The sequence below is a fragment of the Salvelinus fontinalis genome, chromosome 16, assembly GCF_029448725.1.
Source record: "Salvelinus fontinalis isolate EN_2023a chromosome 16, ASM2944872v1, whole genome shotgun sequence".
NCBI classification, from domain to species: Eukaryota; Metazoa; Chordata; class Actinopteri; order Salmoniformes; family Salmonidae; genus Salvelinus; species Salvelinus fontinalis.
This window is the reverse complement of record NC_074680.1, coordinates 27,255,015-27,399,193: the sequence shown is the minus strand read 5'-3', so window position 1 is coordinate 27,399,193 and position 144,179 is coordinate 27,255,015. Positions and strand designations below refer to the sequence as shown.

Genomic DNA, 144,179 nt, shown 5'->3' with positions numbered 1-144,179 from the left:
GAATCAGACACAGGAGAGAGGGTGAATCAGTCACAGGAGAGAGGGTGAATCAGTCACAGGAGAGAGGGTGAATCAGACACAGGAGAGAGGGTGAATCAGACACAGGAGAGAGGGTGAATCAGACACAGGAGAGAGGGTGAATCAGTCACAGGAGAGAGGGTGAATCAGATACAGGAGAGAGGGTGAATCAGTCACAGGAGAGAGGGTGAATCAGACACAGGAGAGAGGGTGAATCAGACACAGGAGAGAGGGTGAATCAGACACAGGAGAGAGGGTGAATCAGTCACAGGAGAGAGGGTGAATCAGACACAGGAGAGAGGGTGAATCAGACACAGGAGAGAGGGTGAATCAGACACAGGAGAGAGGGTGTATCAGTCACAGGAGAGAGGGTGAATCAGACACAGGAGAGAGGGTGAATCAGACACAGGAGAGAGGGTGAATCAGATACAGGAGAGAGGGTGAATCAGATACAGGAGAGAGGGTTAATCAGACACAGGAGAGAGGGTGAATCAGACACAGGAGAGAGGGTGAATCAGACACAGGAGACAGGGTGAATCAGATACAGGAGAGAGGGTGAATCAGATACAGGAGAGAGGGTGAATCAGACACAGGAGAGAGGGTGAATCAGACACAGGAGAAAGAGTGAATCAGACACAGGAGAGAGGGTGAATCAGTCACAGGAGAGAGGGTGAATCAGTCACAGGAGAGAGGGTGAATCAGACACAGGAGAGAGGGTGAATCAGACACAGGAGAGAGGGTGAATCAGACACAGGAGAGAGGGTGAATCAGTCACAGGAGAGAGGGTGAATCAGACACAGGAGAGAGGGTGAATCAGTCACAGGAGAGAGGGTGAATCAGACACAGGAGAGAGGGTGAATCAGATACAGGAGAGAGGGTTAATCAGACACATGAGATAGGGTGAATCAGACACAGGAGAGAGGGTGAATCAGATACAGGAGAGAGGGTGAATCAGACACAGGAGAGGGTGAATCAGACACAGGAGAAAGAGTGAATCAGATACAGGAGAGAGGGTGAATCAGATACAGTAGAGAGGGTGAATCAGACACAGGAGAGAGGGTGAATCAGACACAGGAGAGAGGGTGAATCAGACACAGGAGAGAGGGTGAATCAGATACAGGAGAGAGGGTTAATCAGACACAGGAGAGAGGGTGAATCAGATACAGGAGAGAGGGTGAATCAGACACAGGAGAGGGTGAATCAGACACAGGAGAAAGAGTGAATCAGATACAGGAGAGAGGGTGAATCAGATACAGTAGAGAGGGTGAATCAGACACAGGAGAGAGGGTGAATCAGACACAGGAGAGAGGGTGAATCAGACACAGGAGAGAGGGTGAATCAGACACGGGAGAGGGTGAATCAGACACAGGAGAGAGAGTGGATCAGATACAGGAGAGACGGTGAATCAGACACAGGAGAGAGGGTGAATCAGACACAGGAGAGAGGGTGAATCAGACACAGGAGAGAGGGTGAATCAGACACAGGAGACAGGGTGAATCAGATACAGGAGAGAGGGTGAATCAGATACAGGAGAGAGGGTGAATCAGACACAGGAGAGAGGGTGAATCAGACACAGGAGAAAGAGTGAATCAGACACAGGAGAGAGGGTGAATCAGTCACAGGAGAGAGGGTGAATCAGATACAGGAGAGAGGGTGAATCAGTCACAGGAGAGAGGGTGAATCAGACACAGGAGAGAGGGTGAATCAGACACAGGAGAGAGGGTGAATCAGACACAGGAGAGAGGGTGAATCAGTCACAGGAGAGAGGGTGAATCAGACACAGGAGAGAGGGTGAATCAGACACAGGAGAGAGGGTGAATCAGACACAGGAGAGAGGGTGTATCAGACACAGGAGAGAGGGTGAATCAGACACAGGAGAGAGGGTGAATCAGACACAGGAGAGAGGGTGAATCAGACACAGGAGACAGGGTGAATCAGATACAGGAGAGAGGGTGAATCAGATACAGGAGAGAGGGTGAATCAGACACAGGAGAGAGGGTGAATCAGACACAGGAGAAAGAGTGAATCAGACACAGGAGAGAGGGTGAATCAGTCACAGGAGAGAGGGTGAATCAGACACAGGAGAGAGGGTGAATCAGTCACAGGAGAGAGGGTGAATCAGACACAGGAGAGAGGGTGAATCAGTCACAGGAGAGAGGGTGAATCAGACACAGGAGAGAGGGTGAATCAGTCACAGGAGAGAGGGTGAATCAGACACAGGAGAGAGGGTGAATCAGATACAGGAGAGAGGGTTAATCAGACACATGAGATAGGGTGAATCAGACACAGGAGAGAGGGTGAATCAGATACAGGAGAGAGGGTGAATCAGACACAGGAGAGGGTGAATCAGACACAGGAGAAAGAGTGAATCAGATACAGGAGAGAGGGTGAATCAGATACAGGAGAGAGGGTGAATCAGACACAGGAGAGAGGGTGAATCAGACACAGGAGAGAGGGTGAATCAGATACAGGAGAGAGGGTTAATCAGACACAGGAGAGAGGGTGAATCAGATACAGGAGAGAGGGTGAATCAGACACAGGAGAGGGTGAATCAGACACAGGAGAAAGAGTGAATCAGATACAGGAGAGAGGGTGAATCAGATACAGTAGAGAGGGTGAATCAGACACAGGAGAGAGGGTGAATCAGACACAGGAGAGAGGGTGAATCAGACACAGGAGAGAGGGTGAATCAGACACGGGAGAGGGTGAATCAGACACAGGAGAGAGAGTGGATCAGATACAGGAGAGACGGTGAATCAGACACAGGAGAGAGGGTGAATCAGACACAGGAGAGAGGGTGAATCAGATACAGGAGAGAGGGTGAATCAGACACAGGAGAGAGGGTGAATCAGACACAGGAGAGAGGGTGAATCAGACACAGGAGAGGGTGAATCAGACACAGGAGAGAGGGTGAATCAGACACAGGAGAGAGGGTGAATGAGACACAGGAGAGAGGGTGAATCAGACACAGAAGAGGGTGAATCAGTCACAGGAGACAGGGTGAATCAGATACAGGAGAGAGGGTGAATCAGACACAGGAGAGAGGGTGAATCAGACACAGGAGACAGGGTGAATCAGATACAGGAGAGAAGGTGAATGAGATACAGGAGAGAGGGTGAACCAGACACAGGAGAGAGGGTGAATCAGACACAGGAGAGAGGGTGAATCAGACACAGGAGAGAGGGTGAATCAGACACAGGAGAGAGGGTGAATCAGACACAGGAGAGAGGGTGAATCAGACACAGGAGAGAGGGTGAATCAGACACAGGAGAGAGGGTGAATCAGACACAGGAGAGAGGGTGAATCAGACACAGGAGAGAGGGTGAATCAGACACAGGAGAGAGGGTGAATCAGACACAGGAGAGAGGGTGAATCAGTCACAGGAGAGAGGGTGAATCAGTCACAGGAGAGAGGGTGAATCAGACACAGGAGAGAGGGTGAATCAGTCACAGGAGAGAGGGTGAATCAGACACAGGAGAGAGGGTGAATCAGACACAGGAGAGAGGGTGAATCAGACACAGGAGAGAGGGTGAATCAGACACAGGAGAGAGGGTGAATCAGACACAGGAGAGAGGGTGAATCAGTCACAGGAGAGAGGGTGAATCAGTCACAGGAGAGAGGGTGAATCAGACACAGGAGAGAGGGTGAATCAGTCACAGGAGAGAGGGTGAATCAGATACAGGAGAGAGGGTGAATCAGTCACAGGAGAGAGGGTGAATCAGACACAGGAGAGAGGGTGAATCAGACACAGGAGAGAGGGTGAATCAGTCACAGGAGAGAGAGTGAATCAGACACAGGAGAGAGGGTGAATCAGACACAGGAGAGAGGGTGAATCAGATACAGTAGAGAGGGTGAATCAGACACAGGAGAGAGGGTGAATCAGACACAGGAGAGGGTGAATCAGACACAGGAGAGAGAGTGGATCAGACACAGGAGAGAGGGTGAATCAGACACAGGAGAGAGGGTGAATCAGACACAGGAGAGAGGGTGAATCAGACACAGGAGAAAGAGTGAATCAGATACAGGAGAGAGGGTGAATCAGATACAGTAGAGAGGGTGAATCAGACACAGGAGAGAGGGTGAATCAGACACAGGAGAGAGGGTGAATCAGACACAGGAGAGGGTGAATCAGACACAGGAGAGAGGGTGAATCAGACACGGGAGAGGGTGAATCAGACACAGGAGAGAGAGTGGATCAGATACAGGAGAGAGGGTGAATCAGACACAGGAGAGAGGGTGAATCAGATACAGGAGAGAGGGTGAATCAGACACAGGAGAGAGGGTGAATCAGACACAGGAGAGAGGGTGAATCAGACACAGGAGAGGGTGAATCAGACACAGGAGAGAGGGTGAATCAGACACAGGAGAGAGGGTGAATGAGACACAGGAGAGAGGGTGAATAAGACACAGAAGAGGGTGAATCAGTCACAGGAGACAGGGTGAATCAGATACAGGAGAGAGGGTGAATCAGTCACAGGAGAGAGGGTGAATCAGTCACAGGAGAGAGGGTGAATCAGACACAGGAGAGAGGGTGAATCAGTCACAGGAGAGAGGGTGAATCAGACACAGGAGAGAGGGTGAATCAGTCACAGGAGAGAGGGTGAATCAGACACAGGAGAGAGGGTGAATCAGACACAGGAGATAGGGTGAATCAGATACAGTAGAGAGGGTGAATCAGACACAGGAGAGAGGGTGAATCAGACACAGGAGAGAGGGTGAATCAGACACAGGAGAGGGTGAATCAGACACAGGAGAGAGGGTGAATCAGACACGGGAGAGGGTGAATCAGACACGGGAGAGGGTGAATCAGACACAGGAGAAAGAGTGGATCAGATACAGGAGAGAGGGTGAATCAGACACAGGAGAGAGGGTGAATCAGATACAGGAGAGAGGGTGAATCAGACACAGGAGAGAGGGTGAATCAGACACAGGAGAGAGGGTGAATCAGACACAGGAGAGGGTGAATCAGACACAGGAGAGAGGGTGAATCAGACACAGGAGAGAGGGTGAATGAGACACAGGAGAGAGGGTGAATCAGACACAGAAGAGGGTGAATCAGTCACAGGAGACAGGGTGAATCAGATACAGGACAGAGGGTGAATCAGACACAGGAGAGAGGGTGAATCAGACACAGGAGACAGGGTGAATCAGATACAGGAGAGAAGGTGAACGAGATACAGGAGAGAGGGTGAACCAGACACAGGAGAGAGGGTGAATCAGACACAGGAGAGAGGGTGAATCAGACACAGGAGAGAGGGTGAATCAGACACAGGAGAGAGGGTGAATCAGACACAGGAGAGAGGGTGAATCAGACACAGGAGAGAGGGTGAATCAGACACAGGAGAGAGGGTGAATCAGACACAGGAGAGAGGGTGAATCAGACACAGGAGAGAGGGTGAATCAGACACAGGAGAGAGGGTGAATCAGACACATGAGAGGGTGAATCAGACACAGGAGAGAGGGTGAATCAGACACAGGAGAGAGGGTTAATCAGACACAGGAGAGAGGGTGAATCAGACACAGGAGAGAGGGTGAATCAGTCACAGGAGAGAGGGTGAATCAGACACAGGAGAGAGGGTGAATCAGACACAGGAGAGAGGGTGAATCAGTCACAGGAGAGAGGGTGAATCAGATACAGGAGAGAGGGTGAATCAGTCACAGGAGAGAGGGTGAATCAGACACAGGAGAGAGGGTGAATCAGACACAGGAGAGAGGGTGAATCAGTCACAGGATAGAGGGTGAATCAGACACGGGAGAGGGTGAATCAGACACAGGAGAGAGAGTGGATCAGATACAGGAGAGAGGGTGAATCAGACACAGGAGAGAGGGTGAATCAGATACAGGAGAGAGGGTGAATCAGACACAGGAGAGAGGGTGAATCAGACACAGGAGAGAGGGTGAATCAGACACAGGAGAGGGTGAATCAGACACAGGAGAGGGTGAATCAGACACAGGAGAGAGGGTGAATCAGACACAGGAGAGAGGGTGAATGAGACACAGGAGAGAGGGTGAATCAGACACAGAAGAGGGTGAATCAGTCACAGGAGAGTGGGTGAATCAGATACAGGAGAGTGGGTGAATCAGACACAGGAGAGAGGGTGAATCAGACACAGGAGACAGGGTGAATCAGATACAGGAGAGAAGGTGAATGAGATACAGGAGAGAGGGTGAACCAGACACAGGAGAGAGGGTGAATAAGACACAGGAGAGAGGGTGAATCAGACACAGGAGAGAGGGTGAATCAGACACAGGAGAGAGGGTGAATCAGACACAGGAGAGAGGGTGAATCAGACACAGGAGAGAGGGTGAATCAGACACAGGAGAGAGGGTGAATCAGACACAGGAGAGAGGGTGAATCAGACACAGGAGAGAGGGTGAATCAGACACAGGAGAGAGGGTGAATCAGACACATGAGAGGGTGAATCAGACACAGGAGAGAGGGTGAATCAGACACAGGAGAGAGGGTGAATCAGACACAGGAGAGAGGGTGAATCAGACACAGGAGAGAGGGTGAATCAGTCACAGGAGAGAGGGTGAATCAGTCACAGGAGAGAGGGTGAATCAGACACAGGAGAGAGGGTGAATCAGTCACAGGAGAGAGGGTGAATCAGATACAGGAGAGAGGGTGAATCAGTCACAGGAGAGAGGGTGAATCAGACACAGGAGAGAGGGTGAATCAGACACAGGAGAGAGGGTGAATCAGTCACAGGAGAGAGGGTGAATCAGACACAGGAGAGAGGGTGAATCAGACACAGGAGAGAGGGTGAATCAGATACAGTAGAGAGGGTGAATCAGACACAGGAGAGAGGGTGAATCAGACACAGGAGAGGGTGAATCAGACACAGGAGAGAGAGTGGATCAGACACAGGAGAGAGGGTGAATCAGACACAGGAGAGAGGGTGAATCAGACACAGGAGAGAGAGTGAATCAGATACAGGAGAGAGGGTGAATCAGATACAGTAGAGAGGGTGAATCAGACACAGGAGAGAGGGTGAATCAGACACAGGAGAGAGGGTGAATCAGACACAGGAGAGAGGGTGAATCAGACACAGGAGAGAGGGTGAATCAGACACAGGAGAGAGGGTGAATCAGACACATGAGAGGGTGAATCAGACACAGGAGAGAGGGTGAATCAGACACAGGAGAGAGGGTGAATCAGACACAGGAGAGAGGGTGAATCAGACACAGGAGAGAGGGTGAATCAGTCACAGGAGAGAGGGTGAATCAGTCACAGGAGAGAGGGTGAATCAGACACAGGAGAGAGGGTGAATCAGTCACAGGAGAGAGGGTGAATCAGACACAGGAGAGAGGGTGAATCAGACACAGGAGAGAGGGTGAATCAGACACATGAGAGGGTGAATCAGACACAGGAGAGAGGGTGAATCAGACACAGGAGAGAGGGTGAATCAGACACAGGAGAGAGGGTGAATCAGACACAGGAGAGAGGGTGAATCAGTCACAGGAGAGAGGGTGAATCAGTCACAGCAGAGAGGGTGAATCAGACACAGGAGAGAGGGTGAATCAGTCACAGGAGAGAGGGTGAATCAGATACAGGAGAGAGGGTGAATCAGTCACAGGAGAGAGGGTGAATCAGACACAGGAGAGAGGGTGAATCAGACACAGGAGAGAGGGTGAATCAGTCACAGGAGAGAGGGTGAATCAGACACAGGAGAGAGGGTGAATCAGACACAGGAGAGAGGGTGAATCAGATACAGTAGAGAGGGTGAATCAGACACAGGAGAGAGGGTGAATCAGACACAGGAGAGGGTGAATCAGACACAGGAGAGAGGGTGAATCAGACACAGGAGAGAGGGTGAATCAGACACAGGAGAGAGGGTGAATCAGACACAGGAGAGAGGGTGAATCAGACACATGAGAGGGTGAATCAGACACAGGAGAGAGGGTGAATCAGACACAGGAGAGAGGGTGAATCAGACACAGGAGAGAGGGTGAATCAGACACAGGAGAGAGGGTGAATCAGTCACAGGAGAGAGGGTGAATCAGTCACAGGAGAGAGGGTGAATCAGTCACAGGAGAGAGGGTGAATCAGACACAGGAGAGAGGGTGAATCAGTCACAGGAGAGAGGGTGAATCAGATACAGGAGAGAGGGTGAATCAGTCACAGGAGAGAGGGTGAATCAGACACAGGAGAGAGGGTGAATCAGACACAGGAGAGAGGGTGAATCAGACACAGGAGAGGGTGAATCAGACAGAGGAGAGAGAGTGGATCAGACACAGGAGAGAGGGTGAATCAGACACAGGAGAGAGGGTGAATCAGACACAGGAGAGAGGGTGAATCAGACACAGGAGAGGGTGAATCAGACACAGGAGAGAGAGTGGATCAGACACAGGAGAGAGGGTGAATCAGACACAGGAGAGAGGGTGAATCAGATACAGGAGAGAGGGTGAATCAGATACAGGAGAGAGGGTGAATCAGATACAGGAGAGAGGGTGAATCAGATACAGTAGAGAGGGTGAATCAGACACAGGAGAGAGGGTGAATCAGACACAGGAGAGAGGGTGAATCAGACACAGAAGAGGGTGAATCAGACACAGGAGAGAGGGTGAATCAGACACGGGAGAGGGTGAATCAGACACAGGAGAGAGAGTGGATCAGATACAGGAGAGAGGGTGAATCAGACACAGGAGAGAGGGTGAATCAGATACAGGAGAGAGGGTGAATCAGACACAGGAGAGAGGGTGAATCAGACACAGGAGAGAGGGTGAATCAGACACAGGAGAGGGTGAATCAGACACAGGAGAGGGTGAATCAGACACAGGAGAGAGGGTGAATCAGACACAGGAGAGAGGGTGAATCAGACACAGGAGAGAGGGTGAATGAGACACAGGAGAGAGGGTGAATCAGACACAGAAGAGGGTGAATCAGTCACAGGAGAGTGGGTGAATCAGATACAGGAGAGTGGGTGAATCAGACACAGGAGAGAGGGTGAATCAGACACAGGAGACAGGGTGAATCAGATACAGGAGAGAAGGTGAATGAGATACAGGAGAGAGGGTGAACCAGACACAGGAGAGAGGGTGAATAAGACACAGGAGAGAGGGTGAATCAGACACAGGAGAGAGGGTGAATCAGACACAGGAGAGAGGGTGAATCAGACACAGGAGAGAGGGTGAATCAGACACAGGAGAGAGGGTGAATCAGACACAGGAGAGAGGGTGAATCAGACACAGGAGAGAGGGTGAATCAGACACAGGAGAGAGGGTGAATCAGACACAGGAGAGAGGGTGAATCAGACACATGAGAGGGTGAATCAGACACAGGAGAGAGGGTGAATCAGACACAGGAGAGAGGGTGAATCAGACACAGGAGAGAGGGTGAATCAGACACAGGAGAGAGGGTGAATCAGTCACAGGAGAGAGGGTGAATCAGTCACAGGAGAGAGGGTGAATCAGACACAGGAGAGAGGGTGAATCAGTCACAGGAGAGAGGGTGAATCAGATACAGGAGAGAGGGTGAATCAGTCACAGGAGAGAGGGTGAATCAGACACAGGAGAGAGGGTGAATCAGACACAGGAGAGAGGGTGAATCAGTCACAGGAGAGAGGGTGAATCAGACACAGGAGAGAGGGTGAATCAGACACAGGAGAGAGGGTGAATCAGATACAGTAGAGAGGGTGAATCAGACACAGGAGAGAGGGTGAATCAGACACAGGAGAGGGTGAATCAGACACAGGAGAGAGAGTGGATCAGACACAGGAGAGAGGGTGAATCAGACACAGGAGAGAGGGTGAATCAGACACAGGAGAGAGAGTGAATCAGATACAGGAGAGAGGGTGAATCAGATACAGTAGAGAGGGTGAATCAGACACAGGAGAGAGGGTGAATCAGACACAGGAGAGAGGGTGAATCAGACACAGGAGAGAGGGTGAATCAGACACAGGAGAGAGGGTGAATCAGACACAGGAGAGAGGGTGAATCAGACACATGAGAGGGTGAATCAGACACAGGAGAGAGGGTGAATCAGACACAGGAGAGAGGGTGAATCAGACACAGGAGAGAGGGTGAATCAGACACAGGAGAGAGGGTGAATCAGTCACAGGAGAGAGGGTGAATCAGTCACAGGAGAGAGGGTGAATCAGACACAGGAGAGAGGGTGAATCAGTCACAGGAGAGAGGGTGAATCAGACACAGGAGAGAGGGTGAATCAGACACAGGAGAGAGGGTGAATCAGACACAGGAGAGAGGGTGAATCAGACACAGGAGAGAGGGTGAATCAGTCACAGGAGAGAGGGTGAATCAGTCACAGGAGAGAGGGTGAATCAGTCACAGGAGAGAGGGTGAATCAGACACAGGAGAGAGGGTGAATCAGTCACAGGAGAGAGGGTGAATCAGATACAGGAGAGAGGGTGAATCAGTCACAGGAGAGAGGGTGAATCAGACACAGGAGAGAGGGTGAATCAGACACAGGAGAGAGGGTGAATCAGACACAGGAGAGGGTGAATCAGACAGAGGAGAGAGAGTGGATCAGACACAGGAGAGAGGGTGAATCAGACACAGGAGAGAGGGTGAATCAGACACAGGAGAGAGGGTGAATCAGACACAGGAGAGGGTGAATCAGACACAGGAGAGAGAGTGGATCAGACACAGGAGAGAGGGTGAATCAGACACAGGAGAGAGGGTGAATCAGATACAGGAGAGAGGGTGAATCAGATACAGGAGAGAGGGTGAATCAGACACAGGAGAGAGGGTGAATCAGACACAGAAGAGAGGGTGAATCAGACACAGGAGAGAGGGTGAATCAGACACAGGAGAGGGTGAATCAGTCACAGGAGACAGGGTGAATCAGACACAGGAGAGAGGGTGAATCAGACACAGGAGAGAGGGTGAATCAGACACAGGAGAGGGTGAATCAGACACAGGAGAGAGAGTGGATCAGACACAGGAGAGAGGGTGAATCAGACACAGGAGAGAGGGTGAATCAGACACAGGAGAGAGGGTGAATCAGACACAGGAGAAAGAGTGAATCAGATACAGGAGAGAGGGTGAATCAGATACAGTAGAGAGGGTGAATCAGACACAGGAGAGAGGGTGAATCAGACACAGGAGAGAGGGTGAATCAGACACAGGAGAGGGTGAATCAGACACAGGAGAGAGAGTGGATCAGACACAGGAGAGAGAGTGGATCAGACACAGGAGAGAGGGTGAATCAGACACAGGAGAGAGGGTGAATCAAATACAGGAGAGAGGGTGAATCAGACACAGGAGAGAGGGTGAATCAGACACAGGAGAGAGGGTGAATCAGACACAGGAGAGAGGGTGAATCAGACACAGGAGAGAGGGTGAATCAGTCACAGGAGAGAGGGTGAATCAGACACAGGAGAAAGAGTGAATCAGATACAGGAGAGAGGGTGAATCAGACACAGGAGAGAGGGTGAATCAGACACAGGAGAGAGGGTGAATCAGTCACAGGAGAGAGGTCGAATCAGACACAGGAGAGAGGGTGAATCAGTCACAGGAGAGAGGGTGAATCAGTCACAGGAGAGAGGGTGAATCAGTCACAGGAGAGAGAGTGAATCAGATACAGGAGAGAGAGTGAATCAGATACAGGAGGGAGAGTGAATCAGACACAGGAGATTTGTTGGGTAAGATTTTCTGATCAAATTTTTTTTATACAAAATATTCACGTACAAACGGCAACATACAGATGCACACAAACATCCGCAACATCACCCATGTCCAGACCCACCTGCTCACACCCCCATCTCTAGAGCCTGTATTACTCTCCGCGCCGCATGGCCTCAAACAGCATAATTTTGTTTCTCTCCTTCGCCCACATACTTTCAACATTTAGATAATAAAGCATTTGACCTTTCCATTGTGTTAACGATGGAGAACTGGTTGATTTCCAGTTTTTAAGTATACATTTTCTCAAGATGATTGACGAGAACAGTATCATCCAGCCCATCGGTTAGCTCATTGCACCCTCATATGCCATGTCTTGACATATGCAGACAGACAGATTAAAAGTACATTTACATTGTAATACATTGTAATACTTCTGACATTCCCAGAATGCATGGATTACTGAGTCATTGTTAGTGTTACACTTAAGACATGACTCTACTGTTGGGGTGTGGAATTTGTGAATTTTGTCTCGTGTAATGCATTCTATACATAAGCAAAAATAATATAAGCAACATTTTCAGTTTCGTTAGTTATGTTCCAACATTCCCTCCATCTTGTGCCAATGTCAATTATTTTTAAGTCTTGGTTCCAGTAGTTTAAATGTTTTTTCCCCAAGAGATTGTGAGTCATTTAAAAGTATCTGTATTTACAATAAAGTTGTATACGAGCCTGTTCTTTAATGGGTGACAATATCTGAGTGAGTTTTCAGACAAAGGAAATTAGCAGATGTAATGTGTGAAGAGCACTAGTGTGTCACGCCCTGACCATAGTTTGCTTTGTATGTTTTTTGTTTTGGTTGGTCAGGGTGTGATCTGTGTGGGCATTCTATGTTGTATGTCTGGTTTGTCTATTTCTGTGTTTGGCCTGATATGGTTCTCAATCAGAGGCAGGTGTTTTGCGTTGTCTCTGATTGGGAACCATATTTAGGTAGTCTGTTTTGTATTGTGGGTTGTGGGTTATTGTCTATGTCTATATGTAAGTTGCCTGTGTCTGCACTTGTCATTTATAGCTTCACGTTCGTCGTTTATTGTTTTGTATAGTTTGTAAAGTGTTCTTCATTTTCGTGATAATAAATAGAGAAGAATGCATTCACTTCACGCTGCGCCTTGGTCCTCCTCTCTTCCACCATACGACGATCGTGACAGAATAACCCACCAACCAAGGACCAAGCAGCGTGGTAACGGGCAGGAGCAGGAGAGACAGCGAGGTCAGGATTTCTGGACATGGGAGGAAATACTGGAGGGAAAGGGACCATGGAAACAGGCTGGTGAGTATCGTCGCCCCAAAGCTGAGCTGGAGGCAGCGAAAGCGGAGAGGCGGTGGTATGAGGAGTCTGCACGTAAGCGCGGCTGGAAGCCAGAGAGGCAGCCCCAAAAATGTATTGGGGGGGTGGAACACGGGGAGTGGTGTTAAGCCAGGTAGAAGACCTGAGCCAACTCCCCGTGCTTACCGTGGAGAGAGAGCGACCGGGCAGGCACGTGTTATGCAGAGATGCGCACGGTGTCCCCGGTGCGTGTGCATAGCCCGGTGCTGTACATTCCAGCTCCTCGTATCGGCCGGGCAAGGGTGGGCATCGAGCCAGGTGCCATGAAACCGGCTCTACGCATCTGGTCAGCAGTGCGTCTCCTTGGGCCGGGGTACATGGCACCAGCCCTACGTATGGTGTCTCCCAAACGTGTACATAGCCCAGTGCGGCTTATTACACCTCGCTGTACTGGCATGGCCACGGGGAGTATTCAGCCAGGTAGGGTTGGGCAGGCTCGGTGCTCGGTGCTCGAGACCTGTAGTACGCCTCCATGGTCCGGTCTATCCGGTGCCTTCTCCACGCACCAGTCCGCCTGTGGCAGCCCCTCGCACCAGCCCAGTACCACCAGTGCCAACACCACGCACCAGGCTTCCTGTACGTCTCCAGAGTCCAGTACTCCCTGTTCCTCCTCCCCACACTCGCCCAGTGGTGCGTGTCCCCAGTCCGGTACCACCAGTTCCGGCACCACGCACCAGGCCTACAGTGCGCCTCGGCAAGCCTGAGCTGCCCTTCTGCCCAGCGCCGTCTGAGCTGCCCGTCTGCCCAGCGACGTCTGAGCTGCCCGTCTACCCAGCGCCGCCTGAGCTGCCCGTCTGCCCAGCGCCGCCTGAGCTGCCCGTCTGCCCAGCGCCGCCTGAGCTGCCCGTCTGTCCAGCGACGCCTGAGCTGCCCGTCTGTCCAGCGACGTCAAAGCCGCCCGTCTGTCCTGAGCCGTCAAAGCTGCCCGTCTGTCCTGAGCCGCTAGAGCCGCCTGTCTGTCAGGAGCCGCCAGAGCCGTCTGTCAGTCAGGAGTTGCCAGAGCCGTCCGCCAATCAGGAGCTGCCAGAGCCGCCCACCAGTCAAGAGCTGCCAGAGACGCCCACCAGTCAGGAGCTGCCAGAGCCGCCCGCCAGTCAGGAGCTGCCAGAGCCGCCCACCAGTCAGGAGCTGCCAGAGCCGCCCGCCAGTCAGGAGCTGCCAGAGCCACCCATCAGTCATGAGCTGCTCTTCAGTCATGAGCTACCTCTCAGTCATGAGCTGCCCTTCAGTCATGAGCTGCCCTTCAGTCATGAGCTGCCCTTCAGTCATGAGCTGCCCCTCAGTCATGAGCTACCCCTCAGTCATGAGCTGCCCCTCAGTCATGAGCTGCCCCTCAGTCCGGAGCTGCCCCTCAGTCCAGAGGCGCCCCTCAGTCCAGTGGGGTCATTTAGGAAGGTCACCGTTCCTAGGAGGCCACGGAAGCGGGGATTGACTATGGTGGAGTGGGGGCCACGTCCAGCGCCAGAGCTGCCCAGCGCCGTCAAAGCTGCCCGTCTGTCCTGAGCCGCTAGAGCCGCCTGTCTGTCAGGAGCCGCCAGAGCCGTCTGTCAGTCAGGAGCTGCCAGAGCCGTCCGCCAGTCAGGAGCTGCCAGAGCCGCCCGCCAGTCAGGAGCTGCCAGAGCCGCCCGCCAGTCAGGAGCTGCCAGAGCCGCCCGCCAGTCAGGAGCTGCCAGAGCCGCCCGCCAGTCAGAAGCTGGCAGAGCCGCCCGCCAGTCAGAAGCTGGCAGAGCCGCCCGCCAGTCAGGAGCTGCCAGAGCCGCCCATCAGTCATGAGCTGCTCTTCAGTCATGAGCTACCTCTCAGTCATGAGCTGCCCTTCAGTCATGAGCTGCCCTTCAGTCATGAGCTGCCCTTCAGTCATGAGCTGCCCCTCAGTCATGAGCTACCCCTCAGTCATGAGCTGCCCCTCAGTCATGAGCTGCCCCTCAGTCCGGAGCTGCCCCTCAGTCCAGAGGCGCCCCTCAGTCCAGTGGGGTCATTTAGGAAGGTCACCGTTCCTAGGAGGCCACGGAAGCGGGGATTGACTATGGTGGAGTGGGGGCCACGTCCAGCGCCAGAGCTGCCCAGCGCCGTCAAAGCTGCCCGTCTGTCCTGAGCCGCTAGAGCCGCCTGTCTGTCAGGAGCCGCCAGAGCCGTCTGTCAGTCAGGAGCTGCCAGAGCCGTCCGCCAGTCAGGAGCTGCCAGAGCCGCCCGCCAGTCAGGAGCTGCCAGAGCCGCCCGCCAGTCAGGAGCTGCCAGAGCCGCCCGCCAGTCAGGAGCTGCCAGAGCCGCCCGCCAGTCAGAAGCTGGCAGAGCCGCCCGCCAGTCAGAAGCTGGCAGAGCCGCCCGCCAGTCAGGAGCTGCCAGAGCCGCCCATCAGTCATGAGCTGCTCTTCAGTCATGAGCTACCTCTCAGTCATGAGCTGCCCTTCAGTCATGAGCTGCCCTTCAGTCATGAGCTGCCCTTCAGTCATGAGCTGCCCCTCAGTCATGAGCTACCCCTCAGTCATGAGCTGCCCCTCAGTCATGAGCTGCCCCTCAGTCCGGAGCTGCCCCTCAGTCCAGAGGCGCCCCTCAGTCCAGTGGGGTCATTTAGGAAGGTCACCGTTCCTAGGAGGCCACGGAAGCGGGGATTGACTATGGTGGAGTGGGGGCCACGTCCAGCGCCAGAGCCGCCACCGCGGACAGATGCCCACCCAGACCCTCCCCTATAGGTTCAGGTTTTGCGGCCGGAGTCCGCACCTTGGGGGGAGGGTACTGTCACGCCCTGACCATAGTTTACTTTGTATGTTTTATGTTTTGGTTGGTCAGGGTGTGATCTGTGTGGGCATTCTATGTTGTATGCCTGGTTTGTCTATTTCTGTGTTTGGCCTGATATGGTTCTCAATCAGAGGCAGGTGTTTTGTGTTGTCTCTGATTGGGAACCATATTTAGGTAGCCTGTTTTGTATTGTGGGTTGTGGATTATTGTCTATGTCTATATGTAAGTTGCCTGTGTCTGCACTTGTCATTTATAGCTTCACGTTCGTCGTTTATTGTTTTGTATAGTTTGTAAAGTGTTCTTCGTTTTCGTGATAATAAATAGAGAAGAATGCATTCACTTCACGCTGTGCCTTGGTCCTCCTCTCTTCCACCATAGGACGGTCGTGACATAGTGTCCTGTCTTAGGGAGCAGTTTTGTATTGAGTACAGTACCACTCAGCACAGTGGCCTTGAGAAATGGATGTGAAGAGATTACCATACAAACCTTTCCAATGAATACAGGGAAAGGCATGGAGGAGCTTGAACCCTGCTTCTCCTCCAGCATGCTAACCAGACAGTGAGAATTGCCTCTCTCTGGGAGCCCTCTGGCCCAACACCAGCCTACTGACCGGCATACAGACCTGCTCCCTCATCCAGCCAATTGACCGACTCCCTTAGTGCTGTATTAGGCCTACTGCTTCTGAAATCCCCAAGGAATTGATATTGCATTCTCGTCTGATACCCGCATAGGACACAGGTTAGCTGTTCAAGAACTATTAATACAGCACATAAAAATGTGGGCTAGTGTCTTATTCTACGCCAGCGGGGTCTGTATATGTGTCTCAGACAAGCTGAAGGAATGAGACAAACTGGGATGAGGCTAGAGTGGGACAAAACTAAGAACAGTTTCCCAGTTTATACTGAGTCATTTTGGAATTTTTCCTCAGACCTGAATTATCTCCCAAACCTCGCTCTTTCTCACATACTCACACACCCAAAGAGTAAGGAGTTGCTACGTGAGGATCTTCATGCAGCCTTGCTAATCTGCCAAACCTCGCTCCCCTGCTCATGGCCACAGACGGTGCCCAGCGGCTGCCTTGTCGTGTCTAGACGCCAGACTTACGCCAGGCTCGGAAAATCCACACCAAATCCTCCCCGCCCCATCACACACCCAAAGGCATGTCAGACCTTGGCCAAAAAGCCCTTGTGATATGGTGGAGTGAAGATCCTCCCAAACCGCATGAAAAGAAGAGGCCCGAATCATATGCCAATTAACACTTGGAAAGGATTTATGTTTGTACCTCCGCATATGAAGACGTTAATCAATACCCCGCTGAGTGGGAAATTATTTGAACAATAACGCTGGTGAACTCTGCCTTCACCATGCTGTGCATGAAGAGGGATGTGTTATTGGTGACCACTGTAGTTAACTGATGTTAAATTTATCCCTTCATAGAGGAGAATTGCGTAGCAGTTTCAGAGTTAGCACACAACAGCCACACACAGGCCTACACACAGGCCCACAGGGGGACTACCCACAGGCCTACACACAGGCCTACACACAGGGGGACTACCCACAGGCCTACACACAGGCCCACAAGGGGACTACCCACAGGCCTACACATAGGCCTACAGGGGGACTACCCACAGGCCTACACACAGGCCCACAGGGGGACTACCCACAGGCCTACACACAGGCCTACACACAGGGGGACTACCCACAGGCCTACACACAGGCCCACAAGGGGACTACCCACAGGCCTACACATAGGCCTACAGGGGGACTACCCACAGGCCTACACACAGGCCCACAGGGGGACTACCCACAGGCCTACACACAGGCCCACAGGGGGACTACCCACAGGCCTACACACAGGCCCACAGAGGGACTACCCACAGGCCTACACACAGGCCCGCAGGGGGACTACCCACAGGCCTATGATGGCGTAGGTGGAGACCCCAAGGACCAGTGACAGCCAGGTTATCCTGGTGCTTGTGTGCAGAATGTCGGGAGATATTGGGAGGACTTGCATGTTTGGTGGTTTCTGTGCTCCCTGCTTATGACTTTGTAATATCTCTTGAATCTCTGTAATGTCTCCTGATGTTGAACAGAGAGATTCTGAACCATCTTCAGCCAAGGCCTGACGGCCACAGGAAAATGAAAGGCACTTAAGAGGAAGTGTGTGTGTCAGGCGTCTGCTGTCACGATAACAGATGGATCATAGTTATGAAAGCTGGACATTCCTCTTCATTCACATTGTTTGGACATATTTAGCTGACCGCAGCGAACCACTGACAGCTATTATCCTCCCTATCTGATTTATTCTGGTCCACAACAGGAAGGAAGCCATTTCTGTGATGATCAGTTAGTGGGGGGGGGGGGGGAATAGGCTACGGATATTTATAATATATACAGTGCCTTCAGAAAGTACTCATAACCCTTCAATTATTCCTAATTTTGTTGTGTTGAAGCCTGAATTCAAAATTTATGAAAAAATGAATAATTCACACCCATCTACACACAATACCCCTTAATGACAAAGTTTTTTTAGAAATGTTTCCAAATGTATTGAAAATAAAATACAGGAACAACTTATTTACATACAGTAGCAGTCAAAAGTTTGGACACGCCTACTCATTCAAGGGTTTTTCTTTATTTGTACTACTTTCTATATTGTAGAACAATAGTGAAAACATCAAAACTATGAAATAACACATATGGAATCATGTAGTAATCAAAACAGTGTTAAACATATTTGAGATTCTTCAAATAGCCACCCTTTCCCTTGATGGCAGCTTTGTACAATCTTGGAATTCTCTCAACCAGCTTCATGAGGAATGCTTTTCTAACATTCTTGAAGGAGTTCCCACATATGCTGAGCACTTGTTGGGTGCTTTTCCTTCATTCTGCGGTCCAACTCATCCCAAACCATCTCAATTGGATTGAGGTCGGGTGATTGTGGAGGCCAGGTCATCTGATGCAGCACTCCTTCACTCTCCTTCTTGTTCAAATAGCCCTTACACAGGCTGGAGGTGTGTTTTGGGTCACTGTCCTGTTGAAAAACAAATGAGAGTTCCACTAAGTGCAAACCAAATGGAATGGCGTATCGCTGCAGAATGCTGTGGTAGCCATGCTGGTTAAGTGTGCCTTGAATTCTAAATAAATCACAAACAGTGTCACCAGCAAAGCATCCCCACACCATCACACCTCCTCCTCCATGCTACTACTCCGCGTCTCACAGAGACAAAGCGGTTGGAACAAAAAATCTCAAATTTGGACTCATCAGACCAAAGGACACATTTCCACCGGTCTAATCTCCATTGCTCGTTTTTCTTGGCCCAAGCAAGTCTCTTCTTCTTATTGGTGTCATTTAGTAGTGGTTTCTTGCAGCAATTTGACCATAAAGGCCTGATTCACCCAGTCTCCACTGAACAGTTGATGTTGAGATGTGTCTGTTACTTGAACTCTGAAGCATTTATTTGGGCTGCAATTTGAGGCTGGTAAGTCTGATGAACGTATTCTCTGCAGCAGAGGTAACTCTGGGTCTTCCTTTCCTGTGGCGGTCATCATGTGAGACAGTTTTTTTTGACTGCACTTGAAGAAACTTTGAAATATTTCGCATTGATTGACCTTCATGTCTTAAAGTAATGATGGACTGTCGTTTCTCTTTGCTTATTTGAGCTGTTCTTGCTTTAACCTGTCTAGGATCAGCGTGGCGCTCGCGGCACACCCCCCCCCCCCCCCCCCCCCCACTGAAAAACCAGTGCCGCGAAATTCAAAAAAAAAAATTTTTTTTAATATTTAACTTTCACACATTAAAGTCCAATACAGCTAATGAAAGACACAGATCTTGTGAATCCAGTCAACATGTCCGATTTTTAAAATGTTTTACAGGGAAGACACAATATGTAAAGATGTACATCTATTACCTAAAAACACATTAGCATAATCCACCATCTTTTATTTGTCCACCAACACCAGTAGCCATCACCAATTCGGCTAAACTAAGATATTTATAGCCCCTAACCAACAAAAAAACTCATTAGATGACAGTCTGATAACATATTTATGGTATGGGATAGGTTTTGTTAGAAAAAAGTGCATATTTCAGGTAGATGGCATAGGTTACAATTGCACCCACCGTCACAAATGGAATAGAAAAACTACTTAGAGCAACGTGTTTACCTACTTACTAATCATCAAACATTTCGTAAAAATACACAGCATACACGAATCGAAAGACACAGATCCTGTGAATACAGACAATATTTCAGATTTTCTAAGTGTCTTACAGCGAAAACACAATAAATCGTTATATTAGCATAGCACATAGCACATAGCAGCCCAGCATTGATTCTAGCCAAAGTGAGCGATAAAAGTCAACATCGCCAAAAGATATTAATTTTTTCACTAACCTTCTCAGAATTCTTCCGATGACACTCCTGTAACATCATATTACACAATCCATATAGAGTTTGATCGCAAATGTTTATATTTAGCCACCAAAATCATGGTTAGACAATGTGAAATGTAGACAAGCTGGTCAGAAAATGTCCTTGCGCCACTTAGACAGTGATCTACTCTTATACATAAATACTCATAAACGTGACTAAAAAATATAGGGTGGACAGGGATTGATAGACAATTTAATTCTTAATACAATTGCGGAATTACATTTTTTTATTTATCCTTACTTTTCAATACAGTTTGCGCCAAGCGAAGCTACGTCAAAAAACATGGCGTCCTAAGCCACTAAAATGTTTCGACAGAAACACGATTTATCATAATAAAAATGTCCTACCTTGAGCTGTTCTTCCATCAGTATCTTGGGCAAAGGATCCTTTCTTGGGAGTAATCGTCTTTTGGTGGAAAGCTGTCCTCTTGCCATGTGGAAATGCCAACTGCGTTCGGGATGAACTGAAAAGCGTGCCCAGCTATTCACATCGTTTCAAAAATAAATGTCCCAAAATCGCACTAAACGGATATAAATTGCTATAAAACGCTTTAAATTAACTACCTTATGATGTTTTTAACTCCTATAACGAGTGAAAATATGACCGGAGAAATATAACAGGCTAAACTAATGCTTGGAACAGGAGCGGGTCGGTGTCCAGCACGCGCGTTACGCAGCAAGGAAAGACTTGCTAGCTACAGGGTTTTTTAATTTATAGGGCCTGTGAACGCGCAATCGACCCCATTGGAATCGTCATCACGTAAAGGCATCCAGGGGAAGACGTAAGAAGTGTCCGTATAGTCATAGCAATAACAGTGCCCTTTTAACTGACTTCAGAACAGTGGCCAACATTTCTCAAATCTGACTCCATGTCAGGGAAATTGCTGTAGAATGGGCTCTGTTCCACTTAGAGACAAAATTTCAACTCCTATAGAAACTATAGACTGTTTTCTATCCAATAATAATAATAATATGCATATTGTACGATCAAGGATTTTGTGGGAAGCCGTTTCAAAAATTACCCAATTAGCATAAATAGTCTAAACAGCGCCCCCATCCCCAACAGGTTTTAATATGGACTTTTACCAAATAGGACTATCTTCTGTATACCACCCCTACCTTGTCATAGCACAACTGATTGGCTCAAACGCATTAAGAAGGAATGAAATTCTAGGTGACCACCTCATGAAGCTGGTTGAGAGAATACCAAGAGTGTGCAAAGCTGTCATCAAGGCAAAGGATGGCGACTTTAAAGAATCTCAAATATATTTGGATTTGTTTAACACTTTTTGGGATACTACAGTACATGATTCCAAAATGTGTTATTTCATAGCTTTGATGTCTTCACTATTATTCTACAATGTAGAAAATAGTAAAAATAAAGAAACTCTGGAATGAGTATGTGTTTCCAAACTTTTTAATTGTACTGTGAGTATTCACACCCCTGAGTCAATACATGGTAGAATCACCTTTGTCAGCGATTACAGCTGGGAGTCTTTCTGGGTAAGTCTCTAAGAGCTTTTCACACCTGGATTGTACAATATTTGCACATTATTCTCTTAATATTCCTGTCAAGCTATGTCAAGCTCTGTCAAGTTGGTTGTTGATCATTGCTAGACAGCCATTTAAGTCTTGCCATAGATTTTCAAGCCGATTTAAGTAAAAACTGTAACCAGGCCACTCAGGAACATTCAATGTTGTCTTGATATATTTGGCCTTGTGTTTTAGGTTATTATCCTGCTGAAAGGTGAATTTGTCTCCCAGTGTCTGTTGGAAAGCAGACTCAACCAGGTTTTCCTCTAGGACTTTGCCTGTGCTTAGCTCTATTCCTTTTCTTTTTATCCCAAATAATCTCCCTAGTCTTTGCCAATGACAAACATACCGAGTCAATGTGTGGGGGTACAGGTTAGTGGAGGTAATTGAGGTAATTAGTACATGTACTTACAGTAGGGATAAAGTGACTATGCATAGATAATAAACAGCGAGTAGCAGCAGTGTAAAAAAAGGAGGGGGGGGGGGGGGGGGGGCAATGCAAATAGTCCGGGTAGCCATTAGCTGTTCAGCAGTCTTATGGCTTGTGGGTAGAAGCTGTTAAGAAGCCTTTTGGACCTAGACTTGGCACTCCGGTACCATTTGCCGTGTGGTAGTAGAGAGAACAGTCTATGACTAGGGTGGCTGGAGTCTTTGACAATTTTTAGGGCCTTCCTTTCACAACGCCTGTTATAGAGGTCCTGGTTGACTGGAAGTTTGGCCCCAGTGATGTACTGGGCCATACGCACTACCCTCTGTAGCGCCTTGCGGTCGGAAGGCCGAGTAGTTGCCATACCAGGCGGTGATGCAACCAATCAGGATGCTCTCGATGGTGAAGCTGTAGAACTTTTTGAGGATCTGAAGACCCATGCCAAATCTTTTTAGTCTCCTGAGCAGGAATAGGTTTTGTCGTGCCCTCTTCACAACTGTCTTGGTGTGTTTGCATCATGTTAGTTTGTTGGTGATTTGGACACCAAGGAACTTGAAGCTCTCAACCTGTTCCACTACAGCCCCGTTGATGAGAATGGGGGCGTGCTCGGTGGTGATAATTGCGTTGTTTGCTCTATAACCTGTTAGTTAATTTGCCTTGCGACCATGATATATCGGCATAAGGCTGAGGCAATAAGAAGACAGTGGCAGAATAAATTCAACCACACTTTTGTTTCATCACAAAACCGGAGAGCAACCTCGGTCTGGTGAATTCCACAAAGCATATTGCATGTAACAAACAGTTACATGACCTAGGCTACAGCATGGTCAAGCAAGTTCATGTTTCCAACATTTTTGGACTACTAAACAACTATTGATATAGAACCACAGAGTTCCCACATGTCACAAAGACAACAGGAGCTGCTTCCACTTTTCCAGAACCATTTCAACTTCATCAAATCACCTATGTTTAGTCTAATACAGTGACAACTAAAAGATACCATGTATGAATTTATGGTTGGATCAGAATCGCTGTTATAATAATTGGCCTATACAGAGAATTAAGTAAAATCACAAGTCCAAATACCTATCTCCAACCATGGCTAATTTAGGAAAGGGACAATTTTAGCTAGCTAGCTAGTCATCGGAGGACAACACAATGACCTATTTCTCTTGATGTGATGTGATTTGGAGTGAAGCCAAATCCAACTGGCTTCACTCCAAACTGGCTTTACTGGCTTTTTTTTGGTGCGCCAGGACCATTCAGAGTTGAACTCACTCAGTTTAGCTCAACGCTGATTGATTATTATTTTATAAAAAATTGTATCAAGGGAGGCCAAATGCTCGCTGGCTTCCCTTGCATTCAATGTTACAGGCTACAAAAATGACCAGACAGTATCAGATAGATGGTCCGTGTGCTCCCTCTCCGGCCTCTAGGTCACCAGGCTGCTCGTTCTGGCGCACACCTGTCACCATCGTTACGCGCACCTGCACGTTTTCAGACTCACCTGGACTCCAGCACCTCCCTGATTACCTACCCTATATATGTCACTCCCGTTGGTTCCTTCCCCAGGCGTTATTGTTTGTGTTCCTGTATCAGTTCTGTGCGTTGTTTGTGTTTCTTATTTTTGTATTATGTTGTGCTTATTTATTAAAACACTCACTCCCTGAACTTGCTTCCCGACTCTCAGCGCACATCGTTACCGATGGCTTACACATACAGCGACAGAGAGGCGCTGTTTCGCTTGCTCGGATGCAAGATACAGTACATTCAGCTTTTTGCGAATTTAAGGAAAATTATGAAAACACAGAGAGACAAAAGATGAATTATTTTGTTTTTTTATTTTACATTTTTTGGGGAAGCCTGGCTTCCCTTGGCATCCATGAATACACACCACTGCTGGGTGTTTTGATATACCATCCAAAGTGTAATTAATAACTTCCCCATGCTCAAAGGGATATTCAATGTCTGCTTTTTTTTACCCATCTACCAATAGGTGCCCTTCTTAGCGAGGCATTGGAAAACCTTCCTGGTCTTTGTGGTTGAATCTGTGTTTGAAATTCACTGCTCGACTGAGGGACCTTATAGATAATTGTATGTGTGGGGTACTGAGATTAGGTAGTCATTCAAAAATCATGTTAAACACTATTATTGCACACAAAGTGAGTCCGTGCAACTTATAATGTGACTTGTTACTCCTGCACTTATTTAGGCTTGCCATACCAAAGGGGTTGAATACTTACTGACTCAATACATTTTTTATTAATTTGTAAAAATGTCAAAAACATAATTACACTTTGACATTATTGTGTGTAGACCAGTGCCCCAAAAATCTCTATGTAATCTATTTTAAATTCAGGCTGTAACACAAAAAAAATTGGAAAAAGTAAAGGGGTGTGAATACTTTCTGAATGCACTTTATATAAAGACTTTGACAACTTTTTCTCAGAATGTTCTCCCATGAAATCAGAATGAACCAATATAAATACAACAACACACGGAATGCAATTTGACTTTAATGTATTAGCTAGTTAATAAAAATAATCAGTCACAGTCATTTGATCATAATGTAGGCCGACCATAAAACATTTGTTACCCCAATTGGTAGTTACAGTCTAGTCCCATCGTTGCAACTCTCCTACGGACTTGGGAGAGGCAAAGGTCAAGAGCCAGGCGTCCTCCGAAACTGCCAAGCCGCACTGCTTACTTAACCCGGAAGCCATCCGCACCAATGTGTCAGAGGAAACACTGTCCAGCTGGCCACCTCATGCAGGCACCCGGCCCTCCACAAGGAGTCACATGAGCGCGATGGGACAAGGAAATCCCAGCCAGCCAAACCCTGTGTCAAGATGACACTGTGTTGATTGTGCACTGCCTCATGGTTGGCTGTGACACAGCCTGGGATTGAACCCAGGTCTGGATTGAACCCAGCGATTGAACCTAGCGGCCTTAGACCGCTGCGCCACTCGGGAGGCCTAATATTTTAACATGAAAATAGCTGTTTTATCATTCAGCCTACAGTAGCCAATGTGTGGTGTTCAATGTAGGCCTACAGTCCATGAGACTTCAGAAAAAAACATGCAGGACTTGACATTAACCTGTTTATCCACTTGTCCTTTAGACAAGGAGGTGACTGAAAATGTTGTTGTGTTGTTTGATGCAAGAAACCACTTTACAAAATAAATTATTACAAAGAATCAGACAGATTATGCTACCCTCTGCCTATTGGTTACTTAGCTTATTCAAGCCTGTCTCAAAATACAACACTGCCCGTTTAAAACAACAACAACAAACAATTATAGTGTTAACTAAAGGGGGAAACTAAAGGTGAAAACTCTAGAAAGTTGAGTGAAGTTCAATCTTGTGCTTCTCTGCGAGCTCTGATATTTCTTCTGCGGTGGCAGTCCCAGGGGAACTGTGTCCACACATCACACACAGCTTAGAGGGGAACAGTGGTCATAATATAGAAATAAAAATAGAAACCCCCGGGTGCAGAATGCATTATTAAAACTTAGTCACTGAACCTGTTCGACCTAGCAAGCTTGCAAGCTAACGTCGGCATGTGTTTGAGCTCAATGGAGGCACGAGGAATTATTCAGCAAATGAATGGGAAAACCCACTGTTACTCGAGGTACCATAGCAAGCTCCCAGATACAATAATTCCAAGACCGATGCCTGTCTTTGTAGCCTTTGATCACATGGAACTACATTGACAATTTTTAATTGGCTGATCCTCAAACGAATGTTTGCAAGTATGGTCGAGGTGTTTCTAATATGTTTTCTTTTGTATATACCGTATATATATATATATTTTTTAATTGCGATTTTGTCTCATCGCTGCAACTTCCCAACAGGCTCGGGAGAGGCAAAGGTTGAGTCATGTGTCCTCTGAAACATGACCTGCCTAACCGCGCTTCTTAACACCGTCCCACTTAACCCGGAAGCCAGCCGCACCAATGTGTAAGAGGAAACACCTTTTACCTGATGACTAAAGTCAGCTTGCAGGCCCGCCACAAGGAGTCACTAGACCACAATGAGCCAAGTAAAGCCACCCCTCCCCCCCAGCCAAACCCTTCCCTAACCTGGATGACGCTGGGCCAATTGTGTACCGCCCAATGGGACTCCCGGTCATAGCTGGTTGTGACACAGCCTGGGATCGAACCCGGGTCTGTAGTGACACCTCAAGAACCTCAGGAGGCCTCTAATAGATGGTTTTAACAGGGTTTTAAACAGACCTCAGAGTTACTCCATCTGACTGTCCTTTGTCTCTTTGCGCGTGTGCTGTTATTTTCCATTATAGGCAATGGTAACTGTTGGACCAGCATTGTTACACACACACAGTAGTTGGATGGATAACCAGACAGTGTATCAAAATACTTGTCATCAGGTACTCATCACAGACAATCAGCCTGTGAAACGCAACACTGTTGTAGATGACAGAATGAGGAAGCAAGTTGTTCGTCGCCTGTCTGTCCAATGGTCCTGCTGGAGGATATTTGAACAAATAGAGGTTTCTCTTCCTGAGCTCATGCGATGGAGTCACCCAGAGGTTTTGTGTTATTCCAGCCCAATGAGAAACGCATACTGTTTATCATTGGACGATGGGAAAAATCAAGACGGGGGGAAGCCGCCAACGGGAAAATAAATAGAGAGCTGAATCTTACACCACAGGAAACAGGTTTTGAACCTAAACAGTTGGGCACCGAGAGGAATGTGGTATATAAGAGACTCTGGATCTGGTGTTTGTCAAATAGAGTTTTCCATTGAAAGAATCACAAAAAAACTGCTCTTTCTGCAAGATGTCTCCGTCTCCTTGCAATTCCAACCTTAACCACCAGAGGACATAGCTGTACTGGCGTAAAGTCAGGCCAATACCTTTGGCGTGTTACTGTATGACACTCTCTTTTCCAAGAACTATAACTGTCCAAGACAAGCATATAATATGTGTAGCTTCTGGCAGCGCAGTAGATCTTCCAAGTCCATATATACTGTCTGAGATGTCTGGAAAGCATTTTATTTGTCTGAAATAAATGATCCTGTCCAGGTGCTTTTTTTAAACGTTAAGTTCTTGTCTGTTTTATTTTGCAGAGTACTCCCTCACCCAGCACAAACAGCACAACTGGAGGTAAGAATCTTTTCTGCATTTTTACAGCACAAATGAGATAATGTTGATCATATATATTTCAAAGCAACATACTTTTCCTGATGTATGTGTGAGTGTTCTGTAGACAAGAGTAGCTAGCCTACAGGTGATGCTGAATATCCATTTTTGTTTCACAGAAATTGTTTTTCTGGGATACTAATACCACTGATGTCCCGTTCACTGTCGTACTGTATGGCAAAAGAGAGCTTTTTTTTCATGAGCATGGCCTTATTTCTATTACAGCATATTGGATGACTGTCATTCACATTCCATTCACCCAGTGTAATGTAACAGCAATAGGGTTAAGCTACAACATGATACTCAAATTTTCCCTATACCCATCATGAAGTTTCTACAACCCAGCCTATGAATGAAAGTTTACAATGTAGGTGCACACAGGTTGAGAGAAAATTGAGGTGACAGACAGTGACACATGGACAGACAGTGACACATTCAATACAGTAATGCATCTAGCTGATCTAGGTTGTAATCATTAGTCCAACAGTTGTAAACAAGAGTTTCTATTGGACAAATTCAGGTATGTTTATCCCTGTTTTGTTCCGTTTGCTTCCGTTTAAGAAACCTTTTTCAACAGAATCGGCGGAATGAATACACCCCTGATCACGCGTAAACACAGTTCACTTTCATAGCAACCACGTTTGATTCCTTCTCACATATATGTACTCTCCTCCTCTCACCTTTTCCCTTCGCTTATGGACTTCAATGCACAACACATCAGCTGTATGTGACCAGGTGAAAAAAAACTTTCCAAACTATATCATAACCACTACACACAGCCTACATCGTTGTCACGATATTAGCTAAAGTAACATCATAGTCAGCATAGCTAATAGAACTAATGTGTTAGTAAACCCGCCACAATCATACCGTAACGTTACAGTGTACAGTCAGTAAGCGGTTTTACACAAACACCGGCGGGCCCCGGGGGCAATAAATTAGTAAAACCAAAAGCTTACCTTGACTTGGAAGAGTTCCAGTGTTGTGTTGGATAGCCAGCTAGCTAACATAGCATCCCTTTGTTTGAGCAGAGTGTTTGATAAACTAGCTAAGAAAGTGAAACTGAAAGTGAAAAAAAGGATGAAATCGCTCTCCCTCTCTCTCTCTGTCTTGCTTCTCCTTAATTTTGGAAGAAATGAATTTGTTCAAAACTGTTCAACTATTGTCTTTCTCTCTCTTTGAATCAACTTCTCACCACATTTTATGCACTGCAGTGCTAGCTAGCTGTAGCTTAAGCTTTCAGTACTAGATTCATTCTCTGATCCTTTTGATTGGGTGGACAACATGTCAGTTCATGCTGTAAGAGCTCTGATAGGTTGGAGGACATCCTCCGGAAGTTGTCATAATTACTGTTTAAGTCTATGGAAGGGGGTGAGAACCATGAGCCTCCTAGGTTTTGTATTGAAGTCAATGTACCCAGAGGAGGAGGGAAGCTAGCTGTCCATCTATGCAGCTTGTGTTGCTGACAGACAGACAGATTGGTGAAAGAGAGGCTGACTCTCACTGTTTTTACAGTCTACATCCTCCTGCCGTAAACCATGGGGTGCTTTCCCTCCTCTTCCTCACATGCTGCATAGCCATTTAGTACAGTGAGATATTTCCATGTTGAAATACACAAAGTACTACAACACTCTCTGTGGCTTGTTTTCTCTGAACACTCGGAATCAGAATTGATTCATCTATTAGCAGCTTAATTATAGATATGGTTGAAAGGCATTAATGAATGATCCTTGATTGCGGTGGAGGATGTCAGGTCCGTTAATAAGCTCTGAGGGTTGAGGTTTCAGGGTTGAAGGGGCAAGTGAGGACAAGCAGCTAGGGACTACAGGGGCTGCTGAATGAGGTACTGGGGACACCCTTAAACCCCTTTGACACACTTCCTCTCACATCCTCTCTCCCCACTATATTGTTGTCACGATCGTGTGGGAGTGAGACGGACCAAAACGCAGCATGTGGAAAATAAGCCATCTTCTTTTATTATTGAAGAAGGCAAAACGAAACAAAACACTTACAAACTAACAAAACAACAAACGACCGTGAAGCTACAAAACGAAAGTGCACACACAAGCTACTAACGTTTAGACATAGACAATTCCCCACAAACAGCTAAAGCCTATGGTTACCTTAAATATGGCTCCCAATCAGAGACAACAATATCCAGCTGTCTCTAATTGAGACCCAATTCAGGCAACCATAGACTTTCCTAAACACCTACACTCAACCATAGACACACCTAGACAACTACACTAAACATAACCCCCTAAATAAACCCCCTAAACCTACAACCACCCTAGACACTACAAAACCCACATAAATTACCCATGTCACACCCTGACCTAACTAAAATAATTAAGAAAACAAAGAATACTAAGGCCAGGGCGTGACATAACCCCCCCCTTAAGGTGCGAACTCCGGGCGCACCAGCACAAAGTCTAGGGGAGGGTCAGGGTGGGCATCTGACCACGGTGGTGGCTCAGGCTCTGGGCGAGGTCCCCACCCCACCATAGTCAATCCCAGTTTACGTCTCTCCCTCAGAATGACCACCCTCATTATACACCCACTTAGGTTAAGGGGCAACACCAAGATAAAGGACAGCTCCGGGACGAGGTAGCTCAGGACAGAGAGGTAGCTCAGGACAGAGGGATAGCTCAGGACAGAGGGATAGCTCAGGACAGAGAGGTAGGTCAGGATAGAGAGATAGCTCAGGATAGAGGGGCAACTCCGGACTGAAGAGCAGCTCCGGACAGAGAGACAGCTCTGGACTGAGGGGCAGTTCAGGATTAATGGCAGCTCTGGGCTGAGGGGTAGCTCATGGCTGGCTGACGGCTCTGGCATATCCTGTCTGGTTGGCGGCTCTGGCAGATCCTGTCTGGTTGGCGGCTCTGGCAGATCCTGACTGACGAATGGCTCTAGCGGCTCCTGACTGACTAACGGCTCTAGCGGCTCCTGACTGACTAACGGCTCTGACGGCTCTGGACAGATGGGCGGCTCTACTGGCTCGGGACAGACGGATGGCTCAGACGGCGCTGGGGAGACGGATGGCTCAGACGGCGCTGGGGAGACGGATGGCTCAGACGGCGCTGGGGAGACGGATGGCTCAGACGGCGCTGGGGAGACGGATGGCTCAGATGGCGCTGAGGAGACGGAGTGCTCAGACTGATCCTGTCTGGCGGAAGGCTTTAGCGGCTCCTGTCTGGCGGAAGGCTCTAGCGGCTCCTGTCTGGCGGAAGGCTCTGTAGGCTCATGGCAGACGGGCGGCTTTGCAGGCTCATGGCAGACGGGCGGCTTTGAAGGCTCAATACAGACGGGCAGTTCAGGCACCGTTGGGCAGACGGCAGACTCTGGCCGGCTGAGACGCACTGTAGGCCTGGTGCGTGGTGCCGGAACTGGAGGTACCGGGCTAAGGACACGCACCTTCAGGCTAGTGCGGGGAACAACAACAGGGCACACTGAGTTCTCAAGGCGCACTATAGGACTGGTGCATGGTACCAGAACTGGTGGTACCGGGCTGAGGGCACGCACCTCAAGACGAGTGCGGGGAGAAATAACAGTGTGTACAGGACTCAGGAGACGCACAGGTGGCTTAGTGCGTGGTGCCGGAACTGGAGGCACTGGGCTGGAGACACGCACCATAGGAAGAGTGCGTGGAGGAGGAACAGGGCTCTGAAAACGCACTGGAAACCTGGTGCGTGGTGTAGGCACTGTTGGTACTAGGCTGGGGCGGGGAGGTGGCGCCGGAAATACCGGACCTTGCAGGCGTACTGGCTCCCTTGAGCACCGAGCCTGCCCAACCTTACCTGGTTGAATGCTCCCCGTTGCCCGACCAGTGCGGGGAGGTGGAATAACCCGCACCGGGCTATGTAGGCGAACCGGGGACACCATGCGTAAGGCTGGTGCCATGTAAGCCGGCCCAAGGAGACGTACTAGTGGCCAGATATGTAGGGCCGGCTTCATGACATTTGGCTCAATGCCCAATCTAGCCCTACCAGTGCGGGGAGGTGGAATAACCCGCACTGGGCTATGCACCCGTACAGGAGACACCGTGCGCTCTACTGCGTAACACGGGGTCTGCCCGTACTCCCGCTCTCCACGGTTAGCCTGGGAAGTGGGCGCAGGTCTCCTACCTGCCCTTGGCCCACTACCTCTTACCCCCCCCCCCCCAAGAATTTTTGGGGTAGTACTCACGGGCTTTTCAGGCTTCCAGCCACGTCTCCTTGCTGCCTCCTCATATCTCCGCCTCTCTGCTTTCGCTGCCTCCAGCTCAGCTTTGGGGCGGTTATATTCTCCTGGTACTTCACGGTCCAGAATTTCCTCCCAATTCCAATAGTCCTGTGTAGGTGGGTCCTGTTGTTGTTGCACATGCTGCTTGATCCAATGTTGGTGGGGAATTCTGTCACGATTGTGTGGGAGTGAGACGGACCAAAACGCAGCATGTGGAAAATAAGCCATCTTCTTTTTATTTTGAAGAAGGCAAAACGAAACAAAACACTTACAAACTAACAAAACAACAAACGACCGTGAAGCTACAAAACGAAAGTGCACACACAAGCTACTAACGTTTAGACATAGACAATTCCCCACAAACAGTTAAAGCCTATGGTTACCTTAAATATGGCTCCCAATCAGAGACAACAATATCCAGCTGTCTCTAATTGAGACCCAATTCAGGCAACCATAGACTTTCCTAAACACCTACACTCAACCATAGACACACCTAGACAACTACACTAAACATAAACCCAACTACTCTAAATAAACCCCCTAAACCTACAACCACCCTAGACACTACAAAACCCACATAAATTACCCATGTCACACCCTGACCTAACTAAAATAATTAAGAAAACAAAGAATACTAAGGCCAGGGCGTGACAATTGTAAATCACTGCAACAACAGTGAAAAAGAAAAGGAATGTGTGACTTAATGTAATGAGCACCTATAACCTGTTGGGAGGATTGAGACAACATCTCCTTCACCCCTCCCTGGCCTGGCCTGGCCTGGCTCCCCCTGACCTGTCTGCTTTTATAAACAGCTGTTCTGGTGCCGGGCTCCATGCGGTGACCCCAGGGTCAGCCAGATCCCAGAGGTGCCTGGGGGGGCAGCTCAGCTCAGCTCTGCTCCGGGCAGGTTCTGTTCATGGAAAACAATTTCCACTGTTTGTTTTCTCTTTCCTCTCTGTTTGTTCGGGCAGAGTTGGTCCTTGTTTTTCTTTACTGACGATGTTATGGGTACACTTTCACACATATGCTCCCACAGGAAAGCTCGTATTACACAACATTTTTTCTTAAAAATTAAAACCAGGATAGACACCAAGCATATCAGTGTTTCTTTTTATGTTTCAGCATCTACACTTGATGAGTGTCCTAAATCTTTTTGAAACGATCTGCAGATGGCTCTGTTTTTTGCCCTAGTGGTTGTGATAATATAGACAGTGAGTACAGTACATTATGGAGAAAAAACAGTAAGGCAGACTGGGAAATATTAAGAAAGGATGTTGTGCCATCTCAGAATTAAGCTGACAGACACACACACGCACAAACCTCAGCAGGTTGGTGTAAAACTCTGCTCATTGAATTGCACAGTGTGACAGATGATATGAGACTAGGCTAATGAGGCACACTGTAATTGTGCAAGTGTGCGTCTCTATCGGCTGAAGTGTTGAAACAGGTAATCCCCTCTACGTGCAGGTTCAGCACCAGCCATCACACTAGCCATCTCTCCTCCAGTCCAGATCCATCAGGCTGGGGAGCTGCCAGGAGGCATGGATGGATGTGATTGGGGCATCCAGGGAACTGTACAATGGCTTTATGAGGCTATATGTCCTGTGATGGACAGCTGTCTCACTTCCTCTCCTCTCCTCTCTCCTCTTCCCCAGTATTAATGTTTCAGGATGTGTGGGGCCGTAGTTTCTGCCGGACCATAGAGAAGCTGGTGGAGGTGGTCCAAGAGTACCCTGGGGAGGTGGAGCACATCTACAGCCCCTCCTGTGTGCCCCTGGTGCGCTGCGCTGGTTGCTGTGGCGATGAGAACCTGGAGTGTCATCCTACTCGGACCTCTAATGTCACCATGCAGGTAATAGGACACATCCCTTCTGAGGATGGCTGCCATGTTGTGAGGTCGTCAGTGTATTTGATATTTGTATGCCAAGACAAGGAAAAGGGCTTTTTTCTACTTTGTCCCCTGCAACTTGTTCAACAACCTGTTCATTCTCAGCTGTTGAAAATCAAGCCAGCGGAGCAGGGTCAAGAATACGTTGAGATGACTTTTGTGGAGCACCAGACATGTGAATGTAGGTAAGAGAAAAAAAGACTTTCTGCTTTAGTAGTATGTGTTTGGTCACTGTAAACCAGCTGCATTGTAATATGATATTATGTAAAATGATATGACTGATTTTTATATAATTAATTAGTGGTGTTCATATTTAATTCCTAGAATCAGGAAGGCTGTGGTGAAAAGTGAAAGGTGAGCATATCAATTGCCATAATGTCCATTGTAAAGTTAGAGAGTGGGACAGAAATGTTGCTGTCTTTATAATACTTGATAGTTGAGCTCATATCGCTGATAATTTCTGCAGAAGGAGACAGAGAGGGAGAGGAAAGAAAAGAAAGGAGAGACAGAGAGCGAAAGCTTGTGACAGGTGAGTAATGACGTCTGGAAAATGTAGCAAAATATTTGTCCATCGACCATACATTACATCTTTCTATGTGAAGTAAAAATGCCCCACATGTTAATGTATCATCTATCTCGTTTGTGTCCAAGGTGTCAGCCCCCTCGCAGGTAACTGCAGGAGCAGCCCTACACCTGTTGCCACCGGCATCTCTATTTATTCCCTGCCCAGCGCTAACAGTATCAAGAGTCTTCAAAACAAACACATCAATACTGTGTGTCTCCATGCACCTAGAGACTCAAGCAGCTGGGTTGTTATGGTGACAGGCCCTCTTGCTGTAGGGGAGTGTTTCTAACTTAGGTTCCACAGGAAGCACATGTTGCTTGGTGAAAAAAAATACCTTGGTGACAACTGACCTGACAGACATTTCTGTGAAGCAGTGCAATTGAAGACCAAACATTTAAAGGTTTTACATTTAAAATCATGATGGATATATTTTGCATAATTACATGATTATTATTGTTTAGTGTTGTTTATTTTATTGCTGTGGTTATTTTAGCTGCTTATCCCATTTAACATGAATAGGCCTATTTATGAATACATGTTCCATTCATGAAATTGCAATGTTGTTTCATTAAATCTTTAGGACTAACCGACTAACCAAATACTTGGGGTCCTCTCATGGCAAGTCGGTTCATTAGTAGACTAGCAACTCCTTTCCCAAACTGAATGAGTTATATTTTACTTTTTGTGTTGTGGTATAAAACATTGTACTGTCATACATGGTCTATGGACTAGTACAGTCAATGAGTACTCAGCCTTATGTGGAGGAGACTTGGACGTACTAAGTGCTCAGGAGCCCCTGCAGCAGCAACAGGGCTATACTAGTAGAATATCACCCTCCAGTGGTTACAAATGGCATTTTCAGAGTAATTATTTTAAAATAAGTTTGTTTAGGATGAAGTATAGAATTATATTATTGATATAATAGGTACAGTTATGTCCATCATAATTTTTTTCATAGGACAAGGTGTTGGTGTACTTTTATGGAATTAAATAGAAATATCATAAAATACCACAAAATCAACTTACATGTAGGCTATGCAATATACTGTAACATACACATTGTATTTTTCATCTTAGTGTTAAAAAAATCTGACAACAAGTCACTGGCCATGTAACATAATAATCAATAACTCCAAAGCAAGTTGACCTACAAGTAGACCTACACTGCAAGTAGACCTACACTACAAGTAGACCTACACTACAATTAGACCTACACCCCAGTATCAATTTAAGGAGCTGCGTTAGAAAGAGCTGAGTTAAACCAACTTAAGCTATGAACAATCATGGAACTTGAACTGACTGGTTGCTGTGAAAATGGCTAATTGGACCATATAAACTCTGTTAACATTTGAACTTGGTGATCAGGACACTCAGACTAGGTGTGTTCCTTGTTTCTCTATTTCATTTATAGGCCTATAACTTCTGCTGTCATTTCTGTTTCATGACTTACGGCGTTATTGTTTTTTTCATACTACTTTGTGTTTCTGATTCTTTCACAGCTGAACCAAATATTAAAATGAGTTGCTGCTCTTAGAGTTTCAATGTTTTCTATTCCCATCTGTCATCCACTCACCTCAAGTCATTTTACAATCTACACACTAATCGAGTACACTATCACATTGCCCGCCACCTGTGGTGGGTCTGTTTTCAACATGACTTTCATATTGGCCTTTTTGTGTATTATCTGTTGAATAAAGCAGTGGGTTGATGTACAGAACTATGAATGACATTTTACACTTAAGAGTAGACAATTGTTTTATCGTTTGTGCTTGTTGTGTATTTATTAGACAGCTTGAAGACTAAGATCTTCAGTGTCCTTGAATATGACTAAGAACAAATTTGTTCGGGAGAAGTGTATGCCTATTTTATCTCAAAAATAAAATACAATCTGTGATGTTGTAATCAAATATGATAAAGGATATGCCCAAACATCCGAGTGAGTATTATATATTGTAAATAGATATAGATATATTATATCTGTGAAGAGTGTGCAACATTTAATAAAGAAATATATAATTGTCTTATGTGGCTCAAATATCATAATTTTTGTGAGAAACCATTTGTTGGGAGGGTGGTGTGTGTACGTGCGTGTGAGTGAGAAAGAGAGATGTTGATCACAGCTCAATCTGTTTTGGATTATACCTACCGGTATACAGGACAATAATGGCACAGACAGTTCCATATTATATTACACATCGCATTTATGTTAATTTTGGTTCTGATCAAGCCATATCGTTTGCAAAATACATCGCTCTGGTCGCAATGCCAATGTTGTACACCAATAGGAACGCTTGAAAAAATAGAGGGAGTGCCGTATACACAGTTTCCTTAGCAACGCCTGCTGCACAGTTATACGGCAAAGACTATAGAGTGTTGAATCCGTTTTAAATTGAAAAGTTTTGGTCTTTCATCGAAGCGAAAGCAACGCGAACTCTTTTAGTTTAATAGTTGCGAATGTGAACACGTCTACGTTGTCGAATTTTCAAGAGGACAACACTTAAAGTAGGTACAAAACGATATATTTGATTTTGTGATCTCGTGATTGCATTGTTGGCAGTGCTCCGCCACTTTCAAAGTCCGATGTAGCCTACCGTGTTTTGACTGAGCAGAGCCGGACAACAGCAATCTCGGTTCAACCAGTCCAGACATGGCGGGCGAAGGGGCGCAGCGTAAACGACAAGCTAGCAAACACAGCTGGCTAATGCAGTTAGCTATGTAGCTAACTTTAGAGCGTAATATCCACCTAATTTTCGAACGCTTTTAAAAAAACGGAAGCCAAACGGGGAAACTATGGATACAACTTCCCCCTGCGCTCGCGCTCTTCATGTGCGTGCCACTCGAAATCCATGAATTAGCTTGTTTCTGTTAGCCGTACAGAGGAAGCAGAGGGACAAACTATTTTATATAAGGTATAATAGTAGCTTTGACATTGGTTTTTAACATGAGAGAAGAGAGCGGGATAAGTGTGTTTGTGTAAGCGAGCATGTAATTGAGTAGTATGTGTTCATATCCAAGTCAGTGTTCAGATATTTTTACAGTTCCCATACTTTTTTTTTCGTAACCTGAAGTCCCTTTAGAATTTAGTACAGACATGGCGTTATGGAGCTGTCTCGGAATAGCTGTCCATTAATAAAAGTAGGTACATGACATAACGCCACGTAGAGTGTTGCACTACACATGCAACACAGCATTCCTAACCTAGCCCACACAATGTCTGCTGTGTGGATCGAGCAGGCGAGGAGTCATTTGAAAGAGTAAGATCCATTAAAGCCAAGATAATGGATTTCATTGCCCTCGACAATCAACCGTGCTCTTTCGTGGGGGATGTTGGCTTTCGCCGATTGGTCGAGCACCGGTACACAAGACATAACTACTATGGAACGCCGTTTGGGACTTTGTGTGTCAAAAAAGATAGTGTCACTGTTAAAGCTATACAAAAAAACAAACACTGGCCACGAACGATGTGTTTACAATACTGTGTTCATAATAAAGCATCATTTGTTCAATCGCAACTACTGGGGTAGCTAGCTTTAGCTTGATAGCTAGCTAGCACCAATACAACCAGCCTGAAAACAATTACCAGTAGAAACTGCAGTCATTCTCATTATTCTTAGCAATGATTAGAAATCCTTGTAAGTATTAGCTAGGTTGCCACTTGTTGTTCGCCTATTGAAATTGAACTTCAGTTCATGAAAGTAAATAGCTAGCCAGGACGACACCTACGATATAGCTACTGAAACAGATTATGTCGTGTTATTTGACACGTGAAATAGTGTTATTTGACATGTCAAATGTCTTTTTTGACACGCAAAGACCCATAGAAATCCTGGTTGAGAATGAAACGACTGAACAAATGAACAACGAAAAAGCACAGCAGGTAAATGAAAGAAATAGGTTTTGATTATGTTTTCTGGTAATGGGGACATACGTAAATGCCAACAAAATAACTTTTTGGTGTGTGTGTCCTTTATTTAACTAGGCAAGTCAGTTAAGAACAAAGTTTTATTTACAATGCTGGGCCAATTGTGTACCGCCCTATGGGACTCACAATCACGGCCGGATGTGATACAGCCAGGATTCGAACCAGGGACATTAGTGACGCAACTTGCACTGAGATACAGTGCCTTAGACCACTGCGTCCTTGTGTGTTTGTGTGTGTGTGTGTTAACTATTTAACTACTAGAATGCTTAAAAGGCCGCTAAATTTTTAAATATCGGTGTCAAGGAAAATATTGGATATCGGTATCGGCCAAAAATGTCATATCGGTGCATCACTAATTTGTACTATAGTAATGCAAGGTCTCTTTCTCGATCATGTGAAAAGTCAATTGCTATGGAAATGCTGGGATCTGTTTTTCAATGATGTTAAAGGTAATTATGATGCAACTGATGGTGATACGATATGGATTACAATTATCATCCTGAATATTTAGGTTGTACGCACTACATTTTACACACATAGACACTCAACCATGCAAATTGGCAGGGTTATTAATTATTTGGACATCACACATTATAGTTTTACTCTTATACAGACATACTACACACATAATATCTTGTCTCAATTTTCTAACATCTGTGGCATTGGCTCACAGGAAAACAGGCAAGGGAATAAAAACAAATATCGCTAGAACCTATTTCTTGAATTCTAAATATCAGACATTTGAAAGCTCTAATTTTGACCGTCATAATACCTCTTATGACAGTAAATTTACAAGCACTAATTATGGTCAATTTAGACTGAGAAAAGTATCTAGTTATGATAAGGGGTGAAATAAGTATAGCTAGTTATAATTGTAACGGTTTAGCAGATAATAAAAAAAAATCAGTCTTTACGTGGCTAAAAGAAAAGGAATATAACATACACTGTTTATAGGACACTCACGCTACATCCTTAGATGAAGTTGTGTGGAAAAGGGAATAGGGCGGTCAAATAATTGTCTGTCATGGACAAAGGAACTCGAAAGGTGTGATTTGATATTAATTAACAAACATTTTGATCTGAATGTGCAATTTAGAGTTCGACCAATTATGATTTTTCAACACCGCTATCGATTTTATTGTAGGACCAAGAAAAAGCCGATACCGATTAATCAGATGATTTAGTTTGTTATTATATATATATTTGTAATAATGACAATTACAACATTATTCAATGAACACTTTTATTTTAACTTAATATAATACATAAATAAAATCTACTTTGTCTCAAATAAATAATGAAACATGTTCAATTTGGTTTAAATAATGCAAAAACAGTGTTGGAGAAGAAACTAAAAGTGCAATATGTGCCGTGTAAAAAATCTAACGTTTAAGTTCCTTGCTCAGAACATGAGAGCATATGAAAGCTGGTGGTTCCTTTTTAACATGAGTCTTCAATATTCCCAAGAAGTTAAGTTAAGAAGTTTTAGGTTGTAGTTATAGGAATTATGATGCGTTGACTATTTTGCTCTATACCATTTTTATGTATTTCATATACACTTTGACTATTTGATGTTCTTATAGGCACCTTAGTATTGCCAGCCTAATCTCGGGAGTTAATACACTTGAAGTCATAAACAGCGCTGTGCCTCAAGCATTGCTAAGAGCTGCTGGCAAACGGCGTAAAGTGCTGGTTGAATAAAATGCTTACGAGCCTGCTGCTGCCTACCACTGCTCAGTCAGACGGCTCTTATCAAATATCAAATCATATACTTAAATATAATATAAACACACAGAAATACGAGCCTTTGGTCATTAATATGGTCAAATACGGAAACTGTCATTTAGAAAACAAAACATTTTATTCTTTCAGTGAAATACGTAACCGTTCTGTATTTTATCGAACGGGTGGCAACCCTAAGTCTAAGTATTGCTGTTACATTGCACAACCTTCAATGTTATGACATAATTATGTAAAAGTCTGGCAAATTAATTACGGTCTTTGTTAGGAAGAAATGGTGTTCACACAGCTTGCAACGAGCCAGGCGGCCCAAACTCCTGCATATACCCTGACTCTGCTTGCACTGGATGCAAGAGAGGTGACACAATTTCCCGAGTTAATATTGCCTGCTAACATTAATTTATTTTAACTAAATATGCAGGTTTAAAAAAATATCCTTCTGTGTATTGATTTCAAGAAAGGCATAGATATATATATATATACACTGCTCAAAAAAATAAAGGGAACACTTAAATAACACAATGTAACTCCAAGTCAATCACACTTCTGTGAAATCAAACTGTCCACTTAGGAAGCAACACTGATTGACAATACATTTCACATGCTGTTGTGCAAATGGAATAGACAAAAGGTGTAAATTATAGGCAATTAGCAAGACACCCCCCAAAACAGGAGTGATTCTGCAGGTGGTGACCACAGACCACTTCTCAGTTCCTATGCTTCCTGGCTGATGTTTTGGTCACTTTTGAATGCTGGCGGTGCTCTCACTCTAGTGGTAGCATGAGACGGAGTCTACAACCCACACAAGTGGCTCAGGTAGTGCAGTTCATCCAGGAAGGCACATCAATGCGAACTGTGGCAAAAAGGTTTGCTGTGTCTGTCAGCGTAGTGTCCAGAGCATGCAGGCGCTACCAGGAGACAGGCCAGTACATCAGGAGACGTGGAGGAGGCCGTAGGAGGGCAACAACCCAGCAGCAGGACCGCTACCTCCGCCTTTGTGCAAGGAGGTGCACTGCCAGCGCCCTGCAAAATGACCTCCAGCAGGCCACAAATGTGCATGTGTCTGCTCAAACGGTCAGAAACAGACTCCATGAGGGTGGTATGAGGGCCCGACGTCCACAGTTGGGGGTTGTGCTTACAGCCCAACACCGTGCAGGACGTTTGGCATTTGCCAGAGAACACCAAGATTGGCAAATTCGCCACTGGCGCCCTGTGCTCTTCACAGATGAAAGCAGGTTCACACTGAGCACATGTGAGAGACGTGACAGAGTCTGGAGACACCGTGGAGAACGTTCTGCTGCCTGCAACATCCTCCAGCATGACCGGTTTGGCGATGGGTCAGTCATGGTGTGGGGTGGCATTTCTTTGTGGGGCCGCACAGCCCTCCATGTGCTCGCCAGAGGTAGCCTGACTGACATTAGGTACCGAGATGAGATCCTCAGAGCCCTTGTGAGACCATATGCTGACACATGCACATTTGTGGCCTGCTGGAGGTCATTTTGCAGGGCTCTGGCAGTGCACCTCCTTGCACAAAGGCGGAGATAGCGGTCCTGCTGCTGGGTTGTTGCCCTCCTACGGCCTCCTCCACGTCTCCTGATGTACTGGCCTGTCTCCTGGTAGCGCCTGCATGCTCTGGACACTACGCTGACAGACACAGCAAACCTTTTTGCCACAGTTCGCATTGATGTGCCTTCCTGGATGAACTGCACTACCTGAGCCACTTGTGTGGGTTGTAGACTCCGTCTCATGCTACCACTAGGGTGAGAGCACCGCCAGCATGCAAAAGTGACCAAAACATCAGCCAGGAAGCATAGGAACTGAGAAGTGGTCTGTGGTCACCACCTGCAGAATCACTCCTGTTTTGGGGGGTGTCTTGCTAATTAACTATAATTTCCACCTTTTGTCTATTCCATTTGCACAACAGCATGTGAAATTTATTGTCAATCAGTGTTGCTTCCTAAGTGGACAGTTTGATTTCACAGAAGTGTGATTGACTTGGCGTTACATTGTGTTGTTTAAGTGTTCCCTTTATTTTTTTGAGCAGTGTATTTTTTTTAAATAAATGTTATCCCCTTTTCTCCCCAATTTTCGTGGTATCCAATCGCTAGTAATTACTATTGTGTCTCATCCCTACAACTCCCGTACAGGCTCGGGAGAGACGAAGGTCGAAAGCCACACGTCCTCCGAAGCACAACCCAACCAAGCCGCACTGCTTCTTAACACAGCGTGCCTCCAACCCGGAAGCCAGCCGCACCAATGTGTCGGAGGAAACACCGTGCACTGGCCCCCTTGGTTAGCGCGCACTGCGCCCGGCCCGCCACAGGAGTCGCTGGAGCGCGATGAGACAAGGATATCCCTACCGGCCAAACCCTCCCTAACCCGGACGACGCTAGCCCAATTGTGCGTCGCCCCACGGACCTCCCGGTTGCAGCCGGCTGCGACAGAGCCTGGGCGCGAACCCAGAGACTCTGGTGGCGCAGCTAGCACTGCGATGCAGTGCCCTAGACCACTGCGCCACCCGGGAGGCCCCAAGGCATTGATTTTTATGGTTATGTAATTTTGTTAAGAAAATCACAAATATTATTGACACATTAGAAATTGGAGACTTAAAAAACCCAGACCTAGTGAGATATACAGTACATGGAGGAGAGTTAAATCAAGCTAGTCGTCTTGACTACTTTCTTGTCTCTTTATCTCTTGCATCAAAGGTTAAAAAAGTTTTAATAGGAGACAGAATGTGATCGGATCATCATCTAATTGGCCTTCACATAACTCTAATAGATTTTCCACGTGGATGGGGATATTGGAAATGTAATCAAAGTTTACTGGAAGACAACTTATTTTGTCTTCCAAGTTTGGACACACCTACTCATTCAAGGGTTTTTCTTTATTTTTATTATTTTCTACATCATAGAATATTAGTGAAGACATCAAAACTATGAAATAACAGATATGGAATCATGTAGTAACCAAAAAAGTGTATATATTTCAGATTCTTCAAAGTAGCCACCCTTTGCCTTGATGACAGCTTTGCACACTCTTGGCATTCTCTCAACCAGCTTCATGAGGAATGCTTTTCCAACAGTCTTTAAGGAGTTACCACAATTTCTGAGCACTTGTTGGCTGCTTTTCCTTCACTCTGCGGTCCAACTCATCCCAAACCATCTCAATTGGGTTGAGGTCGGGTGATTGTGGAGGCCAGCACTCCATCACTTTCCTTTTTAGTCAAATAGCCCTTACACAGCCTGGAGGTGTGTTTTGGGTCATTGTCCTGTTGAAAAACAAATGACAGTCCCACTAAGTGCAAACCAAATGGAATGGCGTATCGCTGCAGAATGCTGTGGTAGCCATGCTGGTTGTGTGCCTTGAAGTCTAAATAAACCAGCAAAGCACTCCCACACCATTACACCTCCTCCATGCTTTAAGGTGGGAACCACACATGCGAAGATCATCCATTCACCTACTCTGCGTCTCACAAAGACACGGCGGTTGGAACCAAAAATCGCAAATTTGGACTCCTCAGATCAAAGAACAGATTTCCACCGGTCTAATGTCCATTGCTCATGTTTCTTGGCCTATGCAAGTCTCTTATTCTTATTGATATCCTTTAGTAGTGATTTCTTTGCAACAATTCAACCATGAAGGCCTGATTCACACAGTCTCCTCTGAACAGTTGATGTTGAGATGTGTCTATTACTTGAACTCTGTGAAGCATTTATTTTGGCTGCAATCTGAGGCTGGTAATTCTAACTAACTTATCCTCTGCAGCAGAGGTAACTCTGGGTCTTCCTTTCCTGTGGCGGTCCTCATGAGAGCAAGTTTCATCATAGCGCTTGATGGTTTTTGCGACTGCGCTTGAAGAAACTTTCAAAGTTCTTAATTTTCCGCACTGACTGACCTTCATGTCTTAAAGTAATGATGGACTGTCATGAAACATTGATGAACATTTGAACATCTTGGCCATGTTCTGTTATAATCTCCACCCTGCACAGCCAGAAGAGGACTGGCCACCCCTCATAACCTGATTCCTCTCTAGGTTTCTTCCTGGGTTTTGGCCTTTCTAGGGAGTTTTTCCTAGCCACCGTGCTTCTACACCTGCATTGCTTGCTGTTTGGGGTTTTAGGCTGGGTTTCTGTACAGCACTATCAGCTGATGTAAGTAGGGCTATATAAATACATTTGATTTGATTTTTCTTTGCTTATTTGATCTGTTCTTGCCATAATATGGACTTGGTCTTTTACCAAATAGAGCTATATTCTGTATACCACTCCTACCATGTCACAACACAACTGATTGGCATGCACATTAAGAAGGAAAAAAATTCCACAAATTAACTTTTAACAAATGAAGCTGGTTGAGAGAATACCTGAGAGTGTGCAAAGCTGTCATCGAGGCAAAGGGTGGCTACTTTGAAGAATCTCAAATATATACAATATATTTTGATTTGATTAACACTTTTTGGTTACTACATGATTCCATGTGTTTATTTCATAGTTTAGATGTCTTCACTATTATTTTACAATGTAGAAAATTGTAAAAATAAAGAAACCCTGGAATGAGTTGGTGTGTGGTACTTATATATTAATGTGTATGTGTGTATATATATCTGTTTAGCAATATAAATATATATTGCTAACCAGATATATATATTATATCACTATCTGTTTAGCAATATGTATATATTTATATTGCTAAACAGGTGGGGCTCAAAACAGGTGTGGCTCTGCCGGGTTGACACTGCTAATAATGTGCCTGGACCTTGTCGGCTAATTTGCTGAGAAAAACCCCATACCTGACCCAAATGGTTGCCCAATCAGGCAGGCTTGATGCAGTTCTTTCGAGGTGAATATGCATTCAAAAGGCAGGCTTTTGAGTGGTTATACAAATGACAGGCTATTCACTGCAGTTTACAGCCTAAACTAGAGTTGTGTACTAACTTAATGAAGTTCTTCATTACTTTGTGTTGTTGTAGCCTAGGTACGATACATGTCTTGTCCCTAGAACAATAGGTTATCTTTTCTAGCTAGGTGTGCACCGGGGTACTGGGAGGGAGCGCACCCAGCCCAACCTCGGCAGCTAGAGGCAACCTATGATTTCGGTATCTGATTTAACTTTTTTCATTTTGCTGTGTAAATGGACTGGATATATTCACTCTGGTATTAAGCCTAATGTTGAACTATGAATTATGGGCAAATATGCATTCGCATCTTAGGCTATAGGCTACATCTCGAGCCTGTCTGTCGTCATTCTTCTGTTGCGCAATTACGCACCTGGCCTCTCCGCTGCCATGGCTATTCCTCTTAAATCTTGTGGCTTCTCACGAAAATACAGTCTAGAATAACATGTTGGACACTTATTTCGACTGATTTTCTTTAGCCTACTAAGAGCCTATTGGAGGAGAGATGCACGCTTGCTCTTGTTGCTGAATGTAAAATAGGCTACAGCATTAAGAATGTGCGGAGAGTTGGATAAGTCCATATTTTCTTATAGTATCAGGCCTATCTTCACCGGGCTACATCCTGACAAAATACACAATATGAGTAGCCTGCTAATGTACCTTTCTGGACCTTCTAAACTGTTGAGAATAGACCCAAACTGATCCAAATTGTTGCATAACAAAGGCCTAGGCTGTAGGACTATGCAATTATTTAGGCATGAAATAAAATAGGACATTTGAGCGGTTATTTAAATTTGTCTAAATCGCTGCAGTTTATAGCCTTTAGACAATCATTTTGTACTCACTTGATAACAATACATTCCTCATTGCATTGGGTTTTTGTAGCCCAGGTATAATACTTTTCTTGTCTAAAAATGTAGGCCTAATCAATAGTGAAGCTTTGCATTCACAGGGAACATTTTTTTTTAATGCTAGGCCTAATAGCCTATTCAGGGAAAGAAGCAGGCTTGCTCTTGCTAATTGCTGTATGTAAAACAAGCCTACAGCGTAGAAAATGCATGTCGGGGTTAAGTTTTAGGAGAGAAAGTGCATTGGTGTGATCACTTTTAGCCTGTTATGATAACATTGTTGTACTGATGCGTTGCAAATAGTTGCACAGGACATACAGAGAGATGAGCTCAGTGAAAAAGAAGACCAAAAGGAATTGACAACCATTAGAAACATGGAAATCAGACCTCCCGAGTGGCGCAGCGGTCTAAGGCATTGCATCGCGGTGCTAGAGGGTGTCACTACAGATCCAGGTTTGATCCCGGGCTGTGTCGCAACCCGCCGCGACCGGGAGACCCATGAGACGGAGCACAATTTGCCCAGCGTCGTCCGGGTTAGGGGAGGGTTTGGTTGGCTGGGATGTCCTTGTCCCATCGCGCTCTAGCAACTCCTTGTGACGGCTGAGCGCATGCACGCTGACTTCAGGTCACCAGCTGTACTGTGTTTCCTCCGACACATTGGTGCGACTGGCTTCCGGGTTAAGTGAGCAGTGTGTCAAGAAGCAATGCGGCTTGGTGGGTCGTGTTTCAGGAGACGGATGGCTCTCGACCTTTGCCTCTCCCCAGTCCGTACAAAATTGGGGAGAAAAAAGGGATAATAACTACAAAATAAGAATAATGGAAACTTTGAAATCACTTAAAAACCACTTGAGCAATGAGATAATGACATGTTGTATAAGACGTGCAGGCTAAACTGCATTTGTTGTTGAATTGATAAATTTAAATACAAGTTAGGCCTACATGTACATTGAAGTATTGCTTGCAGTTGTCACTATGACAATGATCACACCCTGAAAGCACTGAATGGTCTGAACCAGTATATGCGTTAGAGACCTCATGAATGGTCTGTGTTGCCACTTTATTAATAGGCAGTATGCAGTAGCATGCCTTGATCAGTTGATTGACAGGTGTAGGACTGTAAAACAAACTTTCCTCTGGTGTGGATGCCCACCTTTGTTTTTATAGTTAATAGCCTATAGTTTATCATTATAGTTAGTGAATTTGAATGAAATGAATATCAAATTACACTTGTTTACTTGACTTTTATACTCTATAAATATACTCTTTTAAATCATTTACTTTGGCAAGTTTGCCACCGGTGTGCTGCAGTAGAGTGGAAGTCGAATGAATCACTTACGTTGTTTGGCTTTGCCCATAGCAACGTTTGAAAATTAGGTGGATCGCTAGTAAGCTCATGGTAAAGCTGTTATTGGCTTGCTCTCTCGACAGTACGCAAGCGTGATTATTGTGGCTAACTGTTTTGTTGTTTGTTACTGTCTGCTAACGTTAGCTTGATAGCTTGCCTAGTGAATTTTACTCCATATGCGGCTATCTAGCTAGGTTGAAACTGTGATTAAATGTTTCATGTGATGTGTAGCCTTACTACACTGTGATTATCAGCTCTAACTATAACTTTTTTTTTTCTATGATTAGGACGATTCAACCCCATTGTAGATGGTTTGGTTTGAGAGGTCCCACGTACCCTACACCTGTCAAGGAAGAGCAAAGATGAGCGAGCCACAGGAGGTCCTCATCCACTATGATGTACCACCTGAGAGCATCTAAGCCAGAGTCTGAGAGGGACTCTGGTTTCTCAGGTGTTACAAACACACAAATGTACACCCTGCCTCTCTATCAACTCTAATCCACAAATCTAGGCCACCACCATTTCCTCACCACTTCCTCACCAGGAGTGGTGACCTATTTTCTTTGCTATGGGTTCACTCAGCTATGACTAGGTCAGTGCATGATTCCCATGTAATCTTTACTGTGGCTGTGGTGTTATTACCTCAAGCTGTTATCTCTCTGTTACCCTTGCAAATATTTCCAAAATTGCTCTTCGAGATCTTAGCACAAAAAAAAAAAAAAAAGCTATTGGTGGTGTTTCTATTAACTTTATGTTGGGCGTTGGTCTGCTGCTCCCTCTAGGGGCCATGGTGACAATCTGTTTTTTTCTCCTTTCAAGATGCCAGCTCTGGGTACCTGAGTGCGATGGACCAAACTGACTCTGAGGACATGGTGAGGGCCCCAGGTCCCCAGGTGGCTGTAGCCGGAGGATCCTACCCTGGCCTCTCCCCCATGATCATCATGAACAACATAGTCCTGAATCTGGTACTGTACACTACACTGTGCCTTGTTTGTGACCTATGTGCTGTTATTCTCTGCTCGGCTTGTAGTTCAGTTGTACTGTGGTTGGGTTTATGAGCTTCAATATTCCAGGGCTCTACAGTGACTTTTTTTTACAAGGAGCACATGTCCTAAGTGGAAAAAAATGTAGCACAATGAAAAATATTTGAGTTACTAAAGCGTCAATCCGCATTTGAAACAATAACAAAGCATTTTCCCCACCAGTGTTTTGGTAAAAGGTTGAGGGACGAGGCTGGAGAAATGTAACCACCCTCAAAATCATAGAAAGCTATGGATGCAAGGACTGACCATACATGATATCAAAATTATAGTTTTAACCATTTAACCACACCAGATACTTTTACTTTGTTTACAAACATTGGAAAACACGTTTATATTTTGGCTTCTAAGACGGTTGAACTTAGCTAATGGGGCATTAATAAGTTTTGCTTTTCAAGAATCAATGGGTTTATATCATTAATATATGTCCAAAAATGAATGTAATAAGTGCAGATTGGTGCTTTAATTATAAGACTTGCCAGCAATTACAACATAGTGTTAGGAGCACCAGAAAATGTGCTTTTTAAGATTGAGATAATATCCTACATTTGGCCTATATCTCCTGAAGAAGCTCTCCCTTGTCCTTTCTGTCTGTGCCATGACATGTTTGCATACTACTGAGGCTGAGGGACAGCGAAGAAATCATTACATTGATTATTTTTTTTATCTAGGGGCACTGGTGCTCCCAGATAAAACATTCCAGCACAGCAAAATATTTAGGAGCAAATGCCCTTAAATGGTATCACTGTAGAGCCCTATATTCCTTTAACACAGGGAAAAATTGCAGTACTGTATTCTTCTTTGTCAATTACCATCTTTTTGCACTCTGTTTTTGTATGATCTAATGAGTGAGATGGTATTATGATGCCCCCAGCCAAGCCCAATGTCTCCAGTAGTAAAGCCCTGGGGCTTCCCTTCCTCCCTGGAGATTCTCCCCCAGTCCCAGGTGGTCCTCCTCCATCCCATGGTCCCCAACGGCAGCAACAACATCAGTAACAACATCTCTCCAAAGCGTGCCTCAGACAAGCACCGGGACTCAAGGAATAACTACCTGCCCATACTGAAATCCTACCCCAAAATCGCCCCTCACCCTGGGGAGAGCTCCTCCAGGAGTCAGGGGGCCTCTTCTGCTGAGAGGGGAAGTTCAACGCCCGGGTATCACGGGAGGCGTAACCGGGGGTATCGTCACCATGGCAACAAACTGTACAGCTCCCATAGCCCCCAGCCAAGGCCTCTGACACCACTCCAAACAGTGGCCACCTTAGAGGTTGTTGACAAACAAACACAGCTGGCCAGCTCTCAGAAGCTGCCAATACCTCAGTTCCTAGGCATGCCTCACTCCCTGGGCACTGAGGCCACTGCTGTAGTCTCCAATAAATGTGCTTCTGTGTCGGAGGCGAGCAGTTGCCAAGGCGACAGCGACCGCTGCCAGGACGGCCTGTCCACAGACAACAACAAAGGTAAACGCTTCAGCAACACCTACAACATCCTCAGCAACTCTGGCCTGCTGGGCATAACGCTACGCATCAAGGAGCTGATCAGGCAGAACCGGCGCACCCAGGGCCATTTGAAGCAGCTGCAGGAGCAGACAGATCTGTTTGTGGAGGCCCTGGGCAGTGGTGACCCCCTGGTCTGGACTAGGCTCCAGCTGACCCTGCAGCTAGACACAGACTCTGCCAGGGCTGAGGAGGGGCAGTGTCAGGCCATGGATCCACAGGGCATCCTGGCATAAGACACTAGCAGAAGGAGGTGCATGGATCATAAGCACACCTGCTGTAAACCAGTACAAATGGAGAAACGCGCTTAACACTTGAACCCTTGCCTATAATCAGTGTTCTGTTTAAATAGCAAGTACTGCGTGCAATAGGGCTATGGCTTCTAGATTTAATACATCTATCAATACATGCAGGGAATAGATATGGATAAAATAATACAATGAATTAATCCGTACCTGGCCAGAACAGTAACTGCTTTATTATGGGGGGGAAATCACTTTATGACATCGATAATCATTTTTGGGACCAAATTGTAAAGAGGATCTAAGTACACCAGACATCAGAGGTTTGTGTACATCTTGGCCATGTTGAACATCTTGGCCATGTTCTGTTATAATCACCACCCGGCACAGCCAGAAGAGGACTGGCCACCCCTCATAGCCTGGTTCCTCTCTAGGTTTCTTCCTAGGTTTTGGCCTTTCTAGGGAGTTTTTCCTAGCCACCGTGCTTCTACACCTGCATTGCTTGCTGTTTGGGGTTTTTCGGCTGGGTTTCTGTACAGCACTTCGAGATATTAGCTGATGTACGAAGGGCTATATAAAATAAACTTGATTTGATTTGTGTACATTTAAAAATTGCTTTAAAAACTTTAACCAATGAGGAGAGATTAAGAAGAGCTCTAAGAATATTTCATAGTTGATCGTATTTAGTCAGAGAATAATTTAGCTAGTCTAGCAATATGTCCTCTTCAGTATTTGTCAGTACTAGACTATCGCAGTGCTCAACTGTATATTACTGATTGTGATTCTTTAGAGGGCTGTACATAAATCTTTTGTATTATTATTATGTATTTTTTTTAGGTATGTACATCTAGTGAAATATGGCCTTGTTGATGTTGCTATTTCTTTTAAACCTGCCTTTGAATTAGGACAACATCAATAACTGAATAGAGTACAGTTAAACACCATAGTTACAATGCGTCTTCTATTAATTAAAGACCAAAAAATGAATGCCTGTTAAATGCAGAAAATTATAGCTACTGAAGTGACGGCACCCATTCTTATGTAGGTTATTGAAATACTGTCTTGCATTATACACTGAACAAAAATATAAACGCAACATGTAAAGTGTTGGTCCCATGTTTCATGAGCTGAAATAAAAGATCTCAGAAAGGTTCCATACGCAAAAAAGCTTCTTTCTCTCAACAACAAAAAATGTCCAACCCTGTTAATGAACATTTCTCCTTTGCCAAGATAATCCATCCACCTGACAGGTGTGGCATATCAAGAATCTGATTAAACAGCATGATCATTACACAGGTGCACCATGTGCAGGGGACAATAAGGCCACTCTAAAATGTGCAGTTGCCATAGATGTCTCAAGTCTTTTGAGGGAGTGTGCAATTGGCATGCAGACTGCAAGAATGTCTACCTGAGCTTTTGCCATAGAATGTAATGGTAATTTCTACCATAAGCCACCTCCAACATTGTTTTATAGAATCTGGCAGTACGTCCAATTGGCCTCACAATGCAGACGACGTGTAGGGTGTTGTGTGGGCGAGCGCTTTGCTGATGTCAACGTTGTGAACTGAGTGCCCCATGGTGGCGGTTGGGTTATGGTATGGACAGGCTTAAGCTACGGACAACAAACACAATTGCATTTTATCGATGGCAATTTGAATGCACAGAGATACGTGATGAGGTCCTGAGGCCCATTGTCGTGCCATTTATCCGCCGCCATCACCTGTTTCAATATGATAATGCACGGCCCCATGTCACAAGCATCTGTCCAGAATTCCTGGAAGCTGAAAATGTCCCAGTTCTTCCATGGCCTGCATACTCACCAGACATGTCACCCATTGAGCATGTTTGGGATGCTCTGGATCAACGTGTTTGACAACGTGTTCCAGTTCCTGCCAATATCCAGCAACTTCGCACAGCCATTGAAGAGGAGTGGGACAACATTCCACAGGCCACAATCAACAGCCTGATCAACTCTATGAGAAGAGGTGTCGCCATGCATGAGGCAAATGGTGGTCACACCAGATACTGACTGGTTTTGTGATCCACGCCCCTACCATTTTTTTTAAAGGTATCTATGACCAATTTATGCATATCTGTTTTCCCAGTCATGTGAAATCCATAGATTAGGGGCTAAAGAATTAATTTCAATTGACTGATTTCCTTATATGAACTGTAACTATTTAAAGTTCATATAATTTATGTTGTTGTGTTATTTTTGTTCAGTATAGGTTGTACTATATATGACGTCATAATATTTAATTCAATATTTGAGTTGAGGAACAACCCCCGTGGTTGCTGGCTAATAAAACATTTCTTAATGATAATGTTTTGATTCAGATCTGAGGAGCCAGATGGCTGATGAATAGTAGCATTGTGTTGATTGTTATCTCTCTCTAACTTGAACTAGTCCTTCACATACTGCATTGTACATAACACAGAAAGAACTGTTGAATACTTTTTATATTTGAAGTTATTACTAGTCAGCTCATTTGTAATTTACTAGAATCCCACTCTTTGTAATTTACTAGAATCCCACTCTTTGTAATTTACTGGAATCCCACTCTTTGTAATTTACTAGAATCCCACTCTTTGTAATTTACTAGAATCCCACTCTGTAATTTACTAGAATCCCACTCTTTGTAATTTACTAGAATCCCACTCTGTAATTTACTAGAATCCCACTCTCTGTAATTTACTAGAATCCCACTCTTTGTAATTTACTAGAATCCCACTCTCTGTAATTTACTAGAATCCCACTCTTTGTAATTTACTAGAATCCCACTCTTTGTGCTAAAGTGTCTTCAGCTGAAGCAGTTCTTGTTTTAAAGACTTTACTGGAACATTCATGTAGGGGGAGTGGTAAAAAATAGCTTGGAAGTGATCATATTTATATATTCAAATGCTATTAGGAATGAATACTTATTCAAAGATTTTGTATTTTAAATGTTTTTCCTAAACGCAAAGAAAGAAAAACTAAAATGAAATGATGTAACTTGCGTAAGTTACATCATTTCATTTTAGTTTTTCTTTCTTTGTGTTTTGGACAATTATTTGATTGTGCCAATAAAATGCTCTTTGTTCTTTAACTTTAACAAGAGAAAGTACTGCCAGATGTCAGTCATACATGTGTATGTCCCGGGAATGACAAAATACTGAAATGTAGGCCTAATGCTCTTCTGGTTTTGTCCAGTGTGATTAGATTTTTTGTTACAGTAGCTCTCAGTATTTTCTTGACTGTACATCTATTTACTAGAATGTAGCATTTGGTAATAGAAGTCTGTTTAACTTACAACTGTTGTAGGTACTGATAATTAATTTATAAATGTTACAATGGCTCTCAAAGGTTTAGGTAAGCTATCCTTTTCAAACTATTGGCTCTCTAGTAATACAGTAACTAGCTTTGTGTTGTGTGTTTTTAGTGATTTGGAGGTATTGATATGTTATCGAAATTGGTATGGCAAAATACTGCGACCATCAGTACAAAGTAAAGTACATGAAAATTCTAGCTTTGGAGAATAGCACAAAGACATGCCGTTTTAACCATCATTTACTGAAGTGCACTTTTTTCTACTTTTTTAAAGAAATATTGTTTGCATTGACATGGTTGCTTAATAAACAGTGGTTTTGAAATGATTTTACACTCTGTTGTTGGTGTTTTTGAGCTCACTCCATCTGAGCCAGAAAAGACCACTGCCATATTGAACAGTTTTATTGGTAATATAACAGGAATAGACTAAATAGTTCTACAAAGCAGTTTGTTTTTCCGTAAGATAATTTATTTGCTCCAGATGGAATCTAATACCAGAATATTCATAACAGTTAAAGATGGGCTGTAAAATGTTATACAGTGCCTTCAGAAAGTATTCACATCCCTTGACTTTTTCCATATTTTGTTGTGTTACAGCCTGAATTTAACATTTCTACAATTTAGATTGTTTTGTCACAGGCCTACACACAATACCACAATGTCAAAGTGGAATTAAATATTCTACAATTTTAATACAAAATGAAAAGCTGAAATGTCTCGAGTCAAGTATTCAACCCTTTGTTATGGCAAGCCTAAATAAGTTCAGAAGTGAATATTTGCTTAAGTCACTATACTGTAAGTTACATGGAATCACTCTGTGTGCAATAATAGTGTTTAACATTAAAAATAAATGATGACTACCTCATCTCTGTACCCATACAATTATTTGTAAAGTCCCTCAGTCGAGGAGTGAATTTTAAACCGATTCAACCAAAAAGACCAGGGAGGTTTTCAAATGCCTCGCAAAGAAGGGCACCTATTGGTAGATGTTTTTTTTAAAGCAGACATTGAATATTCCTTTGAGCATAGTGAAGTTATTAATTACACTTTGGATTGTGTATCAATACATACAGTCATTACAAATATACAATGGCTGTGATAGGAGAAAACAGAGGATGGATCAACAACATTGTAGTTACTCCACAATACTACACTAAGAGTGAAAAGAACATGCATTGTGTTTACAACAAGGCACTAAAGTAATACTGCAAAAAATGCTGCAAAAAAATAATAATTTTTGTCCTGAATAGAAACTTATGTTTGGGGCAAATCCAATACAACACATTACTGAGTACCACTCTCCATATTTTCAAGCATAGTGGTGGGTGCATCATGTTATGGGTATGCTTGTAAAGACTGGGGAGTTCTTCAGGATAAAAAAGAAACAGAATGGCGCTAAGCACAGGCAAAGTTCTAGAGGGAACCTGGTTTAGTCTGCCTTCCACTAGACACTGGGAGATTAATTCACTTTTCAGCAGGACAATAACCTAAAATCAATAGTTCGTTTTTACTTAAATTGGCTTCAAAAATCTATGGCAAGACTTAAATTATTTTCTAGCAATGATCAACAACCAATTTGACAGAGTTGGAAGAATTTAGAAAATAATAATGGGCAAATATTGTACAATCTAGGTATGCAAAGCTCTTAGAGACTTCCCCAGGAAGACTCACAGCTGTAATCGCGGCAAGGGTGATTATAACATGTATTGACTCAGAGGTGTGAATACTTATGGAAATTAGATATTTCTGTATTTCATCATCAATAAATTTGCCAAATTTTCTAAACATGTTTTTACTTTGTTATCATGGGGTATAGTGTGTAGATGGGTGAGAAAACAAATCAATTTAATCGATTTTAAATGCAGGCTGTAACAACAAATTTGGAATAAGTTAAGGGGTATGAATACTTTCTGAAGGCACTATCTGTTGCTCAACAAATTTGGAACAAGTGTACAGTCATATTGTAGGATCCCACCATGAACAAATCCAAACTGTACGGTTCATCATCTTTGGGGTCATTTGTAGGTACAGGCCATACGACAACAATGGACATAATAGTTTGGACATAAAGATCAGCAACCTCAATTCTTACCCTGTTTTCTCTGCTGTAGATTTTAGTTTCTCCTTGGAAAGCACTGTCTGAATGTGTATCTACAAACTGCTAACACATTTCCCCTATTTTCAGAGAAAACTTATCAGCAACAAAAAGTATTTAAATTGGGTGTTCTAGTTCAAACGTTGTTGTGCAATAGAATCCTCCTGATACCATTGTAAGCCTGGCAAATTGTGCTATACAGCCATTATAGTGAGTTTTCCCTCCAGTGGAGTTACATATTGTTAGCGACAGTAGCCCTTGGTGAAAGTTAAAACTGGGAAATCTACAAAATAAAATCAGTTTGTTGATGATGACAATAACAACATCTTCCCCCCATTCTGTGTAGGTCCCAACATCTGCCCCAATACAGTCATTTATGCTACTGTTTTTTCCTTAATATCTAAATGTTTGGAGTATCATACCTGTGCATATCAGCTAAAGACTCTAAATCTCAGGATACCTTATTTTAAATGTTCTATCACAGCATTTTGTGTTAAATGCTATCTAGCAACATATTGCCACAAAATCGGCACAGGAAAGGTAAGCATGCACTTAGTTATTTAAGTGTAGCCACTACATGAATTATAATTGATATCATGTCGTCCAAAATAACTACACACGGTGCATTCGGAAAGTATTCAGACCCCTTCACTTTTTCCACATTTTGTTACGTTACAGCCTTATTCTGAAATGGATTAAAACAATTATTTTCCTCAATCTACAGACAAGATCCCATGATGACAAAGCGAAAAGAGGTTTTTAGAAAATTTTGCCAATGTACTAAAAATAAAAAACAGATCTTATTTGCATAAGTATTCAGACTCTTATGCTATTTACATTTACATTTAAGTCATTTAGCAGACGCTCTTATCCAGAGCGACTTACAAATTGGTGCATTCACCTTATGACATCCATGAGACTCGAAATTGAGCTCAGGTACATCCTGTTTCCATTGATCATCTTGAGATGTTTCTACAACTTGATTGGAGTCCACCTGTGGTAAATTCAATTGATTGGACATAATTTGGAAAGGCACACACCTGTCTATATAAGGTCCCACAGTTGACAGTGCATGTCAGTGCAAAAACCAAGCAATGAGGTCCAAGGAATTGTCCTTAGCACTCCGAGACAGGATTGTGTCGAGACACAGATCTGGTGAAGGGTACCAAAACATTCCTGCAGCATTGAAGGTTCCCAAGAACACAGTGGCCTCCAAGTCTTACATGGAAGACGTTTGGAACCACCAGGACCCTTTCTAGAGCTGGCCGCCAGGCCAAACTGAGCAATCAGGGGATAAGGGTCTTGGTCAGTTAGGTGACCAAGAACCCGATGGTCACTCTGACAGAGCTCCAGAGTTTCTCTGTGGAGATGGAAGAACCTTTCAGAAGGACAACCATCTCTGCAGTACTCCACCAATCAGGCCTTTATGGTAGAGTGGCCAGACAGCAGCCACTCCTCAATAAAAGGCACATGACAGCCCGCTTGGAGTTTGCCAAAAGACACCTAAAGGACTCTCAGACCTTGAGAAACAAGATTCTCTGGACTGATGAAAAGAAGGTTGAACTCTTTGGCCTGAATGCCAAGCGTAACATCTGGAGGAAACTAAGCACCGCTCATCACCTGGCCAATACCATCCCTACGGTGGAGCATGGTGGTGGCAGCAGCATCATGCTGTAGGGATGTTTTTCAGCGGCAATGACTGGGAGACCAGTCAGGATTAAGGCAAAGATGAACGGAGCAAAGTACAGAGAGATCCTTGATGAAAACCTGCTCCACAACGCTCAGGACCTCAGACTGGGGCGAAGGTTCACCTTCCAACAGGACAACAACCCTAAGCACACAGCCAAGAAAATGCATGAAAGGCTTTGGGACAAGTCTCTGAATGTGCTTGAGTGGCCCAGCCAGAGCCCAAACTTGAACCTGATCGAACATCTCTAGAGAGACCTGAAAAGACCTGTGCAGCGATGCTCCCCATCCAATCTGACAGAGCTTGAGAGGATCTGCAGAGAAGAATGGGAGAAACTCCCCAAATACGGGTGTGCCAAGCTTGTAGCGTCATACCCAAGACGACGTGAGGCTGTAATCGCTGCCAACGGTGCTTCAACAAAGTACTGAGTAAAGGGTCTGAATACTTATGTAAATGTGGTATTTCCATTTTGTCTTTTTTATAAATTTGCAACAAAAAGATTCTGTTTTTGCTTTGTCATTATGGGGTATTGTGTGTAGATTGATGAGGGGGAAAAAGCTATTTAATCCATTTTAGAATAAGGCTGTAACGTAACAAAATATGGAAAAAGTCAAGGGGTCTGAATACTTTCCAAATGCAGTGTACATACTTATACATCTTCTTTGATTGTTTTTACACCTGCATTCCATACACTTCTCACATTGCTATGGTTCCTGTCCTTCAAGAAATGTATTCATGTATACATTCTGTGAATAGTAGACCAATGTAATTATCAGTAAGTTATATATAAGTTATATATATATGCTGAGCACAGTTTTCTGTGTATGAGTTAAGATGAAGAGGTCAGAACAGGTATGTGTGGGCATATCTATCTATCATGGACTACATTATGTTTGTTCTGGGCTTCCCTCAGTTGATGTACATTTTAAACTATCCTGACAAGCCCAACAAGGAAGCATGATGATGAGTCAATGGGAAGATCTCAATTGCATACTCCTCGCGTCCTCTCTCTTTGTCTCCTTCTCAAAACCCATTGGAGGAGAAGGTCAGAGGGGCTGGACCTCTGGCTCATCCAATGGGTTTTGAGAAGGAGACGAAGAGCGAGGACGTGAGGAGTATGCAATTGAGATCTTCTTTATGTGAACCACTGGGGGTAGTTCATGTGAATTATGTCCAGGTTCTCTCTACCCTGGTGAACCTCAGTCATGTTTATGGTGGTGGGCAGTGACCTCTCCTGAAAAGGTCTCCACTGTCTGTACTGGCAGGAAAAGCCCCACTGCCCAGTGGGAGCCAAACACATCACTCAGGTTGTCCTTCCATGAGCTGCAGCTCTCCACCAGCTGGCCACGCTTCATCTGGCAGTAGGTCTGCCCCCGCGCTACCAGCAGCACCTGCTGACAGCAGAACCCTGCACACACCAAGCCGATGCCCAGCCACACATATAGCATCAGCACCAGGAAGAACTGCAGACCTGAGATAACTCCTAATAGGGAGGGGAATGGAGGAGAAAGAAGAGCGCTTGGTAAGTTCATAAACTCAATATCCTTGCATAAACTTTAAAGGGCTATATGTGAAACTCACCTAAGAAGAAGTAACCAGTAGAGAGGGGCAGAAGGGTGAGGAAAGTCAATGGGTTCTCAAAGGAGATGTTGTATTCCACAGTTAGAAAGGCCACACCAAGAACCAAGGAGTACAAACAAGTGCATGACGTGTATATGCAGAACATGATGAAGTATCGCATGTTTTTGTTGCCAATGCAGTTTCCAGTAAAAAAACAGTGGTGGTCCCTCCTGAGTATGACTTTCTTACAGAGTTTGCAGAAGTGGCGACCGTTGAGGAGGTAGTGGGCGTCTATTTTATCTGAGCAATCTGCCGAACATGCAGGAATCACAGTCTCATTTGCGCTCTCAGCAGGGTACTTTATAGTCATGACATAGTTACCTAAAGCGTTCAGCATCAGGAATAGGAAAACGGCGGTGTGAATCACAGTTGATGCTCTCAGTGAGATGCCCGGGCTTTGAAAAATCGTTGGGATGAAAAAGCAGAAGTGAAAAATGAAGGTTACCGCTGTGGCTGAGAAAAAGTATGCTGGGGCGACAGCGTTGAGGAGTCTTAATTTAAACATCCTGATTATCATTCCTGTGATAAAATGGAGACGAGCGTTAGGCTGCTTATAACATGATTACAGTATTGTGTAACTGGGTAGGTGTGCACAAGGCGACAGTGGTACTGAAAAGGACAGCTCCTCTGCGTATTGGCCTATAAGCAAAGTGCAGTAAGTACACATTTTGTAAAAAAAACATTTGATCTGTTGAAATGACAAGGTATATTATCTGATTTAATGTGGTATTTAGTTTCTTGACACAAGACCAAGTCAGTCAGACAATCAAATTATATTATGAAGTTCCAGAAATTGCTTTCTGTCTAGAAAGAAAGACTTAAGTCAGATTTTGCAGTTACATTGTTTACATAGTTACTGTACTTTGCCTCTGTAGGGAGCTCTATGCATAAAAATAGCTTATATATGTAGCCTATGACATCGATTATTATGGAGGGTCAATGACACAAATAAGATTAAAGGGTAGGATTTGGATTAAACAGAATTACATAGGCATCTTGCCGAAATTAACAGCTGGCACTCCTAAATTAGCTCATCTGGATCTGCAAATCTCTACAAACAGATGATACCACCAACAAGATCTTGTTCTCTATAGAAAAACAACAGAAACCCAGTTCACAATTGTGGCATCCATCCCCTGTAGCCTATTGTGGGGTTATATTTTGACCAATGAAATCAAAGATAACGAAGGGGATAGCCTGCTGTCTGACCTGAGAGATATTGTGACTGACTCCATATAGAAAAAAGACCGAGATTGCTTGCCGTTGTCACTGTGAATGGTTAGAATTCCTTAATGAATCTGACCTGAAATCACAAGGTTACCGTCTATACATGGGAGATACTGTGATATTTTTTCAGTGTTTGGCAGAATCGGTGGTTCAGTACAGTAGCCTACTGTACTGAACCAAGGCACATTAAAATAATGTGCAAGGACTTTGCGAGTTATTTTCCCTATGTGCTTATAGAACCCTTGAATAGGCTACAAGGTCCATGGTTATTCTTGGAGATGGAAAACACAAATTGCAGCTTAGTTTGTTCCGTTACCTGAACAATCGAGGTAACATGAATGTAGGCTACAAAATATTCAACAACACCTTTCCCTTCCAAGCAAGAGCTACCGGCCTACTGAGACTTACTGTACCTGTCGTCGGCCCTGTTGATTCCGAGGAGCTGTCCTTTCAGCACCTTAGCGGAATCCTCATGTGCGCAGGCACTGGCAATGGATAACTCATTCAAAAAACGAAGAGCTCTTGTACTGTCAAGACGATACTTAACGAGCTTGTTCGTTCATTCTGCGATGTTTCTGGATTGTCTAGCACCGCCTGTTGGCGTGGATGCAGTCAAAAGGATAGAGGACAACCATAGAGAATGATAGAGGCCTCTAGTGGTCCAAATTCCATTCTAGCATGGGCAGCGCCATTGAGAGCTTCCATCATGCTTCCGCCATTTTACAGTAGTCAAAGTACTCAAATGCGTGGGGATTCCTATAGGTTGTAGCATCAATGGCACTGCCAATGTTGTCCCAGACGCTGTAATAGCACATACAAAAAAGGAGTTCTCTATCTATCTCTACGAAGACAACCATATGCTGTTGAACCATTTTGTTGTCAATACCGCGTTTAAATGGCCATGAGATTATATGATCTGCTTTCTATTCTCGATATAAGTCATTATCGCATTATGTTTCTATCAATGTAACCTTTGACAATATTTTGACATAGATTTCTAATTTTACTGTACGTCTTTAGCCTACTGGGCTACACGTTCTTTTGTCTGCGCAAGTCACTTCCAGCGCAGGTCTGGCGCAAACATTGTTATCCAGCAGGTGGCGATGATGCTTCTTCAATGAGTAGTCCTATTCAACTTCCGAGTGTGGCAGTGGTCTAAGCATGATTAGATGCATCTACACTTGTAAAACGTTTACCTTCCCAACATACAGAGTAGACAGACAGTCTACTATGAATAGGATATTTCTAAATTGCTATTATTAAAGCCGCGTTAAGTACAGGCCAATGTTATGTCATATTAACACATTTAAACGTGTGTAGGCTAATGATTCCACATTCTCATGAAGGTGTGAAAGAAGTGGACCGCCATAGCCTATAATTTTGAATAATATTCCTTCATGTAAAAATTCAGTCAAAACAATAAAAGCTGGTCTACACTGAAACACGTTCGTTCTCTTATCTTGGGCAGGTGTCTTATTTACAGACGGCGCCTGTGCAGGGAGTTCCTCCTCTTGTTTCTTGTGACTGATGCAAAAATAAGCAGCATCATCCCGACCGGACGCCAGCGATAAAGAGCATTTAAGAGGTGAGCCACATTAACATTAGGAATTTAATCCAATGTCGGTTTATTAATATGATTAAATATGGAAAAATGTGCACCACAATTATGAGGTTAGCGGCGGCTGATTTTAAAGTTATCTTTAAAAAGTGCGCGGATTTACTGTTTTGATAGTACCCTACTGCAGTGGACAGCCACTACGTTAGTTAGGGGAACCGCTATAAAATACAACGGGAATCACACAGGAAGGCGAAAAACCCGTCGTTACCCGAAAATGTTTGATGGGAAACATTGGAGAATTGATGTTGGAGACATTAATATGTAGGCTATTGGTTCATTCGAATAACTTGTAGTGACTTGGCCTGTCAACAGACTGCTCTCTTATCTTAAAGCATAAAGGATCTATTTAGTTACGTTGCGTGTTCGTTAGATCAGAATTAGTTATTGTGCAGCGATCCGTCGGTGAGTGCGACACTGAAGGTACGTGGCAGAGATTTACGCCCTGACAAACACACTCCTCGCCATACTACACCGGCGGCTGCATTGTGTCGTTGATTAGTGCCCATGCGCCGCCTGCACAGTTTACCACTTTGCGCTCTTTGGATACATTTAGGTTGAATGCTATAGCCTTTTGAAGAAAAGCAGCATCGGTTACATCAGCTGGTTCTTCTAAGATGTCTGATTAAATGTGTTTTAGATATCTCTATCTCTCTATATGCCTTAACGTATTTGATGCTTGCAGTCACACACCTGGCACAGTGGTTTACATAATTAATGGACTATAGCTGGAGTGTGCAGTGTTTTGCCTTATTGAAAGAAATATAAACTGTAGGTATTTGTCTGTCCATGGTAGGCATCATTCATGGTCCATTGTTTCTACTACGTGTGATAGGCCTACTCATTGGTCTTTTATGGGGGTGTGTATCCATGTCTAATCCAGCAAATGAAGATGATATCTGAAGAAGATGCCTAAGACCCATGCTGTGTTGAAAAGTATGTGGATTCTGCATAATGTAAGCAGTTGAACCTGTTGAATCAATGTTCAGAAGCTGTTTTGTTTCTATTGTCAGTGCTATTGAGCACATGCAGTATATGCACTACTTCACTTCAGTCTAAACTCAAGCTATTTTATTATTTTGACTAATTTCAAGCTCATGATTTACAGTTGGTCCATTACACTCAGGGCAGTTTGCAGCAAACACCAGTAGGCCTTTGAAATGCCAGCTATAATTGTTTTTGACTTTATGTTGAATGAAAGGTTATCTGCTTATGTTTCAACCAGTTTGATTTATTTTGGATGCCAGTAGGCAGTAGCCTATGTGCATAATCTCGGATGTATTGACCTTCCCAGTAATTCAAAATGGCCAGAGTTCTTGTTGGTAGCATTGGTAAACAATGTTGAATGTCTTAAGAGGAGCTGAGAGCTCATTTAGTGTTGAAAGGAAGGACTGTGTTATCTGCAGTACCTTATCCATTGTTTTGCCATTTCAAACGTCACAAACCAGGTCTCTGATGGAGAAGGAGCAGATGATGAATGTTGCCATTGTCATTTCCAAACAGAGTCATGAATATTTGATCAGACTGTTGGCTGAGATTGAAAGTTGATATCTCCCCCTATCCCAGCATGTTGCATCTGGCCTGGTTGTGTGGGATCTGTAGTCTGTGTTGGCAACAGGGAAGGGGGAGTCTGCCTGCCTCATGTTTCTGAGTTTGTCTGTATTTTGTGTAGGCAGGAAATGACAAGTGAGCTAGCACATTGGAAGCACGAGAGAGTTCCAAGTCATGCTTCTGGGTTTACATGCTTTCTGTATTTTCAGCACCACACGTGACTGGACAGCTTCAATCAATTTGGCAACAACTGCACATCATGATCTAGAGATCAGCAAATCGGTGCCATGCCAGACAGGGAGAGGTGTAGACATCCTGCACCTGAGCCCTGGCCTAGGCTTTGAACTGTAATGTGATTGGGAAGAACTAGCTATTAAAATATTTCACAAGAGGCTAACAACCTGTTCTGATGAGCAATAAGCAGGCATAATTAGCCCCTCTGTTCAGAGACAGAGAGAAAGGGTGCTTGTGTAGGCGCGTGTAGGCAGGCGCATGCGTGAGGGAGGGAGTGCGTGTCAATTGCATCAGATGTGAGATGGTGATATGTATTGCTGTGACTCATCTCCTCCAGTCATGTTTTCAAAGCGCATGACTCAGCCATCCATGTGAGCAGAAACCCTCCCACAAAACTAACCTGTAGAAATCAAAAATATTTTCCGCAAACATCTTATTGGCTGCGTTTTGCTTTCTTACTGGTATGACTACGTTTTGCTTTCTTACTGATATGGCTACGTTTTGCTTTCTTACTGATATGGCTACGTTTTGCTTTACTGGTATGGCTACGTTTTGCTTTCTTACTGATATGACTACGTTTTGCTTTCTTACTGGTATGACTACGTTTTGCTTTCTTACTGATATGGCTACGTTTTGCTTTACTGGTATGGCTACGTTTTGCTTTCTTACTGATATGACTACGTTTTGCTTTCTTACTGATATGACTACGTTTTGCTTTCTTACTGGTATGACTACGTTTTGCTTTCTTACTGATATGGCTACGTTTTGCTTTCTTACTGATATGGCTACGTTTTGCTTTACTGGTATGGCTACGTTTTGCTTTCTTACTGATATGGCTACGTTTTGCTTTCTTATTGATATGACTACGTTTTGCTTTCTTACTGATATGGCTACGTTTTGCTTTACTGGTATGGCTACGTTTTGCTTTCTTATTGGTATGGCTACGTTTTGCTTTCTTACTGATATGGCTACGTTTTGCTTTACTGGTATGACTACGTTTTGCTTTCTTACTGGTATGGCTACGTTTTGCTTTCTTATTGATATGACTACGTTTTGCTTTCTTACTGGTATGACTACGTTTTGCTTTCTTACTGATATGGCTACGTTTTGCTTTACTGGTATGACTACGTTTTGCTTTCTTATTGATATGACTACGTTTTGCTTTCTTACTGGTATGACTACGTTTTGCTTTCTTACTGGTATGACTACGTTTTGCTTTCTTACTGATATGACTACGTTTTGCTTTCTTACTGATATGACTACGTTTTGCTTTCTTACTGGTATGACTACGTTTTGCTTTCTTATTGGTATGACTACGTTTTGCTTTCTTACTGATATGACTACGTTTTGCTTTCTTACTGGTATGACTACGTTTTGCTTTCTTATTGGTATGACTACGTTTTGCTTTCTTACTGATATGACTACGTTTTGCTTTCTTACTGATATGACTACGTTTTGCTTTCTTACTGGTATGACTACGTTTTGCTTTCTTACTGGTATGACTACGTTTTGCTTTCTTACTGGTATGACTACGTTTTGCTTTCTTACTGATATGACTACGTTTTGCTTTCTTACTGGTATGACTACGTTTTGCTTTCTTACTGGTATGACTACGTTTTGCTTTCTTACTGATATGACTACGTTTTGCTTTCTTACTGGTATGACTACGTTTTGCTTTCTTACTGATATGACTACGTTTTGCTTTCTTACTGGTATGACTACGTTTTGCTTTCTTATTGATATGACTACGTTTTGCTTTCTTACTGGTATGACTACGTTTTGCTTTCTTATTGATATGACTACGTTTTGCTTTCTTATTGATATGGCTACGTTTTGCTTTCTTACTGATATGGCTACGTTTTGCTTTCTTACTGATATGGCTACGTTTTGCTTTCTTATTGATATGGCTACGTTTTGCTTTCTTATTGATATGGCTACGTTTTGCTTTCTTACTGATATGGCTACGTTTTGCTTTCTTACTGATATGGCTACGTTTTGCTTTACTGGTATGGCTACGTTTTGCTTTCTTATTGATATGACTACGTTTTGCTTTCTTATTGATATGGCTACGTTTTGCTTTCTTACTGGTATGGCTACGTTTTGCTTTCTTACTGATATGGCTACGTTTTGCTTTCTTACTGATATGGCTACGTTTTGAAACTTTCTCCTGTGCTCTTCTTGGTATAGCTATTACCATATCTGTGCTTATTGCTTTGTTTGGATTAGTCGCCCTGTAGGATCATTTTTTTGCAGTAGAACGCCTGCTGTGAATTTTCATGCCATTTGGCATGGGTGCTGGGGGACTCCTTCCCACACAACCTAACTCAGTTGGCATGATTACTGACAGAGGAGAGCAACAACACTATATTATAAGCCTACAAACCAGCAATATGTTTTTCTGCTAAATGCCCTATTTTTACTCAGCTCCCTCTCACATCAATTAATTTTTTCCCCATAGATATGTACCCACAGTGTCATGTCTCTACCTTGCATCTTCCTTAGGAATGATACTGACCTTACCCTCTCATAAGTGCCATGACTCCCCATCCAAGACTCCCTACTGCCCAGGGCTATGCTGTTTGTATCGGACTGACCCCTCAGACTCGGTGAAGCCTCTTACTGGGGCCTGGTCTGTTACTGTGAGTGGAGCAGAGTCCCACAGTTCAGAGGTGCAGTCTGACAGCCCAGGAGCCCGTGGAGAAGCCTGTGATTTGTGGGTTTTACCGTGTTGCACTCAGTGCCTCTAATTGGCTTCATCCATGTCATTCATCTTTCTGCCTGGGTAATGAATGGGGTTTTTATTCTCATAAGTAATTCCATGTGGGTTGTGTTTGTATGCCACTGCCCTTTTTAAAATATTTTTCTTAATTTGATTGATCGCAATCTGTTGATGTCTGGCAGATTTTATTTAGACATCACTAGCTAGGTTTCCATCCAATTGATGACAGATTTTCATGCAAATATTCTCAAATCTGCATAAAAGCAATGCCAGATATGTTTCCATATTTACTTGTTGTGGATAAAAAGCTGTGCCTGATGTAGTGCACACAAAATGTACTTTTTCGCTTAAATTGTCATGTACTGAAAAAAAATCTGAAATACAGTGTGTTCCCATTGCATGTTGATGTACGGATAGTTTTGTCACAAACTGTTGTGTTAAATAGCAAATGTGCTACTCTGGTCTCTCTAGCCAACAGCTCGCAGATGTGGTGGATGTAGGCTAGTCTACATGAGATTATTATGGATATTTGAATATTTGTCAAGCATTGATTATCATGTCACCAGAATAAGACCCTCGATATTTATTGGAAAGGAGCATCAAGATCACCGTGCACTTTCACCACCCTGTTATTTCATCTGTAGCCTAATAAACTGTAGTTTCCCAAATTGTATTAGGAGGACCACACACCATGTCATTGCGTGACTTCAAGTTTACTTTGATTTGATGGTTATTATATCAATATTTACGCGTAAAGGCGTTTCCACCACCGTTCCTTGAAATAATACATTTTAATGACACAAAGATCCCACCATGTCGAACGAACAAAATATCTGTCAGCATTTATACATTTGTACCGAAACTTCCAGTTTCCATCACAGCTGTCGGGATATATTTTCTTTATAAGGTTGGACTTTGCTCGCATTAACTGGATGGGAACATAGTTACTGACTGGGAACAGAAATCTCTCAAGGCAAATGTGTTATGATGTGATTGTAGATCCCTTGTTTCTTATTCTACAGTTTGCCTAGATGCTTAAATTATTAGCCTCTAGTTTGTATAGTAGCATGAATGATCTTCATTTGTAGGCTACAAAACAAGATCTACTTAAACTGCCAGACTGGACCCAATGATCAATGGCATAGTCTACTCCACAAACAAGGCATATACACAGTGGCAGTGCTCCTCAGTGGGCCTACTGAGCATGTGTAGTGCAGACAGGAAGCAGGTGTTCAGTTTGTTAAACAAGGCGAGTGTATGTGCGCAGTCATCACCCCAGGCACGTTATGGATCACTCAGCCTTCAGTAAGGGGCTGAGAGCGATGATGCTACCTTGGCCAGAAAACAGTCCTCTCAGCTGTGTGTGTGTGAAGGAGAAAGACCCCCCTCCACCCCGGCTTTAGAACAGGTGGGGAGCAGCAGATTGTGTCCCGTCCCCCTCCTCCAGCCTGGGTCTCTTAAAGGAAAATTCCACCCCAAAACTATATTTTTCTATTTGTTTCATTTGTCCATTGTTGACGTAATCCCAACATATTTTTCTTTCAAAATACAGAAATCCTCCCCATATGATGCATTTTTGCATCATATGCTGCGTTTTGCATTATATGATGCAAAATGCATCATACAGGATGATTTTCTGTATTTTGAAAGTTACATCTCTTAAGTTGATTACTGACACATAGGGTTGGAAACTTTCTGGGAAATTTCTGGAAATTTTCCATGGGAAGTTAAGCCTGGGAATTTTGCTTAAATTCATCAAAGTTAACTTCTAACGGTGGACTTTTTTTGTGGGATACACAAGGCAATTCTAGGTCTTGTGGCATATTTTAGTTAAACTATCCCCAACTCAATGGAATTGCAACCCTCTGCATGCACAGTGCATTCTTCCATCACATGTGCAGTGCACTCTTCCATCACATGTACAGCTGATTCTCAAGATCTTGCACACTAATGAGATGCTATTGAGCCCACACTACTACACTGTCTGAGCCAAGGACTACATGCGTTCTGGTAAGTTTTGATTGATACTGCATGGGGGGAATATATATGTTATATGACATGCATCATTTTAACTAGTAAATAGTAGAGCAGCAAAGTATTTTAAATCATCTCTAACTTGTTAACAATTTCTGCTAGTTAGTTTTTGCTACCATGTGGGTTTTAGCTTGCTTGAGCCTGCTAACTGAGTGTTAATTCACCCGTTTCATATTTCATTTTAAAATATTTGTCTTACAAAATGAGTTGTTTAATCTAACTGCTTAACTATTTATCTGTACATGGAATTGTATTTGTTTTTTACAAATTATTTTCTAATCTTTACAGGAAAATGCCACGGACACTATCTGATGTGTGGAGACATTTTACTGCAACTAATGTAGAAGGAAAATCTGTGTACTTTTGCGAATACTGTACCAAATCACATGTGAAGAATGCAACAAAGATGCAGAATCAGCTGGCCAAGTGCATAAAGTTCCCTCAGCGCTCACAACAAGCAACCTCTGACAAAAGTCCCTCTACTTCTATTCGGGGTGAAAATGATGAATCAAACACCTTATCGATAGCAACAGCTCATGGTCCTCCTGGAATCAGAAGTTTTTTTGACTCAATGGAGGAACGTAGTCAGAGAAATGCTTATGAATGTCTGGCATGAGCTGTGTATGCAACTGGTTCACTTCTGATGCTCACAGGCAATGGGTATTAGAAGAGATTTCTGAATGTTCTTTGCCCAGCATACACCCCTCCAACCAGACATGCTTTATCAACTTATTTGCTGGATACAGAGTTCAAGTGAAGGTCAACCAAATCATAGAGAAAGCAGACTGTATTGCAGTCATCTCTAATGGGTGGTCAAATGTTCGTGGGCAAGGAATAATTAACTACATCTTCACCCCTGAACCAGTATTCTACAAGAGCACAGACACTAGGGACAACAGACACACGGGTCTCTACATTGCAGATGAGCTGAAGGCGGTCATCAATGACCTTGGACCACAGAAGGTATTTGCACTGGTGACAGACAATGCTGTGGACATGAAGGCTGCTTGGTCTAAAGCAGGGGTGTCAAACTCATTTCGCATCGTGGGCCACATACGGCCTAGGGAGATGTCAAGTGGGCCGGACCATTAAAATTATACCATACTCTGCTATAAATAACCAAAATATCATGTCTTTCCTTTGTTTTGGTGTAAAGAAGCACAAGAACATTAGGAAAATATTGAAATTTAATGAACTATCCTTTTACAAAACATTTCATGAAACACCTCATATTTCCTTAGACAAATGTGCAATTTACTTTTATCATTCACAAATATGCATTGCAACTGATCCCACTGATTGTACAAAGGCACAAAACTTTAATTGGTACTGAAAAATATAGTAATGCACTTTAAGATTAAATGAGACTTTTAAAGAAAGGAATTTTTAAACCACTTACACATACGCATATAAAATCTAAATGTAATCCCTGCGTACACCTTACAAACTAAGGAGAGTGATTTTAAATGTGTAATGAAGAAAGTGTTCGCCTGTCCTGTAAATCTGTAAACTTCATACATGAAACATACATACACATACAATACATACTGAAAATTTATGGAGTTGTATGAACAGTAGAATTCCATCACACAACTTTTGTTTTGAAGCTGCTGACTAACATTAAAGTGCAAATTTTTTAAATCACCACAGTAAGGATTCATCTTCACAGAGCTGTATTCTTTCAATGCAAACAGTATCTAAGGCAGCATTTTAAAGGTGTTAGTCTAGTCTGGACTTGTATTTGTTCCTGAAACTTGGCATCTTTTGGCCTGTACAAGTGCATCAACACCAGGTGTCATGTCCTGACTAGCTGTCACTTTCAGAATGTCATTTAAGTGCTTGTTTGTGAGCCTTGAACGCATTTTTGTTTTATTGATATTCATCACTGAGAATTTGTTCACAAAGGTAGGTTGTCCCAAACATGCACAAAACTTTAGCAGCCAGGGCTGTTAATTTGGGGTACCCTGGTAGTAGATACTGATAAAATCTGTCCAGACCTACAGAGGCAAATTTGCCCTTCAAATCTGCATCACACTGGTAGCTGGCTTTTACCGCTGCTTCACTGACTTCTCGGCTCTGGATGAAAGTTGACTGCTGTTTCCTCAGACCCGCCAGCAATTCGTTAATCTTATCTCTTCTCAGTTGTCCTTGCAAGCCGTCATATTTTTCGCTGTGATGAGTCTCGTAGTGGCGTCGAATATTATATTCCTTCAATACCGAAACTTGTTGCAAACACACCAAGCACGAAGGTTTTCCGTGCATCTCTGTAAATAAATAGGACGTGGTCCATTTTTCTTTGAAAATTCTACACTCCTTATCTACTTTTCTCCGTTTGGATAACGACATTTTGGCTAATGAGGGTGTAGCGGAGAGGTAGAGACCAAGGTATTAACAACGTCGTAACAAGCAGCAGATGGCGCATTGATACCGTCTGCTGTTTTCAGTCTGTCTCAGTGATGCGGCTTGTCTTCTACTCTGATGGAAAGAGTGCGCCCCTTAGCGGATAATCCATGAATTGCAGCGAATTAAAAATATTAATTCCATGTCTTTTATGCATTTTTTCCACTTTCAAATTATCCTGCGGGCCTGATCGAACCTCCTTGGGGGCCGGTTCCGGCCCGCGGGCCGTATGTTTGACACCCCTGGTCTAAAGCCATTGGCTGTGCTGCTCATGCATTGAATCTGCTCCTCAAGGACATCATGGCACTGAAAACAATGAATACGCTCTACAAGGGAGCCAAGGAAATGGTTAGGTATGTGAAGGGTCATCAAGTTATATCAGCAATCTACCTCACCAAGCAAAGTGAGAAGAATAAGAGCACCACATTGAAGCTGCCTAGCAACACCCATTGGGGTGGTGTTGTCATCATTTTTGGCAGTCTCCTGGAGGGGAAGGAGTCTCCAAGAAATGGCCATATCACACTCTGCCAATATGGACAGCCCCATCAAGAGGATCCTCCTGGATGATGTATTTTGGGAGAGAGTGGTAAGCAGCCTGTAACTCCTGAAACCTATAGCAGTAGCAATTGCACAGATTGAGAGAGACAATGCTATCCTGTCTGATGTTCAGACTCTGCATGCAGATGTAAGAGAAGAAATCCGAACTGCCCTGCCCACTTCCCTGTTGCTCCAAGCAGAGGAAACTGCAGTTCTGAAATACATCAAAAAAGCGTGAAGACTTCTGCCTGAAGCCCATACACGCCGCAGCGTACATGTTGGACCCCAAGTATGCTGGCAAGAGCATCCTGTCTGGTGCAGAGATCAACAAGGCCTATGGTGTCATCACTACCGTGTCTCGCCACCTTGGCTTGGATGAGGGCAAGGTTCTTGGCAGTCTGGCGACGTACACTTCCAAGCAAGGGCTTTGGGATGGAGATGCAATATGGCAGTCGTGCCAACATATCTCATCAGCCACCTGGTGGAAGGGACTTTGTGGATCTGAGGCTCTTTCCCCTGTTTCCTCCATCATCCTCCAAATCCCACCAACATCAGCTGCCTCAGAGCACAACTGGTCCTTGTTGGGAACACACACACCAAAGCACGCAACAGGCTGACCAATACAAGGGTTTAAAAATTGGTGGCCATCCGGGCAAATTTGAGGCTTTTTGAGCCTGACAAGAAGCCATCCTCAACAAGGTTGGAAAGTGAATGTGAAGATGAGGCCTCAGAGTCTGATGTTCAAGAGGTGGACATTGAGGAGGTCCAGGGAGAAGAAATGGGAAGCCTGAGAGGAAGACAATCAAAGTTTAAGTTTCTAGACTATCATTTTACAGATGTATGTTTAAAACATTTTTGGAAGATGCAATGGATCTTTGGGGATCATTCAATATTCCCTTTTGTTGTTCAATGAAATCATCCCATGTGAAGCGTCAACTCATTTAATTAAAGTTCAATTCGTAACGAAATCGTTTTTTTTTTCTATTGAAAGGATTTAATCATTTGCAATTATGTCTACTTATGATGAGGTAAAATGTTTGTTTCTGTCTCCATATATGGTAAATATGTCCAATGCAAAAAAACATGTAAATGTTATTAATTTGCATATTTCTGTTAATCCCCATCTATTCCCACGGAAAGTTTCCACCTCTGAATTTTCCCGAAAATGTACAACCCTACTGACAAGCAACACAATTTGGGACTATGTCAACAACGGACTAATAGATTTGGGGTGGGATTTTCCTTTTAAGTACCCCCTGTCTTCCCCCTGTCTCTATAGACAGAGGGAGGTTCCTCAGTAGCCTGTGGTCTGTGGACTTCCAGAACTGCTCAGGCCTAAACAAACTGGTACTGAAAAAACCTGACACACAAAAATTAGTATTTTGCCTTTTGCAATAGAACCTATTAGCAGAGAGATGCAGTCTTATGGCTTTAAATCCAATTGCATGACTAAATATTGTAAACATAATAGGAGCTATTAGGGCTAGATTTACACTTCGTCACTAGCTGTGTGACGCTGCTCATGGATATTTCACAGCCTTCTGTTATCAGAGCTCCGTTGTTTTATTACGGCAGTTTTCAATTATACGGAGGATTATTGCAGGGCTTTCCTCTGACCTGTGACAAGTGAGCGACGACAGAAACCACCCCAGTGGTCTTCTGGTGTTGGCTTCAAAATCTCTTTCATTTCAATTAGGGGGCCTACAGACCCCGTCAGTAGCCTGTGGAGAGGGTGAAAGTGGTGTGTCCTGGTCTGATGGTGTGCCCTGCTTTCATGTCAGCGGGATGTCACTGGCTGGTTAATAGTCCAATGGACTGGAGAAGCTTTAGGAAAGTGGATTGAGAGGGGCTTTTTAAGAGGGGCTATTTGAAGGAAGACTTTAAAAAATATATATAATCAAATGCTGAGGCAATTTATCTGAATTTTAGCTATATAACCAAACGCTGTCCTTCTAGATTCCTCAACCTTCTCCTTTATTCATTTCGTTGAATGTATTTCTTGCAGCAAGGACATCCTCTGTTTGACTTCACCTCCGCGATTGTAGCGTATCTCGTCCATGAGAATATGAGGTATGAGAGTTATGTAAAAGCTCATTCGTATTCCGCAAGCTCTGGGTACTTGGAGAATAAGCTGATGATAGAATATTCATCCCTCTTTTCCCAACCGTAGGCTTTTCCAGGAAAAGGAAACAACTCTGCCAACACAAACAAACAGTGACAGGGTGAGACAGCTTGTTAAACAACACGGGGATTCCTGTCGGTGCATTCAAGCACAGGAACTCTAGCAGGTTCATTGTTTTATTTATGGTAATTGCCAGCCATCCTTTAGACGGTCCTTTTTCCTTGAGTGAGTGACTGACTGACTGACAGACAGTTGTCAAGGTGACGATGGCGGTTGAGTCAATTTGAGTTCACACTTGATTTATGGTTAATTTCTGTGCCATGGCAGGACTCTTTCCCTGGTGTCATCTGCTCACTGAAGCAGGTAATGAATCTGGATCTAACTGAAGGTTTTACTGTGCAGGAATCCTTGTCTCTTTATTTGTCTTTGTATTTAATACAGTAGGCAATGTCAGATACATCATACTGTATGGAGTCAGGTGATGAGAGTTTATTCTTTGGGTGCAGTATGTCTTTGATCTGCCCCCTATATCTCCCTCCAGAAATGTTTCTGCATGGTTGTTACCCATGGGCTGACCCTTAGCAACCTTTTCCATGGTATCACTGTCATGTAAAACAATGTTAATTATTAGGAAGAACAAACTGTATCCCAAAGGTCTTTCTAGGAAGAAAATAAGTCCAACTGTATGTCAGTACCTTACATATTAAATGTATTGAGAATCTCGATAACCTCAGAATCGTTGGCTGCTTTGTATGAACATGCTTGAACATCACTGTCTGTTCCTTGTTCTACTTCATCTCATGGGTGAATCAGATTCGGGACAACTACAGCGTGTTCCTCATGTGCTAGCAGCAGCTTTGATCGCAAAACCAGCTATGATTACCACCCACCCTAACTGAAAATTTGTGACTCAATCAGGATACTGCTGTAATAACTAGGGTTTGGCAGTATGGTCATACTGTTTCTGTACCATACCGGGGTATAGGTGTTACCGGGAGTGCGGGTCAGAAGGTTGTGGGTTTACAGACAAGTAGGGGTGAAAAGATCTCCTTTATAGTTTCAAGCATCGCATTAATTTATCATCGTATTTGCAGGTATGAAAATGTCATGCAATTCTACGTAATCTTTTGTTAAAATTAATAATTTATTTTTATTCACCCCATTTTCATGGTATCCAATTGTCTCATCGCTGCAACTCCCATACGGACTCGAGAGGCGCAGGTCGAGAGCCGTGCATCCTCCGAAACACAACCCAACCAAGCCAGACTGCTTCTTGACACAATGCCCACTTAACCCGGAAGCCAGCTGCACCAATGTGTCGGAGGACACACCGTACACCTGGCGACCGTGTCAGCGTGCACTGCTCCCGGCCCGCCACAGGAGTCGCTAGTGCGCGGACATCCCTGCCGGCCAAACCCTCCCCTAACCCGGATGACGCTGGGCCAATTGTGCGCCGCCCCATGGGTCTCCTGGTTGCGGCCGGCTGTGACAGAACCTGGACTTGAACCCAGAATCTCTAGTGGCACAGCTAGCACTGCGATGCAGTGCCTTAGACCACTGTGCCACTCGGGAGGCTTTGCCATTTTAGATATTAGCAGAATCTTTTTTTAATACCACACAAATTACCAAAATTACAGGCTAAAAAATGGACGGAGAGGCCTGTGTGTTCATCTCATCATATTTCTCCAATGCCAAATGAGTGTGTCTTGTTTGCAAAGAAACTGTCACTATTTTGCAAATAATTAAATCTGAGGCGCCATAAGGAATCTGAGCATGGTACGGTACTTTCAAAAGTTAGGCCTACCTTTCTACCCCAGACAAAGTAGGCCTACCGATGCAGAAAAATGTAAGCTTTAAGTGCTGGCTACTCTTCTTCCGTGGCTTAACCCAGTGAGAGAAGGTCACAAGTGTTTCCCTAAAAGCTGTCTGGGTTTAAACATCTTCCATTGTACAAGTCAATAGCTTAATCAATTGATAGTGACAGAATTACAGTGCCTTCGGAAAGTATTCAGACCTTGACTTTTTCCACATTTTCTTTACAGCCTTGTTCTAAAATGTATTAAATTGTTTTTTTCATCAATCTACACACAATACCCCATAATGACAGCAAAAACAGGTTTTAGAAATGTTTGCTAATTTCTGTAATTTAAAAAAAACGGAAATATGACATTTACATAAGTATTCAGACTGTTTACTCAGGCCCTTCTCCCCTGATTGCTCAGTTTGGCCGGTTGGCCAGCTCTAGAAAGAGTCTTTGAGGTTCTAAACTTCTTCCGTTTAAGACTAATTGTGTTCTTGGGGACCGGCAATGCTACAGAAATATTTTGGTATTCTTCACCCGATCTGTGCCTCGACACAATCCTGTCTCGGAACTCTTGGCTTGGTTTTTTTCTCTGACATGCACTGTCAACTGTGGGACCTTATATAGACAGGTGTGTGCCTTTTCCAAATCATGTCAAATCATTTGAATTTACCACAGGTGGACTCAAATCAAGTTGTAGAAACATCTCAAGGATGATCAATGGAAACAGGATCCACTTGAGCTCCATTTGAGTCTCATAGCAAATGGTCTGAATACTTATGTGGAGGTATTTTTATTTTTTAGTACATTTGAAAATCTTTCTAAAAACCTCTTCACTTTTTCATCATGGGGTATTGTTTGTTGATTGATGAGGAACATTTATTTAATACATTACAGCCGTATTCTAAAATGTGGAAAAAGTCAAGAGGTCTGAATACTTTCCAAATGCACTGTATGTGTTAATCCCTTCATTTACACACTTATTGAAAAGACAGATCACCTGTGTGGTGCTGTGATTATGTAAATGCATAACACTAATGTCTGCTGGCTATGTAGCCTAAATGACAACCCATTAGCTATAGCCTTATAGCCATTATCTTTTTGTTTAAGTAACAAACTGACCAGGAAACAGGACAACATGATTTCTATGATCCGGACGATTATTTTTGAATGCTCCTCAGCCGATTTGCTATAAAGGCTTGAGTGGGTGGGAACATTTTTAAATGGCCCATATGTGGGGGAAAAGAGCTCAAATGTCATACAGCCTAAAACGCTGAAATTGTACCCACAGTACTTTTATTTCTGTTGCTCTCTCTCCTTTTAAAAATATATTTTTATATTTAATTTAGCCCGAATTAAGGCATGATAACAGGGACATTTTATAGTGCCTTATGAAAGTACTCATACCCCTTGACTTAGTCTGAATTCAAAATGGATTAAATAGATTTTTCCTCACTTATTTATATACAATACCCTTCATGTCAAATAGAAATGTTAGCAAATTTATTGAAAATGAAATACAGAAATATAGAATTTACATAAGTATTCACACCCCTGAGTCAATACATGTTAAAATCATACACTGCTCAAAAAAATAAAGGGAACACTTAAATAACACAATGTAACTCCAAGTCAATCACACTTCTGTGAAATCAAATTGTCCACTTAGGAAGCAACACTGATTGACAATAAATTTCACATGCTGTTGTGCAAATGGAATAGACAAAAGGTGGAAATCATAGGCAATTAGCAAGACACCCCCCAAAACAGGAGTGATTCTGCAGGTGGTGACCACAGACCACTTCTCAGTTCCTATGCTTCCTGGCTGATGTTTTGGTCACACTTGAATGCTGGCGGTGCTCTCACTCTAGTGGTAGCATGAGACGGAGTCTACAACCCATACAAGTGGCTCAGGTAGTGCAGTTCATCCAGGATGGCACATCAATGCGAACTGTGGCAAAAAGGTTTGCTGTGTCTGTCAGCGTAGTGTCCAGAGCATGCAGGCGCTACCAGGAGACAGGCCAGTACATCAGGAGACGTGGAGGAGGCCGTAGGAGGGCAACAACCCAGCAGCAGGACCGCTACCTCCGCCTTAGTGCAAGGAGGTGCACTGCCAGAGCCCTGCAAAATGACCTCCAGCAGGCCACAAATGTGCATGTGTCTGCTCAAACGGTCAGAAACAGACTCCATGAGGGTGGTATGAGGGCCTGACGTCCACAGTTGGGGGTTGTGCTTACAGCCCAACACCGTGCAGGACGTTTGGCATTTGCCAGAGAACACCAAGATTGGCAAATTCGCCACTGGCGCCCTGTGCTCTTCACAGATGAAAGCAGGTTCACACTGAGCACATGAGCACATGTGACAGACGTGACAGAGTCTGGAGACGCCGTGGAGAACGTTCTGCTGCCTGCAACATCCTCCAGCATGACCGGTTTGGCGATGGGTCAGTCATGGTGTAGGGTGGCATTTCTTTGTGGGGCCGCACAGCCCTCCATGTGCTCGCCAGAGGTCGCCTGACTGCCATTAGGTACCGAGATGAGATCCTCAGACCCCTTGTGAGACCATATGCTGACACATGCACATTTGTGGCCTGCTGGAGGTCATTTTGCAGGGCTCGGGCAGTGCACCTCCTTGCACTAAGGCGGAGGTACCGGTCCTGCTGCTGGGTTGTTGCCCTCCTACGGCCTCCTCCACGTCTCCTGATGTACTGGCCTGTCTCCTGGTAGCGCCTCCATGCTCTGGTCACTACGCTGACAGACACAGAAAACCTTTTTTCCACAGTTCGCATTGATGTGCCATCCTGGATGAACTGCACTACCTGAGCCACTTGTGTGGGTTGTAGACTCCGTCTCATGCTACCACTAGAGTGAGAGCACCGCCAGCATTCAAAAGTGACCAAAACATCAGCCAGGAAGCATAGGAACTGAGAAGTGGTCTGTGGTCACCACCTGCAGAATCACTCCTGTTTTGGGGGGTGTCTTGCTAATTGCCTATAATTTCCACTTTTTGTCTATTCCATTTGCACAACAGCATGTGAAATTTATTGTCAATCAGTGTTGCTTCCTAAGTGGACAGTTTGATTTCACAGAAGTGTGATTGACTTGGAGTTACATTGTGTTGTTTAAGTGTTCCCTTTATTTTTTTGAGCAGTGTATTTTGGCAACGATTTACGGCTAAGAGCTTCGCACGCCTGGGTTGTACAATATTTGCCCAGTCTTTTTAAAATTCTTCAAGCTCTGCCAAATTGGTTGTTGATCATTGCTAGACAACCATTTTCATGTTCTGACTTAAATTGTCTTGAAAATTTAACTTGGCCACTCAGGAAACTTCAATGTCATCTTGGTAAGCAACTCCAGTGTATATTTGGCCTTGTGTTTTAGGTTATTGTCCTGCTGAAAGGTGACAACCTCTCTGTGTCTGGTGGAAAGCAGACTGAACCAGGTTTTCCTCTAGGATTTTGCCTGTGCCTGCTGCCTTCTGTTTCTTTTTATCCTGAAAAACTCTCCAGTCCTTAATGATTACAAGCATACCCATAACATGATGCAGCCACCACTATGCTTGAAAATATGGAGAGTGATACTCAGTAATGTGTTGTATTGGATTTACCCCAAACATAACACTTTGTATTAAGGACAGAATATTAATTGCGTTGCCACTTTTTTTGCAGTATTAATTTTGCCTTGTTGCAAAAAGGAAACAGGTTTTGGAATGTTTGTATTTTATAAATGTTTTTAATTTCTGTCAATTAGTCTAGCATTGTGGAGTAACTACAATGTTGCTGATCCATCCTCAGTTTTCTCCTATCACAGCCATTAAACTCTAACTGTTTTTTAAAGTCACCATTGGCCTCTTGGTGAAATCACTGAGCGGTTTCCTTCCTCTCCGGCAACTGAGTTAGGAAGGATGCCTGTAAGGGATAGTCAGTCTTTTTTTTGTTTAATTTTTTTTACCCATCTACCAATCGGTGCCCTTCTTTGCGAGGCATTGGGAAAAACCTCCCTGGTCTTTGTGGTTGAATCTGTGTTTGAAATGCACTACATGACTGAGGGACCTTACAGATCCTTGTATATGTGGGACACAGAGATTAGGTCGTCATTCAAAAATCATGTTGAACACTATTACACACAGTGAGTCCATGCAAATTCTGTGACTTGTTAAGCACATTTTTACTAATGAACTTATTTAGGCTTGCTTTAAGAAGGTGGTTGAATACTTATTGACTTAGAAATGTTATTTTTTAAATAAATTAGTAAAAATATCTAAACAATTCTACTTTGACTTTATGGGGTATTGTGTGTAGGCCAGTGACAACAAAAATCGACATTTTAAATGCAGGCTTTAACACAACAATGTGGAAAAAAGTTAAGAGGCCTTTGACCTCCCTTGATCATTTTGTAAAATGTATAATAGCCAATCACTGTTGAGCTAAACTGAGTGCGCTCAGCTGTAAATGGTCCTGGCGCACCGAAAACGTGTCAAGGGAAGCCAGTTAGGATTTGGCTTCAGACCAATCACATCAGAAGCCAAACATCGTTGACGTAATAATATATACACTGCTCAAAAAACTAAAGGGAACACTTAAACAACACAATGTAACTCCAAGTCAATCACACTTCTGTGAAATCAAACTGTCCACTTAAGAAGCAACACTGATTGACAATAAATTTCACATGCTGTTGTGCAAATGGAATAGACAACAGGTGGAAATTATAGGCAATTAGCAAGACACCCCCAATAAAGGAATGGTTCTGCAGGTGGTGACCACAGACCACTTCTCAGTTCCTATGCTTCCTGGCTGATGTTTTGGTCACTTTTGAATGCTGGCGGTGCTTTCACTCTAGTGGTAGCATGAGATGGAGTCTACAACCCACACAAGTGGCTCAGGTAGTGCAGCTCATCCAGGATGGCACATCAATGCGAGCTGTGGCAAAAGGTTTGCTGTGTCTGTCAGCGTAGTGTCCAGAGCATGGAGGCGCTACCAGGAGACAGGCCAGTACATCTGGAGACGTGGAGGAGGCCGTAGGAGGGCAGCAGGACCGCTACCTCCGCCTTTGTGCAAGGAGTAGCAGGAGGAGCACTGCCAGAGCCCTGCAAAATGACCTCCATCAAGCCACAAATGTGCATGTGTCTGCTCAAACGGTCAGAAACAGACTCCATGAGGGTGGTATGAGGGCCCGACGTCCACAGGTGGGGGTTGTGCTTACAGCCCAACACCGTGCAGGACGTTTGGCATTTGCCAGAGAACACCAAGATTGGCAAATTCGCCACTGGCGCCCTGTGCTCTTCACAGATGAAAGCAGGTTCACACTGAGCACGTGACAGACGTGGCAGAGTCTGGAGACGCCGTGGAGAACGTTCTGCTGTCTGCAACATCCTCCAGCATGACCGGTTTGGCGGTGGGTCAGTCGTGGGGTGGCATTTCTTTGGAGGGCCGCACAGCCCTCCATGTGCTCGCCAGAGGTAGCCTGACTGCCATTAGGTACCGAGATGAGATCCTCAGACCCCTTGTGAGACCATATGCTGGTGCGGTTGGCCCTGGGTTCCTCCTAATGCAAGACGATGCTAGACCTCATGTGGCTGGAGTGTGTCAGCAGTTCCTGCAAGAGGAATGCATTGATGCTATGGACTGGTCCGCCCATTCCCCAGACCTGAATTCAATTGAGCACATCTGGGAGATCATGTCTCGCTCCATCCACCAACGCCCCGTTGCACCACAGACTGTCCAGGAGTTGGCGGATCCTTTAGTCCAGGTCTGGGAGGAGATCCCTCAGGAGACCATCCGCCACCTCATCAGGAGCATGCCCAGGCGTTGTAGGGAGGTCATACAGGCACGTGGAGGCCACACACACTACTGAGCCTCATTTTGACTTGTTTTAAGGACATTACATAAGTTGGATCAGCCTGTAGTATGGTTTTCCACTTTAAATTTGAGTGTGACTCCAAATCCAGACCTCCATGGGTTGATAAATTTGATTTCCATTGATAATTTTTGTGTGATTGTGTTGTCAGCACATTCAACTATGTAAAGAAAAAAATATTTAATAAGAATATTTCATTCATTCAGATCTAGGATGTGTTATTTTAGTGTTCCCTTTATTTTTTTGAGCAGTGTATAATTGTGACGGGGAAAAAATATAATTGTGTCGTCCTCCGGTGACCAGCTTGCTAAAATAGGACCTTTCCTAAATTAGCCATAGATGGGGATTTGGACTTGTGGTTTTACTTTATTCTCCGTACTCACCAATTATTAAAATAGCGATTCTGATCCAACCACGAGAGGATGGTAGTTCAACATGTAGCTTGATGTAGTATGCTAATGTTGACTAGCTGGCCTGGTGCATCGTTGCCCATGAAGTTAGGCTAGCGAGCAAGCATTTTAGCCAAGTAGCCTAGGACAACAAAAACTAAGTGTGTACTGTATGACAGTCGTAGACCGTTCAGGTTGTTTTTAGTATGTTTTAGTTGTCACTATTGGAATAAGCATAGGTGAGTTAGATAATGTTTAAATTAAAATGGTGCTGGAATAGTGGAGGCAGCTCCGGTTTTCTTTGAAATTTGCGGTAACTCCGTGGTTCTAAATCAAGTTTTTTAGTAGTCCAAAAACGTTGGAAACATTACCTTGCTTGACCATTCTGTAGGTAATGTAACTGTTTGTTACATGCAATATGTTTTGTGGACTTCACCGGACAGATGTTGCTCTCCGGTTTTGTGATGAAATAAATGTTTAGTTGAATTTATTCTGCCACTGTCTTCGTGTTTTCTCGGCCTCGGGCCTATATATCACATTGTGAAGGCATAATGAAGTAACAGGGTATAGAGCAAACAACACAACTATCACAACACATACGTTGTAATATAGCTTTTTTGGAAGGGCTTCCCCAGTGATTTTACCCACGCTACTGTATAGGTTTGCATTCATTTCATTGGAGAATTATATGGACAGTTGAATGACATTCTCTTTAATATACTATAATGATGCCTAAATTATCAAATTCATTCTATTCTCAGTTAACACAGTGATGGCAAGTGCTTTTTGTTCTCTTCTTGACTCTGAGAGGGATAACCTATTCTTTCCTTTGGCTTAAAAAAACACTAGGTAGGCCTATTACCCTGGCCAGGACAAGTTATTAATGTATACTTTAGAAATGTCTCATCTACATCTCAGAAGGTAGAACCAGCCCGAGACAAGCCTCCTTAATAATGGTAATTATATTTACTTCACAAATACTAATCAAATCAAAATATATTAGTCACATGCGCCAAATACAACAGGTATTACAGTAACCTTACAGTGAAATGCTTACTTACGAGCCCCTAACCAACAGTGCAGTTTTAAAAAAGATGGATAAGATCAATAACTAGAGAACTAGTTGACTGCACATAGCATGGACACAGACCTGAACTTACTCTGTAGTGGTTGGGTATGGGAGCGGAACATGCACCGACCCAGACCTCTCTACTTTCGGAGATTACACATACTGAATCAAATTAATAAATAAAGTAAACGTATTTTTTAAAATAAATGTTTTTTTAAAGTATAAAATAATATACATATAGTCACGTTTAATAAGTATTTGAACTGTGACACAATGTGCATCATTTTGTCTCTACTCCATCCACCAAAATGGATTTGAAAGGAGACAATCAAGATGTGCTTTAAGTGTAGATATTTGGGGCAGAAGTCAGGTCAGATGAAGTGAGGAAGAACAGATATCACGAAAGTTTTGTCTAGCAGTGTTTTGGATGTTCAGATGTGTAAGGAGGAGACTGCGCGGAGGAGGAAGGTTTAAATACTAGTGCTTGTGTGAAGATGTCTTGGTATGTTCATCTGTCTGACCATTTGGGTGAATAAACTTGGTTTGAGCTTTACTGATCGTCCGTGAGTTTTTACTATTTATTTAGAACCTAACAGTTGGCGCTGCGAGCAGGGTTCACCGCGATTTACAGTCCAACTAGGGATTCCGAATCAGTGAAACAGGAGCCGGCACCAAATAGGTGTCGGAACTGTGCCTACCGTGTTTATCACTAATTCTGACATTTTGGGGAGATGAGCATCGTAGACTGAACCAATTATAGGATACGGACCTAGAAAGCCTGAGCTTATTCTGTAGTCCCATTGTACTACGACCTATCGTAGTTTTATGGTATATGGTAAGTCCCGGAAGGTAAGCCCGAGCAGGCTGGTACCTGCAGATGGTACGTCCTAGGGGGTTGGTTCCCTACTAGACCCGTAAAGAGGCGGTGAAAGCCCAGCCGCGGTTGCCGTAAGGCCTTTGTGTGTGTGTGTGTGTGTGTGTGTGTGTGTGTGTGTGGATTGTTATGCTTGTGTACTAGTATGGTAGGTTTGTAAATAAGTAGTCCATGGAGAAGGACAACCGGGGGGAATGTGGATGGTGATAAGAAGGTTGCCTATTAGTTCTGGAGGGAAGCCACATTCATGTTTTTTTTTTAAAGCAAGAAGATATTCAAATGTGTGATCATGATTTGTGTATATTAGCAGTAGCAATAAGGAGAGGGGTTGGTTCATGCCCTGCTGGGGCAGGGAACCGTGACAGATTGTGGAAATAGGAAGACAACTGTGAATAATTTTGGTAATGTGTGTTATCAACAACAGTGATATTTGAGGCGCAACACTGGAATAAGACATTAGGTCACCCTTATTCTCCAGTAATACATTTGCAGACGCTATAGTATTGGTTCTAATACAAGGTATCTAGTGCCGTGACCAATTTAATAGGCACATACTGTACCATAACTACTCGGGGGAAGTGGGTATCGCTACCTTAGAAAATAGTTAATAGAAGGCGTGTATTAGGGAGTGAGGATATCTAAATACTCTGGACACTGTCGGGAGAGGCTTCGGAGTAAAGAGGGGCTAGAGGAAGAACAGTTTACTAAAAGCTATAGGGCCGCACAAGCATTCTACCAAATCGTCTCGAATATGGGAAAAAATGAGCTAATTGGTCAGCATTTCCCTGCTGACGGAAAATTCCAATCTAATAGAGAATACAGAGTTGCAGGTGTGACTTGGAACAATGACATGAAATAATAATCAACGCTCAATACACCAGCGTTTTGATGTCGGCATTCTATCAACAAAAAAGAAAAACCGATAAACCCAAAATTATGAGATGTACTCCGCTGCAAGAAGACTGGGTACGTGAGTACATTGATAGAATTTGTACATCTGTTTTGACTGCAGGTCTGAACCTGTTATCAAAACGGCAATTGTGGGGGTTGTGGGTGAAATAGAGCAGGATGGTTTGAGAGTGGAATCTAACGCAGCTCGATTCGCGGTCGTGCGAGGGGGAAACAGGGCCACAGTGAAAGTAACTAACAGTGAGACGGGGGGGGGGTAACGAAAAATCATCAAAGAGTATGGCGACAGATCCCTGTTTTAGATGTGGGACCGTTGGTCATTGGAAGGATGAGTGTAGAATGGTAATGAAGACTACTGCTTTCGGAGGGAATGCTGCCATGCATTTTTGACAAAAGAACAAGCAGCGAACACTCTTGTAAGCAGCGGGGCAGAAAACTCATATAGCGGTGCATGGCCTTGGTTCGATCGATAGTGGTTCATAGAGATGAGTTTCTATGTGAAGGGAGACGTAGGAGGAGGTCACATCTCACAACTTTCTAATAGATGCCTGGGATCAAATATCCCTGATTCCTTATGATGAGAAATAGGCTACGCCCGGGAAACGTGTTGCAATTAGCAAGGTAACGGGCAGCATCGAAAGCGATACGATTACTATTTGTCTTTAAACATAAGACCAGTAACAATACCCGGATAATTTTACACCGGAGGAAGTGGAGCCGATTTTTGGGGTTGGATAATCCTTGCGAGAATTAAAGACAATGGAGTCTAAAAATTAACAAATGAAAAATCAGGCCAAAATCAAATCTTTGGGGGGGTTAATCTCGTGGGACATTTTATTTAGTCTTATTCTAAAATAGATTTATAGAATGGACGAAAGGGATGAGGGGTCACAAATTAGTTGGGTTTACCAAACCTAAAATTACCTTTTTTTTAAATGTTGTAGTGCGGTGGTTATGGTATACTCGGTGGCGAGATAAATGTCGCTGTGACTAAAGGGAGTACACGCTAAATAAAGGAAGCATAAACGTTGGAGCTAGTCTTGATATAGATTGATACAAACTTTTATAAAAATACACATTTTATAAAAATCAAAAACGGGCCCCTTATTTACACAAGTATTCAGACCCTTTCTGCATTATTGAATGTCCCCAAGAACAGTGGCCTCCATCATTCTTAAATGGAAGAAGTTTGCAACCACCAAGACTCTTCATAGAGCTGGCCCCGGGCCTAACTGAGCAATTGGGGGAGAAGGGACTTGGTGAGTGAAGTGACCAAGAATCCGATGACAGAGCTCCAGAGTTCCTCTGTGGAGATGGTTGTCCTTCTGGCAGGACAACCATCTCTGCAGCACTCCACCAATCAGGCCTTTGTGGTAGAGTGGCCAGATGGAAGCCACCCCTCAGTAAAAGGCACATGACAGCCCGCTTGGAGTTTGCCAAAAGGCACCTAAAGGACTCAGACCATGAGAAACCAAATTTCTTTGGTCTGATGAAACCAAGATTGAACTCTTTGGCCTGAATGCCAAGCGTCATGTCTGAAGAAAAACTGGCACCATCCCTACGATGAAGCATGGTGGTGGCAGCATCGTGCTGTGGGGATGTTTTTCAGCGGCAGGGACTGAAACTAGTCAGGTTCGAGGAAAAGATGAACGGGGCAAAATACAGAGAGATCCTTGATGACAACCTGCTCCAGAGCACTCTTGACCTCCGACTGGGGCGAAGGTTCACCTTCCAACAGGACAATGACTCTACGCACACAGCCAGGACAACGCAGGAGTGGCTTTGGGACAAGTCTCAGAATGTCTGAGTGGCCCAGCCAGAGCCTGGACTTGAACCCAATCGAACATCTCTGGAGAGACCTGAAAATAGCTGTGCAGCGACGCTACCCATCCAACCTGACAGAACTTGAGAGGGTCTGCAGAAAAGAATGGGAGAAACTCTCCAAATACAGGCAGTGGTGTAAAGTAATTAAACTACTTTAATATTTTTAAGTATTTGTATTTATCTGTACTTTTATATTTTTGACAACTTTTATTTAACTATATTCCTAAAGAAAATAATGTTATTTTCACTCCATACATTTTCCCTGACACCCAAAGTACTCGTTACATTTTGAATTATTAGCAGGACAGGAAATTGGCCCAATTCATGCACTTATCAAGAGACCATCCCTACTGCCTCTGATCTGGCAGACTCACTAAACACACATGCTACGTTGGTAAATTATATCTGAGTGTTGGAGTGTTCCCCTGGCTAAAAAACAAGAAATGGTGCCGTCTGGTTTAATTTATGTAAGGAATTTGAAATGATTTACTCTTTTACTTTTGATACTTAAGAATATTTAAAACCAAATACTTAGACCTCTGCTCAAGTAGTATTTTACTGGGTGACTTTCATTTTTACTTGTCATTTTCTATTAAGGTATCTTTACTTTTAGTCAAGTATGACAATTGTATACTTTTTCCACCACTGAGTACAGGTGTGCCAAGCTTGTAGCGTCATAGCCAAGAAGACTTGATGCTGTAATCGCTGCCAAAGGTGCTTCAACAAAGTACTGAGTGAAGGGTCTGAAATACTTATGTAACTGGAATATTTCAGTTTATTTTTAATACATTTGCAATAATGTCTAAACTTGTTTTTGCTTTGTCATTATGGTGTGTGTGTTGATGGGGGAAAAAACAATTGAATCAATTTTAGAATAAGGCTGTAATGTAACAAAATGTGGAAAAGGTCAAGGGGTCTGAATACTTTCCAAATGCACTGTTATGGTGCTATATCAGGATTCAAAGTGAATTGGGGAAAAAATACTGAAATAATGCTAATTTCAACAACAAAATATTCAAGCATGAAAAATAGATTTCAGTGGAAATTTGATTGATTGGGATCCTCATTAGCCGACGCCAATGGTGACAGCTAGTTTTACTGGGGTCCGACACAAAGCAAAAAATGGGGAAACAAATCTCAAGAAATTGGTGAGAACTATTGGTCACTGATATATGAAAAATGTTTGCTACTACAAACTTAAACATATAAATTATTGCAATATATAAATTAAATTACTACACTCCTGCCAGAATGCATGTAATGCACCCATACAAGTAATATCTCTGTTGGAGATGCAAAAAACAAAAGGGAACCCTATTATACTTAATAAAATATTAGCACAACATGTAAAGTCTTGGTTTCATGAGCCGAAAAGGTCCCAGAAATTTTCCGTATGCTCAAAAGCGTGTTTTTCATTTTGTGCACAAATTTGTTTACTGTACATCCCTGCTAGAGAGAATTTCTCCTTTCCCAAGATAATCCATCCACCTGACAGGTGTGGCATATCAAGAAGCTGTTTAAACATGATCATTACACAGGTGCACCTTGTGCTGGGGGACAATAAAATACCACTCTAAAATGTGCAGCGTTGTCACAATAGACAATGCCACAGATGTCTCAGCGCTGTTGCCAGATAATTGAATGTTAATTACCATAAGCCGTATTCAACGTCGTTTTTGAGAATTTGACAGAACGTCCAACCGGCCTCACAAACGCAGACCACGTGTAGCCACGCTAGCCCAGGAACTCCACATCCGGCTTCTTCACCGGCGGCATCGTCTGAGACCAGTACCTGGACAGCTGAATAAACTGTGGGTTTGCACAACCAAAGAATTTTTGCACAAACTGTCACTATCTCAGGGAAACTCATTTGTGTGCTGATCGTCCTCACCAGGGTCTTGACCTGACTGCAGTTTGGCGTCGTAACTGGCTTCAGTGGGCAAATGCTCAACTTTGATGGCCACTGGCATGCTGGACTAGTGTGCTCTTTAATTCTGGTTTCAATTGTACCAGACTGCGTGTATGGCGTTGTGTGGGCGTGCAATTTGCTGATGTCAACGTGTGAACAAAGTGCCCCATGGCGGTGGGGTTATCGTTGTCCGGAGCCCATACTAACACAATTGCATTTTATCAATGGCAATTTGAATGCGCACAGATACCATGAAGAAATCCTGAGGCCCATTGTCGTGCCATTCATTCGCTGCCATCACCTCATGTTTCAGCACGATAATGCACGGCCCTGTGTCACAAGGATCTGTACACAATTCCTGGAAGCTGAAAAAGTCCCAGTTCTTCCATGGCCTGCATACTCACCAGACACGTGACCCATTGAACATGTTTGGGATGCTCTGGATCAATGTGTATAACCGTGTGTTCCAGTTCCCGCTAATATCCACAGAAATTGAAGAGGAGTGTGACAACATTCCACATGCCACAATTAACTGCCTGATCAACCCTATGCAAAGGAGATGTGTCGCGCTGCATGAGGTAAATGGTGGTAACACCAGATACTGACTGGTTTTCTGATCCACACCCCTACCTTTTTTTAAGGTATCTGTGAAAAACAGATGCATATCTGTATTCCCAGTCATGTGAAACCCATAAATTAGGGCCTAATTTATTTTAATTGACTGTTCCTTCTATGAACTGTAACTCAGTTCAATCTTTGAAATTGTTATATTGGTCTTGTGACAAACTGACATTTTGGGATAATGTCTGTGCTATCATATTGTGTCTAGGAATTTACATCCATCTATCTCCACAATTATGTATGTTTGGAAATATGTAAATATTGGTGACCAATATCAAATACATTTGTAACTTGGGTCTAATTACTGCAAATAGTTTTTATAGATATCAATTGTAAAGCATCATATTCACCATAAATAACAAACTGGAGGGCTGAACTATGTAGTTACATTAGATTCTGTTTGTATATCAACTCTGGAAACCTCACATTGATCATCTTGAGGAGTGTGACAGTTGCCAACAGACATAATCATGTTTTGAATTTGATATGTACACTGTATATTGAAAGGGGAGGCTACTGTGTTTTTTTTTTTTTTTTTGGTTTGTGCGTGTTTATCCCAAAAATAATAATTACCTGGGTAAATGGTATATCGCCCAAGTCTAGTAATAACATGGACTAGGCCTTCCTCAGTTGGCCTATGTTGGCTTGATTGTGTTTCACAATTACCTACATTTGACCCTCTAATTGAAGGGGTACTCTAACTGGGATGGCACGGCTGTTGGTCAGAGATGCAGATAATGGATTGTGTAGTAACCACCTTAGCCAGAAATGTAATTTCAAAGAACTATTTTACTGAACTGAATTGTTTGTGAGTAATGGGCCAAGGCAGATCCATTGAACTGTTTACATTGCAGGTTTAGTGTTACAGATTTACCTTTTTCAGAGTTTGTTTGTATGATGTATTTTTCTCACCTCAGCTGTTTTTCTGGTGCGTCGAGCAGATTAACTGGCTTGAATTACAATTTGCTCTTTTCAACCCCCCCCCCTTTCTGCCTATTTGCCTTAAACTGAGGTGTCGTCATGATCATCTCATTGCCCATCCACTTTAGCAGCTTTTTGATGCTCTGGCCAGTGGACTCTCTGCTCCTGGTAATGTCTGCCTGCCACTCATGGAATGGCAGTTCAAGGCTCTAATATTCCCACAGCAGTCAATAGAATCAGAAGGACTTTTAAGAGGATGAGAAACATTAGTGTTTATAGATTTAATTTGATTGCCTCTTATTTAAACCAGGCTGCTTTTTTAGAGGTGGGAATCATATGTGTGTGTGTGTGTGTGTGTGTGTGAGTGAGAGAGTACAGTATTCAGTTGAGTCACATTGCTTGGGACGGTGGCACTAGTTGTAGTGCCTTATGACCCGGCAGAGTGGGTAGCCCACAGCATCCTGCCCTGTAGTGTGGAGTTTCTGTACAATAGAAAACTCCCACTTCACATCAGGAGCAGGATCCACCTCAGCCCTCTAGTGAGGAGAGACTATGGACGGACAACTCTGAGCGGATGCAGGTCTGTCTGAACTGCTTTATGTTAAGCTCTTTTTAGTTGGAGAGGGAGTATCTCTCTCCAACTATCTCTCTCAATAGATTGTCTGGCTGTTTCCCTGTGTGATAGGGTACTATTGTATAGCTCTCCCTGCGCACAGCTGTTTAGTTTTGTTGTCCACACTTGCTCACTAAGTGATGTAATTGCTGTTGTTAGTGAATGTTTCTTGGTTATGGTTCATTTATGAAATATTCACCCTCCCCTCCATCCGTATCATTTTATCTAGAACTACTATGATATAGAGATTTCCATTCTACAGTAAAGTAATAGGACATAGAATTGAATGCGTTGTCATGCAAGTCTCTTGTGCTTTTTTGTTACTGATAGGTGGGGCATTTGTTTTATTTCATCATTGTGTTTGCACAAACAGCAGCGTTCACGGTTGGATAACTTAATAACCCTCTATCACATTACTGTACCTCTGGCAGTATTGCGTGTTGGTAGAGAGCTTTTGCTTAAACTCTGCAGTAAACTTATTTTTGTACTGTGCAAGGCTGTACTGTAGTTAAGTGTTAAAAACCCTTATGGAAAGTGAACCCTCATTTAACAGATAAGGAAGGTACTATGGCATGCTGGGACAGTGAGGAGGGCAAACTCAATCACTACCCAGCTAGCACATTTGGTTCCTTGGAAGTTGTGGGAACGTACGTTTTTGGTTTGCCATTGTTCCTGGGAAGGAAGCCATACGTTTCCTTTTTTTAAACATTCCAAGAATGGAAGTGAACATTTTGCCTGTTCTGGGGACCTTCATTTTTAGGTTGCTGGGAGGTTCTAAGAATGTTTTACAATGGTTCCCTAAGTTTTCCTGGGCGACTTTATTAACGTTCTGAGAATGGAAATTATAGCTTATTTGAAGGTAATTAAATAACGTTCTGATAACAACATGTTTCAATCATACTTTTAATAACACTGCTAGCTCAGCTTCGGTTAACTGTTTTGAACTCCATTCACAGACAGGACACATGGAAATTAATTTGCTTAGGCATTAATCATGCAAACACGTTTATTGTCAGTGAGATTCGAGCCTGAGCTTCTGTTCTCTATCCATGTAATTAGTTCACTGCGCCACCAGGATTGAGCTAGCATGCTATGTTTTTTTAAACTCCTACAAAGCTGTTCATTTTAGTCTATTGAAACAGACCCCATTTCAAAGGAAGCAAGGACTCATTAAGATCAGGTGGGGCCAATTAGTGGGCTCGGCCGACACACCTGAACACAATTAACAAGATGGAGGATAGTCAGTTTTTGTTGATACTGAGAACGGACTGTATGTTTAAAAAAAACATTCTCTGAACGTTAAACTTTTTCTTGTGTTTTTTTAATGGACATATTTCCTAAGGTTCTCTGAACAATTAAAGAACATTACTTTAAGTAGAACCATGAGGAAACCTGTAGGAAACGTTCCTTAAATGTGCTGAGAATGTTCCAAAGCCAAGCAACTATTCTGCACCATTCCCAGAAAGTTGTGGGAAGGTTGTATGCAAAATTACAATAAGACAAACATGCTTTCACCAAGCTCTAAGAAACATATGGTTCTCAGAACGGCATGTGCTAGGTTGGTAGAATAGAAAGAAACATCTCTATGTTGGGTCTGATTTGATCCTGGATCCATGGGGACTTCCTGTTGTCCTCAGGGAAATTTCCAGATGCTGCTGGCAGCAGACAGTTGACACACAATGATCTGAAAACCAATCTCTTCACAAGATTAGCCCAGTGTGAAAGATAGGCCTAATGGTTTTATAGCTTTAATGTATTGTCCCAGTCTGTTTGCCACTGCTATCAGTTCATCAGCTCGCCCATTGATGCCTGCAGGAAATATCCTGTTGTTGCACCAGCTCTCCAGCTGCACAGTGAGCGCCTCATGGTGTCCTCTGACATCACATACCGTAAGGTGCCCTAGAGTCAAAAGAAGTGACAATGATGCAGTGAAATCACACCAAAGTGGTGTCCAGTAATGTTTGACATTTTGCATGCCTAATATCTTTCTTTTATCGCTCTCTCTAACCTCGCTCTCACTCTAGTTGCTGTCTGTTTCTTATCTCCTAAAAGCTCATGTTTGGATAGCACAGTTGTTGGACAGCATTGTGATGCAGTTTTGGCTGCCTTTTACTGTTGCTGCTGCAAAAATGACTCAAGGTTTGAGGAACCTTAAAATTAAAACATTACCTTGTTCAACGTGTCTCCTATTCAGATCGAAGTATTAGTTTGCAGTACAGCAATGTTCAGACAGGGCTCAGATGATATTGACTTTACTGTGGCAATTTGCTCAGTGAAAAGTGTATACAAATACTGTTGAGCTAAGAAATGGTTTTGTATTGATTGGTCAGAGAGCTTGGGAGTGTACGTAGCTGCAGTTAGCTTTGCTCAGGCCCTGACTGAGGTCACAGCAGTGTGAGTGATGTGTTCATACCCTCCTTGTTCTCATCCAGGCCCAGGGGACAACAGTGCATTTGGAAAGTATTCAGACCCCTTTTTCGAAATTGTTACAGCCTTATTCTAAAATGAATTACATTTTTTTTTTAAATCCCATCAATCTACACACAATACCCCATAATGACAAAGCAAAAACTGTTTAGACATTTTTGCAAATGTATTAAAAATAAACTGTTCAGATTTCAGACCCTTTACTCAGAACTTTGTTGAAGCACCTTTTGCAGTGATTACAGCTTTGAGTCTTCTTGGATATGACGCTACAAGCTTGGCACACCTGTATTTGGGGAGTTCCTCCAATTTTTCTCTGCAGATCCTCTCAAGCTCTGTCAGGCTGTGTGCTTAGCGCTCTGGAGCAGGTTTTCATCAAGAATCTCTCTGTACTTTCCCTCGATCCTAACTAGTCTCCCAGTCCCTGAAAAACATCCCCACATCATGTTGCTGCTACCACCATGCTTCGCAATAGGGATGGTGCCAGGTTTCCTCCAGACGTGATGCTTGGCATTCAGGCCAGAGAATCTTGTTTCTCATGGTCTGAGAGTCCTTTAGGTGCCTTTTGGCAAACTCCAAGCGGGCTGTCATGTGCCTTTTACTGAGGAGTGGCTTCCATCTGGCCACTCTACCATAAAGGCCTGATTGATGGAGTGCTGCAGAGATGGTTGTCCTTCTGGAAGGTTCTCCAATCTCCACAGAGGAACTCTGGAGTTCTGTCCCAAATGACCATTTGGTTCTTGGTGACCTCCCTGACCAAGGCCCTTCTCCCCCGATTGCTCAGTTTGGCTGGGTGGCCAGCTCTAGGAAGTGTCTTGGTGGTTCCAAACTTCTTCCATTTAAGAATGATGGAGGCCACTGTGTTCTTGGGAACCTTCAATGCTGCAGAAATTGTTTGGTACCCTTCCCCAGATTTGTGCCTTGACACAATCCTGTATCAGAGCTCTACGGACAATTTCTTCAACCTCATTGCTTGGGTTTTGCTCTGACATGCACTGTCAACTGTGGGACCTTATATAGACTTGTGTGTGCCTTTCCAAATCATGTCCAATCAATTTACATTTTCGAACATCTCTAAAAAACGGTTTTCACTCCGTCGTTATGAGGTATTGTGTGCAGGTTGAGGATTTTTATTTAATCCATTTTAGAATAAGGTTGTAACGTAAGATAATGTGGAATAAGGGAAGGGGTCTGAATACTTTCCGAATGCACTGTATACCGACGAAATTTGAACCTCAGCAAGCTGCTCTTGGATCAGTTGAGTCCACAGTGAAAGGCCTCTAAGATGCATAGTATCATGATATACTTAACTTTTACAATACCATTTTACTGTACATCACCTCAAGTATTGGTAGAGGAGGTGCATGCTATGTAATGTTTTATAAATGTTTTATTTAACCAGGTACGTCATTGAGAACACATTCTCTTTTACAATAACAACCTGCTTCTGTAGTCAAACGTTTAATCTCCTGATCATGATTTGCGTTTCTTTAATACATAGCTTTATCTGCATGTTACCTGACACTTAACTGTTCACAGCAGCCAAACCATGTGACCAGTCCACTTCCTGTCTCTGTGGGCCAGGGAAGATTGACGGCCGCTCGTTATCTCCACATGGAGCTCCAGTCCACTGCTACTCTGTTATTCACATGGCTTTATATAAGCCAGCCATGGCTTTTTAATAGACCTATGTCTTCCTCCTGTCAGCTCATGGTGAATGAGCGAAGCCTATGTTACTAGGACTGCCTTCACTCTACCATAGCATGCTGACAAGACCAGGGAATATCACTGTGGGTGCTTCACCAGACATAAATGAGTGTTGATAGGGTGAAAAATAGCAGGAGCACACAACACCTATCCTAGTTTTTAAGATCTACTGTAACCAGTATGTTTAAATAATAGGCCTAGGTATGATGAGATGAGAGCCGGTCAATAGGCTGTAAGCTCTCCGTTTTTTCACTGGGAAGATTCTTCAGATGGCTGTACCTGTTTTACTGTAATTTGTCATAGACGCTTGCTAAAAAACTTTAACTGGCCTCTGTAAAAATTTGTATAGAATCAACTTGATCCCATCTGTCGAAGACGCTTGGACCTCATTTTTATTTTATTTTCAGTGGTATTGTTAACGAACACGCCCCCATAAAGAAAATTAGAATTAAAAACAGGTTCAGCCCCTGGTTCGGCCGTGATCTTGCAGAGTTACTCCACCTTAAGAATTGCATTTGGCGAAAGGCTCGGCACACGCATAGTCAGGCTGACTGGCTCTCGTTCAGACAAATGAGAAATAAGTGGCAGCAGGTAGCCCCAGAAAGGAGAGACAGGTTAAAAAGGTTGGAGATAGGCTTTGCGATGATAGGGGCAGCAACCTTAAAGAAGAAAGGGTATAAACCATCTGAAACACAGTTTTTTGGGGTCAAGTTTCAGAAGCTCCTTTAGCACCTCGGACTCAGTGACTGCCTGCAAGGAGAAACCTTTTAGCGGGGCAGGGGGAAAAGAGGGAGAAGCATCGGGATAGTCGCATTATAGAAGGGGTGGGAGATGAGGAAATGTTAGACAGCCAACTTGACCCCAAAAAAACTATCTGGGTCAGATGGTTCATACCCTTTCTTCTTTAAGGTTGCTGGCCCTATCATCGCCAAGCCTGTCTCTCCTTTCTGGGGAGGTTCCCATTGCTTGGATGGCAGCCACGGTTCATCATTTATTTCAAGGGGGAGATCAAGCTGATCCTAACTGTTATAGGCCTATTTCTATTTTTCCCTGTTATCAAAAGTATTGGAAAAACTGGTCAATAATCAACTGACTGGCTTTCTTGATGTCTATATAGTATTCTCTCTGGTATGCAATCTGGTTTCCGCTCAGATTATGGTTGTGTCACTGCAACCTTAAAGGTCCTTAATGATGTCACCATTGCCCTTGATTCTAAGAAATGTTGTGCTGCTATTGTTATTGACTTGGCCAGAGCTTTTGATACGGTAGACCATTCCATTCTTGTGGGCCGGCTAAGGAGCATTGGTGTCTCTGAGGGGTCTTTGGCCTGGTTTGCTAACTACCTCTGAGTGCAGTTTATAAAGTCTGAACATCTGCTGTCTCAGCCACTGCCTGTCACCAAGGCTCAATTCTAGACCCTACGCTCTTCTCAATTTACATCAACAACATAGCTCAGGCAGTAGAAAGCTCTCTCATCCATTTATATGCAGAAGATAGTCTTATAGCCAGCTGGCCCCTCCCCGGATTTTGTGTTAAATGCTCTACAACAAAGCTTTCTTAGTTTCCAATAAGCTTTCTCTGCCCTTAAGCTTGTTCTGAACACGTCCAAAACCAAGGTCATGTGGTTTGGTAAGAATAATGCCCCTCTCCTCACCGGTGTGATTACTGCCTCTGAGGGTTTAGAGCTTGAGGTAGTCACCTCATACAAGTACTTGGGAGTATGGCTTGACAGTACACTGTCCTTCTCTCAGCGCATATCAAAGCTGCAGGTTAAAGTTAAATCTAGACTTGGTTTCCTCTATCGTAATCGGTCCACTTTCACCGCAGCTGCCAAACTAACCCTGATTCAGATGACCATCCTTCCCATGCTAGATTACGGAGACATCATTTGTAGATCAGCAGGTAAGGGTGCTCTCGAGCGGCTAGATGTTCTTTACCATTCGGCCATCAAATTTGCCACCGATGCTCCTGATAGGACACATCACTGCAATCTATACTCTTCTGTTAACTGGTGATCTCTGTATACCCATCGCAAGACCCACTGGTTGATGCTTATTTATAAAACCCTCTTAGGGGGGAGTGAGGCCTATCTGAGATATCTACTGCAGCCCTCATCCTCCACATACACCACCCGTTCTGCCAGTCACATTCTGTTAAAGGTCCCCAAAGCACACACATCCCTGGGTCGCTCGTCTTTTCAGTTCGCTGCAGCTAGCGACTGGAACGAGCTGCAACTAACACTGAAACTGGACAGTTTTATCTCAATCTCTTCATTCAAAGACTCAATCATGGACACTCTCACTGACAGTTGTGGCTGCTTTGCATGATGTATTGTTGTCTCTATCTTATTGTCTTTTGTGCTGTGTCTGTGCCCAATTATTTTTGTACCATGTTTTGTGCTGATACCATTTTGTGTTGCTGCCATGCTGTGTTGTCATGTGTTGCTGCCTAGCTTTGTTGTTGTCTATGGTCTCTTTATATAGTGTTGTCCTATATTTATTTATTTTAATTTTTTTTTATCCCAGCCTCTGTCCCCACAGGAGGCCTTTTGTTAGGCCATCGTTGTAAATAAGAATTTGTTCTTAACTGACTTGCCTAGTAAATAAAGGTTAAATAAAAAAAGCCAGTCTATTGGATATGAATACTTACTGCAATATCCCCAGGGAGAGAAATCACTCTAAAGAGGGCGTTGGGTTACAGGAGTCACTTCTTGTTTAAATGGCATTCATTCCCTAATCCTCAACTTTAAGGACAATGGCAGCCATTATAATTGGACTGGGGGGGAAATGCTCTGAAATCAGACTTACAAATATGCCTTTGTACTTTGCAGTGTTGGGGTGAATGGAAAAGACAAAGTAAAATGGCGACATGAAGGAAGCACATGCCAAACATTATCTCAACCTCCATCAATCCAACTGTTTGCTTTGAATTTCACTGGGTCCTTTGTGACCTCCAGATGAAATGTATTGTGCGTAGATACACCGTCAAGCCCATATCACCTGGACTTGAAGGCGTTGGAGAGATCCTCTTTGTGCCTGTACAGAAAAAGGCAGAGTGTGGCCCATAGGAAATCCATACCTTAGTCCTAAACAGTAGCATGCCGAGGCCAGTCGCATAACAATGCAATATTTGACAAGGAATAGTAAACCATAATTTAGCAGTTTTCACTGATTGGAAATGCAAGAATAACATGCTTGCAATTCCACTCACTTGATAGTTTGTAGCTAGCTACTGTACAGCTTGTTTGGTCCGGCGTGCGTCAAGTCACTCTGGTTCACACTGACTGTGTGCAGAAAGTAGTCCATCACAACTTCTTCCCATTGATCTTTGTCGATAGCGCCTGCTAAATTCAGGGCAGCAATGTTGTTCAGCAGAGTTCTCCATGGCTAACATTATATTTTTCAAAAAAAGCTGCGGTAGCAAGAATTATCTCCACATACTAAGCAGCTCGTGTTATAGACAGAAGTATGCTACATGGCAGACCAATCTGAACTCATCTCTCGGCATGTCCAGCCCATCCATTATCTCAGCCAATCATAGCTAGCAAGAAGGTTCCTCGCTTTTTTTCATGGCTAAACCAACTAGGCTTGTAATGGAACAATTTTATTTGTATTTACAGATGGCATATAAATTTGTTATTAAGGCACATGAAAGTTCACATGTTTAAGAAGGCATTTCTGCCCCAAAAATGCATTTTGATAAAAAATGTCAAATGCCTCTCCTGTGAAGTAGTGATGTGTGACATACTTTGATAGCGATTGAGGGCAAACATCAAAAGCATGGCGTGGGATATGTCATACCGTTCAATATGAATCACTTTCCTTTTTCTATTTCCTCAGTTATGGTTGCATGACTTCAGCCCCTGAGACTTAGGCCTTGGCTCACTCATGGTGGATTCTGAGTTTGTGATGCGGGTGCCCCCTCTGGATGGGAGGGATATGGAGCTGGATGTGCTGGGCTTCCTGGACTCTCTGGGGGAGGACAACACCACAGCAGCAGAGAGGTGCTACCGCTCCCACTCCCGCAGCAGTGTCCTGCAGGGCCTGCCTTTTGGAGGGGTGCCCACGGTCCTCGCCATCAATGTTGTCCTGTGGCTGGTATGTTGCTGACACAGACACACAGATACATGTATGTATACACACTCACACGCGCACACACACTACAGTGTTACAGCAATCTCAACCTCTCGTCTTATCTCTGGTACCAGGGAGACATTTTCCCCAAAGAAACACCCTTCACGTGAAGTGCAACATTGTATCAAATCATCAACTGGGTCGACCCAAAGCTGTCCCTCGTGAACTTGCAAAATTATATCAACTAGTTTATTCCGGGCCGTCAGAGTTTCCTGAGCAAGTGATCTCGGGACAGACATATGTTTTTTAATGACGATCCCATTGGATGTTTGGAATCATCAGATCATGATATTTAGCTCTTTCAAACTCATGGTTATGAAATAAACCAAACTTGTTTCTCACAAGTGTAGCAGGTTGTAAACTCCTCAAACCACATTTCCAGTCCGAGATTGAGAAAGTAATACAAGTAATACAGTACAGGTATTAACATAAATTAATGTAACCAAATGACGGGGAATTAATGGTACATTTTCTAGGCCTACTGGTGACCTGTAATGGGGAATTGATAGAAAATAAACAAAGGGAAAACGATTCACACAATTAAACAATGAATGCACAAGAATTGGCGGGAGACAGCTGAACGCAATCTGGAGAGCTGAGCACATACATTCTGGAGAGAGACACGCCATGTCTTTGCCAGACACCCCTCCCTTCTTCTTGCAACATTTTAAATTATACTCAACACATTATCTTCACGCTTATTACTGACAGCCGCAACTCAGTCAGCTAGACCTTTTGCCACTCGCACTACCCAAATTGCGGGCTTCCAAAATAGGCATAGGCCTACACACTTGTGATTTGAAACAATCCACAGCAAAACATTTTTTAAATAAGCTAATGATCCTCTGTGGCTAAGTCATGTCAATTTAGACAAGAGTAATTATAGCCAAATTTGGCAAAAAAAAATCTATTTACTTAGAATCTATCAATCTATTTAGAATCCAGCATTCTAACTGCACTCTGCACCCGCCAACTTTCCTTTCCAATTCGCAAGAGGCTGAAACCGGAGATCTGTATAATGACGAGATGGTCATGTCTCCGCCCTAACAATAAGAGTTCCAAAGGCGGGAAGGCAGGCGACAAGCTTAGGTCTGCATATTATGCCTATAGAAACGCATTGGGCTTATTCTTGACAGATTTTGCCGCGAGTCAGCCCTCTAGTTTCGCCTCTTCCTCTCTGCTGAAATTATATCACCGGAGAAAGCATCCGGGTGAGCGAAACAGCGTCCCTCTCTCTATATGTAGCCCATGTATCTGATGCTGTCTGGCCAGAAATAGTATAACATGCCATACTCTTTTGGTCCAGGCAGCATCAGATACATGGTGTACACATACTGAGACAGAGGGACGCTGTTTTGCTCGCTCGGATGCTTTAACTGAGATCGATGCGTCTTTCCGTCGGCGTGCGTCTCGGTCAAATAAATTATCAATATTTCAATATTTTATTTGGACGGGCAAGAAGGTGCGGTGGGGCAGGCTAGGCCCCCTAAGGCCCGCCCATAATGCTGGATCTGCTTACAAGCTTTCACATTCATCGTTTTATGATACTCCATTCTCTCCATTCACTACTCCATTCTCCTCTTCTCTATAACATACGGTGTGTATACAAATATGCAGAAAGATTACTCTTCCCACTCCAGGATAATAATAGAAATCAATCTGTCTCCAGATTTGTTAATGTACACCTCTGTTCCGCTGTCAGGTCTTGTCAAACTAGATTTCATCTCTGGTTATCAGTCTGTCTACCATCCCATGTTTAATTGATTCACTGTGATCGTTCCCTTGTAGTCAGGACAACACAGAAGGTTAATAGCAGTGTCTTAATGACGAGTTCAAGTGTGTTTCAAACCTTGATTTCCCCCATGTGACAGCGTACCGCCTCTGCACCATTCCTAACATCACACAAAATAATCATCTGTGGGGCATCAGTGGAACGTGGACACCCACGCAGGGACAAGAAATAGAAGACACGAGACAGACAGAGAGAAAGGGGATACAACAAGGGGATATTATATATGCAGAGAGCTTAGGAATTGCATTTGGCCATGAATATAAAAGCAGAATGTATTATTCATCTTAGTCCAATACCTTGTTAAACATTGTCCTGGTTGCCCATGCATGGCTTTAGACCAGTAGGGAGGCGCAGGGAGATGGTGGTTGATGAGCTCTGTGTGTCTTATAACTCTTTCTTTGTATTGCAGTTTCTTTTGCTGATCTTTTCCTTTTTGAGGAAGGCTGCGTGGGACTATGGCCGCCTGGCTCTATTGATGGAAAATGACAGGTACAGTAAAGCCTTTCACCTCAGCTTCTTCAAACTCACTGGAGAAATCCGTATCGAAAGCATAATTCATGACTGATTGACACTGCTACTTGAGATTGGCTCCCCCTCCTGAAAAGAAATGGTACTGACCAGGCATTGTCATACTCATGAAATACTTTGTTTTCCTGTCTCTCTTTCTTTGATGGAGCTCGTGTTACACTATTACATTGCTTTAATATAACTATGCCTAACAAAATAGAAACGCAACATGCAACAATTTAAAATATGAGTTATAGTTCATATAAGGAAATCAGTCAATTGAAATAAAGTAGTTAGGCCCTAATCTATTGATTTCACATGACAGGGAATACAGATATGCACCTGTTGGTCACAGATACCTTTTTTTAAGTAGGGGTGTTGATCAGAAAACCAGTCAGTATCTGGTGTGACCATCATTTGCCTCATGCAGCGTGACACATCTCCTTCGCATAAAGTTGATCAGGCTGTTGATTGTGGCCTGTGGAATATTGTCCCACTCCTCTTCAATTTCTGTGTGAAGCTGCTGGATATTGGCGGGAACTGGAACATGCTTTCGTACACGTCTACCCAGAGCATCCCAAACATGTTCAATGGGTCACATGTCTGGTGAGTATGCAGGCCATGGAAGAACCGGGACTTTTTCAGCTTCCAGGAATTGTGGACATATCCTTGCGACATAGGGCCGTGCATTATAAAGCTGAATTATGAGGTGATGGCGACGGATGAATGGCACGACAACAGGCGTCAAGATCTCGTCACGGTATCTCTGTGCATTCAAATTGCCATTGATAAATACAATTGTGTTCGTTGTCCATAGCTTATGCATGGCCATACCATAACCCACCGCCACCATGGGGCACTCACTTCACATTGACATCAGCAAACCACCCACCACACAACGCCATACACATGGTCAACAGTTGTGAGGCCGGTTGGATGTACTGACAAATTCTCTAAAACGGCTTATGGTAGAGAAATTAATATTATCTGGCAACAGGTCCGGCGGGCCTGCCAATTGCACGCGCCCTCAAAACGTGCGATGTCTGTGGCATTGTGTTGTGTGACAACTGCACACTTTAGAGTGGCCTTTTATTGTCCCCAGGACAAGGTGTAATGATCATGCAGTTTGCCAAGATAATCCAGCCGCCTGACAGGTGTGGCATATCAAGAAGCTAATTAAATGGCATGATCATGTAAACAAATTTGTGCACAAAATTAGAGCGAAATAAGCTTTTTGTGCATATGAAACATTTCTCGGGTCTTTTATTTCAGCTCTTGAAACATGGGACCAAAACTTTACATGTTATTTTTATTCCGTATTGTATACATACATACAATTTAATCACTTTTTACACATTATCACAATCTGTAAGTACACATTTTTTTTTTCAGGCCTTGATACCATAATATGCAGAAGGCAATAATGGCACACTTATTGTAGATCTGATTTTCCTGAATCTTAGGACCTTGTTAGCTTTTAAAGTGACGTGAGGTCGTCAGTCCTCTGTGTGGGTCTGCAGAGTGAGGCTCTGCAACAGCTTACTTCTGCCTGACCTGGAGCCACTCCGGTGTGAGTGTGGGGTTGATTTAGTTCTGCCTGACCAGCAGCGGCTCTCTGCCACCCTGGGGCAGTGACATCTGTTTGTTCTGCGGAGCGGGCGGCCGTCGCGCTAATTCAATTATTACGCTTAAAGTGGCACGCTGTAGAGCTGTCAGCAACGTCAACTTGAAAGAAACATCACCAAACTCAATCACAATGCTTCATTGGATTCCAGGAGCACTGTCCATCCCTCCCCCCTCCTATCATCGATATGATCTCAGATTGACTGGAGTTCTAAGGGGAGGACAGCGTCCTGCATGGAATAGCTATTAGACCCAGCCAACACAATTTGCGCTCATGCTGTCTGCAGGCTCTGTGCCTGACCGTCTGTTGGAAAGAGAGGATATTAACTTCCCACAGTCACTCATTGCAAAATGGGTTCACGTTTGCTATATAATTTTAGGATGCTGTCCAGGCCACTGAAAATCATCCTTCCGAGAATGTGTTTAACAGCTGTAGTCTCATATTGCGCAGTCTTGTTGCTCTTGCAGTATAGTGTCTTCCATCTTGTGATGTGATCTATGTGATGCGCTTCCTTCCTTCCTATTCTGTAGGAAGAGACGCATGCACCATAATGATAATCCTGGTATGTCTTCTGTTGCTCAGTCTCACGTCCCTGTTCTACGGAGAGCAGAGTGAGAAGGAGAAGTCCCCGTCAGAGTCCAGCCCGTCAGACTCAGACACCAAGGACTTGGTAAGTCCAACTTTATTATGGATCCAAGTCCAGACATTAGGATAGGTCTGGAGGTATAGCTGATAAAGGGTGACCCTGTTTGAGTGTGATTCCACTCTTTTTGTAACCCTGATCAAAGCACTTTTCCTTAATTGAGTTGATGAAACATCCAGCTGCACAAACAAAAAAACAAAAAATGAAGAAAAGGCAGATTATTTAGAGAATGACTTTATATACACTGCTCAAAAAAATAAAGGGAACACTTAAACAACACAATGTAACTCCAAGTCAATCACACTTCTGTGAAATCAAACTGTCCACTTAGGAAGCAACACTGATTGACAATACATTTCACATGCTGTTGTGCAAATGGAATAGACAAAAGGTGGAAATTATAGGCAATTAGCAAGACACCCCCAATAAAGGAGTGGTTCTGCAGGTGGTGACCACAGTCCACTTCTCAGTTCCTATGCTTCCTGGCTGATGTTTTGGTCACTTTTGAATGCTGGCGGTGCTTTCACTCTAGTGGTAGCATGAGACGGAGTCTACAACCCACACAAGTGGCTCAGGTAGTGCAGCTCATCCAGGATGGCACATCAATGCGAGCTGTGGCAAAAAGGTTTGCTGTGTCTGTCAGCGTAGTGTCCAGAGCATGGAGGCGCTACCAGGAGACAGGCCAGTACATCAGGAGACGTGGAGGAGGCCGTAGGAGGGCAACAACCCAGCAGCAGGACCGCTACCTCCGCCTTTGTGCAAGGAGGAGCACTGCCAGAGCCCTGCAAAATGACCTCCAGCAGGCCACAAATGTGCATGTGTCAGCATATGGTCTCACAAGGGGTCTGAGGATCTCATCTCGGTACCTAATGGCAGTCAGGCTACCTCTGGCGAGCCCATGTAGGGCTGTGCGGCCCCCCAAAGAAATGCCACCCCACACCATGACTGACCCACCGCCAAACCGGTCATGCTGGAGGATGTTGCAGGCAGCAGAACGTTCTCCACGGCGTTTGTCAGACTCTGTCACGTCTGTCACATGTGTTCAGTGTGAACCTGCTTTCATCTGTGAAGAGCCCAGGGCGTCAGTCCACCTGTGGACGTCGGGCCCTCATACCACCCTCATGGAGTCTGTTTCTGACCGTTTGAGCAGACACATGCACATTTGTGGCCTGCTGGAGGTCATTTTGCAGGGCTCTGGCAGTGCACCTCCTTGCACAAAGGCGGAGGTAGCGGTCCTGCTGCTGGGTTGTTGCCCTCCTACGGCCTCCTCCACGTCTCCTGATGTACTGGCCTGTCTCCTGGTAGCGCCTCCATGCTCTGGACACTACGCTGACAGACACAGCAAACCTTTTTGCCACAGCTCGCATTGATGTGCCATCATGGATGAACTGCACTACCTGAGCCACTTGTGTGGGTTGTAGACTCCGTCTCATGCTACCACTAGAGTGAGAGCACCGCCAGCATTCAAAAGTGACCAAAACATCAGCCAGGAAGCATAGGAACTGAGAAGTGGTCAGTGGTCACCACCTGCAGAATCACTCCTTTTTTGGGGGCGTCTTAATAATTGCCTATAATTTCCACCTTTTGTCTATTCCATTTGCACAACAGCATGTGAAATTTATTGTCAATCAGTGTTGCTTCCTAAGTGGACAGTTTGATTTCACAGAAGTGTGATTGACTTGGAGTTACATTGTGTTGTTTAAGTGTTCCCTTTATTTTTTGTAGCAGTGTACGTACATACATACATACATATACCACACCTGCCTACGTGACTTGGTAAGATCACCATCGATGTAACACACTATGTTTATGATGGAGTAGGACGGAGTAAGACAGGAGTCTTTTCCCAGAGTTTGGCAGCAGTGAAGTGGTTTACACCTCAGACTAGACCTATTTAACCCCCATCACTCCCTCAGCGCGTAGGCCTTAATGTTATGCAAATGACATGCACCGTGCATGGCACTGCCTACAACATATGTGGTATCAATTTGTATTTGATAAGCGATCCACTGAATGTTTTATGTCTTTCCTCCTTTAGGGCTTCTGCTCTTGGCTTACAACACTTTACCATATGAAGTAAGTGTAAAACCGTTCAACCCTCTACCTGTTTTCACTTCTATCATTCTTATTGCCCTTCTCTTCAATGTTTTCATCCCATTAAGCAGCGAAAAGCAAACGAGTGTGTGCTCATGGGATTGTTTGTGCCGTGGTTTACCATAGAGTATTTGCACTTGCTCAAGTCTGACTCCACTCAATGGATTTAGATCCATAACTTCCTCTGTGTCCATGGTTTTCATATTATTATGGTGGAGTTTGGGTTCTTCTGGGTGCTGTTTTTAGCTCTTGTTAGTGGCTGACTGTAATACCTCACCCTGGGATGCCTGGGAAAGTGCTAACCCACCCTGAAAGCTCTCTGTGTGGCCTGGCCTGTGTGGCCTGGCCTGTGTGGCCTGGCCTGTGTGGCCTGGCCTGTGTGGCCTGGCCTGTGTGGCCTGGCCTGTGTGGCCTGGCCTGTGTGGCCTGGCCTGCCTGCCGTGGGACCAGCAGGCAACTCTTGTTTCTTCTCTTTTATGAGACAAGTGGGTTTTCTGACCCTCCAGGAGTGCAGTGAGGTATAAGGAGCAGCCCCCACAATATCACTACCACGGAGCACCTGATTCTGTCTCCCCATAGAAGAGAAGGATTCTGCTCTTCCCACTACAGTCCCATTACACCCATGTGTCTAGTACATGCTGTTTCCCTGTAGACCCCTTCTCAACTGCACACTGCTTCTTTGTTACTCTGTTCTTAGTCTCCTTAGTTTGAATCCTGCCACCCTGGGAAGATCCTCTCTTCCCTCCCCAGTTTCAGAACCTCTATCTCTGTGTTGCGTCTCCAGGGATGAGGAGATCAGGAGTAAGTGTGGTGTCGATGCTACGACCTACCTGTCCTTCCAGCGCCACATCATCCTGCTCATGACTGTGGTCTGCCTGCTGTCTGTGGCCATCATCCTGCCTGTCAACTTTTCCGGAAACCTCCTAGGTAATTTAGAAGGAAGCCTTGGCCTATGTTGGGAGGCCCAGGGATATCCTAGATGCCAGGGGGGGTAGAGGGGCACCTCGCCGGGAGAGACCAGGCCACACATGCATATACAAACACATATAGGGGTGGGCTAGCACGCATGCACACATACAACAGTTATAAATACAAATGGAAAAAGTCTGCCCATGGATATCTTAAATGTAGGCCACACACACACACCACAGATCCAAACACAGACAAAGTGAAATGACACCGGGGAAGTGAAATGATAGGCTACAATGACTTTGTTCATGATCATGCACCCCGCAAATGACTTGTAACTATAGACAGGTTGGTTGTTTAGCAACAAAGCCGAAGCGTGCACAACTATGGGGCAAAACGGACTGGGTTGGCTTAGCTTGTTGATAACATGTAAGCTATACTTCATCTCCAATGTTTGTTTGTTTATTGAAAACATAAATACATTTGCACAAGTACTTGTCTCTCAAATACATTGTTACAGTTGTTAGCTAGCTAGCGAATTTGAGCCATATTAGCATTGACATTAAATCAGTTAAAACACCTCAAAACAAGACATGGTATCAAGAACATTATGAACCGAGTTGAAACGAGACAATAACGATTCCCCACATAGCAGTTTCTTGTCATTCTTGCTAGCAATCTGGCCATCCAGAATCACAACACGCTGAATAATGCCCAATGGAACCGTGCACATCGTTTTCGTGACGTTGTCCGCTAACCCATCTATAAATTCTTGAATTTTATTTAGTGGGGAGTGAACAAAACGTTTGTTGTCAAAACCATTAATCTTGTTGTGTCGGGGGGAGCGGGTTAGCAAAATGCTATCATATCATGCAATTATACCATTTATATAATGGTCAGATATATTTGTAATACAGACTAGCTCAAAACTAAGTGATTTTGATAATTTTCTGGTAAAAAGTAGAGGTGCACCCCCTATCTTTATTTGCTCCATAGCTCAGGCGGCTCGAGGCTGTTTGGCTCATCTCAGTCACCAAGAGGAAGAACTTTGCAGCTGTTTCTGAGTTAATAAACAATGCCATGCTACTGGATGGTAACATTCAAATAAAACCCAGCCCTGAAACAAAACGTAGAATGAAAATAATTTCTATGTCATATCATAGGAATTTGCACAAAGTGGGCAGTTCAGATTTGTCACTTCAAGCCCAGCTATATCATACTTTGTGCAACATAATGGAAAAAAGTGGATTTCTAGTGGTTTGGGTGTTTAAAGTCCCTCCCTTTACATTAGAAAAATAACTGTTACACACACATTAACTGTTGTATGTCGTCTTTTCTATAGGGGATAATCCTGAAAATTTTGGAAGAACGACTGTGGCTAATCTTTCTGCGAAGTAGGTCAAAGGGCTATGGCTTCTCTTTTTGCAGAGGATTCATAATAATTCAGGAAATGTTCAAGAATATCTTGAGGCCATCGTGGTTATCCAACAGTCATGTGGAAACCTTTTCTTTCCTCTTAGGGACAGCTTCCTGTGGCTCCACAGTATCTTTGCTCTGCTCTACTTCATCATCACAGTGCTGTGTATGGCCCACCACTCCTCACGCCTGGAGTACAGAGAGGACGAGAAGGTGTGTGTGACAGCTCCTCACACCTAGCCAAATGTATAATGATTACAGCATGGTCAGGTTACTGTCTCTGAAAACTGAAAGAGACACCCTTTGGTGTCTGTAATTTATTGTTACCATCTTGTCAGGTGGCCAGGACTCTCATGATCACCTGCATCCCCAGAGAGATCTCAGACCCAGGCCTCATCACCAAACACTTCCAGTAATCTTAAATGTTCCCACTTTCCTTACTCTTTCAAGATATAGCTGATACTAATACACCTGATGTGGATAGGTGGTTTAACTCTGTTCCCTCTTCCCTCCACTCTAGTGAGGCCTACCCCAGCTGTACTGTCACTGACCTCCGCTTCTGCTTCAACGTACACAAACTGATGAGGCTTGACTCTGAGAGGTACAGTAACGATGACAATATGGAGAAATTAGTTACATTATTATTTAGTATTTTTTGGGCCTTGTGCAGATTTGAGTTGTTGTGTTTCAGACGAAAGGCGATGAAAGGAAGGCTGTATTTTGCCACTAAGGCCCAGAAGGAGGGGAAGATCATGATTAAGACCCACCCCTGTGCTACCATCTTCTGCTGTGATGTGTGCGGCTTTGAGCAGGTGCATTTGTAACAGAAATGTTACAGTGAATCTTGGTCATAGTAATTATGTTGCGTTGATTGCATTTTGCCACTGGATGGCACTAAAAAACTACATTAGATTTGAGCAGCAACGGGATTCCTCGTCTGTCTGAATTGAAATACAATAAGGGATACAACAAGACTTGATTAATAGTACCGGTATGTAGCTAATCTATATTTTCAACTCTTTGCAGGTGGATGCAGAGCAGTACTACAGTGAGTTAGAGGAGAAACTGACTGATGAGTTTAATGCAGAGAAGCATCGCATCTCGCTCATGAGGCTGGGCATCGCCTTTGTGACCTTTCGGGACGAAAGGATGACTGCTGTGTGAGTAAACTATGACCCCCGACCTCTGACTGGCCATGGTAATGCACTGTACTGCAGTTTCCCGCAGTGCATGCCTGGAGTGCCAAATTATATGTTTTACTTTCCCCCAAATTCCTGTTACAGGGTTTGATTGAATATGTTCATGAGTGTGTGTCTGCCTGTTTTGTGTGATGACTTTGTGTGTGTGTTGTTTCTCTCCACAGTATTGTCAAGGACTATAGCAGGGTCCGTTGCCGTCAGAAACCCCAGCAGTCAAGCATCACCACGGTAGTTCAGTCTCACAGGTGGGGTGTAGACTACGCCCCGGCACCAAGCGACATCATCTGGTGAGTGAGGTTATCTAAAGCAGATAATGACTAGAAATTCCCTCCCATTGGTTAAGTTATCTAACTATTTAGTAGCGTTATCTTACCTGATAGGTGTTAAAATATACCGTACGGGATTTGAAACTGACGCATATTAACGAGCGGTACCCTGCATTTTTACATTTAGATTTGTCATTTAGAAGACGCTATTATCCAGAGCGACTTAGTTAGTGCATTAGCAATTAGTTTTACAGTTAGTAGCAAAGAGAGACAACGGCGTATCCCAGTCATAGTAAGCAATTTTTTTCCTCAATAAGTAGCTATCGGTAAGGTCAGCGCTAGTAACAGGCTTCCAAAGACGTTTGCACAGATTGAGTTCACCGTTTGACGGCTCAAGCATACTGTAAATCACCTTTGAAAATCAATTGCAGAGCGCAGGTCGTTAATCTGTGTTACTTTACTTAATCTTACAAGAGGGCCATTCAACAATTTAACCAATTAAATTAGATGGAATTTAGAATGATAGTTGTGTGGGATGTCTTAGAATGTGTTTTAAAGTCCATTTGAGATATAAAATGAAGTGATAACCATCAGCCCCTATGAGGTTACAAACAGTTGAAGTCGGAAGTTTACATACACTTAGGTTGGAGTCGTTAATACTCATTTTTCAACCACTCCACAAATTTCTTGTTAACAAACTATAGTTTTGGCAAGTCGGTTAGGACATCTACTTTGTGCATGACACAAGTGATTTTTTTCCAACAACTGTTTACAGACAGATTATTGGTGACCTCCACAAGCGTGGTTCATCCTTGGGAGCAATTTCCAAACGCCTGAAGGTACCACGTTCATCTTTACAAACAATAGTACGCAAGTATAAATACCATGGGACCACGCAGCCGTCATACCGCTCAGGAAGGAGACGCGTTCTGTCTCCTAGAGATGAACATACTTTGGTGCGAAAAGTGCAAATCAATCCCAGAACAACATCAAAGGACCTTGTGAAGATGCTGGAGGAAACAGGTACAAAAGTATCTATATCCACAGTAAAACGAGTCCTATATCGACATAACCTTCTAAGGTCTTCGAAAGCCAAGTTAACAAACAGATTACCGACTATTTAGAATCCCACCGTACCTTCTCCGCTATGCAATCTGGTTTCAGAGCTGGTGGGTGCACCTCAGCCACGCTCAAGGTCCTAAATGATATCATAACTGCCATCGATAAGAGCCATTACTGTGCAGCCGTATTCATCGACCTGGCCAAGGCTTTCGACTCTGTCAATCACCACATTCTTATTGGCAGACTCAACAGCCTTGGTTTCTCAAATGATTGCCTCGCCTGGTTTATCAACTACTTCTCTGATAGAGTTCAGTGTGTCAAATCGGAGGGCCTGTTGTCCGGACCTCTGGCAGTCTCTATGGGGGTGCCATAGGGTTCGATTCTTTGGCTGACTCTCTTCTCTGTATACATCAATGATGTCGCTCTTGCTGCTGGTGATTCTCTGATCCACCTCTACGCAGATGACACCATTCTGTATACTTCTGGCCCTTCGTTGGATATTGTGTTAACTAACCTCCAGATGAGCTTCAATGCCATACAACTCTTCTTCCGTGGCATCCAACTGCTCTTAAATGCAAGTTAAACTAAATGCATGCTCTTCAACCGATCAATGCCCTGCCCGCACCTGCCCGCCCGTCCAGCATCACTACTCTGGACGGCTCTTACTTAGAATATGTGGATAACTACAAATACCTAGGTGTCTGGTTAGACTGTAAACTCTCCTTCCAGACTCATATTAAGCATCTCCAATCCAAAATTAAATCTAGAATCGGCTTCCTATTTCGCAACAAAGCATCCATCTTCGTAAAACTGACCATCCTACCGATCCTCGACTTCGGCAATGTCATTTACAAAATAACCTCCAACGCTCTACTCAACAAATTGGATGCAGTCTATTACAGTGTCATCCGTTTTGTCACCAAAGCCCCATATACTACCCACCACTGCAACCTGTACGCTCTTTCGTTGGCTGGCCCTCGCTTCACTTTTGTAGCTAAACCCACTGGCTCCAGGTCATCTACAAGTCTTTGCTAGGTAAAGCCCCACCTTATCTCAGCTCACTGGTCACCATAGCAGCACCCACTCGTAGCACGCGCTCCAGCAGGTATATCTCACTGGTCACCCCCAAAGCCAATTCATCCTTTGGCCGCCTTTCCTTCCAGTTCTCTGCTGCCAATGACTGGAACGAACTGCAAAAATCATTGAAACTGGAGACTCATATCTCCCTTACTAGCTTTAAGCACCAGCTGTCAGAGCAGCTCACAGATCACTGCACCTGTACATAGACAGTCTGTAAACAGCCCATCCAACTACCTCATCCCCATACTGTATTTATTTATTTATCTTACTCCTTTGCACTCCAGTATCTCTACTTGCACATTCCTCTTCTGCACCTCTACCATTCCAGTGTTTAATTGCTATATTGTAATTACTTCGCCACCATGGCCTATTTACTGCCTTAACTCCCTTATCTTACCTCATTTGCATTCACTGTATATAGACTTTTTTTCTTTTTTCCCTACTGTATTATTGACTATTTTGTTTATTCCATGAGTAACTCTGTGTTGTTGTATATGTCGAACTGCTATGCTCTATTTTGTTTATTCCATGAGTAACTCTGTGTTGTTGTATATGTCGAACTGCTATGCTCTATCTTGGACATGTCGCAGTTGCAAATGAGAACTTGTTCTCAACTAGCCTACCTGGTTAAATAAAGGTGAAATAAAAAAACCTGAAAGGCCGCTCGGCAAGGAAAGAGCCACTGCTCCAAAACCGCCATAAAAAAGCCAGACTACGGTTTGCAACTGCACATGGGGACAAAGATTGTACTTTTTGGAGAAATGTACTCTGGTCTGATGAAACAAAAATAGAACTGTTTGGCCATAATGACCATCGTTATGTTTGGAGGAAAAAGGGGGATGCTTGCAAGCCGAAGAACACCATTCCAACCGTGAAGCATGGGGGTGGCAGCATCATGTTGTGAGGGTGCTTTGCTGCAGGAGGGACTGATGCACTTCACAAAATAGATGGCATCATGAGGAAGGAAAGTTATATGGCTATATTGAAGCAACATCTCAAGACATCAGTCAGGAAGTTAAAGCTTGGTTGCAAATGGGTCTTCTAAATGGACGATGACTCCAAGCATACTACCAAAGTTGTGGCAAAATGGCTTAAGGACAACAAAGTCGAGGTGTTGGAGTGGCCATCACAAAGCCCTGACCTCAGTCCTATAGAACATTTGTGGGCAGAACTGAAAAAGCGTGTGCGAGCAAGGAGGCTTACAAACCTGACTCAGTTACACCATGTCTGTCAGGAGGAATGGGCTAAAATTCACCCAACTTATTGTAGGACGTTTGACCAAATTTAAACAATTTAAAGGCAATGCTATCAAATACTAATTGAGTGCATGTGAACTTCTGACCCACTGGGAATGTGATGAAAGAAATAAAAGCTGAAATATATCATTCTCTCTACTATTTTTCTGACATTTTACATTCTTAAAATAAAGTGGTGATCCTAACTGATCTAAGACAGGTAATGTTTACTAAGATTAAATGTCAAGAATTGTGAAAAACTGAGTTTAAATGTATTTCTGCTAAGGTCTATGTAAACTTACGACTTCAACTGTATCCCCCATTAGCCAATGAGACAGCCCCGCCAAGCGGTGCTCACTGTTTTCCATGCCGCATTGGCTGTGTGTGTTTGTGCGCAGGGAGTGCTCCCTGGTGGTGCCACAGGCTCTGGGGTCGACCAGTGATTGACTGACTAACACATCATTAAAACGGAGCACTCGAGTGTGCTGTATCCAACTTGTTATCCACTCCAGTGTGGTTTGTTATTCCCTCCCACGTTAAGGGTTGTTTTTGTTGTATTCATACTTTGTGGATATAAACAGTAGTACAGATTAGCAGAGACATGATGTGGAGAGGTCTGTCATGTCAGCCATCCAACAGGATAGATCAGTGACCTCCATGTTTTGACCTTGGTGTCTCCAGGGAGAACCTCTCAGTGTGTGGCTCCCGCTGGTGGCTCCGCTGCGTCCTGCTCAACATCCTCCTCTTCCTCATCCTCTTCTTCCTCACCACTCCCGCCATCATCGTCAACACCATGGACAAGTTCAACGTCACCCGGCCTGTGGACAGCCTGAGGGTCAGAGTTAATTCCTGAATTACAGTGCTTGAATGGTCCTAATGGGGTGGTGGTGCTGTACAAAAGCAAATTAACTCAGTATTTCCAGAATGAACTATAGCATGATGAACTCATGAGGTTTTGGTTTCTCCCCATAGAGCCCGATCATCACTCAGTTCTTCCCTACTCTATTGCTCTGGGCGTTCTCTGTCCTGCTGCCCTTCATAGTCTATTACTCTGCCTTCTTCGAGTCTCACTGGACCAGGTAGAGTATTGCACTGTTGCAGGCCCCAGCAGATACTGCTCAACCCAAGGCCCACTTCTGTCCCTGAAAAGACAAAACACTGTATTCATCTTCCTCAGACCCTCTTCACGTGTTTTTGTCTGTGTCTTCTCGACACAATTACACACCTCTCACTGTTCTCTCTCTGTCGTTCTCACTGACGCTCTCTCTGTCTCACTGTGTGTGCTCTGTTTGACTGTATTACTTCTCTAGTCAGGTTGTCATAATGATTTTCTGTGGAGATAATGACATGCAAAGTGGTCACGATGCACTGAGGAGCAGAATAGCTCTGCATCCGGAGGAGACAACCTCACACTGCACCTATGAGCACCGTCTCTTTCCATAACCACCCCCACCACACACCCATATATTGTGAAGGACTTAATGCAAATCAAATGTTTACTGTTATTGTGAAAGGCGCTGCTCGTGGTAATGAGCCCACTAAGTTGTTTGCATTTGAAACGGAATCATTAAATATGTGAGATGATGCTTTTTGAATGTCTTTTGTGAGTGAGTGCGATTGTGTTTGTGTGAGCTTCTGTCATTAGTGTTCTGTCTCCTGAAATGATTTCATATTCTAACATGTACTACATGTCCTCTGTTGTGATGTGGTCCATGTTGTGGTGTCCTTTAGATCCAGTGAGAACCAGATCACGATGCACAAGTGCTTTGTACTGTTGGTGTTCATGGTGATCATCTTGCCCTCGCTGGGTCTCTCCAGGTATGAATATAGGAACACGCATGCTGACGTGTAACAGACCACTTATCGCTCACTGCTATGATCATTACAGAGATTGCGTATGATCCAGGATCCTGTGCTTCTGCTCTAAAGTACCTGTGCTTCTTTCCTCTCTTTTTGCCCTACTCTAGTCTGGATCTGTTCTTCAGGTGGCTGTTTGATGTCAACTTCCTGGAAGACAAGGATGTTAAATTGGAGTAAGTGTAATTGTCCAGCCCTCTACTGTTATGGTACCATCTGCTTAGCTAGCTCTGACAGAACTGCCATGGCAATCACACTTCTAAGATATGTCTCCTCTGTGTACAGGTGTGTGTTCCTGCCTGATAACGGCGCGTTCTTTGTAAACTACGTGATCACGTCCAGCCTGATCGGCACGGCCATGGAGCTGCTGCGCATCCCAGCTCTGATGGTGTATGCTCTGCGTCTCTGTTTGGCCAAGCCCGGGGCCGAGCGCATCCACGTCAAACGGGTGACAGGAGCAGTATTTGACTGTATTATTTGTGTGCATCTTTGATTTATCAAATAACCATTTTTTTTTTTATATATGTTTTTTTTATAACTCCAGAGCCAGGCCTATGAGTTCCAGTTTGGTCTGGAGTACGCCTGGACCATGTGCATCTATGCTGTTAGCATGACTTACAGTATCACCTGTCCCATCATCATGCCCTTTGGTGAGTGCGTGTGTGGAGGCTAAAGAAGCATGCTTGTCTTTGCTTCTCACCTCCTTTCTATGTGTGTGTCTCCTTCCTTCCTATGTGTGTGTGTGTGTCCTTCCTGTGTGTGTGCTCAGTGGAAGCCTCTCTCCTGCTACTGTAACCTTGGTCACCTCTGCTGCCAGCCTGGTGCAGACTGTGAAGTGTATGTGCTGTAGTTCGAGATGCTCAGGCACAGCGAGTTGTGAGCCAGACGCCCACTCCACTTCTGTCTCTGCCCAGAGCCGCTACTCGCCTTTATTTATTTAGTTTCTGTACAGAACTTTGAGATATCAGCTGATGTAAGAAGGGCTATATAAATACATTTGATTTGATTTACTGCTGCTACTCTCCTTTGTTTACTGCTGCTACTCTCCTTTGTTTACTGCTGCTACTCTCCTTTGTTTACTGCTGCTACTCTCCTTTTACTGCTGCTACTCTCCTTTGTTTACTGCTGCTACTCTCCTTTGTTTACTGCTGCTACTCTCCTTTGTTTACTGCTGCTACTCTCCTTTGTTTACTGCTGCTACTCTCCTTTGTTTACTGCTGCTACTCTCCTTTGTTTACTGCTGCTACTCTCCTTTTACTGCTGCTACTCTCCTTTGTTTACTGCTGCTACTCTCCTTTGTTTACTGCTGCTACTCTCCTTTGTTTACTGCTGCTACTCTCCTTTGTTTACTGCTGCTACTCTCCTTTGTTTACTGCTGCTACTCTCCTTTTACTGCTGCTACTCTCCTTTGTTTACTGCTGCTACTCTCCTTTGTTTACTGCTGCTACTCTCCTTTGTTTACTGCTGCTACTCTCCTTTGTTTACTGCTGCTACTCTCCTTTGTTTACTGCTGCTACTCTCCAGGCCTTGACACCTGCCTTCCACATTGTACCAGGCCTGGGCTCCGCTGCATGCTGTCTTTAACCTGTTATTCACTCTGTAGCGAGTTGGAGTTGGGGTCAATTCCATCTAAATTCTTGTAAATTCCGACGTCAGCCGACAGGAATGGGAGTTTAATTGACCTCAACTATGCTTTAGACTGAAGTTAGCACTTTACAATAGATGATAGGCTGCATATGTCCTCATCAGTCAGCTCTGTAATGTCTCTCTCTCAGGGCTGCTCTACCTGATTCTGAAACACATGGTGGACCGTTACAACATCTACTATGCCTACGTGCCCACCAACCTCAACCAGCGCATCCACACTGCAGCCATCAGCCAGGTCATCGTGGCGCCCATCCTCTGCATGTTCTGGCTCCTGTTCTTCTCTGTGCTTAGGCTGGGTACTTCCTGGTTCCTGTTACCATAGCCTATCAAACAGACCGATATACGTGGGTTACCCACTGTTAGTCAGACATAGCTTAGTGGCTGCTAGAGTCGTCATATATGGTGATATGATCTTGATTGTGGTTCTTCTCTTGTGCTCCAGGCCCAATGTGTCCCATCACCCTCTTCACCTTTGTGTCGCTGCTCTCCTGCCTTGTCTTCTCCCTCTTCGGCCTATGCCTTAGGAAACAGCCTGACAAGTCATCAAGCTACCAGGTCAGCGATAGTATGAACAATGGGACATAGTGCTGTACTTGTGTTAGGGCTAGCACAGCCTTCGTTTGACCAACTCTATGTAATTTATTAAGCCTAAGTACCTCGACCATGGGCTATGTCTTTATGAGATGTGGTATTTAAGCATCTGCTGTCGCAGTGCAGCTATGCTCTTGAGATAAATCCCTATAATTTCACAGTGCGAGGTTATTATTGACCCCTCCCCCCTGGCTTAATTATCACTGTCCCAATGTGTTTCAGATGTTTGACCAGATGTCTGCTGACCAGCCAGCACAAGGGGCCTTCACTGATGCAGAGAGAAGCTCCACCCCCTCCACCACCCCCTCCAATGTACCTGTCTTTCTTTATTCACACCACTCTCAATCCCTGTATAATAAGCTCATAACTAGTAGATATGTATGAGTCGTTTTAGTAATTAGTAACTCCTTTCTCTGTGTCTCTCCCCTCAGCTGTTTGTGGCATCTGTGTTGCTGGAGCCAGAGCTAGGCCTGACCCCCATGCCCTCTCCAGCTCACCAGAGCTACGGGACCATGGCCAGCTCCCAGGACAGAGAGGAGCAAGATGAGGAAGACGACCAGGTTGAAACTGTCGAGACCAAGCTCCAGGACCCTCCAAACCCCTATTACTCCAGCCCCCTCATGGACAGCCCAGTGGGCTACCAGTGACTCAGACCCCTATTACTCCAGCCCCCTCATGGACAGCCCAGTGGGCTACCAGTGACTCAGACCCCTATTACTCCAGCCCCCTCATGGACAGCCCAGTGGGCTACCAGTGACTCAGACCCCTATTACTCCAGCCCCCTCATGGACAGCCCAGTGGGCTACCAGTGACTCAGACCCCTATTACTCCAGCCCCCTCATGGACAGCCCAGTGGGCTACCAGTGACTCAGACCCCTATTACTCCAGCCCCCTCATGGACAGCCCAGTGGGCTACCAGTGACTCAGACCCCTATTACTCCAGCCCCCTCATGGACAGCCCAGTGGGCTACCAGTGACTCAGACCCCTATTACTCCAGCCCCCTCATGGACAGCCCAGTGGGCTACCAGTGACTCAGACCCCTATTACTCCAGCCCCCTCATGGACAGCCCAGTGGGCTACCAGTGACTCAGACCCCTATTACTCCAGCCCCCTCATGGACAGCCCAGTGGGCTACCAGTGACTCAGACCCCTATTACTCCAGCCCTCTCATGGACAGCCCAGTGGGCTGCCAGTGACTCACCCCCCTCCCTAACCTCCATACCTTCTCTTATTTATAAGAGAGAAATATGGTTTTTTTTAAACCGTTGTTTTACCCTCTTCCACATCCAAGCCCCTCTGACTGTACAATGTTTGTGAGGGGCCCTTTTGGATTTTGTCTTTGGAGGTTCTTTGGAACCAAAGGCTGAAATAGGTTCTTCCCCAGCCCAGTGGGGGATTCATCTTAAAGCTGTCAGCATAAATAAACAATACGGAGGATACTTCAAACAAATGTGCATCTGTAGTTTTCTGACTACTTCATGTCTCCCTTTTTTCCCCTCTATAAGTGAATGAACTTTACCATACTGTATGTGACCTGACTGGGAATGACTGTGTAGTGAAGAAGGACACTATCTTTGTGTACCACTGGGAAAGGAGTAGGGATGAATTCCACCAGTTCAGTGGGTTTTAACCCAATGACCCTACTAGACAGAGTGGTCTTCTGGCTCTGGTGTGGTAGAGCTCTGCGAGGCAGGGTTGCGGGTTGGGATCAAGCCATCTGCAGTGGGAGAACAGGACAGACGGAGGGAAGGCAGAGTGGAACTCCAAGCTCTAAAACCCTATGGAGGAGAAGGGACAACGGGTCTGATACTATTGCATTTATTGTCAAGGTTCTTGTTTTTGCTCTTCTGTACTGTAAGTTGTATGTGATATTATTGAGCTGAGGGGCGGGTTGTGTGTATTGTTTAATAATTTATGTATAGTGCCATCCCTTTTATTAATGTTTATCAATGACTGTTATTATGAGAACATCATAGTTGTGTTCAGTAGGAGGAAATGGGAGAAAAGATTTCATAACAGAAAACAAAAAGGATTACTCTTATTGGACAAGTTCACGTATCACCTGAAGTCCTCCATTTTAGAACATTATCTCCAATTTACTTGGGTTTTAAAACATTGTGCGTAAGGGTCCGGCCGCAGAAATAGCCTTGAAAAGATACTAGTAGTACCCTATTGCATCATGGTTTCAGTAGTCCTAACCAGTCGTCCGCTCCACTGCATGTTGCGAAGTATATCTTGTTATACTCCATGACCATCCATCAAACTAAAGACTCGGCTGATCTCACTGTTTGACTCAATCATACAGTAACCTTTGCTAGTTTTGTATTGCGAGTGTTTTGCTGCTCGAGAGAGAGCAGGTTTCCATGCCAAACTGAATGGAAACTGATATTGGTTTGTAATTGTGCTCTCTTGCTGTGCCTTGAAGAAAAACTCACTATGTTGCATGGACTGAACTGAAGAGCAGGGAAAAGCGGGAGACCGATTCAAACAAACACGCATATGTACACATTCTGGCCATAGTTCTATCCAATGCATAGCTATTATCCTTGATAGCTATTATCCTACTCCCTACTTTGTGTGAGCAGCCATCTTCCTATGTATTGTGTGTCATACAGTTCCTTCAACCAATAGACAAGCAGCAGACCTGGGTTCAATACAGTACATGCATATAAGTATTTAGTAAAAGTTTTATTTTCTGTGTATTTGAGTATTTTCTAATGTAGCATAATTTAACTACTTATATTTGAAGTATTAGAAAGTATATTCTAATAGTTTCCTATAAATAGTCTACTATTTTGAAATGCTTATTTCCAAATACATTTATTTCTAATATTTTTTTAAACCTACTGGACAAGGTTCGAATGCATGGAGTATTTAAATGCACTTGTCTGTGTATTTGAGGATTTTCAAGTACATGCCAATACTTCCAAATACATTCCAATATTGAACTACTTATTTTCAAGGAAAACACATCGACATACTTGCTTCAAGATGGGGCGGCAGCGTAGCCTAGTGGTTAGAGCGTCGGACTAGTAACCGGAAGGTTGCAAGTTCAAATCCCCGAGCTGACAAGGTACAAATCTGTCGTTCTGCCCCTGAACAGGCAGTTAACCCACTGTTCCTAGGCCGTCATTGAAAATAAGAATTTGTTCTTAACTGACTTGCCTAGTTAAATAAAGGTAAAAAAAAAAAAAAAAAAATGTCTTTGAAAGTAGTTGAAAAAGTATTTGAGCCCAGGTCTGACGAGCAGTGTGCTCCACAGACCACTGAGCTAATGATGTTCACTCATTATGTGCAGACTGTATTTGCTAGTCTTATGGGGGTTTTCAATGGAAGCATTTGGATTGTGGTGCCTTGTTGTCGGTGTCTTTGCAGTTTCTAACTGCTGTATTCTGTGATCATATATTCAAGCTCTTTGTCGATGATATAATGGGATTTGAAAGTTGATTCTCTGGTGTCTTTTCCCTTCCTATGATTTGATTATAAGCTGTAGTTACAGTACCAGTCAAAAGTTTGGACACACCTACTCATTCAAGGGTTTTTCTTTGTTTTTACTATTTTCTACATTGTAGAATAATAGTGAAGACAAAAACTATGGAATCATGTAGTAACCATAAAAGTGTTAAACAAATTCTTCAAAGTAGCCACCCTTTGCCTTGATGACAGCTTTGCACACTCTTGGCATTCTCTCAACCAGCTTCATGAGGAATGCTTTTCCAACAGTCTTGAAGGAGTTCGTATATATGCTGAGCACTTGTTGGGTGCTTTTCCTTCACTCTGTGGTCCAACTCATCCCAAACCATCTCACTTGGGTTGAGGTCTGGTGATTGTGGAGGCCAGGTCATCTGATGCAGCACTCCATCACTCTCCTTCTTGGTCAAATAGCCCTTACACAAACTGGAGGTGTGTTAGGTCATTGTCCTGTTAAAAAAAAAATGATAGTCCCACTAAGTGCAAACCAGATGGAATGGCGTATCGCTGCAGAATGCTGTGGTAGCCATGCTGGTATAAGTGTGCCTTAAATTCTAAATAAATCAGTGTGACCAGCAAAGCACCCCCACACCATCACACCACCACCTCCATGCGTCACGGTGGGAACCACATGACATCAAGGCAAAGGGTGGCTACTTTGAAGAATCTCAAATATAAAATATATTTGGATTTGTTTAACACTTTTTTTGGTTACTACATGATTCCATTTGTGTTATTTCACAGTTTTGATGTCTTCACTATTATTCTACAATGAATAACCCTTGAATGAGTAGGTGTGTCCAAAATTTTGACTGGTACTGTATGTTTGTCATTTTGTCATCATTCATATATTTTGGTTTTTCCTGAGCCCAAAGGAAGCTACAGAATGTATATAATAGTACTCCAAAATTCAAACGCTAAAATTGTCAACCTAAGAAATGTCACCCAAAGTTACATGTCCAGTGTACTTTAGTGCAGCCCTGTGAAGGTTGTCATTTTATAGTCCTTGAAGTATATTCTTGATATACCCTGTCTTTTTGAAATAGTGTTTGTCAGAAGTGATTTTGAGAAACGGAGGGAATATTATAGGATAAAAGTACTGTGTCTCATAAAATCAAAGTTATTTGTTTGATTTGAGGGGGGAATAGAATTGTGTTTTATGAACAAATGTTCAGCATAACAAGAAACCAACCTTTTGGCCACACACAAACTGTGTAGGCCTAGGCTACCATCTGAGATGTTCATAGTGGAGAGCACCACAGTAAAACCAGTTTGAATAGAGAAACCCCAACCCAGAAATCCCCTAAGCTCACCAAATGTGTGCTCTGGATTTCAGCTTCAGCATGTTTCACAGGTCATACAGTTCTTTAACATGTACTTATAGGAAAATAATAATCTTTTTTTAATGATGGTCACAACGGTTGATTCCATTTCATTTCAGGTAATCGTGCAAACATCAAAAAGTTAAAGAATCAAACTTTCTTCATGTCCCAATAACCATGCGAGGAGGAAATGTACTTGTAAAACCCACAGATTTGATGCTAAATGAGCTCTATTGTTCCTCTGTCATTTGTGCTCATACATCAGACGCTCTTCACATGGTTGCTCCGGCTCTGTTTTGGGAATACAGTGGTTTTCCAGACTTTGCTCAAGCTCTTATTTTCATCCTTTACGGGAAACTGGTGTGTCCTTTCTGAAATACTACTTATAGATTTCTCTGAAGCATTTACTTTCGCAGGGAAATAAAGTAAAACTAACATTATGTCATCTTGATGTAAATGTGTGGCTATGTTTTTTTTATTGAGACCTGAGGTTGAGGAACAGCGGGAGAGTGTGTGTGTGTGTGTGTGTGTGTGTAGTAGTGACCTCCATCCGACCGACAGGCCTGAGCTGTTCTCTGTGTCAAAAGTCTTTTGAAGTGCTGTGAGTTCAATTAAAACTGAATCTGTTGCTGCCACGCATCTTGTGCTACAGGCTCCTTATTCCCTCTCCGTCTGCTGTGGTCTGTAGGGAAGGGCACGGAGTCACAAGTTCAGCAGAAGGCACAGAGGTTCTGGTCAAAGAAAAATCAAAGGGGTGACTGCAGAGAGCTAACCAAGCTTTTATAGTGGATTTTTACAGTCTGGTTTCTCTTGTTGTCCGTGAGAAAATGTAGCCTACAAGTGACCAAGGCTCATTGTCCAAGCACATTTGGATATTCAGCAATGCGTGCAAGTTTCTCACACATGGTCCAAGAGAAGAAAAAATCTCACACTGAGCATACAAAACATTAAGAATACCTGTTCTTTCCATGACAGACTGATCAGGTGAACGTTAGGATCCCATATCGATGAAGTGGTTTTAACAAGTGACAATCAGTATTCGGGTATTTGAACCACCTTGTCAGCTCAGGTATTGTTCTCAATCTGTTGTCCATAAAAGTTCTGATTTGTAAGATTATGATGTATGTGCCATACTTAACATTTTGGCATCTTTTCTAAATCACCAGTTTTGTCAAAATGCATTTGTCAGCCTGTCGCTGCTGAATCAAGGCCGTGTGGGAAATGAATTCCACTATGGCTCTCTGCTGATCAGATTTGCTCCCCAATGGCCATGAATGTGCCTGGCCAGAGAGTTTAATATGGCAGACAGAGCTACAGAGACTGGGTTAATGCATGCAGGTGCTCACCTCCATGATGGCCCATTTTTCTGGAGCAGTACTGCATACAAACTAGCCCGGGGACAAGCATGTGTGTATACTGGAGACCTCATTGGTCCCTTAAACTTCATGTGGGGATTGCAGTTCGAATGGGGGCAATTAGTTGCATGAGGCTGCCTGTCGCCAGATCAGGGTAGAGGAGGAGGAGAGCTGAGACTCCAATGCCAGTGAATAACATCGATCTTAGTGCTGTGTAGAACTTGCCTCAGCCTCCCTAAGATCTACGCTATCAATTATAATTAATTTACAGAGACTTTAAGATAAAAACCTATTATTCTGATTTATATATTTCAGCTTTTATGTGAGATAAATGTAGTGTCTGGCCCCACTCTCCCTCTTACCACAGACTTTCTTGAAGCAATCAGGATGGAGAGCACCACAGATCTCCTCAGAGGGAGCTTCAATAGATTTATTTTTTCTTTCTCCTAATTGTCATCTGACCCTTTTTGTTGAAGAATCCCCATTAGGTAATGCTAAAGCAGCAGCTGCTCTTCCTGGGGTCCACACAAAACATAAAACATGACAATACAGAACATTAATAGACAAAAACAGCTCAAGGACAGAACTACATACATTTAAAATTAAAATATACACTTTCATACATTCATACCTTGGCATTCCATGCATCATGTACTCATTATAATGGTAATACTGCAGCCATTCATTTCCCCATACATTGCGATCATTTGCTCTACTGTTACAATTGCTTTGTCTAAGCAGGTCCTGATATCCTAATCTCACAGCTTCCTTGAATCTTGATATCCTCACAGCATCAGTTGTTCGTAAACACCAGAGAGAATCTCACAGCAGGAGCCATCCTTGTCCTCGGTTCTTCCGTTTGACGTCAATACTATGCATAATCATGTGGTTCATAGATGTTGCACACCACGTCTTTTCAACGTGGATAATTGGGTCATATTAGGTAGATATGTTCCAACCTATGTTCACCCATTTAAAAAAGACAGCCAAAAGTTTGCTGAATTCCCAATGCTATGCTTTCAACCATCTAAAAGCACAACTAAATTCCAATGTAAAATCAATGTCAGATTTTTGGTTTAGTTGTCTCCTAAATGTGTTACCACTGCACTTTCAGCCATTTAAAAGCACAACAAAGTTCAAATAGGAATACAATGTCAGATATTTTGTTTATTTATACAACAACTTAATGTGTCACTGTGTTTCATCTAATAGCACAACCAAATTACCTGGGTTGCAGTTACGGTACATTAAAGTTGGCCTACATGGCACGTGATCAATGCCGTTTGAGATTCTGAGCAGATTATTATAACAATTGTAAAGATTTCCACAGACCTTGTGACCTGCAATGCTTTCTACAATTGCATAGAACATTTATTGTTACAGTAACCTCCAAATGTGGCAATGGATGTCTTACTCTTCAGGTTGAATAAATATTGTTACATTCATTTGTAAGAGGGCCTTAACAACAGGGTATTTACCATAGAGATCCTATTAAATTACTTTAATTTCCATTTCTATGCTATTTACTGTCTTAAAGTAATATTGAATTGTGTTTTTTTTACACATCTCCTTTAAAAGTTGACATTTTGTTGTATCTACTGGTTGGATAGTTCCATCTTAGCCACTGGTGAAGAAGGCACAACAGTGACTCTTTAACCTCAGGAGGCTGAAGAAATGTGGCCTGTCCCCGAGGGACCTCACAGTGTTCTACAGGAGCACCATCGAGAGCATACAGCCTGGTATGGCAACTCCACCGCCGCTGACCGCAAGGCACTACAGAGGGTGTAACGCTCAGCCGAAAGCCCCATTTGGGTGCACACTGTCCCTTCAGGACACCTACAAGACCAGGTGTCGTAGGAAAGCCAAGAAGATCATCAGGGACCCCAGCCACCCAAGCCATGCCCTGTGCTCCTTGCTTCCATCACTCAGACGCGGGCAGGGGGTCCCCCATAATCCTGAGTGAAAGAGAGAGAGAGAGAGAAAAAAAAAATATGCCTGACATTTTCCCCTGTCACCACAGGCAACTGCTTGGAGCACGCTTCTTAGTGAAAGGTGAATTCCTTTGGGTGTGTGGCACAGAACCTTTTCCCTCTTATCTCCAGGTGCTCAGGATAGAATATTATTATTCCCCCACAGTTTATGCAGCCTCCTTATTTTCACATGCAAATTCAGCTTAATCAGTTGCTGCTGTTTTATATTTACATATCTTTAGTTAAAAAATGTAATGTAATGAAAATATAAGTTGCAGTTGTCATTTCACTCTCACTTTTTATTCCACCCCAGATTGCATAAGTTTACACAAGACTTGTAGAAGCAGGCTATAGTTGAGTGGCTATAGTTGATCATTGTGTTCCAGGTCAGCCAGGGCTTTGAAGGCCAGACAGGGGGGACAGTGTCTTGCCCTCAGATCTTGGAGGAGATCGATGTGAGATCCAGCGTGGCGCTGTAAAGGTCTTGGCAGGCAGCGTGTCACAAAAGTTTGAGCTCATTAGAGGAATGTTGTCGGCATGAAATGCCACTGTCTCCATCTCCCAGAAAAGGTGTCAAGATCTGTTATGTAATTCAGGAGAACAGGGCCATTAGAAGGTGGCTTCGTCTGTTACCATGGCGTCATACTTCAATTAGAATGTAACCTTTCTGGGCGTCCCGAGTGGTGCAGCAGTCTAAGGCACAATGCTAGATGTGTCACTACAGATCCGGGTTCAATCCCGGGCTGTATCACAACCGGCTGTGATCGGGAGTCCTATAGGGCAGCGCACAAATGGCCCAGCATCGTCTGTATCCTCTGACACACTGGTGCGGCTGATGGGCGGGTGTTAAGATGCATGGTTTGGCGGGTCATTTTTGACCTTTGCCTCCCAAGCCCGTTGGGGAGTTGCAGCAATGAGACAAGATCAAAATTGGGGAGAAAAAGGGGGTAAAGAAATAAAGAATGTAACCTTTCTAATGTTTAGACTGCAAGCCAGTCAAGAGAGAGAGAAAGAGAGAGGGACTACGTTACTTGAATGATGTTCTGTATCACTGCCTGTACTTTTTAGTGGCACAGTCTGTACCAACATGGAGGATAATATAACAAACAGTCTTTGCCAATTGAGAGACCTCAAATTAACTGGGAAGTCAGTTGTAAACTCTGTAAGATTTCAACTAAAAATCTTCACCTGTTTATGACATTTTAACACTGTCATCAAACTGTCATGAAAGAGCAAGTGCTTTTCCTCTTGTTGCTAAGGCAATGGTGGTTGCCATGCTGCAGTGGTTGAGCTGAGGCGAAGCGAGATGGCAGACTCACTCCTTAGTATTCAGCTGCCTCCAGGCTGGATGATCTTAGAGTGTTAACCTGATCAGCCCCAGTCTGCTAGCCCCCTCCACCTCCCTACAGCCCCCCTCTCCTCTATATCATACATCAGTCACCCTACCCCGCCCGCCAGCCAGCTCCACTGAAGAGTGTCTGTATGCCTCCAAAAACAAATACCTCTCTGGACCCTTGCTTAGCAGTTTCCATGACAACATCCAATCCCCCTTCATTCCAAAGCACATTGCAGACTTTCTAAAAAATAATGTGTCTGTTGTCTTTTCTAACAGGCTTGTCTCCCCCAGAAAGCCCCAGGACTGATCCCCCAGCAGCCATCAGGTATGGCACAATATCTTCAGTTGGCGTCAAGGGATAACATTTGATTACTCTGCAGTACAGATAGTTTCAAGTTTCAAGTGTTATTATTCATATGTGCGGGATTCTCAAGGTGAACACCGTCCAACGAAATGCATACTTGCAGGTTCCTTCTCAACAATGCAACAAGAACCCCTACCTGTCCCAGACCTGCTGTTTTCAACTCTTAATTATCGGCTATGAAAAGCCAACTGACATTTATTCCTGATTATTATTTGACCATGCTTGTCATTTATGAACATTTTGAACATCTTGGCCATGTTCTGTTATAATCTCCACCCGGCACAGCCAGAAGAGGACTGGCCACCCCTCATAGCCTGGTTCCTCTCTAGGTTTCTTCCTAGGTTTTGGCCTTTCTAGGGAGTTTTTCCTAGCCACTGTGCTTCTACACCTGCATTGCTTGCTGTTTGGGGTTTTAGGCTGGGTTTCTGTACAGCACTTCGAGATATTAGCTGATGTACGAAGGGCTATATAAAATAAACTTGATTGATTGATGAACAATAATAAGAAATCATAAAAGAAAACCCAGTGGGTACAGACGTCAGTTCAATGTGCAATTTTAATTTACATTTGGTTGAATTGTCAACTAACGTGAATTCAACAAAACATTTCACCATGTCATTGGATTTAGGTTAAAAGTTGGGTGAAAAAAAGACAAAATTCCCTTATGTTGATGACTTTTTGCGATACCAATCAGTTTGCATGTTGATTCAACATCACCACATTGATTTTTGGGGATGAAGTGACATGGAAACAACGATGGCTGAACCAGTTTTTGCCCATTGGGAAGGATACGAGCATGAAGTAAATGGCTCAGTAGAATAGAATATACATTTTAGCAAAAGTATAATACAAGAAGGCACAATTTACAATCCGATATTTACATGTGTTTTGGGGAAGAGGGGATTGAGGGCAAGTGTTTAAATTGTTCCGTATTTAGCAATTATAATAAGAGTCTGGTAGCTGTAGTTGCACTGTGTGTGTGTGTGTGTGTGTGTGTGTGTGTGTGTGTGTGTGTGTGTGTGTGTGTGTGTGTGTGTGTGTGTGTGTGTGTGTGTGTGTGTGTGTGTGTGTGTGTGTGTGTGTGTGTGTGTGTGTGTGTGTGTGTGTGTGTGTGTGCGTGCGCAGCCAGGTCACCGGTGATACAAGTCAGTATTTAACGTCCATCCATGTCTGAGGACGTTGGGAGATGACGTGTAAACCGGCCACTAGGGGCAACAGTGAGCATTCAAGTAGGTTTCCGTTTTGCTACAGCATTGTGGACGGGATGTTTGATGAGCGTAAGCATCTGCCTCAGGTTGCATGTTTGAATCCAGCGATAGATAGTTGTTTTTAATTTTTTTCTTTTAAGCCTATCACAAACTTTAACCCTTACCTTAACCATTCAGAGTTAATGCTTAACCTTAACCTTAACCTTAAACACAATGAAATTGTACAATTGGAACAACTTTGAAATGTGATGTTTGAGAAACATGGATGAACATCTAATTCTGACATGAGACTGTGAAAGCTGGTAGGCGTGCGTGAGTACATTATGTGCTAAGTTGTGGAGAGTCTGGTAGCAGCAGGTGAGTACATTATGTGCTAAGTTGCGGAGAGTCTGGTAGCAGCAGGTGAGTACATTATGTGCTAAGTTGCGGAGAGTCTGGTAGCAGCAGGTGAGTACATTATGTGCTAAGTTGCGGAGAGTCTGGTAGCAGCAGGTGAGTATATTATGTGTTAAGTTGCGGAGAGTCTGGTAGCAGCAGGTGAGTACATTATGTGTTAAGTTGTGGAGAGTCTGGTAGCAGCAGGTGAGTACATTATGTGTTAAGTTGTGGAGAGTCTGGTAGCAACAGGTGAGTACATTATGTGTTAAAAACTTCTTGCCGCATGGATCCCTTTTACGGGATCATTTTCGTAAACAACCGCTGAATTGGCAGTGCGCCAAACTCAAAAATAATACTAAAAATATTTATAATCATGGAATCACAAGTGAAATATACCAAAACACAGCTTAGCTTGTTGTTAATCCACCTATCATGTCAGATTTTGAAAATATGCTTTACAGCGAAAGCAATCCAAGCGTTTGTGAGTGTATCAATCACTGCTAGAAAAGCTAGCCTTAAATTAGCTTGGTCACAAAAGTCAGAAAAGCAATAAAATTAATCGCTTACCTTTGATAATCTTCGGATGTTTGTACTCAAGAGACTCCCAGTTAAACAATAATTGTTATTTTTGTTCGATAAAGATTAATTTTATAACCAAAATCCGCCATTTCGTTTGCGCGTTATGTTCAGAAAACCACAAGCTCATTCCGGCCCTGAAAGGCAGACACAAATTCCAAAAAGTATCAAATTCAAAAATATTACTAAAAATATTTATAATCATGAAATCACAAGTGAAATATACCAAAACACAGCTTAGCTTGTTGTTAATCCAACTATGGTGTCAGATTTTGAAAATATGCTTTTCCCGCAAAAGCAATCCAAGCGTTTGTGAGTTTATCATTCACTAAACAAAGAACAAAAGAATAGCTAAAACAGCTAGCCTTAAATTAGCTTGGTCACGAAAGTCAGAAAAGCAATAAAATGAATCGCTTACCTTTGATAATCTTCGGATGTTTGTACTCACGAGACTCCCAGTTACACAATAAATGTTATTTTTGTTCGATAAAGATTAGTTTTATAACCAAAAATTGCCATTTGATTTGCGCGTTATGTTCAGAAAACCACAAGTTCGTTCTGGTACTGAAGGGCAGACGAAAATTCCAAAAAGTATCCGTAATGTTCGTAGAAACATGTCAAAGGTTTTTTATAATCAATCCTTGGGTTGTTTTTAACATACATAATCGATCATATTTCAACCAGACGGTAAACTGTTCAATTCTACAGAGCTAGAAAACGTCGAGCCAAATCTCTCCATCGCAGGAACCAATCAAAGGACACCTGGTCATCCACTGACGCGTTTTGATAAATCTCGCTAATTTTTCAAAATAAAGCCTGAAACTATGTCTAAAGCCTGGTCACAGCCCGAGGAAGCCATTGGAAAAGAAATCTGGTTGATACGCCTTTAAATGGAGGAGGGGCAAGCAATGGAAAAAGTTTTTTTTGTTTTTTTTAAAGCACTTCGGGTTTGGAGTTCCTCAGGTTTACGCCTGCAAAATGAGTTCTGTTATACTCACAGACAATATTTTGACAGTTTTGCAAACTTTAGAGTGTTTTCTATCCTAATCCGTCAATTATATGCATATTGTAATATCTGAGCCTGAGAAATAGTCTGTTTACCTTGGGAACGTTTTTTTTCCAAATATAAAAATTCTGCCCCCTAGCTTCAAGAGGTGTTAAGTTGTGGAGAGTCTGGTAGCCGCAGATGAGTACATTATGTGTTAATTAAGTTGTGGAGAGTATGGTAGCAGCAGGTGAGTACATTATGTGTTAAGTTGTGGAGAGTATGGTAGCAGCAGGTGAGTACATTATGTGCTAAGTTGTGGAGAGTATGGTAGCAGCAGGTGAGTACATTATGTGCTAAGTTGTGGAGAGTCTGTGCAGGTGGTCAGTCCAGTTAGTGTTCATCAGTCTGATGGCTTGTAGATAGAAACTGTCTCTGAGCCTGTTGGTATCAGACCTCAAGCTCTGATACCGACTGCCTGATGGTAAGGGAGTGAACGGCTTGTGGCTGTGGTGTGTGGGGTCCTTAATGATGCTGCGGGCCTTCCTCAGGCACCGTTCTGAGTAGATGTCCTGGATGGGTGGGAGCACGGTACCAGTGATGTACTGGGCCATCTTCACCTCCGGTTGGAGGGTCTTGTGGTCGTGGATGGAGAAATTCCCGTAGCAGGTTGTGATGCACCCGATCAGGACGCTCTCGATGGTGCAGCGGGTAGATTTTGGCGAGGACTCGGGGTGGCTTGCTGAATTTGTGCAGCCGCCTTAGATAGTAGAAATCCTGTTACACCCTCTTGACAAGAGTGGTGGTGGAGTCTTGGTCCATGTCAAGTCCTTGGTGATGTGAACACTGAGGAACTTAAAAGTGATGACTCTGCTGCAGTTCTGTTGATGTGCATCACCTCAGTGCTGCTGTATCCACCTTTCTCATCTCTATATCCCCTACATATGCCAATGACCAGGTTATACAGCTGCGGCTTCACCAGACCTTTATACCTGACCTGTAGTGGTGGTATAGTGGAGGTGACCGCGCTATAGCAATCCTCAGGACAGCAGATAATCTCCATGTTATGGGATGAATCATGTGTTCAACTAATGGAGGCCACACCACACCACTGCTTTTCTCAACCTAATCCCCTGAACTCACACCCCAGCCTCAGTGTTACTCTGTGGGTCACAGTAGGACAGCCAGCGACTTACTAGCATCAATAAACCAACATTTCAGATAGAGGGGAAGATGAAGAGCACCGCAGACAGACAGATTTGGGACACCAGGGCAGACAGCCAGCCCATGGATGTGACTTTTACAATGACGCAATCAAATGTAATATGTGAATGCTTTGTAGGATAGATTAACCCAATGTGTTGAATGGAGTTCAGGCAATCTGGGACATAACAACTTAGCCGCCATCTCTCTGTCTTTCTCTGTTTCTTTCTCTCTTCTTTCTCCCACACACACACACACGCACACACACACACGCACGCACGCACGCACGCACGCACGCACACACACACACACACACACACACACAGCTTTAGAGCTTATCTTAATACTTACAAAATAGAGCTGTCTGCATTTTAAGGTCAAGAAAGCACATTAGCTGTGTAGTGGCTAAGAGTTCTTGGAATCCTGGAGATGCGATGAATGTGGCATTTGCATGATTAAGTAGGATGATATTCACTCAGCTCTCTGGTTTTCAGATGAAGTCTCTATACCCCCAGGGAAGGAGCCAGCCAGTACACTGATGTTACATAATCCCAAGGAATAACCAAGCGGAGCGAGAACAATCGGGCACAGTGTAACTGATTACAAACTCTGAACTCAACATTAGTACCATCACACAAACAAATAAATCATCAAAGTGGAAGAAAAACAATAAACATTGTCCTCTTTTTTCAGTTGTACGTCCACAGAAGATCACCTTTATTTAGTCTTAATTGAGTAAGCACACAACACATTACATAGGTGAAATCATTGCTGTTCAATAGCAGCTGAGTTTCATGAGGTAGACATGGAGACACTCATAATCAAAATATCATATTATTTACATGTACCAATGCAATCCACACATACACATTAAACAGACCTACTCTCAGATAATTGAAAATAAAGACATTACCCACAACAATCTGCATAGTGCATTATATAGATATTACAAAATGTGTTTAATTCATAGGGCTGGTTTCCTAGACTCAGATGAAGCTTTTTATTCCTGGAATAAAAAGCACTTCCGATGTGTATTCTCTATTTATAATGCTTTTTGGTCCAGGAGAAGGATTCATCTGGTAAGGGAAACCCACTATGCTAGTTGGAAAGTGGGACAGAGGAACCCCCTGAAGTAGAAAAGTGCTGCGATGGCCCGAAAAGAAAGCTCACAGGTAATTGAACAATAAAGTGAGCTCTCATATTGAAATAGTAATGAAATGGTTCTGTATCCAATGCCAACAGTAACATTCCTTTTAGGGTTGACAAATTGATAATATGGCAAATATGTTTACTGATTGAGGAGAAATTGTGCTCTTGTTTGTAGCACAAGGCTCTCGGGCAATTTAACCACATTGAGTGGTTGTTATATCTTAAGTCATGATACATGTTCAAGGGAACAGCATGTATTTTACATATATGTTTTGGGAAAAAATGTGTTCACAATGGTATATAGTCATTTACACATATAAAACACTTGAAAACACAAAAATAAACTTTATAAAAGTAATCTCGGACTGAAGCAATATTCACCACATATCAGCAGCTTGGATATACAGTAGTGTAGTGTTGTTATCAAATAATGTACGTATTATAGCTAACTTGGAATTTTGTCTTTCATGCCACTGATACACACTGTATAGAACATATAGATAAATGTGTTCATAGCGGCAAAAAGGACGTACACATCTCTAACTATCATCTCTAATTACTATCTGAGCAAGCTCAGGTAGGATGTCGTGAAACTTGTTTATTCATAAATGTTTTAGGGTTGTCCACAGAAAGACACTCAGAGCTCTAAAAGTACTTAACTTTGCAGTATTATGAAACACTAGGGAAGTAAAAAATAAAGAATAAATCCTGGCTTTGTCAATGACTATGATTGTCTAATGGGTCCAAAAAGCCAAAGTACTTCTGTAATTGTGGCTTGTTCATAACGTATCATCACAATATTGATACATTATGTGGTTCAACACCACTTCACATTTACAGTTAGTGAAAACTAATTGCCCAAAGACACTCAAGCCAATAATCTACTGTTGGGTTCCATCATTTAGCTAGAACTCAAGAGAGGAGAATAACAGTCTATTTAGAGTAACAGTCAGTTGAAGTCTATTGAAATATGATAATACGCATATGGCAACGTGATATTTACAACCTCTACTGTCAGAGGAGAGTGCCACTTACACTCTAAGAAAAAAAGGTGCTCTCTAGAACCTACAAGGGATGTTCGGCTGTCCCCATAAAATAACCCTTTGAAGAACTCCTTTTGGTTACAGGTAGAACCCTTTTTGGTTCCATGTAGAACCCTTTCCCCAGAGGGAACATGGAACTAGAAAGAGTTCTACCTCGAACCCAAAAGGGTTCTACCTGGAACTACAAATGGTTCTCCTATGGGGACAGCCACACTCTTTTGGAACCCTTTTTTTCTAAGAGTGTACACCTTTCAGACAAAGGTGCCATTACAGTCATAGAGATCCCATAGAAAAACTTTTGAACTTTCTATTGAGCATTGTCCAAAAAAACAGTTTACTTAATAATATCAATGTCTTTAAGAATCATGTTCACCCCTAAGGGTTGTTACACCCCAGGTCATGAACACACACAGAAAGGAAAGCATTGGTATGTGCCATTATCAGATCCCTAGCCTAACTCAAAGACATAGAAATAGATTTGTGATAATCACTCGAAACAATAATCTTGTATATACTTTTGTGATCAATGTTTCTTTATCATTGGTTTGATTTGGCAAAGGGCCCATCTCATAGCTGCCCATTCCAGCTACAGTAATGATCACAGTAGAGGTAGTTATGCCAAGTAATACAGCCAATGTTTTGGAAATTGTGTGATTCTTTAAGATACATCACGAAGAACCCCACAATCATTGCTATTAGAGTAGATACAGTGCCTTGCAAAAGTATTCATCCCCCTTGCAGTTTTTCCTATTTTGTTGCATTACAATCTGTAATTAAAATAGATTTTTGGGGGATTTCATGTAATGGGCATACACAAAATAGTCCAAATTGGTGAAATGAAAAAAATTACTTATTTATTATTTAAAAAATAAAACGGAAAAGTGGTGCGTGCATATGTATTCACCCCCTTTGCTATGAAGCCCATAAGATGACCTTCATAAGTCACATAATTAGTTAAATAAAGTCTGCCTGTGTGCAAACTAAGTGTCACATGATTTGTCACATGATCTCAGTATATATACACCTGTTCTGATAGGCCCCAGAGTCTGCAACACCACTAAGCAAGCGGCACCATGAAGACCAAGGTGCTCTCCAAACAGGTCAGGGACAAAGTTGTGGAGAAGTACAGATCAGGGTTGGGTTATAAAAATATATCAGAAACTTTGAATATCCCACAAAGCACCATTAAATCCATTATTAAAAACTGGAAAGAATATGGCACCACAACAAACCTGCCAAGAGAGGGCCGCCCACCAAAACTCACGGACCAGGCAAGGAGGGCATTAATCAGAGAGGCAACAAAGAGACCAAAAATAACCCTGAAGGAGCTGCAAAGCTCTACAACAGAAATTGGAGTATCTGTCCATAGAACCACTTTAAGCCATACACTCCACGGAGCTGGGCTTTACGGAAGAGTGGCCAGAAAAACGCCATTGCTTAAAGGAAAAAAATAAGCAAACACGTTTGGTGTTTGCCAAAAGGCATGTGGGAGACTCCCCAAACATATGGAAGAAGGTACTCTGGTTAGATGAGACTAAAATTGAGCTTTTTGGCCATCAAGGAAAATGCTATGTCTGGCGCAAACCCAACCCCTCTCATCACCCTGAGAACACCATCTCCACATCGAAGCATGGTGGTGGCAGCACCATGCTGTGGGGATGTTTTTCATCGGCAGGGACTGGGAAACTGGTCAGAATTGAAGGAATGATGGATGACACTAAATACAGGGAAAATCTTGAGGGAAACCTGTTTCAGTCTTCCAGAGATTTGAGACTGGGACGGAGGTTCACCTTCCAGCAGGAAAATGACCCTAAGCATACTGCTAAAGCAACACTCGAGTGGTTTAAGGGGAAACAGTTAAATGTCTTGGAATGACCTAGTCAAAGCCCAGACCTCAATCCAACTGAGAATCTGTGGTATGACTTAAAGATTGCTGTACACCAGCAGCACCCATCCAACTTGAAGGAGCTGTAGCAATTTTGCCTTGAAGAACGGGCAAAAATCCCAGTGGCTAGATGTGCCAAGCGTATAGAGATACACCCCAATAGACTTGCAGCTGTATTTTGCATCTTCAATGTGGTAGGCATGTTGTGTAAATCAAATGATACAACCCCCCCAAAAAAACTTTTTTAATTCCAGGTTGTAAGGCAACAAAATAGGAAAAATGCCAAGGCTGGTGAGTACTTTCACAAGCCAATGTATATCAAAAAAATTATTTACAAAGCAAATTCAGTCATGACATTAATTTAACCAATTCTCTAATTTGAGGAACTGAAACTGAAGACTTAGAGCACGTGCAAAGCTGGTTGACACATAACATCCCCACAACGTTATAGCAGCATTTTCTACAGCTACAACATCCCCAGCAAAAACAGTTAACTCTGTGAACATCAGGTGATTCAACCATCGTTTGTGGTGTCAAGTGTGATAACATTATTCAATCCCTCTACTGTAACCCTTGACTCACTGAGGAAATATACAGCAATCAAAACCTTCAGGCTGTGAGCTATACAACCTTACTCCGTAGCAACCATGAAGGTGATTAGACAGAGACTGGTAGCAGACCCCAGCAAATGTTTTAGTCAGTCTTGTGTTCCCCGTTCTTGGCCCATCCTCTGCTCATGGCCGCCACTACGATGGTGTACATGTTGAGCCAGGCCTGACGCAGTGGGCCAGTGTACCCATGACCCAGACTACACTGCAACATGTAGAGAAGGGACTCCCCCACCACCTGCAACATACACATGCACACATGGATGCACGCAAGCAAATATTATGAATATTGGTCTACAATTATAAATTGTTGCAAGTTTTGTTCCTTAAAAGTACACTGTAAAATAATGTATTGATTTTAATGTACAATTGTAAGGCAAATGCCTTCAATGGGATTGTGTGTTTGCTCAACAACATTTTTGTTCACAATCTTATTGCAGCTGGTTGTCTTACAATCAGGGTTGGGGTTAATTCCACTTCCTCTAATTCAATTTCCTCTCCCTGTATATTCAATTTAATTCAAATCAAATTCCAGGTCAGTCTTTGAATTCAGAGAGAACTTAATTCCTCTCAATTCCAATCTTAAGTCAATTCCAATAATTCAATTCCTAATTCAGTATTATCCCCAACATTTCCACAAATTCCAATTTGAATTCAATTCTCTCAGACTTTCAGGCTGATCATATCACTGTCCTGACAGCCTGGTTATACTGGAAATATAGAGATAGAACTTGATATGATTTAGAACAAATCCTGCAGCACATTTTTATACTAAGTGCAATAATTACAATAACTGGGAAATTTACAAATATTGAATTCCAATTCCATACCAAATATGAAATGTTTTTACAATTCAGTCCAAATTCCAATTAAATTCCAAAACTTGAAGATTTTTGAAATTTGAATTGAATTCAACATGAATTCTCCACTGCATGAGTTAATTAAATATTTTAATTGGAATTTCAAATTAAATTGGAATTGACTTAAGATTGTACGTAAAATCAACTTTTCTTTTTTGTTTTACAGTGTAGTATAGTATAGTGTACAGTACACTCAGTATGACAGCAGTATATTACAGTGAGTGATCAGAGTGACAATATTCTTACAGCAAAAGACTGGGTGTTAACCCCAACTGTCTGGTGCTTCATCCCCAGATTGAGCAGAAAATCCTCCAAGGTATGGAGGTCGTTCAGGTGACTGACTGCTGCATCGATCACCAGCATTACCTGGACACATACGCACACACACACATACACATACACGCACAATCATGTACGCACATACACACACACATACACAAAGGAATGTGCACATACACCAACACACAGCAAGAGGTTATTGCCGTGGATTTGTTTCCAAGAATCAACCATTTAGATGTCAGTTTTAATGGTGATGGGCTACGCAGGATTACCTTTGTGACATGGTCCAGGAACTCAGGGCTGGAGAGGCAGTCTTGTGTGGGGCTACAGTTTGTGTTGTAGTGGAAGAGGTTGAGGAGCGCAGGCTCTAGTTCAAACAGTCTACACAGACACAAAACACAATGCAGGTGCAGACAGATACATGTAGTCGTAAGTCCCTCGAATGCCACAATAGCTACGATTTTAATGTCCGGTTAAAGAAAATAGGACAGTCAGCAACAGTTCTTCTCTAGAGTCTGTTTTAGCAGAAGCTGTTTCAAAATAAAGACTATTGCAGCCTGTCGCCAAGCAACAAGTCAAGCCTCCAGTCCCAGTATAGGGAGTGTGTGATGCAGTATCTATGTAGGTGTAGTGTATTTTTCTCTCTCAGTACACAAGTACTGTTTACTATGACAACTACATTATTTACAGTATCTTTGCACTATACTGACATATTTGTATTGTATACAACTGCAAATTGTAGTCAATGGTTAGGTTTCAGTAAACTTTCTTACAAAAAAATGTTGCAGATATCAACCAACACTCTGTTTTGGTACACAAACAGTAAAGGCTGATATACTAATCACCATGAAATCTTCATGGAGGAACACATGCATGGTATAGCTCTCAGTGTTTCCCATTGGATTTTTTTAAGCAGCGGTAGCAGAGTCGAATATAGGGCAAACACTGGTTATGAAGTATAGTGTTGTATACCTGTACCCCCTGTATATAGTCTCGTTATTGTTATGTACATTTATTGTGCTACTTTTTGATTGATTAGATTTGTTATACTTGAGTTTATTTAGTAAATATTTCATCAACTCTATTTCTTGAACTGCATTGTTGGTTAAGGGCTTGTAAGTAAGCATTTCACGGCAAGGTCTACACTTGTTGTATTCGGCGAGTGTGACAAATACATTTTGATTTGATTTGATCTGAATAGATAATACAGTATGACAAGCAATATCACAACTTCTCCTAACTCCTTAATTTCCTCCATACCCAACTCCTTAATTTCCTCCATACCCAACTCCTTAATTTCCTCCATACCCAACTCCTTCATTTCCTCCATACCCAACTCCTTCATTTCCTCCATACCCAACTCCTTCATTTCCTCCATACCCAACTCCTTCATTTCCTCCATACCCAACTCCTTCATTTCCTCCATACCCAACTCCTTCATACCCAACTCCTTCATACCCAACTCCTTCATTTCCTCCATACCCAACTCCTTCATTTCCTCCATACCCAACTCCTTCATTTCCTCCATACCCAACTCCTTCATTTCCTCCATACCCAACTCCTTCATTTCCTCCATACCCAACTCCTTCATTTACTCCATACCCAACTCCTTCATTTCCTCCATACCCAACTCCTTCATACCCAACTCCTTCATTTCCTCCATACCCAACTCCTTCATTTCCTCCATACCCAACTCCTTCATTTCCTCCATACCCAACTCCTTCATTTCCTTCATACCCAACTCCTTCATTTCCTCCATACCCAACTCCTTCATTTCCTCCATACCCAACTCCTTCATACCCAACTCCTTAATTTCCTCCATACCCAACTCCTTCATTTCCTCCATACCCAACTCCTTCATTTCCTCTATACCCAACTCCTTCATTTCCTCCATAGCCAACTCCTTCATTTCCTCCATAGCCAACTCCTTCATTTCCTCCATAGCCAACTCCTTCATTTCCTCCATAGCCAACTCCTTCATTTCCTCCATAGCCAACTCCTTCATTTCCTCCATAGCCAACTCCTTCATTTCCTCCATACCCAACTCCTTCATTTCCTCCATACCCAACTCCTTCATTTCCTCCATACCCAACTCCTTCATTTCCTCCATACCCAACTCCTTCATTTCCTCCATACCCAACTCCTTCATTTCCTCCATACCCAACTCCTTCATTTCCTCCATACCCAACTCCTTCATACCCAACTCAAATAAAAAGCTTTAGATCATGACTGTACCTGGAGAACATGACGACTCCGTGTGAAACTTTGTTCTTGCCAAGACTCTCCCAGCTGCCTCGGATCAGCTCCTTGTCGTTCTCCGTCAGCTTCTCCATGAGCGGGGGTCGCTCAGTGTGAGGACTAGCTCTCTTTGCAGGATCAGAGGAAAAGTCTCTGATCTGGGCAACCCATTACACTTTGGTAGACTCCGCTTGGGAAACCTTTGATGACCCACCTGGAAACTAAGTGTAAGTGCAAGAGCTAAAACATAACATATTAAAACCAAAACAACAGAAAGAGGAATTCATGATAGTTTTACATGTGCAAATCTAGATCCCAGCATACCTTAGTTGTGACACTCTTCTCTCTTCACACGCTCCCTGTCTGTAGCAGGCTGTGGAGTCTGTGTGTGTGTTTGTGCATCTGGAGAACTGCCTTGGCTGGTACTCTTGGTACTTACTTGCTCTCCTGCTCACGGTACATTCAGAGAGAGACAAGTCATCCGCCGTGCTTATCTGTCAAACTGACTACTGTTTCTCTCTCTCTCTCTCCCTCACTCTCTCCCACTATACTCTCTCTCCAGCGCTGTGGATCTGTTCACTCCACTGAAGAAGGAAAGGAGGGATCGCTCTCTTTCTCTCCTTTGAGGATGTGACGAGCTATAGCTCCTCCTACAGGTGAACCAAGGGCTGTCAAAAACATCAACCTCCCTCCAGATACACTGAACAGAAATACAAACAACATGTAAAGTGTTGGTCCCATGTTTCATGAGCTGAAATAAAAGACCCCAGAAATGTTCCACACGCACAAGAAATGTGTTTACATCCCTGTTAGTGAGCATTTCACCTTTGCCAAGATAAACATCTACCTTACAGGTGTGGCATATCAAGAGGCTGATTAAAAAGCATGATCATTACCCAGGTGCACCATATGCTGGGGACAATAAAAGGCCACTCTAAAATGTGCAATTTTGCCACACAACACAATGTCACAAGTTTTGAGGGAGTGTGCAATTGGCATGCTGACTGCAGGATCACGTGTATGGCGTTGTGTGGGTGAGCGGTTTGCTGATGTCAACGTTGTGAACAGAGTGCCCCTAGGTGGCAGTAGGGTTATGGTATGGGCAGGCATAAGCTACGGACAACGAAAACAATTGCATTTTATTAATGGCAATTTGAATGCACAGAAATAACGTGACGAGATCCTGAGACCCACCTCATGTTTCAGCATGATAATGCAAAGCCTCATGTCGCAAGGATCTGTACACAATTCCTGGAAGCTGAACATGTCCCAGTTCTTCCATGGCCTGCATACTCACCAGACATGTCACCCATTGAGCATTTTTGGGATACTCTGGATTGACATGTACGACAGCTTGTTCCAGTTCCCGCCAATATCCAGAAACTTCGCACAGCCATTGAAGAGGAGTGGGACAACATTCCACAGGCCACAATCAACAGCCTGATCAACTCTATGAGAAGATGTCGCCATGCATGAGGCCACAGACACTTGATTTGGAGCACTTGAAGCAATTTCATAATGCAATGTGTGGGAATGTTAATATTGTAGCTGAAGTAATAACAGACCTGAGAGCTCCACTTTTGTAAAATGGTACATGGTAATTGTTTAACTGCTTGGAGAGGCGTATTCTCAGACACTCAGATAACCAAGTCTGAAGGCCAAATGTAGAGGATGTCATTACCCCACATAAGAGATGTTTTTCTCAACCATGTTATTGCCTGCTACATTTAAATGCTTGATCAAATTTTTCATTACATAAAGTACCAGTCAAAAGTTTGGACACCTACTCATTCAAATGATTTTCTTTATTTTTACTATTTTCTACATTGTAAAAAAATGGTGAAGACATCAACACTATGAAATAACACATATGGAATCATGTAGTAACCATAAAAGTGTTATATTTAAGAAATAAGGCACAAGAGGATGTGGTATATGGCCAATATACCATGGCTAAGGGCTGTTCTTAGGCACACGCATCGCGGAGTACCTGGACACAGCCACTAGCCGTGGAATATTGGCCATATACCAACAACCCCTGAGGTGCCTTATTGCTATTATAAACTGGTTACCAACGTAATTACAGCAGTAATAATAACTGTTTTGTCATACAGTCTGATATACCATGGCTGTCAGGCAATCGGCATTCAGGGCTCGAACCACCCAGTTTATCATGTATATTTGAGATTGTTCAAAGTAGACACCCTTTGCCTTGATGACAGCTTTGCACACTCTTGGCATTCATTCAACCAGCTTCATGAGGTAGTCACTTGGAATGCATTTCAATTAACAGGTGTGCCTTGTTAATTTGTGGAATGTCTTTCCTTAATGCGTTTAAGCCAATCAGTTGTGTTGTGACATGGTTGGGGTGGTATACAGAAGCCCTATTTGCCCTATTTGGTAAAAGACCAAGTCCATATTATGGCAAGAATAGCTCAAATAAGAGAAATGACAGTCCATCATTACTTTAAGACATGAAGGTCAGTCAATCCAGAAAATGTAAAGAACTTTGAATATGCAGTCGCAAAAACCATCAAGCGTTAGGATGAAACTGGCTCTCATGAGGACCTCCACAGGAAGGAAAACTCAGAGGTACCTCTGCTGCAGAGCATAAGTTCATTAGAGTTACCAGCCTCAGAAATTGCAGCCCAAATAAATGCTTCACAGAGTTCAAGTAACAGACACATTTCAACATCAACTGTTCAGAGGAGACTGGGTGAATCAGGCCTTCATGGTCGAATTGCTGCAAATAAATAACTATTATAGGACACCAATAAGAAGAGACTTGCTTGGGCCAAGAAACACGAGCAATGGACATTAGACCAGTGGAAATCTGTCCTTTGGTCTGATGAGGCCAAATTTGAGATTTTTGATTCCAACCGCCGTGTCTTTGTGAGACGCAGAGTAGGCGAACGGATGATCTCCGCATGTGTGGCTCCTACCATGAAGCATGGAGGAGAAGGTGTGATGGTGCTTTGCTGGTGACACTGTCGTGATTTTTTCTAATTTAACACTTAACCAGCATGGCTACCACAGTATTCTGCAGCGATACGCCATCCCATCTGGTTTGCGCTTAGTGGGACTATCATTTGTTTTTCAACAGAACAATGACCCAACACACCTCCAGGCTGTGTAAGGGCTATTTGACCAAGGAGAGTGATGGAGTGCTGCATCAGATGACCTGACCTCCACAATCACCAGACCTCAACCCAATTGAGATGGTTTGGGATGAGTTGGACTGCAAAGTGAAGGAAAAGCAGCCAACAAGTGCTCAGCATATGTGGGAACTCCTTCAAGACTGTTGAAAAAGCATTCCTCATGAAGCTGGTTGAGAGAATTCCAAGAGTGTGCAAAGCTGTCATCAAGGCTGTAACGGCAGCCTTCCCTGTCTTCACTAGAAGAGAGAGTGTAGCAGGGATCGGACCAACACGCAGCGTAGCCAGTGCTCAACATGTTTAATACGAACGACAAACAGAGAACACGATACAAAACAAAATAACAAATGTGGTAAACCGAAACAGTCCTAGCTGGTGCAGACAAAACACAGAGACAGGAAACAACCACCCACAAAATCCCAACACAAAACCAGCCACCTATATATGATTCTCAATCAGGGACAACGATCTACAGCTGCCTCTGATTGAGAACCATATTAGGCTGGACACAGAAACAGACGAACTAGACACACAACATAGAATTCCCACCCAGCTCACGTCCTGACCAACACTAAACAAGCAAAACACATAAGAACTCTGGTCAGGATGTTACAAAGGCGAAGGTTGGATACTTTGATATGTTTAACACTTTTTTGGTTACTACATGATTCCATATGTGTTATTTCATAGTTTTAATGTCTTCACTGTTATTCTACCATGTAGAAAATAGTAAACATATAGAAAAACCCTTGAATGAGTAGGTGTGTCCAAACTTTGACTGATACTGTAGGTTTTTGCCACCACATTTAAAGTAAGGATGCTATTGAACAGCATTTCTCTACTATTCTCTGGGTCAGAGGAGTGATAGTGTTGCATTTCTTATGATCTTATGCTGTTAGCCATGGCATTCTTTGTATGTATAGTAACTGCTGTGTGGAATGCCATAGATGGTGCACAGCAGTCTCCTGCTGGACCACTGGAGGTGTAAGGAGGGAAAACATGGTTTCCATGACAACCTCACTGGAGCCCTTGAACCTCTGACATGTGATTTTTGAGCTCTCATGGAGGTGACTGCATCTATCATTCAAGAGTCTCCTACCGATGTGAACCCCACAGCTGGTTTGATTGTTTGGCTTTTATTGTTGGTCCACTGTAGAGTGAGCTCAGTTAGGGGAAAGACCATAAGCTGTCAATGACTCCCATACTCCCGTCTTCATCTGAACTCATCCAAACATTTTGAGCGGGGACTTAAACACATCATGTGTCTCTGATGGTACCCACCAAATGACCATCTGAGCTGGTCTCCATGAAGACAGCAAGGTATGGCTCTGGAATGATGTTCTGCTGCCAGCTACAGTGTGCAGGGCTCCGCTATAATAATGGCTTCTGTCAGCTTCTTTGAGTGTTTTTCAGCAGCCAACTCCAAAATGATATCCAGTTATGTACATATTCAGATGTTTCCATCTGGTTAGCAAAATCCCATCAATTCTTTGCAGTAAGCTGCTTCAGCTCACATTGGAGACCAGTACAAAACCCCATTTGATGTGGGACTGGGCAGAGAGCAGTGCACTGACATGCCCTTTGTGATGGCAGATGACTGGCTAGGTCTATTTACTTAACTGGCACTGTAGTTTCTGAAGTAGCCAGATACTTTAACCAAAGCATCCGAGAAAGTACAATTTCAGATGATTCCTGTCCTTATACAGTGCCTTGCAAAAGTATTCATCCCCCTTGCCGTTTTTCCTATTTTGTTGCATTACAACCTGTAATTTAAATCGATTTTTTGGGGGATTTCATGTAATGGACATACACAAAATAGTCCAAATTGGTGAAGTGACATGAAAAAAAATACTTGTTTCAAAAAATTATTTAAAAATAATTCCTGAAAAGTTGTGCGTGCATATGTATTCACCCCCTTTGCTATGAAGCCCCTAAATAAGATCTGGTGCAACCAATTACCTTCATAAGTCACATAATTAGTTAAATAAAGTCCGCCTGTGTGCAAACTAAGTGTCACATGATTTGTCACATGATCTCCCTATATATACACCTGTTCTGATAGGCCCCAGAGTCTGCAACACCACTAAGCAAGCGGCACCATGAAGACCAAGGTGCTCTCCAAACAAGTCAGGGACAAAGTTGTGGAGAAGTACAGATCAGGGTTGGGTTATAAAAATATATCAGAAACTTTGAATATCCCACAAAGCACCATTAAATCCATTATTAAAAACTGGAAAGAATATGGCACCACAACAAACCTGCCAAGAGAGGGCCGCCCACCAAAACTCACGGACCAGGCAAGGAGGGCATTAATCAGAGAGGCAACAAAGAGACCAAAGATAACCCTGAAGGAGCTGCAAAGCTCCACAGCAGAGATTGGAGTATCTGTCCATAGGACCACTTTAAGCCATACACTCCACGGAGTTGGGCTTTACGGAAGAGTGGCCAGAAAAACGCCATTGCTTTTGGTGTTTGCCAAAAGGCATGTGGGAGACTCCCCAAACATATGGAAGAAGGTACTCTGGTCAGATGAGACAAAAAAAATTTGGGGGCCATCAAGGGAAACGCTATGTCTGGCGCAAACCCAACCCCTCTCATCACCCCGAGAACACTATCCAGCATCATGCTGTGGGGATGTTTTTCATCAGCAGGGACTGGGAAACTGGTCAGAATTGAAGGAATTATGGATGGTGCTAAATACAGGGAAATTATTGAGGGAAACCTCTTTCAGTCTTCCAGAGATTTGAGACTGGGATGGAGGTTCAACTTCCAGCAGGACAATGACCCTAAGCATACTGCTAAAGCAACACTCGAGTGGATTAAGGGGACATTTAAATGTCTTAGAATGGCCTAGTCAAATCCCAGACCTCAATCCATTTGAGAATCTGTGGTATGACTTAAAGATTGCTGTACACCAGCGGAACCCATCCAACTTGAAGGAGCTGGAGCAGTTTTGCCTTGAAGAACGGGCAAATATCCCAGTGGCTAGATGTGCCAAGCGTATAGAGACATACCCCAAGAGACTTGCAGGTGTAATTTCTGCTAAAGGTGTCTCACAAAGTATTGACTTTTGGGGGGGGGGGGGGGGGGGGGGTGAATAGTTTTCAGTTTGTCTTATTTCTTGTTTGTTTCACAATAAAAAATATTTTGCATCTTCAAAGTGGTAGGCATGTTGTGTAATTCA

General features: G+C 43.6%; 6 protein-coding genes across 15 annotated transcripts; 4 read left to right on the top strand and 2 right to left on the bottom strand.

The window, feature by feature from the left end:
* The first annotated feature begins 27,127 nt into the window (after window positions 1–27,127).
* Window positions 27,128–34,214, top strand: pgfb (placental growth factor b). Of its 2 annotated transcripts, XM_055864904.1 has the most exons (6): window positions 27,128–27,247; window positions 33,160–33,356; window positions 33,498–33,577; window positions 33,717–33,746; window positions 33,859–33,921; window positions 34,044–34,214. In XM_055864904.1, the coding sequence occupies exons 2-6, from the start codon at window positions 33,165–33,167 to the stop codon at window positions 34,063–34,065; spliced, it is 387 nt and encodes a 128-aa protein (XP_055720879.1). In that variant the 5' UTR covers window positions 27,128–27,247; window positions 33,160–33,164; the 3' UTR covers window positions 34,066–34,214. The 2 variants fall into 2 exon arrangements, with proteins under 2 accessions (XP_055720879.1, XP_055720878.1); XM_055864903.1 differs by lacking the exon at window positions 27,128–27,247 and having other exon boundaries at window positions 33,053–33,356.
* Window positions 34,215–36,254: 2,040 nt separating this feature from the next.
* Window positions 36,255–53,120, top strand: LOC129812917 (CLOCK-interacting pacemaker-like). Of its 3 annotated transcripts, none has more exons than XM_055864897.1 (4): window positions 36,255–36,459; window positions 46,997–47,160; window positions 47,529–47,674; window positions 48,624–53,120. In XM_055864897.1, the coding sequence occupies exons 2-4, from the start codon at window positions 47,103–47,105 to the stop codon at window positions 49,479–49,481; spliced, it is 1,062 nt and encodes a 353-aa protein (XP_055720872.1). In that variant the 5' UTR covers window positions 36,255–36,459; window positions 46,997–47,102; the 3' UTR covers window positions 49,482–53,120. The 3 variants fall into 3 exon arrangements, with proteins under 3 accessions (XP_055720872.1, XP_055720874.1, XP_055720873.1); XM_055864899.1 differs by having other exon boundaries at window positions 46,997–47,179; XM_055864898.1 differs by having other exon boundaries at window positions 46,997–47,301.
* Window positions 53,121–53,181: 61 nt separating this feature from the next.
* zdhhc22 (zinc finger DHHC-type palmitoyltransferase 22) lies at window positions 53,182–60,364 on the bottom strand. Of its 2 annotated transcripts, none has more exons than XM_055864902.1 (3): window positions 59,832–60,364; window positions 58,158–58,715; window positions 53,182–58,059 (listed from the first exon to the last, which is right to left on the bottom strand). In XM_055864902.1, exons 2-3 carry the CDS (start codon window positions 58,711–58,713, stop codon window positions 57,776–57,778), a joined length of 840 nt encoding a protein of 279 aa, XP_055720877.1. In that variant the 5' UTR covers window positions 58,714–58,715; window positions 59,832–60,364; the 3' UTR covers window positions 53,182–57,775. The 2 variants fall into 2 exon arrangements, with proteins under 2 accessions (XP_055720877.1, XP_055720875.1); XM_055864900.1 differs by having other exon boundaries at window positions 59,837–60,358.
* Window positions 60,365–60,741: 377 nt separating this feature from the next.
* On the top strand, window positions 60,742–120,854 carry LOC129812915 (calcium permeable stress-gated cation channel 1-like). Of its 6 annotated transcripts, none has more exons than XM_055864895.1 (23): window positions 60,742–61,008; window positions 97,394–97,651; window positions 99,889–99,968; window positions 102,193–102,280; window positions 104,292–104,329; window positions 105,132–105,274; window positions 106,599–106,650; window positions 106,777–106,885; window positions 107,011–107,084; window positions 107,193–107,273; window positions 107,364–107,484; window positions 107,699–107,832; window positions 108,036–108,158; window positions 112,196–112,349; window positions 112,487–112,593; window positions 113,246–113,332; window positions 113,482–113,547; window positions 113,657–113,819; window positions 113,916–114,021; window positions 115,147–115,253; window positions 115,461–115,573; window positions 115,832–115,921; window positions 116,041–116,164. In XM_055864895.1, exons 2-23 carry the CDS (start codon window positions 97,442–97,444, stop codon window positions 116,075–116,077), a joined length of 2,283 nt encoding a protein of 760 aa, XP_055720870.1. In that variant the 5' UTR covers window positions 60,742–61,008; window positions 97,394–97,441; the 3' UTR covers window positions 116,078–116,164. The 6 variants fall into 6 exon arrangements, with proteins under 6 accessions (XP_055720870.1, XP_055720864.1, XP_055720867.1 ...); XM_055864889.1 differs by having other exon boundaries at window positions 60,756–61,008; window positions 115,147–115,314; window positions 116,041–120,854; XM_055864892.1 differs by lacking the exon at window positions 60,742–61,008 and adding an exon at window positions 61,201–61,461 and having other exon boundaries at window positions 115,147–115,314; window positions 116,041–120,854.
* On the top strand, window positions 63,291–81,173 carry LOC129812916 (uncharacterized). The gene is made up of 2 exons (XM_055864896.1): window positions 63,291–67,552; window positions 67,865–81,173. Exon 1 carries the CDS (start codon window positions 63,314–63,316, stop codon window positions 64,979–64,981), a length of 1,668 nt encoding a protein of 555 aa, XP_055720871.1. The 5' UTR covers window positions 63,291–63,313; the 3' UTR covers window positions 64,982–67,552; window positions 67,865–81,173.
* Window positions 120,855–131,257: 10,403 nt separating the features above from the next.
* Window positions 131,258–138,411, bottom strand: LOC129812914 (neuroglobin-2). The gene is made up of 5 exons (XM_055864888.1): window positions 138,165–138,411; window positions 137,838–138,061; window positions 135,875–135,983; window positions 135,570–135,689; window positions 131,258–134,701 (listed from the first exon to the last, which is right to left on the bottom strand). The coding sequence occupies exons 2-5, from the start codon at window positions 137,933–137,935 to the stop codon at window positions 134,549–134,551; spliced, it is 480 nt and encodes a 159-aa protein (XP_055720863.1). The 5' UTR covers window positions 137,936–138,061; window positions 138,165–138,411; the 3' UTR covers window positions 131,258–134,548.
* Between the last annotated feature and the right edge of the window lie 5,768 nt (window positions 138,412–144,179).

Excerpts from the sequence above, each read along its gene's own strand:
- pgfb (XM_055864903.1), top strand. The coding sequence starts at position 33,102 with ATGTCCTGTGATGGACAGCTGTCTCACTTCCTCTCCTCTCCTCTCTCC. Across the intron at positions 33,578-33,716 it reads CACCAGACATGTGAATGTAG|AATCAGGAAGGCTGTGGTGA; the intron begins GTAAGAGAAAAA and ends TTTAATTCCTAG. Across the intron at positions 33,922-34,043 it reads AGAGCGAAAGCTTGTGACAG|GTGTCAGCCCCCTCGCAGGT; the intron begins GTGAGTAATGAC and ends TTTGTGTCCAAG.
- LOC129812917 (XM_055864897.1), top strand. The coding sequence starts at position 47,103 with ATGATGTACCACCTGAGAGCATCTAAGCCAGAGTCTGAGAGGGACTCT. Across the intron at positions 47,161-47,528 it reads GAGGGACTCTGGTTTCTCAG|ATGCCAGCTCTGGGTACCTG; the intron begins GTGTTACAAACA and ends TCTCCTTTCAAG. Across the intron at positions 47,675-48,623 it reads ACAACATAGTCCTGAATCTG|CCAAGCCCAATGTCTCCAGT; the intron begins GTACTGTACACT and ends TGATGCCCCCAG.
- zdhhc22 (XM_055864902.1), bottom strand. The coding sequence starts at position 58,713 with ATGATAATCAGGATGTTTAAATTAAGACTCCTCAACGCTGTCGCCCCA. Across the intron at positions 58,060-58,157 it reads TACTGGTTACTTCTTCTTAG|GAGTTATCTCAGGTCTGCAG; the intron begins GTGAGTTTCACA and ends CCTCCCTATTAG.
- LOC129812916 (XM_055864896.1), top strand. The coding sequence starts at position 63,314 with ATGGCTACGTTTTGCTTTCTTACTGATATGGCTACGTTTTGCTTTACT.
- LOC129812915 (XM_055864889.1), top strand. The coding sequence starts at position 97,442 with ATGGTGGATTCTGAGTTTGTGATGCGGGTGCCCCCTCTGGATGGGAGG. Across the intron at positions 112,350-112,486 it reads GGCCTGTGGACAGCCTGAGG|AGCCCGATCATCACTCAGTT; the intron begins GTCAGAGTTAAT and ends TTCTCCCCATAG. Across the intron at positions 113,548-113,656 it reads GACAAGGATGTTAAATTGGA|GTGTGTGTTCCTGCCTGATA; the intron begins GTAAGTGTAATT and ends CTCTGTGTACAG.
- LOC129812914 (XM_055864888.1), bottom strand. The coding sequence starts at position 137,935 with ATGGAGAAGCTGACGGAGAACGACAAGGAGCTGATCCGAGGCAGCTGG. Across the intron at positions 135,984-137,837 it reads GGAGTCGTCATGTTCTCCAG|ACTGTTTGAACTAGAGCCTG; the intron begins GTACAGTCATGA and ends GTGTCTGTGTAG. Across the intron at positions 135,690-135,874 it reads TCCTGGACCATGTCACAAAG|GTAATGCTGGTGATCGATGC; the intron begins GTAATCCTGCGT and ends GTATGTGTCCAG.